The sequence below is a fragment of the Sus scrofa genome, chromosome 7 (assembly GCF_000003025.6).
Source record: "Sus scrofa isolate TJ Tabasco breed Duroc chromosome 7, Sscrofa11.1, whole genome shotgun sequence".
NCBI lineage: Eukaryota > Metazoa > Chordata > Mammalia > Artiodactyla > Suidae > Sus > Sus scrofa.
The window spans coordinates 44635568-44745382 of NC_010449.5; the positions used below are offsets into that span (position 1 = coordinate 44635568).

General features: G+C 42.2%; 1 protein-coding gene across 1 annotated transcript; it reads left to right on the forward strand.

Moving 5' to 3' along the window:
- TFAP2D (transcription factor AP-2 delta) lies at positions 4714-66994 on the forward strand. The gene is made up of 8 exons (XM_003356639.4): positions 4714-4752; positions 5764-6261; positions 9758-9818; positions 20172-20337; positions 20501-20619; positions 40557-40698; positions 46168-46281; positions 66775-66994. The coding sequence occupies exons 1-8, from the start codon at positions 4714-4716 to the stop codon at positions 66992-66994; spliced, it is 1359 nt and encodes a 452-aa protein (XP_003356687.1).

Genomic DNA, 109815 nt, shown 5'->3' on the forward strand with positions numbered 1-109815 from the left:
TCCATTTTTTACCTAATCAGGGACACTGAATGAACCAGGAATGAGGATACTACGCGGTGGATCCAATATGTTTCCATTTCCATCACCTGAAGGATTGCCTGCACCCACCACAGTTACTACCAGGAGGTGTTAGAATCACACCAGATTAGGTCCTTGAATAAGAAAGTGTGTCAAGCTCATTCGCATCCTGAATGACTGTAAAACTTCAGCCCCTTGATGGAGGGCCCTGAGGGCTCTGTGTGTGGTTGGCTAAAGACTGTCGGGGTGGAAGCTCTCAGAAGGCAGAGGACTCACGAGAAGTGAGGGCAGGTAGAACCAGAACACCACTAAGGTAGAACACAGTGATCATTGGCTTTATCTTAATTCTCTGAAGGAAACTCTCTGCTCTTTCTGTGCATTCAAAAATAAGGACTGAAAGGAAAGGGGCTTGGAGGCTTGGAAGGGTTAGGAGAGGTACTGATAAACAGCTCTACACCTCTGGTTGGCTTTGTGGAAAGAATACACTGGATCTTTAGTGTTCCACTGTCCCCCTGTACAAGTACCTTCCAAAGCTAGGGTCTTTGTGATCATAAACACTGTCTCCTGTTGTGCAAGACTCATGTCTGGGTCAGGGGACTGCTTGCCCCATTGGAGCAGAACACACTAAATTTCATTTTTAGACAATGTACACACATACTCTCTTAAGGCCTAAGTTAAATGGATTCAGTCTCATCTCCACCTTCCTGTGAAAAGGAGGCAAGGAAGGAAAGAAATGAGGAATAACAGAGAGGAAGGAAGATACTTTGGTTGATTCATGTGTATATTCAAGGAAATATTTTTGGTTGAAAACGCCCACGTAATTACAACCCTTAACCACTCAACCTCACTTAGCCTTACACAAGCAGTTTTGTAGGTTTAAGTCTGTTGGGGCAACAGGAAAGCAAAACCCATTTGGAGGAGCAAAGGAAATCCCAAGTAAGAGTAAGGAAGAGGAGGAGAAAAACAGGTTTACTAGGGATAGACATTCACTTGTTGCTAATTGTCCACCAACCTCAAATGCACAGTGGGTGCAGACCCTTTCAGTGGATATGCTTGGGATTGGAGGAAAGCCTGGGTGACTGGTATGGTACCAGCCTAGAAGCCCAGGAAGGGCCCTGAGCTTCCCACCCCCAGGGGCTGAACTGTAGGCAATAGTTCAGGAACTCTCTTCTCCAGCTCTGGATCTTAAATAAAGCAATCAGGATAGATAGAAAGATTTCTCTGTAGATCCCTGAAGTGACTGTGGTGGAACAGTCCCTCCTGGAGTGTGGAGCATGGAATCAGAAGGCAGAACAGAAGCGCTGAGGAGACCTTCTCCAGCTTCTAGGATGCTGGGGTTGGCAGGGTTGATCTGTGCTTTTCTGAGCTCTCTCGAGTGGGTGGGAGCCCGCCCAGCCTCAGGCTTAGGCTGGGATGCTCACTACCCGTTTCCCGAGGGAGGGAGCCCCAGGCGATTGTCACTGTGTCTCCAACTCGGCGTGGCCAGTTAATTCAATTACGCCGCCCGCTGGAGAATGTGTGGCCAATCGCTCTCCCGGAAAGGGCCAAAGCATAGAAAGAGGAATTAGCTTTGTTGAAAAGCCCAGCCTTTAGGTCAAGCAGGATGGCACGTATTAATTGCTCAAGACTATTAATTGGATGGGAAGGGAAGACGGTGGGGGGGCCCGTCTGACAGAAACAAATCCCGCGCGCGCGCACATCACACACGCACAGACACCAAGCACAGCACACACCTGCCTCGATGAGTTTCTTTAGAAAAGGGGCGCGCCGAGCAACCCCAGAGCAGATGGAAGGGAGCTGCTGACCAGTATGTGCATATGGCGCGGATGATTTCCCCAACTTCTCTTTCAGGGACCAACAGCTTTTTTTTTTTTTTTTTTTTTTTTTTTTTTTTTTAAGTTGGGATGAAGCGAGAGGGAGCAGTTGGCCAAATGGAGTTTCCCTACAGTTCAAATGCTGGTGTGGGAAGCTGGGGAACTGGGGTAGGAGGAGAGTGTTTCAAAGGAGATGAGGACAAAGTAGACCAAGTTAAAAGAGATGCACTTTATCCTCCCTGCTCCTTTAAATACAAGTTTGTCAGTTTTTTTTTCCTCATCCTGCGTAATCCTTAGTTTCCTCTAATACCAAGGGGAGGGGGGCGGGGGAAGGCTGGCCAAGGGTGGGCGGGGGACAAGAAGCACAGTTAATGAATCCTTAGATATCTTTTGTCTTGGTACCTAGAAATCACTTGGGAAAACCGGGTGGGGTACATCTGCCAGTTCTTTGGTGATGTCCCAAAGGATTCAGAGGGCTGAGACAACTGAGAGGTCTTTCTGTGGATGGACTCAGCTCGGGGCCAGAGCTCACGACCTGGAGTATCAAAAGTGTGGGGCTTTGGGGGAGGGAGGTGCTGTGTATGGATCTTCTCCCTAACAAGGACAAATACAGGTGCCAAATGCGCTGGGACAGCAGGCAGAGGAGGCAGCCACGACGTCCTGAGCCTCCTGGTTGTCCCCGAGGGAGAAGCTTTTGCGTCTGCAGCCTGGACCTAAGCCTGGGAAAGAGGTCCCTTCGCCTTCAATGAAGACGTATCTGACAGCAGGGGGGTGGGGGGAGGGGTTTGGCGGCTCGGCTGAGAAGGGGCCGTCCTTTCCCTTTTGAGCTGGAACTTTACTGGGAAACCAGCAACAGCCACCAGGAAAAGCGGGTCTGGCCATTCCCCAGATAACCTTTGGGTTCTACACATTCTCCTGGGGGAAGGTTTGTACCTTGGCGGGGTGGGGAGATTCCTGGGCTAAGTTATGGCAGCAGCCCCCCTCCCCCTCCCCACTGAGGCTTATTTTATCTGTGGATAGAATATAGAGGCCTCCCTCAGTTCCTGACAAACAAAAGATTCCACTGCAAGCATTTTGGGAGTCAGCCCCTCAGTGGCAATGGCCCTGGTCTTATCCCTCCCACTTAAAGATCAGCTTGGGCATTCTTCCTTTTCATCTCCATTGGGTCCTAAGTCTCCTGACTTCATTTAAACCAAAATATGGAATTTCAAGAAGTGGGAGGGGGGCACTTGCACACCTTGAAAAGGGGAGCAAGTGTTGGCAGGTGACCCTTGTACAGGACTGGAGCATCATGGATCTCCATTTCAGACAGTGCATTTCAATTCTTGTCGTGTGCCTTTGTCCATTTATATAAAGCAAAGAGCGCTGAGTGACAGCCCCAGTTAGCCTGCATGAGCAGATCCTAATAAACCCTCCCAAACTCCAACCTAAAAAAAAAAAAAAGAAAAAAAAAAAGCCACATGCCTGTTTGCCTGCGGCTTATTATTAAGACACCTTCTCAGCTTAAATACTTAAAAGCGAACCAAATGAAATGGCAATTAAGACTAAATTACCCCTTCTATCTCTGAGATGAGTCTGTGGGGCCAGCCAGTTCTTAAGAAATAGACGGAGTTGGCTGCAAACCTCAGTATTGCGGGCCTGTAGCCACAGCTACCCGCCCCAGGCACCAGACCCCTTGGTGCGGGAAGCCGAGTCTGAATGAAGAAAAGCTCAAATACTGTTTGAAAGTTGAGAAATCCACTGAAGAGACAGAGATAGGTACACACTGCCTACTTCCTGCCCTCTCTTTGTAAAACATCACTTTCAAACATTTAGAAGGTTATTTGGGGGTAATGGTATTCAAATACCTGGTGCCACTGCTATAAGGTCCACACCCCCATGCTCATTCAGCCCAGTTTGCAAAAGGAAGAAGAAAAACACAAAAGAGGGGGAAAATGGGTTGGGTCGAGGAGTGGAAGACCACGTTTTTACCTAAATGAAGAATCTTGTCACACATCTTTATTCTCTGGTATTTTTCTTAAACATATTGCCAGTTACACCATTTCTTTATGATGGAAACTTGGGACTATGCATCACAGTTATTTGTTTTAAAAGCTGCTGAAAGTATAAGCTACTGCCCAGCATTGCCTTTCAAAAACGGGAAAAGAACCCAAATTCATGTAAATATGGAAAGAGGAGTATTGTTCCCACTTGGGCAAAGGCAGACACCCCAATCTGGGTGAAATGGATTTGGGTGTTTGTTGGAAAAAGCAGCTTTCAGCATCCAGGGAGTGGAACCAATAGGAATGAACATTTACTCGTGTAAAAGGAAGCTTTAATTAATATATATTTCTATCTCTAATATACACACATTGGGGTAGATCTTTATCTTCACAATAAAATGTGTGCAAATGCTCTCTGCAGAGATGAGTCCCCACCTCAGTTGGTATAGAAAAGCATGATAAAGGTTGGAAAAAATGGATAAAAATGTTGAAAGAACCTCCAGTTCCTTATTAGGCGAAGATACAATATTTATTCCTTGTCTCCTGGGATAAATCTCTTCTGCCTATTGTCCTCCCAGTTCTCAGTGCTGATGCTTAATTTTCAAAACTTCTATATTACCAAGGGACCTACGACATCAGCCAAAGAAATACTCAGCAAGTACAAAATCTGTTCCAGGGAGCTGCTTTTGTGCAGAGGGAAAATTTTGTTCCTACAGGTTTTTAAGTGGGTACGAAGCAAGGAGCTATCTGATCCGGGCAAAGCCATTACAATTTAGATCTCTATCTATAGAACATTTTTTCCCTTAAAAAAAATTGGAAAATACAAGAAGTTTGGATTTTTTTCCCGATTCTTTTTTTGGAGGGGGAAATTGCATCGTAAGCTTTCGGAGAAACCCAACATGTCAACTACCTTTCCGGGACTAGTCCACGATGCTGAGGTATTATTACTTTTTTTTTTTTTTTTTTTTTGAGCGCGCGTGTGTGTGGCGGCGGTGGCGGCGGCGGTGGCAGCTTCCCCTGCCTCTAATCTATATTGGACCGTTACGTTTAATTATAATCTGGCTTTCGGGGGAAGTTAAGGAAGGAAAGGGGAGAAAGTTCGTTATGACATCTGTCGCCAGGAAGGGCAACTCTCCGCCACGTTAAGAAACATTTGCCATAATGAGGGGGAAAACATAATCCTAATAATAAAGAAAGGGAGGAGGGGGTGAGGAGAAAGAGATAGAGACGGAAAAAAAGATACTCAGAAAGGCAAAGTAAAGAGATTGATGGAGGGGGGAGGCGGTAGGTGGACAAGGGGGTGGGGAACACGCACTCCTTTTGGAATGGGCTTATTCTAAGAAAGTGAAGCAGAAAGGGGGGGGGGGTCGGATTCCTTGCCCCGAATGGTTAAGAAATGAGCAAACTGGATGATTTGCACAGACAGGATTTTTTAAAATATGTGGATAATGATTTTGAGCAGCTCTGGTGGAACAGCCCAGCGTGGACAGCCGCGGCACCTCGGTGTTGGGTGCGGGTTGGAGTGTGGAGGCGCTGCGCGCGTGGACTCTCTGGTTCTGCTTCCCGCAGCCCGGGAGGCAGTGGCAAACCTGGCTCCCGGCGCCCAGCACCCAGCGCAAGTTGGGCAGGGGCTCTGTGTGTGCGTGTGTGTGTGTGTGCGCGCGCGTGTGTATGTGTGTGTGTGTGTGTGTCACCCGCACCTATATAGGGTGGGGGATTTTTTTCCGCGCTCTCGACTGTGAGGACGAGGCCGCCCACCCCCAGTCCGCCTGCTCGCAGAGGCTCCCGGGCAGAGGCGCAGAGCCCGGCTGCGGCTCGGCCCGAGCCGTGCGCGTTCGCGCCCTTTGGAGAGCCAGAGAAAGCTCCTGGCTCCGGGAGAGCCGCGCCTCGGTTGCAAAATGACAAACCTCAAGTTTTTCTGCTCTCCCTTTTCCCCCTCTTCCTTCCAGATACGTCACGACGGATCAAACAGCTACCGTTTGATGCAGCTTGGCTGTCTGGAGTCCGTAGCCAATTCCACTGTCGCCTATTCCTCCTCCTCCCCTTTAACTTACTCCACCACCGGCACCGAGTTTGCGTCCCCCTACTTCTCCACTAACCACCAGTACACCCCGCTCCACCACCAGTCTTTCCATTACGAGTTTCAGCACAGCCACCCGGCCGTCACTCCCGACGCCTACTCTCTGAACTCGCTCCACCACTCGCAACAGTACTACCAGCAGATCCACCACGGGGAGCCCACCGACTTTATTAACCTGCACAATGCGCGGGCGCTCAAGTCGTCCTGCCTGGACGAGCAGAGGCGGGAGCTGGGCTGCCTCGATGCCTACCGCCGCCACGACCTGTCCCTCATGAGCCATGGCTCTCAGTATGGAATGCACCCAGATCAAAGACTCCTGCCAGGGCCCAGCCTGGGGCTGGCCGCCGCGGGAGCCGACGACTTGCAGGTAAATAAGCAGGCAGCGAATTTGTCTGCGCCCTCCCCCCTTCGCCCTCCCCCTCCCGCGCCGCTGATACACCGACAGTTCTTTCTCTCTCTCTCTCTCTCTCTCCCTCTGTCTCTCTCTGTCTCTCTCTCTCCGTACACATACACACACACACACAGACACACACACTCACACACACACACACACACACACAACCACTTATGGAAAGTTATCAAAACAATTAGAGGAGGCGTGTGCCTTTCTGTCCCGCTCATTGGATCAGGCGTTTCACCTGGACGCTCGGGGGTCCGGCTAGCTGCGGGGTCCCGACTTTCAGTCGGTCTGCACTGAGGTCTTTTGTGAATCCACTTGTCTGTCCCAGAGGGGCTGGGGAGGGGGAGATCAAGGAGGCTGGGGTCGAGCCAACTGGACTAAGAGTAAGACTCGATAAGTTGATGACCAATCGCACCCTCGGTCTCGGCGCTTTGCTGGGTCTATCCGCATGTTCCAGGCGTTTGTCCCAGATTCAGCTGATGGGGCGCTTACTGTGAATTGGGAGGCTGGTTTGTTCTCAGAACATTTGAGGGACCGTGAGCTCTAGCAAAAGTTTCACTAAATGTCCTAGATTGCTGTGGAAAGTAAAGAATTGCTAATGAAAGCCTCCAAAATGTACCCCAGTGGAAGGCTCTTCACAATGCACTTGACCAGCGTGAGGCTGAGCCTAATTCCTGTTGCCTAAGGAGCGCCCAATCTAGTCACCCAGCTGAATGATTCACAACTTTATTTTTTTTTTCTCACCAAGTCATTAACTTTTATATAAGCTGCAACTCCTTAGAAAGAAGGAAATGAAAAAATAAAGGAAGAGAGAGAGAGGGAGAGAAAAGAAATGGGAAAGGAGGAAGAAAGGAGAAAGGGATAGATGGGGGAAAGAAAGAAAGGGGAAAAAGAAGGAAGGAAGGAAGGAGAGAGGGGAGAAAGGGAAGGAGGAAAGAACTCAGATACGGTGAAGATCATTGCTCAATCAGATGATCGCTCCTACTTTCTCTCAATGTATTTTTGCATATTGTTTGCCAACAATAGAATTTATAATTATGCAGACATACTGTCACAGGCACATTTCAAACAAATAAGTCCACGAATGTCCCAAGCAGAACCCAGAAGACCAATGTGTGGCTTCTTTAGGCTGAAAGACACAAAGCTGGCCACCTTCTCCAAGGTCCCCCCAAACGAAAGGGGAGACACTCAAAGAGCACAAGTTGGAGACATGAGAGACCCCTTGTTGCGCACAGAAAATCTTTTCCCCTCATTTACCTCTGAGCAAGGGATTATTTTTAAATTAAAGTGAAAGCCCTTACAGTCCCAACAAAGAGCCATAGCCACGAGATCGGCACACAAAAAAAAAGATTTGGCTCCATAAACCTTGACTTTCTACATTTATATTCACGAAATAATTTTATACGCTCAGGGTACTTTTACATTTTTCACAAGGATCCCCTTATGTCTCCAGAAGAAAAAAAAAATCTGCCATTCAATGCTCAGCTCAACTAAAACCTATTTACTCCTTTTAATAGCCACGTCTGCTGCTGATTTTTTTGTATCTGTACAAATTTTTTTTCTGTGCTAGGCACAAAGCCGGGTATTTTTCAAAAGAGGGGATTAGAACATTTGCAAGCACCAGACAAAGAGCGAATCCCGTGCAAAAGAACACCGTAGTTTATCCAATTTTCGACTTAGTGCCATTCAACTGGTCATTTATGCAATGTCATCCGACCAATGTTTTACTTATGAGGGAGAAAAGTTTGTTAAGTGAAGAGACCAAGATTCATTTCTCCTAAGAAATAAACATCTTAACAGTGCGCCAGAGACTGGGAGGGAAAGCGGGTCACTCTCTTGGAGAGCTTCCGGGTCCCTACCGCCTGCATTTCGGATATTTTGAAACCTTTATTTTCCTCCTATATCTTTTAAAAAGATATTTTAAATTTCCCTTTTTTCATTTATTGCTCAGAGTGAGGGAATATTCATACTGAGGGAAGCACTCCAAGATACTGGAATAGAGGAGAATGGTATATGAAGTATTTATGCATCTATGTCGATAGGTGTGTACATACATTTTTGACATAGATATGGATGTCTGAAGCAAGTTGTAAATCTGGCAAGTTATTTGCTTCCATTCCTCCTGGACTTAGTTGTCAGAATGACAAAGACAAAGAAAAAAAAAAGTCATAGCTACTTTTTAAAAAGAGAAATGGGGAGGGGATGTGTGGGAGAAGGCCGTCTCTCTCCTTTTATTTCTTCCTTTTTAAAACATTCATCAGCATATGCCTCATTTCAAATGCAACAAATGTAAATATACTTTTCCCTGCACAGAATTTTAAGTGAAAGTCCAATGGTTTGGAGGGCGGTCTAAGTCTGCCTAACAGATGCAAACAGTCTTGTGGCTTCAGTTCCATCTTTGAGTCCCCTAAAAAGATTTGCTATGGCCAACAAAGGAAACTGTCACACCTTTTCCCATCACCGCTTTAATTTATGCTCAGTCTCCAAGTTTTTTTTTTCATATTGATTTGATAATCACTTTAAGGCAGAACATTTAAAATAAGAAAGAGCTTGTGAGTAGGTTGAAAAGGGGGGTCTTACAGGCCTGCCTCAATATGGTGAAAATGGGGAAGCGAAAGGGAGCCAGGGCTGTAAAGGTTGTTTTGTAAAGTGGGTTTTTATTATGCACCGACTCTCTCCGCATTTACTTAACTCTTCACGGGCTGTTGGGTAGGTTAACACCCTTCAAGGCCTCTTTCATGTCCAATACCTCGTTTGTTTGTAAAGGAAAATGAGCCTTTAACACATTTTGACTCAGAAAAAAAAAAAAAGACATAGAGAGAAATTTTGATTTTTCTTAATCAAAAATCAACAGACCTTTTCCTCCTTCCCAGCGCAAATGATCCCTCAACCCATTAGGAACCTGAAGATCTACAGTGAGTGAAGCTGGAGGTGTTTCCTCTATAAGACACATTTTGGGTAGCATAAGATGCTCCTACATCTGGGGTAAAACAGAACCCTCATAAGATATCTTGAATCCTGCACTTGAAATAGCTCCTCTAAGCTCCCAAGAAACCACGGTGCCAGACTTGACACTTCTGGTGTAATTTGCTCCATACAGAAAGTGCCTGGAAACTGTCTATATATATGCTATGTGCCTTGATGGGGACTCAAAAGGCTTCTCATTCTCTTATGCCAAGATAAAAGGCACTCAGGATCTTTGAAGTATGATATTGTATGGTGCTGTAAAATGCATACCTTAAGATTTATACAACTTTTAGATTGTGGTTTTTCTGGCAATTTTTTTCCCTCAAAATTGTGTGTGCTGCCAAACTTGTTTCAGCTCAATGGTTGCTTTTAAATGTCTACTACGGGGTTATGGGAATATGGGGTTCAGGATTGGGGCAAATTGAAAGACTTAACTCATGTGGTCATACCTGTTAGTATCTATATGAGTGTTTTTATTTCTTTTTCTTCTATTAAGGGCTCTGTGGAAGCCCAGTGTGGGCTTGTTCTCAATGGCCAAGGTGGAGTGATAAGAAGAGGTGAGTAACAAATATGAAAATGAAACATTCTTTCATTTGGTACTTTGTTTTGAAGCAGTCTTTTAAAGATCAGATTCCCCCGTCTGATGATAAAGAAAAAAATTACTCTTGGTCAGTTATTCTTGTCCTCCCCAAGCATATTCACATTAAAAAGCCTCCCTTCCTCTACTGAGGCTTGAACCCAGCCTGTGTCCAAAAGATTGTGATAGAAGAGATTTGCTCTTCCTCAGTGGAACAGTGACAGAGTCAAAGTTAGAGGCAAAAAAGAAAAGAAAAAAAAAAAAAATCTTCACACCCCCTTCCCCCATCACCACATCCTCGAGCAGAATTTCTAGTCTCTTTTAGCCCTAAATGTGCCAGCCACAGCCTGGGTGTTTGAGGTGATGGTGTTAGCTTGAGGCTTTGAAGGATTCTGTGAAAGGCTAAATTCATTGGGCTTCAGGGAAGGCTAATGAAACACCAATATTGTAGCTGCCCTTATTTTCCTAAGAGTCCAGAACATTTCTTTCTTTAAGGGAGGGTGGGAGGAGGAGGTGGTGTTAACTGTACCGGATAAAGCTTTCTTGTTCCCATCTGTTGAGGAAAACATCTGAATCCAGAGTTACCCAAGGTGGGGGGAAGGCAAGAGTGGAGAGCTGTTGATTTCAGCTCAGACACTGAAGGGGACTGAAGCTCAAATGTTCCATTCTGACAAAAGGTTTTGAACTATGACATTGTAAGGGCCTCAAGGCAGTGCCGATTTTGCTGGCTTCCCCACTTCACTGTACCCTGGGCCTCTGAAGCTTATTTTCTTAGCACACTGAGTAACCCAAGGAGCACACAAGGCAAGGGGGACCAGCTGTTATTCCAACTTCATACGAATTAATAAGATGTGGTCTATTCACCAGGACTAATTCCAGCTCCAGGGCCGCAGTTGTTTCTTGTAACTGAAATCCTAAAAACGGAGTCACTTCTGAAGGCACCAAATAAATATCCCTCAGTCTCTTTCCATCCCTTTCAAAGTTTTTGGAAGATTCCAAAGCTTTTCAAAAGAAAGAAATACATTGATAGAAAGCAGTGGATGCTTTCATGTTTAAGCTGTAGGTTTTAGAGTCGGATGTCCAATGTGAAATGCCGTTTAAATTGAGTGGGAAGGAAACAATGTTTTCCTTTGGGAAACTGACTGTTGTCAGAGTGGATATTCGGAACTTCTGTTAAATGCATAATGGCTATTTAACTCTGTTTCACCCTACGGAGATTGGAAAAAAAACAAACAAACAAACATTAACTGTTAGTGTTGCTCAACAAATATTTTTAAAACTGAGCCATGTAACTCTTGCCAGCCAGGCCAATGCTCAGCCTTGAGGAAATGGCATGAAGTAGGCCCAAGAACAGTGAAAAACAAAATAAAATAAAACGCACTTATTGTTGGAGAGGGGCTTAAAATACACAAGTGTAAGAGGAACCAAGTGAGATGTGCAGATCCAGGTCTGTTGGGGCGGTTACTCTAAAGGTGAGGCGAAACACTCAGGGCGCACGGAGATGGCGGTGGTGCTGAAGGACAGCGCCACTAATTAGCGCCCGAAGCCCGCTCTTCCCAGAGCCGGGCTCGCAGGACTGCGGATTTTGCGTTCAGTTTCACACTTGCTCCAAGATAACCTTCTCAAATGCTTGGACATTGCATCAGATCATACAATAACTGATAGAGGGTGAGAATTACTTGAGGCCAAAGGGTAGGGGACCTGGAAGGGAGGCGGCTGTGCAATCAGTTGAATTTTCAGAAATAGATTTAGGGGACATCCCTCACCAGCTATCCGCCCAAGAAAGGCCAATGGTCACCATGAGATGGGAACTGATTTCCAATCCTCTCAAAGCCACAGAAATGGTTTTCCTTGGGTGATGTTTGATTGCTCTCCGGTGCCACTTCCCTTCACCTAAAAATTGGAGCCAAATTTATTTTAAACCAAATATTGATCTTTTAGAAGACCAGCCTGGCTCCAAGGAGAAAGGGGAGGTAACTTGGGGTTAATGTCTGCATTGTCTGACTAAACCCTAACCCTCCCCACCCCTGCTCCCCTGCGAAGGAATTCAGAATTTAGTTGCCAAGTTTATTCCATTTCCACGTGTCTTAGAGAAAGGCCAATTAACTTGGTGGAGCCTGGGAGACCAGGGTATGTGTCTCTGTGTGTCTGTTTACTCTGAAACGATCAATGTTTATGACAATTTACAAACGGGTAGCAAGGAAGTATTGCTTTTAATTAAAAGGTGGTGTTTATCCTGCCCCTCCACCCAGCTCCTTCATTTCAGGACTACCTGTTTTTGAAAAAGGCTAAAGAAGTCCCTTCTCTCTATTGTCATGGTAGTGCACAGGATTCTATTATCAATAGCTCAAATCACCTTTGTTCATCAAAAATTGGGAGGACTTTAGCTCAATCACTCTGCCATGTCGCCATATTGTGCTCAGATGGGAAAGTCTATTTCTCTCCTAATCTGTGCTTTCCAGGTGACTTTTCTCATAAACATGCTTTCTTGAAAATCACAACTTTTTTCCCCTTCCTGCTGAGCTCTTGAATAAACTTACACTTCTAAAAATTTCCAGAATTTACTGTGGGGGGAAAATAGATTTCATTTCCAAACCCCTTGAATGTTTTTCTAGAAGAAAGATAGATCCTTCTATGAATTCACCAGGGAAAGGCCGTCCTGTTTGCAAAATTGTGTGTGTGCGTGCCTGCACATGTGCATGTGTCTGTGTGTGTGTGTGTGTTGGGGGGGGCGGGTCCTCAGTTCTTTAAAATTGGCCACATCAGTTTGCAAAGAACCAGACACGATTTCCCTGACTCACTTTGGTAAGTGGCAGTTACATTGTTTTTGCCTGTAATGAAGCCCTATAGCCAAAGAAAGCGGAAGAGGGGCAGCGGTGAGGTAATTACCACCTAGATAAAATATTTGCCACCGCCTCGGAGGTGCAGCTCCCCGCGCGCTCACTCTCGGTTAATGGTGTGCGCGATTTTGCCCGCAGCTCCGCCACTCCAACCATCAGAACCAATAATCTTTACTTTACCCTGTGCTTGCGTATCGATAGCTTCTCTCGCCTCCGGCATCGGCTTTGATATGTTAATATTTCTGAGTAGCAAATTCTGCAGAGATCATATTAATGTTGTACGTACAGAGTGGAGCTTTGCCTTCGTTGAATATTCAGATACTGGGTTTCAAAAGGCATCTCTTGAAGAAATAAGGCTTCTATTTACAGGAGTCGTCTGTGTTTTTAATCATTAAAAAAAGAAAGAAAGAAAAGAAAGGAAAACCCACTCTTCTTTTCCCCATGAATCTTCTGAGGCTCCCTCATGGCCCCCTCCCCTTTGTCAGATGCTGGTCCCTTTCATTTCTCACTCTGAGAATTTAATAGTAAGAGAACAATGTTGATGACAACAATGATGATGATGAAGCTAATAATGAGTAGATCCAATTTGGAATCACAGGGGTAGGGGTTCAATTGGGTAGGGGCCTCTGGCTTTCAGAAGAGGATGGAGGTGAGATGAGAAGACCCAGCTTTTCCATATTTGGGTGGAAAGTGACATTTTGGCCCTGGTCTTTTTTGTGGAATCGGGATGGCAAACTCAAAAAAAAAAAAAAAAAAAAAAAAAAGAAAGGAAGGAAGAAAGAAAAAAATGAAAAAAGTGAAGAGGGGAAGCGCCCTTGTTTCGCTTTGTGATCACTCTGCCTTGCAGCCCCAGGCTAATTTCAGAAGCTTAAATACCGCCATAGCCTCTGGGCCACGCGGAGAGGGAGCGGACCCGGCCACGGGCAGGCAGGAGCGCTTACCGGATTGCCCGTGGCTACACAAAATACAAACTACTTTGAATCAAAACATTTTTGGGGAATTAATATGATCTGAACTCTGCACGTTTTAAGAGAGCTGGAGTTTGTCAGATCGCTTAGAGGTGACTGGCACGCCAGCGGAGGCATTTACACTGCGGTACAAATATTGTCAGATCTGATTTAATTTCAGAAAAAAAAAATGCTTCTGTGAAACGGAGCTGAGCATCAGCCGCCCAGTCTGCCAATAACAGGGTGAATGGACTGGCCAGCTCTTCCCTTCTGCAGCCCTCGCGGCTGCCCACAGGCAGGGAGATGAGCTTTCCTCTGCTTTTTCGGGTTTCCAGAGGGCCCTGAGCTTTGGAACTGGAGTTAAAGAGAGACTTTGTCTCTTTCAGCAGCTCCTAGAAGGAGTAAGATTGAAGAGGGAAGTTGTTGCCATTCTTTTGTCAGAGCCTCGTGAATCTCTTTACTCAAATAGCCAAAACTCATTTCTGTGGCTCATCCATTGTGATAGTACTGTCAGAAACACACCTGAAGCTCCTCCTGCCTTGTTAATCCCCAAATACAGATGCGGCAGATTCAGAATTCAATCTCCTTCATATGAAGTCTAAAATTCACCTACCGAGGGATCTAGAAGCATGGTTTGTTGGAAATCTTTGGGCGGGGGGAGAGCTACTTTTCTATGGCCCACTAATTAGTCTCTTTCTAATTTCTTTATTGCTTTGAACATCACCAAAAGCCAAAGCACTTCCTGCACTGGGAAACAGGGATTAATTTCATACACACACACCTCTACACACAAAATTACACACCCACTACCACCTTAAATCAGAAGATCTCCCTGTGCAGGACCCCCCCCCCTCTTTTGTTGTGCTTGGAATAATCTCCCGGAGAACATTCAGACCTGGTAACCCAGTAATACCTGTAACGACACCTTCTTCCCCCAAAACAGCGCAACTCGCTGCAGATTGAGTCTGAGGCCTATTTGATTGCGTTTTAAGCCCATATCCCTCTACTGTTTTATTACCGTTAATATCTGTTTTGCGTGGTGGGGGAGGGATTACATGGGGGGATTCAGGTTGGGAAGAGCGAGAGGCTAGGGAGGAAGCAACCTAAGACTGATCCTACCCCACCCAGTTTACACACACACCTCGCAGAAATACAGCCGGAGAACAAACAGGAACAGGAAACTCCTGTAATCGCTTACACATTTTTAATGTGTCAGAAAAAACGAGCGATCACTGGAGATGAAGAAGGAGAGAAAAAAAAAATCCCTGCCGTTTGTATTTCTTTCATTTGAATTGTAAACATCTGTTTGGCTGTAAGGCGAACAGAACATTTATTTTGCTCGCAAGATTTGGTCTAATTATGTCAACACCGAGGCGGCGGCGAGTGGGGCGGCGCTGCCGCTTCCGAGGCTTTGGAGAGGCTGCGCGCACCGGCCCGCGCCCGGAAGCCCTCCGGGGAGCATCGATCGCACCTGCAGAGCGCGCGGGGCCTCCAGCCATCACCCGCTTGGTTCCGAGATGGGAAGGCACCCGGAGGGGGCGAGCAGCTTAGAGGCAGCTTTGAGGGCGTCAGGGGAGCCGCAGTTCCTGAGAGAAGACCGGGGCTGTTTCTCCTGCCCTAATTGCCTGGGAGGAGAAGAGAAGCGCTCTCGGACGTCGGTGCCTGGCTTTCCAATTCCGTAGTGGCGCCGAAAGTGGGCGGGGTCTGGGGCTCCGCCGCAGGCACCCGGCGCCGCGGTAGTTGCGCATTACAATGGTGGGGTTGAGTGGCCTTCATTCAGCTTGCTGAGCACGCGTGCGTCCGTTTCCCGTTGTACCTCCTCACAAGCTGGAGAAATAAGCAAAGCGGGTGTAAGGATCCCCATTGTTCAGATGGGTAAACTGAGGCCCGGAACTACTCGCCTAAGGTCGCCTGAGTCACTAGTTGGTCAACTTCTTACTTGCTGCCCAGTCTTCTTTCCATCCCTCACACTGCCTGCAGCTTGGCCGGAACGGTGCGGTTCCACCCCGGTGCTTTCTTGGCCGCCTGAGACCTGGCAGCTGGAGGATCTGCATCTTTGTATTTTGTGCTGGTTTTGTCCCACACAGGCTTTGGCTGACTTTTCACTGTAGCTGTGGCAGAGATATCCCTTATATGATAATTATGTCCTAAGACGAGTGACCTTGAGTGGATGATTTCTTATGCTGTTACTATAGCTACCTGAGTGTGCAGCATCGCTAGGAAGCTCTAGCTCCAAATTTCAATTTTTAAAATAGTGACTTCCACGGAAGTACTGCCTCTGTGCACTCTGAATGGAAAGAAGTGCTCTAGAGAAATTCAGCATGAGGATCCCAGCTATGGCACAGAGATACCCCTAACTGGAGTGCTGGATCTAGAATAAATACTGCATGATTTCAATAAGAGTTGACATGTAACACAGGCACTGGAGGAACCTCAGCTAGTGAACTGTGGGAACATTTCCCACAGGAGAGTGCTTGGTAGAGTTGACCCTTTCATGACTTTCCTTCCTTGAAATCTCATCATTGCCATCTATAGCCTGGATCCCCTTGGAGAAGTCCCACCTTCTCAAAACCTTCATTTCGAATGAAAAACTCTGGCTATGTTGACCTACTGCTCTTTTCTTCCTCCTTAAAAAATAAGCCACTGGGAAGAAAGGTATCAGGTTCCCCCACGCTGCTGTAAACTCTTCAAGTTGCCAAATCTTTAGCCAGGACAAGAGAGTTCCCCAAGGCTGCAGCAATGCCAAGTATCAAAGCAACAGAAATTCCCTTTAAAGATGCTGTGACATAAAAAATAAAAGACTCTAGAGTAGATGGCCAATTCTGAATACAAAATAAATCCTCCAGGCAATTTGTGTGTGCATAAAGCATATTCTTAATATGCAGCCTGTGTAACTTACCTAATAAATGCTTATTTGAGCATGAGCCAGAAGACTAACCTGGATACAGGAGAGAAGACACAGGGCCCAAGGAATTTATCCTTGGCTGGGTAGCAGATCTAGTGACTTCCCTGAAAGCAGCTGGCTTTCAGCATACGGGGTTCACTTCTCCCAAAGTGGGCGGTTTTCCAATGGGAGAAAGCCCGATTTAACGCCTTCTTTACATAAATTGTAATCTTCTACATCTCCCTAAATTTGATTTCTAACCTACCATGGATTAGCAAAGGTAGGAAAGTTCTAAAATTGTGCCCTTCCTTTTCCTGGAAAACAGCATATACCCTCCTCTCACTCATAAGAAACCCCAGACCAGTTGGGTGAGATTCCTTGTGTTCCTCACTGTGTTCTAGCTAGTGTGCAAGAAAAGGAGATTTGTGTAAGAATATGCATTTGTTGGTGATTCATAGTGACCCTGGGTGAAGGCCCATTTTCAGGAGAAAATGTGTGTATTTTGAATATTGGTTTATTTTCTTAATATTTTCTGCTTCAGATGACCTCACTATGACCTAAATCCTAAAGCTAATAGGGTCACAATTTTCACATGACAATAAAACCCAGATTCACTGATATCTAGCTTACTTTCCCATTCACCTCAACCTTTGAGAAGTCACTGAGTTTACTTTTAAAATACATTTTGGAGTTCCCGTCATGGTGGAGCAGAAACAAATCTGACTAGGAACCATGAGGTTGCAGGTTTGCTTCCTGGCCTCGCTCAGTGGGTTAAAGATCCGGCATTGCCATGAGCTGTGGTGTAGGTCGAAGATCTGGGATCTGGCATTGCTGTGGCTGTGGCGTAGGCCGTAAGCTGTAGCTCCAATTAGACCCCCAGCCTGGGAACCTCCATATACCACAGGTGCAGCCCTCAAAAGAAAAAAAAATACATTTACATCTACAGGTACAAAGTGGGAGCATCATTGAAAGTATAATGGTAATTTCTAAGACCAGAAATCTGGGGAAACTACTATTATTACTACTATTGGTATTAAAATGCTCTCTGAGAATGTGAGGTGGGGAAACAAAGTTAAATGCATGTTTGCAGCTCCTGAGGCAGGAATTTGCATGTTTTTTCACTATGTTGGCCACACTTTAGCTGCCAAGAAAAAGATTTCAATTTGAAAATGGAGACCATGACCTCTCAAATTTCAAACGGAGGGCAGGTTTTCAGACATTAGCATTGAGAATTTAGTTGAGTGCGTGGGTCCCATCTTCCCGCCTCTTGTAGAGAGCTAGCTGCTCACATATTCTCAGTTTCTTCTCGTGTATAGGGGGTGGGGGGGTGGGGGGGAGCATTCAGAGTGACCTCCAGCCTCAGAATGCTTAGGGAGACACCCCTAACTGGCACCAGATCTAGAATGAATATTGCATGACTCTTTCAGAGGAATCTTGGATAATGTTAGGACAGCATGAGAAATTCCAGAAAGCACAAGGGTGGAGTGGAACAAAGCTAGCCTGTTCTCTCCACCTAGGTCCAGGGACCCTTTGCCTTTTTAAACATCCTCCCAGGTTCCTTAGCCACTGTGGCCCCCACAAACTCACCTGAATCTGGACACCAGAGGCTTCACGGACATAATATTCTTTCTGAGCTGCTAAGTCAAGGAGGGGCGGAACTGCCTTGGAGGCAAGTGGTGAGTCTCAGACCCATGCTTCTCAAAATTTAATGTGCACATGAAGTACTTAGAGCGCTTGTTTAAATGCAGATTCTGACTCAGAAGGTCTGGGGTTGGGCCTGAGATGCTGCTTCTGCGTTTCTAACAAGCTCCCAGGAGATGCCAAAGCTGCCCGTTTTTTGGTTTTTTGAGTGGGAAAAAAAAAAAAAATTTGACAACACTCTCTTGCTGCTTGTTCTTCTTCCACCTACTTTTTCCCCCTCATTTCCCTCATAGAACTTTACCTTTTTCTGGAGATACGTCTTAAGATTGCATATAACTGAACTCCAATGTGTACCCAGAAAAGCAACTTTGAATCTGAACTTGCCATCGAACCTCCAAAGCTCTGCCCTCAGATTGCTCAGTCCACAGGGAGGCAGCCTTGCATCCTGGGGCTATGAACCCTGTAGTAGCTGTGTGGTCACTGGCTCAGAATTTTTGCAGTAGGGGAGTTCCCGTCATGGCTCAGTGGTTAACGAATCCGACTAGGAACCATGAGGTTGCAGGTTCAATCCCTGGCCTTGCTCAGTGGGTTAAGGATCCAGCATTGTTGTGAGCTGTGGTGAAGGTCGCAGACGTGGCTCGGATCCGCATTGCTGTGGCTCTGGCATAGGCTGGCAGCTACAGCTCCGATTAGACCCCTAACCTGGGAATCTCCATATGCCGCGGGAGTAGCCCTAGAAAAGACAAAAAAAAAAAAAAAGAATTTTTGCAGTAGGAAACTCTCTTCGTTGATGATTGCTTTGGGTCCTCAAGTCTACTTTAGCTCCTGAGGTTAGAGGATGTTCTCTCCTATTCCCAGAGGAGAAGAAAGCTCCAGGGGGCTTGCTGGATCTTAAAGACAGAAGGCGTCTGCTCCAGGATCCCCAGCATGGAAAAACTGCTTTGGCAATTTTGCTAACAGCAGTTATCTTTGCTTTGTTCTCTAGCAGAAATTATGATCATGACAACCACAACAACACTGTTGGCCACTAACAGTTAATGTGTTATCATTACTACGTTCTAAGTCTGGTGTTGTGTTTGACATATGTAGAGAGATTTTGGCCTGTTATCCACCCACATGGGCTGGAAGTTTCTGGCAAGGGGCAAATGATTTTTAGTGGTATGTGGGGACTGAATGACTCTGGTGCCTATAGTTCCCTCAGGATGAGGGAAAGGAAAGGGCAGTTCTCAAACATTTTAGAAAAGAGTTTTTAGGAGTTCCCTTCCTGGCTCCGTAGTTAATGAACCCAAGTAGGATCCATGAGGATGCGAGTTTGATCCCTGGTCTCACTCAGTTGGTGAAGGATCTGATGTTGCTGTGAGCTGTGGTGTAGGTCACAGATGTGGCCACATTGCTGTGGCTGTGGCGTAGGCCAGCAGCTATAGCTCCGATTCAGCCCCTGGCATGGGAACTTCCTCATGCCATGGATGCGGCCCTAAAAAGACAAACAAACAAAGGAAAAAATAAAAACAGAAAAGAGCTTTCAAAACTTTTGTCTATAGAGTGGTCATAGATAAAAAAAAAAAAAAATCTATCCATTGTGTGTATGTGTGTGAATATGCGTGCACACATACATATACAACCCCCCCACACACACACAAAGACACACATGCAGAGCCATGGATGAATAATAGCTATCCTTTATGGGTTAACTCATAGGGCTGGAGGTTTTTACCTAACTGAAGTGTTTCTTGATGGGGATGATATGGAAATTAACACTGGTAGGCCCGCCAGCAGTCCACAGGATGCAAATTTCACTAAAATTAAAATCATACCCTCACACATATTTTCTGTATGATATTTGAAAGACAAAACCTTGAGTTTGATTTGAAAGGACATCTTCAGAATGGCTTTCTGAGATGATCCAGGTGAGGTGTGTATAAAGAAAATTGTGCTGTAAGATCCACGTCCTGAGTAACGATGTTTTATGCACTTGGCTTCTCTCACGATCACTAATAGATTATATACTTTTCCCTCCGAAGGTGGCACCTGTGTGGTGAACCCCACAGACTTGTTTTGCTCTGTCCCCGGTCGTCTGTCTCTTCTCAGTTCTACTTCCAAATACAAGGTGACCATTGCTGAGGTGAAGAGGCGCCTCTCACCACCTGAGTGCCTCAATGCATCGCTCTTGGGAGGCATTTTGAGAAGGTAAGATAAAGCCGTTTCCTGGCTGGGGGGTCTTTTTCCTGGACTAACCCCGTGCTCCTCAACCCTCCGTTCTTATGTCCTTCGTCCCATATGGTCAAGCCGTCTCATCATTTTTCTCGGAATGTCAGCTTTCCAAACCTAGCTTCTCTTTGTTTTGGTTCAGAGCAAAATCCAAGAATGGGGGTCGCTGCCTGAGAGAAAAGCTGGATAGGCTTGGCCTGAACTTGCCAGCAGGAAGACGGAAAGCAGCCAATGTCACCCTCCTCACGTCCTTAGTTGAAGGTATGACTTTTCAGTTCAGCAAAGTAATGATGGAAGGTTAGTGATTCTTTGAAATTCGTATTTGTTAGATGAGGCTGCTTCATTTTTGTCTATGCTGTTAAGAGAGTTGCAGGTGAAATTTCCACTTATTCATGACAATGATGATTAAATCAGACTTCCTAGAAGGCTTAGATAGGGATTCATAAACTATCGTTTAATTTACTTATCTTGGCAGTAATAGGGAAGAAGGTAACAATGGAAGATTTAGGTACTTCAAGAGTTCCTTAAATAACAGCAACGAAAAACTATGCTATGGTCATTGATATTATGGTTTGTTTTAGAGGTCAGATAAATCTGGCTTAGCTTATTTTTATTCAGGGCAACACGATCAACAGGATAACTAATAATCCTTTATAAAGAGTTCACAGCATCAAGGCATGATACTGAGCACATTGTACTAATCCTATAGACAGTTCTTAAAATACAGTGAAGTTCCATGGTTCTATGGGTGGCTAAGCCGAGTCACAGAAAAGTTAAGTTTAACCAGTTGGTGCAAACGTATTCCTGGCTGTTTGTTTGTTTGTTTGTTTCCCCTGATTTACTTTTTCCCTTGTGTTTCTTCTGGAAGAACTAAACGTAACATATTCTCATTCAGTCTTCTAAGAAGAGGTATTATTGGAGACTGATTCTAATCTTTGTGGAGGAGCTTTTGAATGTCAAAGGAGAGTTCTTCCATAACCTAGAATGCAGTTGTTTTAAACATGGATGAAGGAACCTTTTTGCCCAGGACTCACCTGAACACACCTGGGACACTTTTCTTCAATGGTTTCTCACTTGACTCTAATGCACTCTAGGAGGTGACATGTAAGTGACACACAAAAGCAAACAGCTTGCCTTTTTCCAGATTATCGATACCTACCACTTACTGAACAACTCTGAGAAGTAGTGGGTTCTTGAGATTTTTCTTGGCAAAATGGCTTTGGTGATGTTACTATTAAGAGGTATCTTTGCTTTGCTCCCTAGTTGTCATAATAATAACTCCAATAATATTATTGGTCATAAACATTTAATAAGTATTAATGTTATTAGGGTGCACATCTTTTTTTTTTTTGACTTTTTGTCTTTTTAGGGCTGCACCCGTCGAGGCATATGGAGGTTCCCAGGCTAGGGATCCAATTGGAGCTACAGCTGCTGGCCTGCACCACAGCCACAGCAACATCAGATCTGAGCTGCATCTGCGACCTACACCACAGCTCATGGCAACACTGGATCCTTGACCCGCTGAGCAAGGCCAGGGATGGAACCCACAACTTCATGGTTCCCAATCGGATTTGTTTCTGCTGCACCACGACGGAAACTCCAGGTTGTACATCTTGTGCTGTTGTACCTGTGTGTGCTGATACCGAGAGCTGGCATATCGTAAAGGGAGCTGACCCATAGGGGTTAAGGGTACTAAAGGGAGAGAAAAGTAGAAAAAATGACTAATGGGTTGATTCTAAAGGGAGACAGATTCCTGCTTCAGTTATGTAAAAATGTCATTGAAATGATAGCTATTTAACAAAAGAACAAAAATATGTTCACAATATAATAGTGGATTCAAGAATCATATGGGTAGTAGGAATTGCCCATACCCAATTCTCAAACCCAATTCCACAGTAAAATCCACTGAGGAGGTTTATTAAACATGGGTCCCATTCCCAAGGCACTTGAAATGCAATCTCTGGGGGTATGGTGCAGGCAAATCCATTTTAATTAAAAACACCACAAATGTCTGATGAGGTATAAGGATCATTGATTTCAATGTTCCTTGAGAAACTTTTCACTATCCAGGATGGACTGACTGTGATTTCTCCTGAAATTTGCAACTGGTGTGAAAAGTAAAGGCCCTAAGAAAGACCTTTATCCCAGGTGTCTGTGAATATACTGGCCAATAAAATCTCAGGAGCTCTTACAGGGTATGTTCTTCTTATTGATTGTTATGGTAGCTGAGTACCTGGTGTGGGAATCAATGATGCTAAGAGAACAGATACAGGTTAAATAAATGAAATCCTAGGACGATCTCATGATCTTGCCGTCGACTGTCCCAGAAAGCTCTCCTATCCCAGAAGCACCTAACTTGTGTTCTCGTCCTCTGGCCTCTGCTCACAGAAGAGTCACATCAGCCTTGGCTGATGAAACAAGACTTTATTCTTCCCAGAAACACCTGACTTTAGTTGGATTCTTTTGAAGTCCCCAAAATACTCATGATGTGCAGAAATAAGTATTTTATTATTGAATTTCAGGCATTCTGATGGAACTGAGAAAATGAGATGTAGGAGTGAAGGGATTTTTTGCATCCCTTAAGGCTCCACATATTACATTATGATCCTCAAATGCCTTCTTTCTCTCTCTCTCTCAATCTCGTCTTGCTCTTGCTGTCTCACTCTTTCGCGCCTGCACACACACTTTTTAAGCTTCATGGCAATGTGTTCGTTCTACAACATTCTTATTCTATTTCCTATTTTTGTATTCTTTCATGATGCTGCTTGTAAACCCACTACTTTTTTTTTGGTCTTTTTTTAGGGCCGTACCCACAGCATATGGAGGTTCCCAGGCTAGGGGTCCAATTGGAGCTGTAGCCACTGGTCTACGCCAGCCACAGCCACAGCAATGCCAGATCTGAGCTGCACTCTACATCAAAATCTACGCCACAGCTCCCACGGCAAATCCTGATCCTTAACCCACTGAGCAAGGCTGGGGATTGAACCTGTATCCTCATAGATACTAGTCAAATTCATTTCCACTGAACCATGAAGGGAACTCCACCTACTACTTTTAAATGCTGATTGTAAGCCAAGTTTATTTCAAGACTCACTGTGGAGTCATGGTTCACGACCCACAGTTTAAAAAACTCCAAGCATAGAGTTCCTGTCATGGCAGAAACAAATCCGACCAGGAACCATGAGGGTGTAGGTTTGAGTCCTGGCCTCACTCAGCGGATTAAGGATCCAGAGTTGTCATGAGCTGTGGTGTAGGTCACAGATGCGGCTCGGATCTGTCGTTGCTGTGGCTGTGGTGTAGGCTGGCAACTGTAGCCAAGAGTGCAGAACTAAAAAGAAAAACAAATTGTAAAAAATAAAAAATTCCAAGCTGTCTTAGGTCAGAAGGACAATACAAAGAACAAGAATATCCCATTTAAATTAAAATAGGCTTCATGTTAACCCTGGATGACAATAAGAGCAGTTTCACTGTCGAGGTCTGTTTTTATTCCCACATTTCAGGTGGGCTGGTGGTCACAACTAACAGCTCCATTCCAGCCAGTGAGATGCCATGTCCTGCATTAGCTCACAGTTTCTGGAGTCTGGTGGGTGATGCTCGTTGTATACAGAACAGTGGTGACCCAACTCAGGTTTATCAACCTCTTGGGAGACTGAAATAGTTGATGCTTCTCTTCAGCACTTGGGGATCTCAGTCCTTTTTGTGCTAACCTGGGCTTGATTCAGTTACATCAGGTTTGTTTTGCTTGTACAATTTTGGCTTATAAATTAAAACTATACCATACTTAACAGTTTGTATTCCTAGACCTTGAATTGATCATGTCTTCGGGTAATATTTTTTTTGCCTGTCAGTCCAACATTTTTGCAGAAGCCAGTGACATTTTAGATTAATTTTTTTCCCCCAGGAATTCAAAACAAGATTTCTAATAGTTGAAAATAGTCCATCAGGGGTTCCCGTCGTGGCACAGTGGTTAACGAATCCAACTAGGAACCATGAGGTTGCGGGTTTGATCCCTGGCCTCGCTCAATGGGTTAAGGATCTGGCATTGCCGTGAGCTGTGGTGCAGATCACAGACATGGCTCAGATCCTGTGTTGCTGTGGCTCTGGCACAGGCTGGCGGCTACAGCTCTGATTTGACCCCTAGCCTGGGAACCTCCATATACCGCGGGAGCAGCCCTAGAAAAGGCAAAAAGACAAAAAAAAAAAATCCATCAGCTCTCTTATAAACCTATGGTTTTGTGGGAAAGAATAGTCATTTTTTTTCAACATTTAGAAAAAATTGATCTTCCTGACAGCCCAGCACATTGCTGGGGTCCAGTCACATTCCCTTCCCCATTTGGTACTGCACTCGAGAACAAGATAAGTAGTATCTGATGGGCATTCCTGATCTTCCACACTTAGAAATAAATCTCCTAAAGGTCAACCTTCTACGACTTTATACTACTTGTCTCTGGTCCTTTCTGGGGATGATTTGAACACAACCTTGCCATTTCTGGGATTTTTTTTGTCTTTGTTTTTTTTTATGGCTGCACCTGAGGCATATGTAAGTTTTCAGGCCAGGGATGGAATCCAAGCCACAGCTGTGGCAACACCGGCTCCTTAACCCACTGTGCCAGGCTAGGGATTGAACCCTGAGCCACTGAAGTTGGATTCTCCCCATTGTTGCTATTTTGATAAAAATCCCAAAGGAAGAGTAGTGTGTGGGTAAAGAATGAACAGGAAGATACCTTAAGATGGGGATTGAAATTAGCAAATGAACATGTGTTTTTCAAAAACTATCCTTGTCACCAACATAACAGTTGCTTCAACATGGTATTCTTAAGTTTCCATGTTTGCCTTGGGTTTTCAATCATTTTGTTTTTAATTATTTTATAATCATTTCGCCCTGTATTTCTTATTTATTTGTTTATTTATTTTGCTTTTTTAGGGCCACACCCATGGCATGTGGAGGTTCCCAGACAAGGGGTTCAATCAGAGCTATAGATGCTGGCCTTCGCCACAGCCACAGCAGATCTGAACCACATCTGCTATCTGCACCACAGCTCACGGCAATGCCAGACCCTTAACCCACTGAGCAAGGTCAGGGAGCCAATCCAAAAGCTTATGGTTTTTAGTCAGATTTGTTTCCACTGTGCCATGACAGCAACTACCCACCTGTATTTCTTTTAAATGGAGTCACTCTACTAGTAGCTCCATCCCAGCATCATTGTCAAATGAACGTATTAAAGTCATTATTCTAGGAACTATTTTAGGAGTTTGTAAGAGAGGGCTTATAAATTTGATGCAAATTTATAATATATTTGAATAAAACACAACATTTCTGTTACGAATATCACTACCCCTCATAATCAATGGGATGAAGAACTCAAGACTGACTGACTTCTTTTCACCTGACAAAGCTGTTTGAAAAGTGAACATTTTAGTAAGGCACATATTTAGAATAGAGGTTTTTTTTTTTTTTTTTTTTTTTTTGGTCCACAGAGCACAAATATATTTGACCTACAATAAGATATGTTTATTTGAATCCAGGGTCCCCTGAATGTAATACTAGATCAATACACACTTTTTACCAATATGTCTTCATTTAATGGAGTTTAAATACATAATTAATAGTACAACTTCTTGTACCCACCTAATATATATATATATGTATATATATATACAAATATATATATATTTAAAAAGCAAATTCCATATTATATCACTTATATGTGGAATCTAAAATATGGCACAAATGAACCCATATAAAAAGCAGAAACAGACTCACAGATGTAGAGAACAGACTTGTGGTTGCCACGGGGGAGGGGGGAGGGATGGGATGGACGGGGAGTTTGCGGTTAGTGATGCAAACTATTACATTTCTAATGGATAAGCAATGAGGTCCTACTGTACAGCACGGGGAATTCTATCCAATCTCTTGGGGTAAACCGTGAGGGAAGATAATATAAGAAAAGGAATTTATATAGATATGACTGGATCACTTTGCCATACAGCAGAAATGGGCACAACATTGTAAATCAACTATACTTTGAATAAAAAAATAAATTAAAAAAAAAAACAGCATGAGGCAGTGAAGAGTGTAGATACACATCAGCAAGAGAAAGGGGACCATTTACGGATATCATGTAGAATCTCCATTCACTCAGTTCAATTCTAAACCCATTTTCACGGTTGCTTCCTTCTTTAGTTGGCTCTTGCTGTTGGTTAATAATATAAGCTCCCAGACCCTGCCTTTCACTTTTTACCTCATCCCCTGGCCTCATAACACCACCTCCACCACGTTTGACACTTTGTCTGACTTTCAGCAGGTTGCTTAACCTGATCAAGCTTCGTTTTCCTAATTTGCAGATAAAGATCATAATAGCTGCAATGGTTTGGGGTAATGCTGGCTGGTGTAACAGGTGATTTCCAAGTGCTCAGTGGCTTCAGACAGTAGCAGCCTGTTTCCCCCTCTTGACAGTCTGACATGGGTGTTCCTCTCCAGGCCCTTTCCTTCCTCCCATGATCTCATTCCAGGACCAGAGTCCTAAGCTCAGCCCTCCTCTAAGTCCTGGGAATCCTATGGACTCAGCTCACGATAAGGAGAGACATGAAGGTGAAAGTACATGGCTTCTCACCCACTTGGCGAGGAAGTGGCCCAGGTTGCTACAGTCCACACTCCATGACAACTAGTCACATGGCCACACCTAATGCCAGAGGTGGGTGTGGGGCATTCCAGAAAACAAAGTGTCTAGCTGGGCAGAATCTTCTCAGCAAAAGCTCCATAGGAGAAAAGAAAGGACAAATTATTACTTTTTTTTATTTTTTATTTTTTGCTTTTTAGGGCCGCACCAGCAGCATGTGGAAATTCCCAGGCTAGGAATCAAATTGGAGCTGCTGCTGCTGACCTACACCCCAGCCACAGCGACGCAGGGGGATCCAAGCCACATCTGCGACCTACACCACAGCTCACAGCAACACCAGATCCTTAATCCACTGATCGAGGCCAGGGATCGAACCCACATCGTCACGGATAGTAGTTGGGTTCATTACCACAGAGCTATGGCAGGAACTCTGAGAAAGGACGAATCTTTGATGGTCCAGCACGCATTCATTTCTGCCACAGAATCTGCCTAGGGTGTCTTGTGGAATAAAGTACCTTCAGTGGTTTATTTTTTTTTTCTTTTTTTGGTCTTTTTTTGTCTTTGTTGTTGTTGTTGTTGCTATTTCCTGGGCCGCTCCCGCGGCATATGGAGGTTCCCAGGCTAGGGGTCGAATCGGAGCTGTAGCCACCGGCCTACGCCAGAGCCACAGCAACGCGGGATCTGAGCCGCGTCTGCAACCTACACCACAGCTCACGGCAACGCCGGATCGTTAACCCACTGAGCAAGGGCAGGGACCGAACCCGCAACCTCATGGTTCCTAGTCGGATTCGTTAACCACTGCGCCACAACAGGAACTCCCCCTTCAGTAGTTTAAATACTTAACACCCTGTGGCACAGAGGCACTTAAAAAAATACTAGTACTTGTCCTCTTGTTTCTTTCTCCCTAAACAGTGTTACTTAATAGTAGAATTTACTCAGAATCATAAAACTCTAGCTCTGGAGGGAAATGGAAGATTGAACAGTCCAAGGCACTAGGTCACACATGGTTCAGAGTGTGCTTTTTGAGTCAAATAACCTCATTTCAACCCACTTCTACGACTTGCCAGCCATGTGCTGGCACACAACTCTGGCAAGACACACACAGCCTCTTTGACATCAGTGTCATCTATAAAGGGGTATTCATAAGAGTATCCTTCTTATAAGATTGTTTGGGGAGTTAAATCAGCATGTTTATAAAGCAGTTCACATGGTACTTGGCATAAAGATGGTGTCAATATATATGTATATATTTATTTTTATATATTTATTTATATATATATATTTTTAAAATCTTTTTAGGGCCGCAGGTGCAGCATATGGAACTTCCTAGACTAGGCGTCGAATCGGAGCCAGTCTACACCACAGCTCACGGCAACGCCGGATCCTGGATAGAACCCAAATCCTCATGGATGCTAGTCGGGTTCATTACTGCTGATCCATAATGGGAACTCTGGTGTCAATACATTTTAGTTATCTTTATTTTCATGTGAGAAAACTAAGGCCCAGTGGGATTAGCCATGTTGCACAGGATCATGGGAGCAGCAAGGAGGTGAACCCAGGTCTTCTGGTTTGTAACACCCCCCTGAATTTTTCACTCAGATGTATATTAGTGGCATATGGATTATGAACAGTTGCATTGCTAAACATCTTCTGAATTTACCTATATATTTATAATTATAGTTATAACAGTTGTAACAGTATAACTGAGGAATAGAAAGAAGTTATTAATTCTTTGAGCCATTTTTTCACCATGGATTGGACATCCCATACTGCTAGGAATCCTGGTCAAATTTGGTGAGCTTTCTTTCTTTCTCTTTTTCTTTTTTTTTTTTTTGTCTTTTTTTTTTTTTTTTTTTTTTTTTTTTGTCTTTTTGTCTTTTTAGGGCCACACCTGTGGCATATGGAGGTTCCCAGGCTAGGCATCGAATTGGAGCTATAGCTGCCAGCCTGCACCACAGCCACAGCAATGCTGAATCCTTAACCCACTGAGCAAGGCCAGGGATCTAACACGAGTCCTCATGGATACTAGGCAGGTTTGTTAACCCCTGAGCCACAATGGGAATTCCTTGGTGAACTTTCTAACATGCACTAGTACACGTTTTTTGGACATCCTGATGGACCATCTGCTGCCACTTAATCCCTCAAAGGATAACATTAAATCTTGGTTCTTTCCTTTTTTCTGGAGTAATTATTGATAGTGTCTCTTATACTTCCAAAAGGGTGCCAATTCAGTTAGTTAGTTATAAGACTAGCCTACAAAATCTTTTCTTTCCACTTCCGCCACAGCAACCCAAAGGCAGGAGGAAAGAATGCTCTCCCTCAGTGCTAATTCCCCCTTGTTTTTAATCCTGGGCCCATATGATTGCATTCCTGGGAAGCAAGGAAAAGAACTTGACAGTGAACTCTGTACTATAAAGGAGATAAAGGGAGCAAGTTTTCTTGGTGTAATTAATCCATGGCTTTTTAATTTAGGAAGAGGCATTTATTGTTCACTACTTGAGGCTTATAGGATTCAAACACCAAGATCCTTTGGCCAAGCATCAGTGATAATACAGGCACAGGGCAATATTTGCTCTTCTCTCGAGATTCAGGATAAAGCTGATAGTCCCATTGTCTTCAGGCAGGTACTACAGTGAGTTTTTATGGGCTGACCTCCAAGGACTCATGGCACAATTGTAGGTCTGAAAGCACCATCTTGCCAATGTAACTCCTCCACCAGTCATTCCAGTTGTCACATTTCCACATGAGTCCCTCCTATGGGATAAAGGTTTCCAGCTTTCTGCTAAAACGATATATGATATCAAAAAGTTGTAAGCTGACCATTTGTCATAAAAGTTCTAATTGGTGCTCACTTTAGTAAGACAATGACCTAGAAAAGCCCAGCATTCTCTTTCGCACACAAATCCTCTGGTCTTGACAAACTCTTCTCAGAGCTTCTCAGTTTTGCATTTCAGAGCTGCCAGTGGAATTAGATGTTAAATGCTAGTACAGTCTGTGTTAGTCATTTTAAGCCTTTCTTGGAAAATGACTTTCTTTTCAGACTAATAGGTATTGTCCTATCTGTAACTTTCTTATCCTAAGTTTCTTTTTCAGAGAGACTGCTTTGATAATTGATAATTAGATAATTCAATACTGTGGTCTAGTGTCTGAGAACTCATGTTCACCAGAATTTTTAATACCTACGGAGTTCCTGTCATGGCTCAGTGGTTAATGAGTCCGACTAGGAACCATGAGGTTGCAGGTTTAATTCCTGGCCTTGCTCAGTGGGTTAAGGATCTGGCGTGGCTGTGAGCTGTGGTGTGGGTCACAGATGCAGCTCAGATCCCACGTTGCTGTGGCTGTGGTGTAGGCCCAAAGCTGCAGCTACAGCTCCAATTAGACCCCTAGCCTGGGAACCTCCTTATGCCTTGGGAGCAGCCCTTGAAAACACAAAGACAAAAAAAAAAAAAAAAAAAGAATTTTCAATACTTGGTATTAGCATCTTACAAAGTTATGGACAAAATACATCATCTCAGAGCACATCTTTTTTTATGAATGAATTTTATTACATTTATAGGAGTGCAACAATCATCACAAACAAATTTTAAGGCATTTCCTCTTGTGTTTTTGTCTTTTTAGGGCCGCACCCCCAGGATGTGGAGGTTCCCAGGCTAGGGGTCTAATTGGAGCTGTAGCTGCCGGCCTACACCACAGCCGCAGCAATGCGGGATCCGAGCGCATCTGCGACCTGCACCACAGCTCCCGGCAAAGCCAGATCCTTAACCCGCTCGAACCTGAAACCTCACGGTTCCTAGTCGGATTCATTTCCACTGTGCCACGATAGGAACGCCTCAGAGGACATCTTCTTAAATCATTTGTTTACTTCTCAACAGTACTTCCCTGACCTGCATCTTAGGATTTCATTCATTTTCAAGGGGAAAGATGTTTACAAGTAGGGGTAGAGAAAATAGCTATTACACACATGCCTTTGTGTCTGACTCTGTGCCTGTGGTGTCCTCAGATTCCTCCTCTTGTTCTGGCACAAAAAGGTAAATGTATCAAAGCCTGTTTGGCTCAGTTCTGTCCTCGCCCCTTTGGTCCATCTTACTGCTTACTTGCACGAGTTATGAAGTTCCCTTGAAGGCGTATCTCTGGAGTCCTTTTTTCCATTATTCTCTCTTTCAAAGCTCGTGCCAATGGATGTGTTTTTCAAACACTCAGTTTCTGCCTTTTCCCACTATTTACGCTTGTCCAAATCTGTAGATATTCTAAGAAAATTGCAGACCGTAATTATTCCTAGTGATGTCTAACTCCTACCAAATAGCAATGGGAAGTTTTGGAATTGCGCAGGTTTTAATTTACAACAAATATTAGAGTTTAGAATGAAATCTTCTTAAGAACTGGGTCAGAGAGTAGTTTTTCTTTTTAATTAATATAATTTTAACTAGATAATTTATACAGATGGTAAAAATTCAAATGTTAGAAAAAGGTATATAGTAAAATACCTCCTTTTCACTTTATTCCGCATTTAGTTCCCCTCCCGGAAGAAACAGATATTACTGGTTTCTCTAGTTCCTTCCAAGGATATATATGTGTATGCATAGTTTTTGTTTTCATTTTTTAAATTATAGCATTTTATATACATGGTTCTACACATTTTTTCACACCTATCTTAGTGTTTTTTAATTTCAGTTTTTACAAGTTATTCATTTAAACACTCACAGTATTCTATTGTTTCAGTGCTTCATAATTTAGTTAAACCAGTGCCTTACTAAATACCATTTAGATTTTTTTTTTTTTTTTTTTTTGGTCTTTTTAGGGCTACACCCGCAGCATGTGGAGGTTCCCAGGCCAGGGGGAGAAACGGAGCTGCAGCCGCCGGCCTACACCGCAGTCCCAGCAACGCGGGATCCGAGCCAAAACATCTTCAGCCTACACCATAGCTCTCGGCAAGGCTGAATCCTTAACCCGCTGAGGGAGGCCAGGGATTGAACCTGCGTCCTCATGGATACTACTCAGATTCGTTTCCACTGAACCACGACGGGAACTTCCTTTAGATGTTCTTCATCTCTGGCTATTACAATGAGCAACTTTACACTTATGTGAATAATCCTCCAGATATGCAAGTACATCTATTCAATAAACTCCTAAGAATGTATTGCAGGGTTAAAAGATACTTGCATCTGTAATTTTAGCAGATTATTGGAAGATTGTTCTCCACCATGGTTGTTAATTTGTAATTTTATCAGCAGTGGGGGTAAGAAGCATTAATATAATAGTACCTCCCTGTACTCTCACTCAAGCAGAGTACTATCAATTTTTCAATCTTTGCTAATTCGATTGGAAAAAATAGACTACCTTGGAGTTCCTGCTGTGGAACTCCAGGTTATAAGAATCTGACTGCAGCAGCCTACGTTGCTGCAGGGGCCTGGGTTTTCCATCCCCCACACAATGGGTTAAAGGATCCAGCCTTGCTGCTCCTGTGACTCAGATTCAGTCCTTGGCCTGGAAACTTCCATGTGCTGCAGGTGCAACCATTAAAAAAAGACTACCTCTATTATGTATATTCTTAGAAGAAGTTTATGAGCTTTTCTCTCTGATTACTTACTTTGTACCTATAAGGTAATTTTTGACATTTTTCTCATTCATTTGTAAGTGCTCATTACATGTAAGGAAAACAGGCTCTATGTCTCTGATACAAGTTGCAAAGCCTCTCCACCCCGGCTTTGGTTTGTCTGTTTGCTATTACAAGTTTTTTGTTTGGTTACTTATTCATTCAGACCTATGTCATGCAGAACTTTTTCGTATTAATATTGTCATACTTCGCATATATTGTGTGCCATGGCTTTTAGCTTTTCTTATTTTTAAGGTCCTTTTTTATTCCAAGATTATAAAATATTTTCCCATGTTATCTTCTAAATACTTTGTAGATCTATATTTTATATTTAAATCTTTCATCTATTCTGGGGGTTCCCGTCGTGGTGCAGTGGTTAATGAATCCGACTAGGAACCATGAGGTTGCAGGTTCGGTCCCTGCCCTTGCTCAGTGGGTTAACGATCTGGCGTTGCCGTGAGCTGTAGTGTAGGTTGCAGATGCGGCTCGGATCCTGTGTTGCCGTGGCTCTGGCATAGGCCAGTGGCTACAGCTCCGATTGGACCCCTAGCCTGGGAATCTCCATGTGCCGCAGGAGCGGCCCAAGAAATGGCAAAAAAACAAAACAAAACAAAAAAACAAAAAAAAACTTTCATCTATTCTGGACTTTTCATTGTTGTTGGATGTATAATGTAGATCCAGATTTATTTGCTTGTTTTCTGGGGGCCAGCCTGGTGTTGTTGCAACATCTCTTATTGATAATCCATTTTCTCCTACCAGTATGAAAAGCAAGGTTCCTCTTACACTAAATCTCCTTGATTAAATGTACTTTTTTAATAGACTGAGGACTTTGTTCCCCTAACAATTCTGTCTCTACCTCCCTCTCCACATAGCTATTTTTGTTTCTAGAGGGTATGCTTTATCAGCCGAATAAGGCAGAACTCAGTATGAGGAATCTAGATAAACAGAAGTCTTTACCTCCCCAGTGACTGCTTTCCTTTGTATAAGCCACAGAATCCTTGTTTGGGGAAAGGTACAGAGTTTGTTCCCACAGAATGTTTTCCTTTCACCCTAGGGCAGTGGTTCTCAACCTTGGCTTGAGATTATAGCAGGGGCTTTCAAAAAAAAAAAAAAAAATGCAGGTGCCCTGGGTCCAGATATGAATTGACGTGGGGTGAAATCCAGATGTGTATGTGTGGGTGTGCAGATATATTAAACCCTCAGGTTATGCGAATAGCAAGGACTGAGTGGGACAGCAGGTTAAGGACCTGGCATTACCACAGCTGTTTCATAGGTCACAGCTGTGGTTTGGATTCAGTCCCCGGCCTGGGAAATTCTAAATGCCATAGGTGCAACTCAGAAAAAAATAAGAAAGGAAGGAAGGAAGGAAGGAAGGAAAGAAGGAAGGAAGGAAGGAAGGAAGGAAGGAAGGAAGGAAGGAAGGAAGGAAGGAAGAGAGAGAGAGAGAGAGAGAAAGAAAGAAAGAAAAGATAGGAAGGAAGGGACAAAGGAATGAAGGAGAGAAGAAAGGAAGAAAAACACTTCAAGTATAATCTACTTTATAAAAGGCTTCACTGATATAATGATATGCTTTATGCGTCTTATATTTTATTCTTTCTAGTGATTCCCTTTTGCTCTAGTTTTTCACTATAGTCTTTGAAAGGGATGCCTTTTCATAGTCACAGGACTATTGGTGTAATTAACCAGTAAAATACTTGAAAGCTTTTTCCACTTAACAAATGTTTATTAAGGAGCCATTATGAATCAGGCGCTATACTCACTATGGAATATGGAATTTGGAACAAAACTGTCATTTTGAAGGACAAGGTGTTGGTATGTAAATAAAATCATTAAATAGGGAAACTACCACATCCTAAGGTACTTATCTATAACATAGATTGTATGATACATAGCATTACAGAGTGCATTCCTTTAGAATACTTCTGGAATCCTAAAACTGACACGTGAAATCTTTCCTTGTTCTGCAGCTTGATATTATCAGATAACTTATTTAATGTAATATCTAGATTTGAAAATATTCTCATATTTGCTTTCTAATAGGTACTTCTCAGAATAATCCCAGAAATAGATTTAAATGTGCTGTTTTCCATACATGCTGTTAAAATTGAAATCACAGATATGTGACTAGAATTTAACACATATGAATTATTGCTTTTATTTAATAATACTGGGTACTGCAATAAGAAGTTAAACCTAAATTGTTTCTAAGGCAATGTAATTAGTGACAGTTGGTGAGAATTAGCTCGTGAATAACAATGCAGGAGTATCCTTTAGTACAAATGAGTTTTAGATGTTGATTTATAGTTGCCTAAAGTACATTTTCTTCTAAAATACAATCATTTTAAAAGGAAGAAAAAAATCCTTAGTAATTGGATAAAAGGTTGAAGTCAGTTGAGTTTATTTCTATTTTAAAATGCATTTAGATCTGCTTCGCATACAATAATGTGGGAATCCTGGTAAAATGAGCAATCCACTTTCCTCAGAAAACATTTTTCCATTCATTTCCCATTGCTGGGCAACATCCATAATTGCCATTTAAATTTTTGCTAATATTTACCCTTTATTTTTCACTTTTTTGCTTTTGAGTGTGATAAATGAATGCTGTGAAACCAGGGAGCAAATTCTCTATGTTCTTGCCATGTCCTATAACTTGGCTTGTGCCAGCTTTTTGAGAGAGTTCCTCAGTATGAATCATCAACCGTTGCTGTTAGTATCCAAAAACATTGAATATTTCTTAGTGGTCTCCCTTGTTTTGGAAGGGGGTGGCACTACTTGGCATAGAGTGCCTCAAGCCTTGCACTTAGAATATTCTGTTCAAGCACTCGCACTGTCCCTCAAACATCCATGCATCCTACTTCTAAAATAGCAGTTCTTGAAATGACATGAAATACAGCGGACACACTTGCCAAAGTTAGTGTGTTGCTTCCATGAGAGGTAAGGAGGTACTGGTTTGTCAGGTGGCAGAATGCACTGACATAAAGGAAGAGCTCAAATCCCTTCTGAAAAACAACTTCTGCCACAGGGGATTCTCCCTCATCCCCGACAGAAATGAGGTGACAGCAGCCGGGTTTGCTGTCTGGGATCTAGCCCCACCTGGATCATTCTGTCACCCCAGGTGACTACACCTTCTTGCTGTTCACATGGGCACTTCACCCACTCAGAGACAGACAAGCACGTAAATCTCTATTTTCACCCATCAGTCAAATCCTCTCGAGTCTTATTTTCATGCCTTTCTAATCCAAAAATGTCTGTTTTTCCTTTAACCTTTTGACTCTAAGATAGCTGCTGTGTAGGGTTTAACTATAGGTTTGTTCTTATTCCTGAATAGCATGTGTCTTTTAGTTCCTGGATCCATGTATGCATTCACTCTTGGGTCCTCACACACAAAGCTTTTGTGGCACATTTTAACTACACATCAGAGTGTCTTCACTTGCCACTTCTTTTAATGTAGCATCGCTATACATCCAGTAACAATGTTACATCGCAAGCAGGAGAAAGCAGTAAACAGAGCTAAGGGAAGGAAGGATCTGACTGTCAGTGCAAATGTAAATAGCAGCTGTTCCATTCAAACTGTTTTTAAAACTACCACACGGTGAGAGCTTTGCATAAAATGGGCCAGATCCTCAAGAATCAGGTTTTAGCACAAAATTTGAGGCATGCTGCCATCCTCCTGTTTGCACTGCTGCATTTCTCCTACTATTGCCCAAACAGTAGAGGAAAAAGATATATATGTATATAATATATATCTTTTTCATATATATGAATATTCAATATAATATTCATAAAATGTATGTATATATGTCTTAAATGTTTATTGAAATATTTATTTCTCTTGATTATTGCAATATGAAGATATATCAGTGTACATAACTCTACTTACTGTACAAAAATGACATTCTGAGTCAAGAGTTCACATGAGGAGTTTCCGTCATGGCTCAGCAGAAACGAATCTGACTAGCATCTATGAGGATGCAGGTTCAATCCTGGCCTCACTCAGTGGGTTAAGGATCTGGTGTTGCTGTGAGCTGTGGTATAGGTCACATATGCAGCTCTGATCCTGCATTGCTGTGGCTGTGATGTAGACTGGCAGCTGCAGCTCTGATTTAACCCCTAGCCTGGGAACCTCCATATGCTGTGGGTGCGGCCCTAAAAAGACAAAAAAAAAAAAAAAAAGAGTTCATATGAGTTTATCCTTTGGTCAGGTGCTATAACCACTCTTCGATGGGTCAAACTTTAAGACTTTTTACCTCCAATTTGAAATTTTTTTCCCTTTTCTCACTTTCTCAGCAAGACTAACCATCATACATGGCATCACCAACGGCTCTTTGAAAAAAAAAGTCAGAGTTCCCATCGTGGCACAGTGGTTAACGAATCCAACTAGGAACCATGAGGTTGCAGGTTTGGTCCCTGGCCTTGCTCAGTGGATTAAGGATCCGGCGTTGCCGTGAGCTGTAGCGTAGATTGCAGACGCGGCTTGGATCCTGTGTTGCTGTGGCTCTGGTCTAGGCCGGCGGCTACAGCTCCGATTCGACCCCTAGCCTGGGAACCTCCATATGCCCACGGGAGCGGCCCTAGAAAAGACAAAAAAAAAAAAAAAAAGTCTTTACGCCATTTCTTCTGCCAAATAAGCACACTTTTTCTTTCCTAATTGGTTAGGATGATGAGCTGGTGGTAATGAGTGCTTTAAAATTTTTGCCTGAAGGGGGAGGGGAGAAAGAGTAGGATGGACTGGGAGTTTGGGGTTAGTGGATGCAAACTATTACATTTTGAATGGATAAACAATGAGGTCCTGCTGTACAGCACAAGGAACCATATCCAATCGCCTGGGAGAGACCATGATGGAAAATAATATTTTAAAAAAGAATAAAGTATATATATATATGTGTGTGTGTGTGTGTGTGTATGACTGAGTGAGTCACTTCGCTATACAGCAGAAATTAGCACAGCATTGTAAATCAACTATACATTAATTTTAAAAACTATTGCTTGTACATTCAAGCTTTATCCCAAACTGTGACCGTCCAGTAATTAGCACTACCCAGACTAATGGATATAGAGAACCTTTTCATCCAGTTTTATCATCCTTCTGTTTAAAATGGAGGAAAAACTATGTGTTCTACCACATGAATATTAAAATCTTAACTCAAGTTTTGCTTCAGCTTTGAAACAGGCTGGGAGGAGAATCGTGATCAGATAGTTCACAAAACATCTGACCTGGAGTTTTCATTAGGGCTCAGCGGTAACGAACCCAGATTAGTATCCATGAGGACATGGGTTAGATCCCCGGCTTCGTTCAGTGGGTTAGGGATCCAGTATTGCCATGAGCTGTGGTGTAGGTCGCAGATGCAGCTTGGATCCTGCGTTGCTGTGGCTACAGCTCTGATTTGACCCCCAGCCTAGAAACTTCCACATGTTGGGGATGTGGCCCTAAAAAAAAATAAATAAATAAGAAAAAAAAAAACCACATTATCTGATCTAATACATTTACCACATTGTCATTTTGATATTAAACTATACTCTTCTAAGGCCTAGAACGGGGCTTCTCACTCTTAGGGAATGAAAAAGCTGTTAAAGACTCGGGGAATGGATGAAAAAGATGAATTAGGACCTTAGTGTTTCATAGTAACATAAATAGAAATTAAACACTTGTATAAATGCAAGAGTCTAATTTTGATGCTTGGTTAATATTTGTACACATTGAAACTTCAAGTCAGGAATATTAACTAGTAGATGCATAGTCACAGTGGAGCTTTCCACAGCCTAAATGTGCCTTTTTGTCAAATAAACAAGGACAAGAACCCTACCAGTTCCTACTAGCTCAGTGGACATAAATCATATAAATAAATCATCATTAAGGGTTTCTTAGTCTTACGTCTTCTCCTTCTTCTTCTTCGCCTTCTTAGCTGTGCCTGCAGCATTCGGAAGCTCCTGGGCCAAGGATTGAACCCAGCACAACAGTGACAACACTGAATCTGTAATCCCTAGGCCACCAGGGAACTCCTCCTTCTTATTACATATCTGGGAAAACCTTTGAGATGAAAGCTTTTAGGAAAAGGAAACTATAAACAAATATTGAACTTCATTAGTTACTTTTCTTTCCTTAGGATTTTTAGTTCTAAAAAAGGCAAGGTAGCCAAGAAAAATTTAAGGGAAAAACTCTCAGGGTTATATTTTTTCAGCTCTATACTATCCTAAAATGTTTTCCTATTTTCTATTGTTGATAATTTTTGGTCATTTTTTATAACTATGAGTTTCCTAATCTGAAAGATTAATATTTTTTTTTTCTAGAGAAAAAATAGTGTCTTTACTAGGGCAAGTTTTATTGATGGTCACTAGCCTATTTTGTATATTTATCTATAAACTTTTTCTCTATAATAATATTAACCATTTTTATTTCTTCCTGGTATTAATTCATCAACTACTCTGTTATTCTATGAATATAAAGCATTACTTTGGCCAATCACCAAACAAATGTCCTGTGGTTTGGTCATCAAGCCTGACTAATTTTTAATTACTTCATGGCAAAATTTGATTGACGATGTGGGTGTTGGGTCACCTTTCCATGAGTACCACCTTCTCCACCTTTGAACTTGTGTAACACATTTTATTTCTAACATTCCCTTTACAGTTGTAACACAGCAGCTTGTGTCATATATCAACGTAATGTCAATAGACACGTACAGATTAGGGATAAGGCTTATATTGATGCAACATAAATTCTAAGGTGCTACTAGCTCAGTGGACATAAATCACTTGCTTGGGGCTACCATTATAGATGTGTTTATCACTTTCCTAGAAACAGGGACCATCTTTGGGGCCCTTTTGTATTTCCTTCTTACTCTTCCCTAGCACTGTGCCTCGAACAACATCTGTACTTAATATACACGTAGTGAGAGCTTGCATTTCTAAAGTCTTCCTGGTCAAGTAAGATGTGGCTTGATCGGGCTTGAAAAATACTGTTGTTTTCCAAACTGAAGTCCATGGCCAAATCTTACTTTGCCAATAAGTCATTTTTACCTTATTTCTTAAAAGTTTACATGGGCTTGGGAGTTCCCATTGTGGCACAGCAGAAACGAATTCGACTAGGAACCATGAGGTTGTGGGTTCAATCCCCGGCCTCACTCAGTGGGTTAAGGATCTGGCGTTGCCCTGAGCTGTGGTGTATGCAACTCGGATCCTGCATTGCTGTGGCTGTGGCATAGGCCGGCGGCTACAGCTCCAATTTGACCCCTAGCCTGGGAACCTCCATATGCCACAGGTACGGCCCTAAAAATTCCAAAAAAAAAAAAAAAAAAGTTTACTTGGGCTTCAGATTTTCTGAAAGAACAAAAGTTAGTCATTATATTGGATTTAAGAAGCACTGGATTTTTTATGATGTACCTAAGAAGCATTGTACATAGTGCTCAAAGGTCCAGAGGCCCTCCGTAAAGCCTGATGATGCTAGGACTCTAACTATGCAATAGAGTCTCTTTAGCAACATAATGTTATGAAATTGATATGGTGCAATTATGCCCTTTTCCAAAGTGTTCCATCGTCTTTGAAAAATTATTTGAACCTTTTGCCAGTGTTTTGATTGGTCTCGTGGAAAAGAGATCTGAATATTTTGGATATATTGAGATGAGGTTGTAGGTTGGGCAGCAACAAAATGTCCATGGAGCTTTTTCCCCAGGGCGTTAATGTGTAGCATCTCAGATGTCGATCTGGTCTCCCCAGAACCTCAAGGGGAGTCAAAACTCCTAGACTGTGGTTCTGGTTCCTCCCACCCCACCCACCCCCAGTTTCCACATTTTCATGCCTGGTAAGTTTCTCCACATTCCCCACCCCACTCGACCCCACCCCCAAAGTTCCTTTCCCTTGGATTGTTTGGAGTGAGTAGGAGAAATGATCCATCTGACCACAGCCAAGAAGGAGGCTTGAAGAAATAGGTGTTTCTCTTGTTGAGCTTGGACATTAGCAAGAAACTGACTTTTATTGTCTGCCAACAGGGGAGGCTTTGCACTTGGCTCGAGATTTTGGCTACACTTGTGAAACAGAGTTTCCAGCCAAAGCAGTAGGAGAGCATCTTGCCAGACAACATATGGAACAGAAAGAACAGACAGCAAGAAAAAAGATGATCCTAGCCACCAAGTAAGCTGAATGATGGGGAAGCCTCTATGTACCTTTATCCTGTTTGTCCATTTCTTTTGAATGAGAGAAAAGTCTAGAAAGCACTCATTTTATAAAACCAGGGGATCTCACACACTAGCAGCTAGATGTGCTAAAGAAGGATCACCCCCAATATTGCGCGCATTGCGAGATTTGCAAACTGTGTTCATGATGGAGCTACCTTGGACACTGACGAAAGTTCTAGAAAACTTCTTCAGAATACCAGGAACATGCATGGAGTTTTCCCATGGGGCAGCGGGTTAAGGATCCAGCATCATCACTGCTGTGGCTCGGGGTTTTTTTGTTTGTTTCTTATTTTTTCTTTTTATGGCTTTGCCTGCAGGATATGGAAGTTCCCAGGCTAGGGGTTGAATTGGAGCCACACCTACAAGCCTACACCTCAGTTATGGCAACACCAGATCCAAGCCTCATCTGCGACCTATGCCGCAGCTTGCAGCAATGCTGGATCCTTAACACATTGAGCAAGACCAGGGATTGAACTTGCATCCTCACAGAAACAAGTGGGGTTCTTAACCCACTGAGCCACAGTAGGAACTCCTGTGGCTGGAGTTTGATCCCTGGCCTGGGAGCTTCTGCATGCCTGTGGGCACGGCCAAAAAAAGCCAAAAACCAAAACAACGATAACAACCAAACAAAAAAAGAATAACAGGAACTAGTAGGAAAAAAACATGTTCATGAGATACAGATTGTAGGCAAATAGGCTGGTTGGCTTCTATGTAATTTGGTCTTAGTCACTCACTGTGCCTTAATAAATGAGGATAAAGATCTTAAAACACTGTGTTTGCGGAATGTGACAAAAATAAAGATATTTGCCGACCGTTGAATGTTAAGCAACAACTGAATTCACTCCAATTATCTTATTTTATGTAAGACTAAATCGGCCATAAACATCTGGACATTAGGAGACAGACTCAATGCTTTGTCTTTGTGATTATATATAGCCATTCCATCTTTTTATTAGATGATGTGAAACAAGAATTGAAGAATCAGAGGCTTTGAGGTCATCGTAAACATACTCAATACAAGTAGTCATCAATATACATAAATTAAGAGATGTGTAGGAGTAACATGTCTTTCTGTAACAAATGAAAGGATCCAACGTGTATTCCGTGTAGTTTCTAATTTTCCCAGTGGTAAAACATTGGCCCTTTTCAATGAAAATACTCAGAGCTGAAATTAGGTAGCCTACATGGTTATTCATTACACTCTAATCAGTTCACCTTTGTTCAAAAGACTGACAGTTGTATCAAAATACATACAATATTCAAAATTCCTTAGATGAGAGATCCCCTTGCTGAACTGCATCAAACTGCATCGGCACATTGGCTTACGTATGTCTTTTTCACCTCTGTGAATAATAGATGCCGTTGTATTTAATTGTATTACCAACCATACAGTTGTATGAAGGGCTCACTAATTAAGTGCCATTAGGTTCCTAATTCTTCTTTATTCCTAATGCTTTTTGATTAACCAGATATTTTGATGAAATTAGGCCATTATTTAAGTGGAGGAATAGAAACTAGTTTGACAGTTTTTGAAATTTAAAACAGTACCATTAGATTTGATTTCTGAAACATGCATGTATACCTCTTTTCTGAATTTAAAACTACCTATGATTAACACTTGAACTACTTTGGGTTAAAACAGAATAGTTAGCAAGTTTTAACTGTTACCATAACATTAATAGTCAAAAAGAGAAAGAGAACTTTAAATTCAGACATCAGCTAAAATATGCTGTCCTTAAGGACGATGACGTAAGTGATAAAGTTAGAATTTATGATTCATCAAAGTTCATCTTGTGTTACATAATTCATATTGTGACATTTTGTTTGGAGGAATGAGAGTATTTCTTATTGAAACTTCACAAATAAAAATGTAAATAAGAATGAAACTAAGCATAAAAATAATAACTCCGTAACTGTCATAATGAGATGATGATGATACTTGCCTTAGGGAAATCTACAAAATTGTCATCTGTTTTTAAATCCGGAGGCTGTCCTAAGTGAGTTAAGCAGAAGAATCAAATATCAAAGATTGAAAATACTGAAACTTCTTCTGATACAGTTTTGTGTGTGGTATAGTTGAATTGTTTAGCATAAGTTAAATTTTTCCACACTTGCCTTTTCCTTATTTCTTCCTCAACTTTGTTTGCTGTAACTTTCTCTATTTTTTATACAGTAAGGGAGTTGGTTTTCCAACTCATAACTTAATTTAGTCAATTATCAAAAAAAATCCCCATGTTCTAACATAAGAACTACAGTGACATTTCAACCTTCATTTTATTTTTTTAATATATTTTATTCGGATAGAAAATTGAAAGACTAGATTTATTTATTTATTTACTTACTTACTTATGGCTGTGCTTGACACATGTGGAGGTTCTCAGATCAGGGATCAATCCCAAACTACAGCAGTACATCAGTGCCCCAGCAGCGGCAACACCAGAACCTTAACCCACTGAGCCACCGGGAAACTCCAAAAGACAAGTCTTTAAACACCTCCAGCATTCCTTTGTAATATCCGTTGTATTGACCTACCACATAATAATTCATACTGCTAGTCTGAAAAATGATATCGAGTCTATATTTTAAAATTCAGTCATTTTATAAAAACAAAAATATCAATATATCTAACTCTATTAAATAACATGAAGCAATAGATAACAATATCCTGCCAAATGACATCAACACTTAAAGTTGCTACTAGTTAATTAAAATTAGGCAATGCAGGAGTTCCCATTGTAGCTCAGCGAGTTACAAACCTGGCTAGTATCCATGAGGATGTGAGTTTGATCCCTGGCCTTGCTCAGTGGATATATGATCTGGCATTGCCATGAGCTGTAGTGTAAGTCGCAGATGTGGCTCAGATCTTGTGTAGCTGTGGCTGTGGCATCAGCCGGAAGTTGCAGCTCTGATTCGACCCCTAGCCTGGAAACTTCCCTATGCTGCAGGTAGGGTCCTAAAACACAAACGAACAAAAACAGGGCAGTGCATCTTCAAGTCAGCCAACTAAGTCTAACTCAGAACAGAAATAGTGAGAAGCCCAGATCAAATATTCTCAATGGACATACATCATGCAGTTGTTAACATGTGTTTAGGTACTATATCTGAGACTCAACCAACACATCAGCATGGGCATATGGAGGGTCCTGGTCGATTTAGAGGAGAGAAGGACTTAACTGTTTGTCTCTTGTTTGTTTCTTCCTCTCCCTCTGATCCTCTTTGACTTTCACTTGTGTTCAAAATGAATAAGGCAAATTCTGTGAAATGACACAAAATTTGAACATGGCATTAAACCTGAGGCTAATTGCTCCAAAAAAAAAGTCACAAATGATCTCCGGAAGAATTTGATAAATTTGGGGTACCTAATAATAAATAAGAATCCACTGCTTTTAACTCAATGACACATTATTTGTGCTTTAGGACACTTTGTCACTTTGTGGTAATATTTTTGTTCATGACGCAAATGCTTTGTTTTTTTTTTTGTTTTGTTTGTTTTTTTGTCTTTTTGCCATTTCTTGGGCCGCTCCTGCGGCATACAGAGGTTCCCAGGCTAGGGGTCGAATCAGAGCTGTAGCTGCCAGCTTACGCCAGAGCCACAGCAACGTGGGATCCAAGCCGCGTCTGCAGCCTACACCACAGCTCATGGCAACGCCTTAACCCACTGAGCAAGGGCAGGGATCGAACCCGCAACCTCATGGTTCGTAGTCAGATTCATTTCCACTGAGCCATGACGGGAACTCCATGACACAAATGCTTTGGAGAGGAATTAGGGGTTGGATCCATGGATGGACATTCACCTGACCTTTCTGTACTTGTTTTTGGCTCCATAGATAATTGTAGTCAAGGCTACATTATCGCATTTTGCGATTGTCCATTGTAAGTCCAGACAAAAAAACCTAGTCACTAGTCACTATCACATTATCCCTTGAGTATATGCTGTGGTTTCACTTAGCTGATGGATTCTTTTGAGCAATTCCTCCTGGGCAGTCCTAGACTGCACTCTTCAGCTTTTGTGTTAATTCACTGTTCTGTTGTTAAAAAAAAAATACTGTTTCTATATATTTTTGTTTCTTCAGATTTATATCTTTTGGATTACATATTACAGGGCTTTATTATCCTATAATCCTGTGGTAATTAAAACTGAAACTAATAATCAGAAATCATAATTTTTTTTTTTGTCTTTTGTCTTTTTAGGGCTGCACCCGCAGCATATGGAGGTTCCGAAGCTAGGGGTCCAATTGGAGCTGTAGCTGGTAGCCTACACCACAGCTATAGCAACGCTGGATCTTTAACCCACTGAGTGAGGCCAGGGATCGAACTGGCGTTCTCATGGGTAATAGTCGGGTTCCTTAACCACTGAGCCAGGACGGGGACTCCCATAATCATTTAAATTAAGAAAAGCAGCAGAAAAATGCCCTTACTGATAACTTTTTTTTTTTTGCAAGAAACTACCATATGTTGAGCATAACATAATCATTTTTATGAGATTATTAGGCTGAATTGTTGGTAAGTGATTATCTACCTCAAATATTAAAATATAAATTTAGTCTGTAAGAGTCTGAGTTACAAGGAAATATTGGGAAAAGGGAAGTCCCAAAGCCTGCTTGAATCATGGCTCTGAAATAAGCCTATAACTTGATTTGAACTTATTTACAGATATGATATCCCCCCTAAAAATCACATTTTAATTTTAGTTTAATCTTATTTTATTTTGGCCACACCATGGCATGGGGAAGTTGTAGGACAGGGATTGTACCTGCACCAGAGCAGTGACCCAAGCCACAGCAATAACAACACTGGGTCCTTAAGCCACTGAGCCATCAGGGAACGCCACATTTTAATTTTTTTAAAATGATTTATAAATTGTGATCCTTTCATACAGACTTTCCTTATGCAGAGGTTAATCTACAAATATTCGCCTTAAAAATGAACATTGGTTTTGTTAATACTCATAGACTGTTTTTCATCTGAAATGTTTTGTGATCCTGCTAGAGTACTAACGAGCATAGTTGCCATTGTGAAGCTCATCTGTATATTGCAGTACTTCAGAAGTTGCTTTATGAATTTTTTTTTTTTTTTTGTCTTTTTTAGAGCTGTGCCCATAGCATAAGGAAGTTCCCAGGCTAGGGGTTGAATCAGAGCTGCAGCTGCTGGCCTATGCCACAGCCGAAGCAATGCCAGATCTGAGACATGTCTGCGACCTACACCACACCTCATGGCTACGGTGGATCCTTAACCCACTGAGCAAGGCCAGAGATTGACCCTACATCCTCATGGATACTGCTGAGCCACAGTGGGAACTATGATTTATGAAAGTTTGTATAGCCGTCTTTTTAAAAGCGAAAACAAGCCTTTGGTAAAATATCATGGAATGAAATTAAAGCCCCCCTTCAAGAGTTCAAGTTTAATTTTGAATCTTTTATTTTAGACAAATTTGTAAAGAATTTCAAGACCTCTTAAGCCAAGATAGATCACCACTGGGATCCTCCAGACCTACTCCAATTCTAGACCTTGACATCCAGAGACACTTAACACATTTCAGGTAAGACTCATTTTCCAGTTTGTTCAGACTGTCTTTTAAATTGCTAAAACCCATCTTTACTAACCCAGACATGTTTATATTCCTAGCACAGTTCCAGTCAGAGATAACACATATATGTATATGGTTATTGCCTGAATTTTTTTTGAAATTCCGAGCATCTAAGGTCAAATTGTCAAGATGACTAATGCATGAAGCACTTTAGATCAGAAAATTTAATATCTTTTTGTGATTTTCAAGAACTTGTGGCTTTGAAAGTGAGCACTATTCTTTCAAATAATAGTACTTTTAGGTCAGGATTCTGAAATCTTTTAAACAGTTCTTCATCTTGATTAGATGTAAATTGTTGAACACACTGATGGTATGATAGAAATTAATGGGATATCATAGACTGATTTTCCAGGAGTATATTAATGATTTCTTCGTAGTTAGAAACTGTACATAGTACTTAAGTTAGACCATATAAGCATATCTTAAAGAACCCAGAAAGTATTATTGAAAGCATATTTGAACTTTCATTTTTTGGAGGTGCTTTGGAAGACAAGAGACAATTTTTCTTGGTTAATTTATGCCCTGGATGCAGTGGGGAAAAGAATGTGATAATTTTTCAGGTGCCTTCCAATTGGAAAACTCTAGACTTCTATGCCTACATGATATTTCTCATCAATACAAATATTTATCCTCTTTTTATTATTATCACTTAGTTTAAAAAACAATAGTAAGACTAATACACGTTAAATTTGTTAATATTTTTAAATACCTGTCAATGATTATGCTTTTGAAGAGGATATTCCAGTATACAAAATAATGAATAGTTAAGTAAGTTGGAATTTATTTGCAACATCAGAAACTTTTAAAGAGAATATTTAATTTTTCATTATGTCACTGTACTCCTCAAATATATTAGACATCTCTGAACAATAATAAAAAATAAATCTTTAAGATTTATCATCTAAAAATGCACCACGTGTAGGATATGTTCCCAGGAGTTTTCTCCTACCATTCAGTTGGGTTAGTGATGGTGAGTGTACTAAAACTGGGAGTAAATACAAAGCCCAGAGGTTAAGAGCAAAAGGTTTTGGACTCAAAATCCAGACCCCTTATACCTTTGAATTGGGTTGTTTGTAGTAACATAAGCATTCTTCTCTAGCTTCTCTTTCCCTCACTTAAAATGGAACAAGCACCCCTCTGTTATATGGTTGTAGTGAGCTAACATGAGAAAATGAATCAAGAGTAAGTGCTCAATAAATGGTGGCTAGTTTACTGCACCACTGATCCAAGTTTAAAAAGGTATGAATTAGGGGGTTCCAATTGTGGCTCAGCACAAACGAATTGACTAGTATCCATGAGGATTCGGGTTCTATCCCTGGCCTCACTCAGTGGGTCAAGGATCTGGCATTGCCGTGAGCTTTGGTATAGGTCAAAGATAGGACTTGGGTCCCACATTGCTGTGGTTGTGGTGTAGGCCAGCATCTATAGCTCTGATTCGACCCCTAGCCAGGGAAATTCTATATGCCTCAGGTGTGGCCCTGAAAAGCAAAAAAAATTATTAACTAGAGTTCTCACTGTGGTTCAGTGGTAATGAATCCGGCTAGCATTCATGATGATGTGGTTCAACCCCTGGCCCCACTCGCTGGGTTAAGTATCCAGCATTGCCATGGCCGTGGCATATGCTGGCAGCTACAGCTCCCATTCTACCCCTAGCCTGGGAGCTTCCAGATGCCACAAGTGTGGCCCTTTAAAAAAAAAGCCAAAAAAATGTTCCTGTCATGGCTCAGTGGTTAATGAATCCAACTAGGAACCATGGGGTTGCAGGTTTGATCCCTGGCCTTGCTCAGTGGGTTAAGGATCCGGCGTTGCCGTGAGCTGTGGTGTAGGTCGCAGATGCAGCTCGGATCTCGCGTTGCTGTGGCTCTGGCATAGGCCAGTGGCTACAGCTCCGATTAGACCCCTAGCCTGGGAACCTCCATATGCCTCGGGAATGGCCCAAGAAATGGCAGAAAGACAAAAAAAAAAAAAATATATATATATATATATATATATATATATATATATATATATATATATATACATGATTTGTATTGGACTACCATATCTGTACAAATATTTTTCATTTTTTAATTTGTATACTTACTAAAGAGTACTTTTTTATAGAAGTTCAATTCAGAACTTAATTTTTATACAAATTCAATTCTGGATTTAAGGAAGTTTATTTGAACTGCAGATCTACTCTAAGAAGGAACTTGTGGGGACAGAAAGAACTGGGACTCTCGGTCATGCCTGCTAATGTTTTCCAGTGTGGCTGCCATTTTACATTTCCTCCGAAGGTGCACAGAAGTTCTAATACCTGCACTTCCTCATCACCACTTGTTAGCACTCTGGTGGTTTTATTGGGGGGCGAGGAGTAACGATCCTCATGAGTGTGAGGTGATAACTGGTAGTTTTGATTTGCATTTCTTTAATGATTATGGTATTAAGCACCTTTTATATGCTTGTTGGCCATTTCGATGGCATCTTTGAGGAAAGGTCTATTCACATCCTTTGCCCATTTTTAAAATCTGGTTATTTGCTTTTTTGGTTGAGTCGTAGGAGTTCTTTATGTATTCTGGATGTTAACCCCAAGTTAGACCTACGATTTGTAAATATCTTCTCCTACTCTGTAGGTTGCCTTTTTATACTGTTGATTGTGTTCTTTGATGCAGAGAAATTTTTGATGTAGCTCAATTTGTCTCTTTTTATTTTCGCTGCCTGTGTTTTTGATGTCATATTCAGGACATTCTTGCTATATCCAATGTCATGAAGCTTTTCCCTATTATGTTTTCTTCTAAGAGTTTCTCAGTTTCAGGTCTTTTTTTTTTTTTTTTAATAAACTTTCCTGGACTACCTGAAGTATAGTTGTGTTAGTGTCAGGTCTTTGATCCATCTTGAGTTAATTTTTGTATATGGTATAAGATACCTAACTTCATATTTTGTATGTCTTAAAAATACTCTTTTAAACAAAAGGCTTAAATATGATTGACATTTCCAGTTAAAACCCAAATTGAAGTCTCCTAATGTAAACAGAATTTAAATGTGTGTATTTTATTTTTTACTGTACATTTATTAAAACTAGCCTCAATAAAATATCTTAATAGGACCATAAAAGTCAGCTTGTTGCCTGACCTTGAAGAATGACTCCAAACTTTAAAAGTGTAAACTCTTGGAGTTCCTGTTGCGGCTAAATGGTTAAGGAACCCAACTAGCGTCCATGAGGACTCAGGTTCCATCCCTGACCTCTCTCAGCGGGTTAAGGATCTGATGTTGCCATGAGCTGTAGTGTAGATCGAAGATACATCTCGGATCCCATGTAGCCATGGCTGTGGTGTAGGCCAGTGGCTACAGCTCCAATTGGACCCCTAGCCTGGGAACTTCCATATGCTGTGGGTACAGCCCTAAAAAAACAATAAATATAAATAAATAAATAAATAAATAAATGTGTAACTCTTAAAATTGGCTTCACAGTGGAATCTCCCTTGGAACTTTTTAAAATTCTTGAAGACTGAGAGTTCCCATTGTGGCTCAATGATAATGAACCCAACTAATATCCATAAAGATGCAGGTTTGATTCCTAGCCTGACTCAGTGGATTAAGGATCTGGCGTTGCTGTGAGCTGTGGTGTATGTAGGCCGGCAGCTGCAGCAATGATTCGACCCCTAGCATGGAAACTTCCATATGCTGCAGGTGTGGCCCTGAAAAGATGTAATAGTAATAAATTAAAAATAAATAAATAAAAATCTTGATGACTGGGGAACACTTTTAAAGATTTGGGAGTTGCCACTGTGGTATGGTGTGTTAAGAATCTGACTGCAGCCATTCGGATCGCTGCAGAGGTGTGTGTTCAATCCCTGGCCTGGTTCAGTGGGTTAAAGATCTGGTGTTGCCACAGCTGCAGGGTAGGTATGGCTATGGCTCAGATTCAGTCCCCGGCCAGAGAAATACCATATGACATGGATGCAGTCATACACTAAATAAATAAAGATTTGATTCAGCAGGTCAGGTCTAGGATTTGACTCAGGCATTTGTCTTACTCACAAAATCAAGTTGATTGTGAAAGTTAGATGGCTTTACGAACTGTAGTCCTAGGATAGTCTTAGACTTTAGCTTTTTTTTTTTTTCCCCCTTGGAAGAAAAACAATTCTAATTCATTTTTAAAGTGACAATGAGAATGGTGTAAAATTCTGTCCTGGACACTGAGGAATTTAAAAAAGATTCTGTATTTTTCATCCTGCTAATGATCTGGGTAAGAGTGTGTTAGCATAGAGGTGTATATCCCTTTCCTAATTTCCTGTTGACAGCCATAACTTTAATGTTGATAGAAGCCTAATAAGCTCAAGAGAAAAAGGAAGCATATCACTTCTGATGTGGCAAACAAGCCACTGGCAGAATCTTTTTGCTGAGTGCTGGCTGGGCAAGAAGTAAGGAGAGAGTGTGACTGGATAGGCAGAGACGACTCTCATTAGCAGCATTAACTTATGCTACTATTTTATTTGGTCAGAATCTCCTTCCCCATGCAAACCCCTTGAATTATACCTTCCAAGGTGGCGGATTTTGTACCTGGAGAACTGTGCCTTACTTTCAGCAGATTGAGTAGGTCCAGGTCAAGCTAGGGAGTGATCTGGCCTTGAAAAGCCCAGATAACTACTTCTAATTTTCTGTGGTAGCTGACACATTAGGATGCTCTGGGAAACTGGGCACAGCAGGGACCCTTCTCATGACTGACTTACAGGCTGAAAAGCTGCTTGTTTCTATCAAAGTGACAGGAGGCAGGTTTATTCGTTATTTATAATTTCCTGAGTACTATCCAGGGTGTGTATGGCTTTAAAGAACAGAGCAGACACCACAACACCTACTGGAAAGGGGAAGATAATTGATTGAAATCTGCAGAAGCCCCCACAGACACAATTCCCCGGAACAGTGATGGCAATTAGCCTGAGGTGGCACAGGCTTCATGGACAGAACAGACTCAGCTCAGATGGATACCTGAGCCCTAATTGTCTGAAATGTGAGGAATTCCCTTCTTTGAGCTCTCAAGAAATCTTAACTTTTCTCTTCTTTGTCTCCGATGTTCCCATAATATCCTTGAACCTGAAGTCAAGCAAAAACACATCTAAAAATATATATAAGGGGAGGAAGTTAGACTATTGTCCATACTCAGTTCAGAGAAAACAGCCAATCAGAAAAATGAGGAAGTTTTCTTTCTCAACACCCACCTTAGGAACCTGATATTTTAGTAGGGGGTTTGTTTGTTTGTTTGGTTGGTTTTGTTTTTGTTTTTTTCCTGCTCTTTAGAACCACACTTACAGTATATAAAGGAGTTCCCAGTCTAGGTAAGGGTTGAATCAGAGCCGCAGCTGCCAGCCGCAGACACAGCAACACAGGATCTGAGGTGTGTTTGTGACCTACACTGCAGCTCATGCCAACGCCAGATCCTTAACCCACTGAGCAAGGCCAGGGATTGAACTCGCATCCTTATGGATACTAGTCGGATTCATAACCTGCTGAGCTACAGCAGAAACTTCCTTTAGTGTTTTTTGTGCTTTACTATGCCAATGGCAGGTAGTTCAAAGATGACCAGAAGACTGTCCCATCTTTAAGACCTTCTAATATGGAAGACAGTTACATACTAAGACTTAACATATTAGGGAAAGATTTTATAATAGAGGATTAATTACCTGGAGTAATTTGGAAAGGCTTTTATCTCTCTATCCACAATCCTCAGCACATACTATGTGCCCAATAAATGTTTCTAGATGTAGATTATGGGAGTTCCTGTCGTGGTTCAGTGGTTAACGAAACCAGCTAGTATCCATGACGATGCGGGTTCAATCCCTGGCATCGGAATCTGGCATTGCCATGAGCTGTGGTGTAGGTTGCAGATGTAGCTCAGATCCTGTGTTGCTATGGCTGTGGTGTAGGCCAGCAGCTACAGCTCTGACTCAGCCCCGAGCTTGGGAATTTTCATATGCTGAGGTGCAGCCCTAAAAAGACAAAAGGCAATAAATAAACAAATAAATAAATAAAAATAAATGTAGATTATGATGCTAACTCTATTAGGTCTTGGATGTGTTCTCTGGTTCATTCCCAGGGCCATGGTGTTTTAATTGGACCATGGGCTGGGGAAGTGAAATGATTAATGTGCTTAAACCCCTAGCCCGGGAACCTCCATATGCCACGGGTGCTGCCCTAAAAGAGACAAAAAGACCAAAAAAAAAAAAAAAATTATTCTCTTTGAGTTGAAAAGTGCATTGACATCACATCTCAGAAACAGACCTCCTACACCTCCCATAACACTTTGGAAATAAGAAATGCATAGGCTGTCCAGATATCTGTGTGTGCTGGTGATTAAATTTTTGTCATCGAGTCTCAGTGTCGGAAGACCCCCTTAAGTTTCCCACTCTCCTTCAACATTTGGCTCTTCCCTCCAACATCCCTGTCAAGTTGTCACCCATCAGCCTTGGAAACATTCAATGATAGACTCCTCTTTTCTTGACTTGGCGTCTCTTCTATCTGTGACAACTCCATTAGAAATGTCTTCCTTCCATTGAGGCAACATCTGTCTTCCTTACGTTCTACTCCTCGGGGGCCTTGCAGAGTCAGTTTCATCCTGTGTCCCCCCACCACCACCCCAATTTCTAAAGGCAGTGCTCATGTCTCTCTGACTTTTCTGGGCTGTTCGGCCCCCTTTTCTTCACGTTCCCCACATGACATGCATTCCATTCAACTCAACTAGTATCTTCTTTTTTTTTTTTTTTTTTTTTTTTTGTCTTTTGTCTTTTTGTCTTTTTTGTTGTTGTTGTTGTTGCTATTTCTTGGGCCGCTCCCGCGGCATATGGAGGTTCCCAGGCTAGGGGTTGAATCGGAGTTGTAGCCACCAGCCTACGCCAGAGCCACAGCAACGCGGGATCCGAGCCGCGTCTGCAACCTACACCACAGCTCACGGCAACGCCGGATCGTTTACCCACTGAGCAAGCGCAGGGACCGAACCCGCAACCTCATGGTTCCTAGTCAGATTCGTTAACCACTGCGCCACGACGGGAACTCCTCAACTAGTATCTTCTAAGAGCTGTGTGCCTGGCAACACTCTGAAGATAGGTGGTGTGTCTCTGCTTAAATGTGGGCACATCTGGGCTTCTCCTCCAGGGTTCCTAAGCTGTTGTCTATTTTTTAAGTTTTCTCAGGATGAGAAAATGGTGGAGATGGTGGTCAGGAGTGGCTGATTTGTTTCATCATGAGAAAGCATCGTTAGTGTTAGAAGAGAAAGGGCAAAATTTCAATTATATTTCTAATCCCCAAAGAAAATAGCATAAAATAAATTACATGACTAGGTTTAGCATTTAAGAAATAGAGTTATTAAGCCTTCTTCAGGATGTCCCAGCAGTTCAGGAGGACTTCTAAGACCATTTTATTTAGGAATATTGGAAATAGGGAGTTCCTGCTGTGGCTCAGTGGTTAACGAATCTGACTAGGAACCATGAGGTTGTGGGTTCAATCCCTGGCCTCACTCAGTGGGTTAAGGATCCGGCGTTGCTGTGAGCTGTGGTGTGCGTCGCAGACACAGCTTGGATCACGAGTTGCTGTGGCTGTGGCAGGCGGCTACAGCTCCAATTAGATCCCTAGCCTAGGAACCTCCATATGCCGCAGAAGCAGCCCTAAAAAAGGGAAAAAAACCAAAAAAAAAAAAAAAAGAAAGAAAAAGAATGTTGAAAATAATAGGCCTGAATCGTGAAGGGAAAAAAAAATCCTATGTTTGTCTTTATGGAGGGTTGAAATTAGACTTTAAGACTTTAACCTAGGCGTTCCCCCTATTGTGCAGTGGGTTAAACATCTGATTGCTTAATCTGGCCTGGGAGCTTCCATATGATATCGGTGTGGCCTTAAAACATTTAAAAAAAAAAAAAATTTTTAACCTAAACTCCAAAAGTGTACTTTCATTCCTAACGGTAAAGAAAAACATACCTGTAAGTGGTCAGGTCTTACTCACTAGTTAAATAAACAAGTGTAGTCTGTATTTATATAAGTGTAAAAACCAGTTTCCCTTGAAGTAAAATTTTTCAATAGCAAAAATGTGGTTAAAAAATAAAACAGGCAACGGTTTTCACTTCCTTAGCAGATGAGTACACAATGCTCTTCTTGTATGAATCTTCATTAAATTACTTACCTTCCTTTAACATTAAGTAGGAAATTAAAGAATTAAATTAGTTGCCAGTGTTTACTGTATTTCACAAGGTGCATGGCCCCAAACCAAATGCTGCCAGAGATATACTCATAAAAGCATCTAATGATATGTTAATGGATTTTTAAGTTTAACACATAGAAGGCTAGTAATTCAAACAAGAGAAACCACTTCCCATGGTGGGTCAGCAGAAACTGACTATCATACATGAGGATGAAGGTTTGATCCCTGGCCTCGCTCAGTGGGTTAAGGATCCAGCATTGCCATGAGCTGTGGTGTAGGTTGAAGACACATCTAGGATCTGGTGTTGCTGTAGGCCAGCAGCAACAGCCCAGATTCGATCCCTAGCCTGGGAACTTCCATATGCCTTGGGTTCAGCCCTAAAAAAGACAAAAAAAAAAAGAAAGAAAAAGAAAAAAAAATAGAGAAACAGTCAACTCTTTCTAATAAAAAGTTGCAGACATGAGTTTCTCCTGCAGTGCAGTGGGTTAAGGAACCAGTGTTGTCTCCACAGTGGCTTGGGTTGCTGCTGAGGTGCAGGTTCAATCCCTGGCCTGACACAGTAGGTTAAGGACCCTGAGTTGCTGCATCTGTGATGTAGGTTGCATCACAGATTCGATCCCTGGCCCAGGAACTTCCATGTACCGTAGGCTAGGCCAGGAAAAAAAAAGTTGCAAATGGTCATCCCATAACAACTACATGTATGAATAATTGACTTGGGAATGCATACCTCAGGGAAGTAATTTGGTAAATTTTTATAGAAATAACATCTATCTTAGAGGATCTGGCATTGTCACTACTGTGGTGAGGGTTGCTGATGTGGCGAGGGTTCAATCCCTAGCCCTGGAACTTCCACATGCCACAGGTGTGACCAAAAAAAGAAATGTCCTTTTGTGGACCTGTAGACGGGGTGGTGTGTGCTGGGGTAGGGGGGGATCCGTAGGGAGATGATAGTAGGCAATGGAGGGAAGCACTCAGGATGGGTGTCAGGGGGCCTAGCTCTTGGTTACCAGCTGGAAGTGTAGATTTTAAGCAGCTATTTACCAGTCTGGCCTCTGCAGTTTCCTCTATAAACTGGCACAGTTAAGCTGGATGAACTCTAAGACTCCTAGACCAGTGATATTTTACTCCCTTCTCCATTTACTGCTAAAACATCCTGCTGTGTTTCCATGTGCTCTCATTTCTTCTTTTTATGTTTCAGCAACCTGTTCATTTCAAAAAGTCCACAGTTGATGGAAACAAAATTTTGGGGGGTGAGCACACAGCTGTGTATACAGAAGTAGAAATATAATGTACATGTGACCCACATATAGTGTTATAAACCAATGTTACCTCAATTAAGAAAAAAATCCCCAAAAGTCAGCAGTTGGATAAAATTCATCTAAGAAAGCATGAGTCCCCAGCTTAGCATTTTCCTTCCCCTGATCTACACAGAGAATGAATTGTCTGATACAGAGAAATACAAGGAGATGGTTAATTTATCCCTAAAAAGCTCTATCTCCATATGTAAAAACTAGTGTGCTGATGTCAAAGAATGTCTTAACCTTCAAAACGTTGACTTGGATGTAATTGACTTTGGTCTCTCCTACTGTCTGTGCAATGATTATACCCTTAGCTCCCTTTGCTAATGAGCTGGGGTGCAGTACAATGGAATCACAAGGACCCAATCCCCTTTGGGACATCAGAGTAAGTGGCTGAGAAGAATAGGAGAAATGCGACCTTAGGGTGGTGGATGGATAACACATCTCCCAATCCGGCAGAGGCTCAGGACTGTCATAAATACACAAAGCGAGTTTCATGGTCCCCTAAGCTAGTCTCATGAGCTGTTCCTTGAAAGTGTGTCATGGTCAAGTGTTTTTCTGGTTCAAAAAACCCGGACTACTACACATCCTCTTGCAGTATGCCAATGGCATTAGCATAGTAAAATCTTCCAGAACTATTTTTGAATGGAAGGAATGCTTCGCCTCCTGTCTCCAAAACTTGATCACAGAAACCATTTTTTTCTCAGAATACCTACACATTCCCTGGAACTAAGGTTCTGCAGAAGTTCTCGGGGGACGTGCTGAATACGTTCATCATCGTCTCTTCCCTGGGGAAAGACAGAGGACATGGTACTTAGGTATCATTTCTTGGCTCTAAGGAAACACACCCAGCTCTCCAGCTACATTTAAACTATTCAGTACTGTTTTTAAAATACTGATCTTTTGGTCTCATCCCAAACCAATTCAATCAGGATCTATGGGGTGGGTCTGCTCATGAGTGGTTTTTTTTTTTTTTTTTTTACTTTTAAATTTTATTGTAGTTTTTTTAGAGTATAGTTGATTTACAGTGTTGTGTCCATTTCTGCTGTACAGCAAAGTGACACAGTCATACACACATATATATATGTATGTGTATATATATATACATACATATATATATATATATATACATTCTTTGTCTCATAGTATCGTCCATCATGGTCTATTCCAAGAAACTGGATATAGTTCCCTGTGCTATACAATAGGACCTCATTGCTTATCTGTTCTAAATGTAATAGAAACACCCCAGGTGCTCTAGGGTTGAGAACCACCAGCTGAAGGAACCACGGGATAGTTGCGAATGCTGGTAAGGTCTTCTAATGAGTGGATTGCAAGAATTCCCCACCATGAGAGAACCTCTGGTGCACCTCAATTAAGCTCCATTTAAAATCCGAGGGGGGTAGTTCCCATTGTGGTACAGTAGAAACAAATCTGACTAGTATCCATGAGGATGTCGGTTCCATCCTGGCCTCACTCAGTGGGTTAAGGATCTGGCATTGCCATGAGCTGTGGGGTAGGTCACAGACACGGCTCAGATCCCACTTTGCTGTGGCTGTGGTGTAGAGTGGCAGCTGCAGCTCTGATTTGACCCCTAGCCTGGGAACTTCCATATGCTGCAGGTGCAGTCCTAAAAAGGGCGAAATAAATAAATAAATAAAGCCCTGGGGACTATGGGATAATATGATCTATGTAGAAAAGAAGCCAGTTTCCCTTTTCCCTACTTCCTAAACCAGGGAGGCTACAAAGGATAGAAGCCACCACATTCTGGCAGCATAAGCCCCAGCTGCTGTCCTCAGGCTGAGGTCTTTCTCCATGGCCTATATGCAGGGGTTGTACATCTTCAGAGAGATGAAGCTTCTTGCCCACACAGCTCTGCAAAGAACAAAGGTTTTGCAGAGAAGCCCTACAATCCTTTGCTGGCATTTTCCAGGGTCCCTTTCCAGCCTCCTGCCCTCACAGCTGTTCTCATGAGTGGAAGAAGGCATCTTTCTGGGTGCCATCTAAAACTGTGTGGGGAGCACAGACTGAGCCTCAGGCTACAGTTGGACCTAAATTTGCTGTTGCTGCATAATCCAGGGGAGAAGGAAAAGAGAGCTTGTCTTCCTCTTAAATCTTGCTGCTTGCATGCCTCCCGGAGGTCAGAAAGCAGGAGTGAGGTTGGTGACAGTGACCTCTCCATTTTATGGGGGAAATCAAAGAGACATGACAGCAAACACCCATTGGAATGAGGCAACATAACAAAAGAATAGGAACAATAGCCCAACCTTCACACACTCCAAAAGAAGTGGAGAAAGAAAAGTTTGCTCGTCCAACATTTTCCAGGTAGAAAGTTGAAATTTGAAAAAATGAAATTAGCTTTTCCTCTCTCTAATTACCTCAGTGATGATGGCAAGGGTATTTTCTCTTGATTGTCAGTCTTCTGCTTTGTAGTATAATAGTATCTACTGCTTCCAGTCCTTTGTGTCTTAAAAGAAAGCTAGAAAAATCCATCCATGGTGGTCAGATGCAACTGAGCAAGGTGGTCTTTGAAGGGAAATAGTAATGAAATTTTCATTTTCCTTTCGATACTATCATTATTATTATTATTATTTGTCTTTTTAGGGCCGCACCTGAGGCATATGGAGCTTCCCAGGCTAGGGGTCAAATTAGAGCTGTAGACGCTGGCCTACACCGTGGCCAGATCTGAGCCACATCTGCGACCTATACCACAGCTCATGGCAACACCAGATCCTGAACCCACTGATTGAGGCCAGGGACTGAACCTGCACCCTCATTGATACTGTCAGATTCATTTGCGTTGAGCCACCACGGGAACTCCTCAATACTATTAAATCAGTGCTTGCTTAGTAGGTGGAAAGAACGGGGTGAATCCCAGGGCGAAGTCTTTTTTTTTAATTGAAGTATAGTTGGTTTACAATACTATATGCCTTTCACATGTACAGCACACTGATTCAGCATTTTTACAGACTGCACTTTATTAAATGTTATTACAAAATACTGGCCCTAATTCCCTGGGCTATACTGTGTGTCCTTGTGGCTTATCTATTTTATATATATAGTTGTTGTAATTTCTAATCCTATACCCCTAACTTGCCCCTCCCCCACTTCCCTCTACCCTCTAGAACCACCAATTCTGTTTCTGTTTTGTTATATACATTCATTTGTATTATTTTTTAGATTCCACATATAAGTGATATTACATAGTATTTGTCTTTCTCTGTCTGACTTATTATACTAAGCACAAAATTCTGTATGGCTAATACATACCATATCTTCTTGTGATCCATTTGTCTTTTGATGGACACTTGGTTGGCTTCCATGTCTTGGCTGTTATAGATAGTGCTGCTTTGAACACTGGGGTGCATATATCTTTTTGCATGACTGTTTTCATCTTTTCTGATATATACCCAGGAGTAAAATTGCTGGGTCATATGATAGATGTCTTTAGTTTTTTGAGAAAACTCCATACTGTTTTCCACCAGTTTACCTTCCCACCACCAGTGTAGGAGAGTTTCTTTTTCTCTATATCCTCACCAGCATTTGTTACTTGTAGACTTTTTGATGATAGCCATCCTGACAGATGTGAGGTGATATCTCATTGTGGTTTTGATTTGCATTTCTCTAACTAATTGTGACACTGAGCATCTTTTCATTGCCAGGCCCAAGTCTTGCCAAGATAGAAAGAATTCAGGGGAAGATTCCATAGGAATTTGCTTTAGGCTATGTTTTAGAAAATTGCCTTAGTGGTTTAATTTAAATTAGTTTAGACAAATCAGTTCAAGTAATGATAAAGCATTTCTGAAGGATAATTAGAGCAAAATGGAAACAGCTTTGTGACATTTCTATAACGGACAACAAAGCTAGTGAAATACAAAGCAAATCTACTTAGATTAAGGAAAGTGGAGAAGCTCGTATTCCTCTGGCAGATGTGCCTTCAGAATCCTGTATTAACTTATATTTCAAGTAAGCACTGAAGCTTTGGAGATTTTAAAAATAAACATGTACAAAGCCTTGGCTACAACCAAAAAAAAAAAAAAAATGCATTTAGCCAGAGAACAAAGGTTGTAGAAAGAAGTTTGTGAAATCCTTGTTATACAGAAGTTTCCTGATAGAGCCTCCTCATTAAGGTCAAGTAGACTATAGGCATAAACACGGTTGGAGTTAAAGATGTCTTGTTAAGGGAATTCCCTCGATGGCACAGCGGGCTAAGGATCCAGCATTTCTTCAGCTCCTTAGGTCATAGCTGCTGCTCATAGTCAATCCCTGGCCTGGGAACTTCCATATGCCTTGGGTGTGGCCAAAAAAAAAAAAAAAAAAGTGGGTTTCTAATAACATTATCAAAATCACACAGGGAAAAAGAAGAAAGGATTGTAATTTATTCTCTTTCAAATAGCAACCTCTTCTCTGCCATCCTCTCTTACCTCTTTTATTTCTGTCTCACTTTCTTCATTTTCATCCCCACTGATTGACAGAGATTACAGTTTGAATTGTTGCAATATGTATTCCTTTACAAAATTAAAGCCTGTATCTGTAGGACATATTCAGGTCAATAAAAATAGTATTATTAGGTCTGCAGTGTGTACACGTGCATGCACACACAATCTCCTAGAAAGGGTGGTTCTATACTGTGGTATTCCTACCATTGCTGAAATGTGAACATAATTTAACATTAAAGGGGAAAGTCAAGAGTAGACCTTGATCTCTGGATCCAGCAAACCGTTGCTCCTTTCCTGACTGAGCCATTGGGAAGAGACGGTTTATGTGGCAGAAAGATGCTCTGAGGAATGTGAATGAAGAGGTCTAGCCAAATAGGAATAAAATTACGAAGATGACTGTTAAATAGAAGTTACATTTTTTTGAGCACCAGGTGCTATAAACTACAACAGTCTGGATTTTCTCAGCAGGTGACTGTCAGAGAAACTTCCTGCTTCTCAGTGTGAAATTACTAATAGGTAAATGAAATCAATGAGCTGGAATCTAGTTAGACAGAAAATAGTTTGAGGTAAAGGGAGCTTCTAAGCCTGGCTAGCTGTGATCACATTTTGACCTTTGCTTTTTGGTTTAGACATTAATTTGGTGAGCCTTTTCCCTACGGATTGCTCGAGTCAGCTCTCTCCCTCTCTCAATGTACTGCATGCGGATGTGTTTTCCTTAATCTCCCCTAAATTTCACATCATTGATTTAGCCCACCAACTAAGCTTTTTACTACTTTAAGGTATTTCAGAACTTTGGTTCTGTTATCCGTTGTAGGAATTTTCCCCTCTGTTTTAATGCCAGCCATTTAAGTTACAAATCCATGACGCCGTCAATCACATTGTCAATTAAGATGTGGAGCAGAGTGGGATTAACGAGAAAGTCTGGCAGCACTCGACTGGAAACTGAGGAAGCTTTAGCCTTTACGTGATGCTTATTCCTGAGCCCGTGGAGCCTTTCAGCAATCACTTTTATTTATTTTTTTTTTTTTTACATATTAGAACCTCGTAAATCAACTATAATAGAAAAAATAAAAATCTTAAATAAATCGTGGCAGCAGATAATGTCAGGTAGAGTGTAGATTTGATAATGGTATTGCCCCATCTCAGTCCTGTTGGTTTTAGTTGTCATTGATGTTGGCTTGTAGTTTTGTTTTACTTTATTTTATGGATGTTTTTATCTTTTTTAGGGCTGCATCCCCGGCACATGGAAGTTCCCAGGCTAGGGGTCCACTTGGAGCTACAGCTATCAGCCTATACCACAGCCACAGCAATGCAGTATCCAAGCCACATCTGTGACCTAGGCCACAGCTCATGGCAACACCAGATCCTAGACCCACCGAGCAAGGTCAGGGATTGAACCTGCATCCTCATGGGTACTAGTCAGGTTCATTTCCGCTGTGCCACGATGGGAACTCCTTGGTTTTATTTTAACAACCCTTTGTGTGTGTATATACATATATATATATGTGTATATATATATATATATATGTGTGTATGTATGTATGTGTATATATATGTGTGTGTGTGTGTGTGTATATATATATATTTGTCTTTTTGACATTTCTTGGGCCACTCCCACGGCATAGGGAGGTTCCCAGGCTAGGGGTCTAATCGGAGCTGTGGCCACTGGCCTACGCCAGAGCCACAACAACGTTTAATCCAAGCCTTGTCTGTAACCTACACCACAGCTCATTGCAATGCCAGATCCTTAACCCACTGAGCAAGGCCAATGATCAAACCTGCCACCTCATGGTTCCTAGTCGGATTTGTTAACCACTGCGCCGTGACAGGAACTCCTTGTATTTTTTCTTTTAAAGACTGGATTCTAATTTTTTTTTTTTTTTTTGTCTTTTTGCCATTTTTCTTGGGCCACTCCCGTGGCATATGGAGGTTCCCAGGCTAGGGGTCCAATCGGAGCTGTGGCTGCCAGCCTATGCCAGAGCCACAGCAACGCAGGATCCAAGCCGCGTCTGCGACCTACAGCACAGCTCACGGCAACGCCAGATCGTTAACCCACTGAGCAAGGGCAGGGATCAAACCCGCAACCTCATGGTTCCTAGTCAGATTCGTTAACTACTGCGCCATGACGGGAACTCCTTATATTTTTTCTTTTAAAGACTGGATTCTAATTTTTGATCACCAATGTGTGTTAACTGTTCAAACCACAGATGCTGGCAGCACGTATAACATCTTATTTGCCACGTACATTAAGGTCTAGAATACTTTGATGTTCACTTATGCTCTAACTAATATGGTTCCTATGGCTCCCACTTTGATGACGGAGATCTTGCCCTCAGCTGTTTTCTCCCCATTGTCCTCTCCAGGCTCTAGTTTTACATTTTGGGTGTAGGGGTGGGGATGTTACTTCTTTCTCCTCGGAATTCTCTATTTCAGTTTTCTCATCACTTTGGCAAGCTGCTATCCTTTGGCAGGAGTGCATCTTTTTCGTATCTTAAGGAACTAGGAAATTAACTCTTTTTTTTTTTTTTTCCCAATATTATCCCAGGAGCTTTGAAGAGTGAGTAGTTTTTAATCTTTCTTTTAGGGCTGCACCCTCGACATATGGAAGTTCCCAGGCTAGGAGTCAAATCAGGGCTGCAGCTGCTGGCCTACGCCCCAGCCACAGCAATGCCGAATCCTTAACCCACTGAGCAAGGCCAGGGACCGAACCCATATCCTCATGGTTCCTAGTCAGGTTCATTACTACTGAGCCACAATAGCAACTCCAAGTGAGTCATTTTTAGATTGGAAATAAAGTAAAAAGAAGGACAAATGAAGGTACACAAAGTAAGAATGATCATCCTAGATTTGAGAATAGAGAAAAGATAAGCCTTTCAAAAATAAAGTAATAGAATATATGATTATAAAAGGTGAAAGAAGGGGACCTGGAAAACTCAAATATATTACGAAATCTGATACCACATTTGTATCAACTGCCTCTGTTTAGCAAAATGTTTTAAACGTGGCATGAAGGTAATACATCTAGCACACTGCTCCTTGTCTCTCTCACTTACCTAGTTGAGGACAGACTTTTAGAGGAGTTATATGACTTTAGAAGGACCTCTCTGTTTTGACAGCATACCTCAAACCATCATAGCTGCTCCTTAGCCCAGATAATACTTGCTTGTGAGATGCTCTCTGCTATTAATCTGATGAAAATAGATGCAAAGGCCAACTATAATGTAAAGATTACATCTTTAATTTTTAAATTTCCTTAAGCTGAAAAATACTATTTTCTAAGGCCCCAAACAATCTCTGTTATCCAGGATTTTGGAGATCTGACTCTAGCGTGCTACCTCACAGACAACCTTGGTTTATTTTATGCCTAGGACTGAAAGTCAGCCTCGTCTTTTCTGTCTTATTTTTCTGTACTCTATACATTATCCCTTTTCTCTTTTTTGGATGTGAATAAGATATATATACCTATTTTTCTGGAATGGTTGGGGCTAACAGAAAAACATGATGTTCCCAGAATCTTTTAATCATCCTGTGATTTCATGCTTTCTTCTGTGTTATTCTGACACTATTAGATTACCTTAGTTATTTGGATTCCAAAACCTCCCTGAACACTGCCAGAACAGACCTATATCTTGCATTTAGCACCATCCTAGGCAGTGTAACACCCACATTTTTTTGACATGTGGGTAATGTTCAGTCAAGGAAATTAACAACATTTATATACTGTTTTGTGTGTTGGAAGATAGCTCGTCGAGTCCTTGCTTTCCTTATTTGAATATTTCATTTTTTTGACTTCTCTGTTGAGCTAAGTTTTTTCAACTTGCATAACCTTCTGTCATGTCCTTGGTTTGAAGAATTGCACCATAAGCATTATACCAGTGAATTGAAGCTTAGTGCTGGAAAGAAACTTGCAGTTGTTTTAGTTGGACCATCGTCTTACAAGGCTATATATACTTCCCACAAACCACAAAGAGTTTGAAGTCAAAGGCAGCGTTTAGACTGTGTGACTAGCTCTCAATCCAGGGCAAAAGGGACAGGGCAGCTTTGCTAAAGACCAGGTACATGGTTTAGAAGTAAGGAAGGCCATCAGCCAAGACTCTTTCCTTATGGCAACCTCTCTTCCCAACACTGAGTGGTGAAGCACTTACGTAGACCCATCTGCTCTGTACTAGGCTATTTATTTATTTATTTATGCTTTTCAAGGCCATACCTGCAGCATATGGAAGTTCCCAAGCTAAGGGTTGAATCAGAGCTGCAGCTGCTCGCCTGCACCGCAGCCATAGTAATGCAGGATCCTTAACCCACTAAGCAAGGCCAGGGATCGAACCCACATCCTCATAGATACTGGTCGGGTTCATTACGGCTGAGCTACAATAGGAACTCCGAGTGAGTAGGTTTTTTGTTTGCTTGTTTGTTTCTTTTTTGTCTTTTTAGGGCTGCACCCATGGCGTATGGAGGTTCCCAGGCTAGGAGTCGAACTGGAGTTGTAGCTATGGGCCTATACTACAGCCGCACAAACATCAGATCCAAGCCATATCTGTGACCTACACCACAGCTCAAGGCAATGCCAAATCCTTAACTCACCGAGCAAGGCCAGGGATTGAACCTGCATCCTCATGGATGCCAATGGGAACTCCCTATATGCCATGTTATTTATAGCTTAACAACATATGCATGCTATATATCAAGCATATTTTTCTCTATTTTCTAAGACATGAGTTATAGGGAGCAACCTGGCAGTATCACTTCAGAAACAATTGACACAGATGAACTGTCTGGGTGGGTTCTGTTCACAAAAGGAACTGAATGTGTTCAATGAGAGGTGACATTTGTTGTGGTTGGAAGTGTTCCCTACGTTGGGATTGCCACAGCCCTCCCTGTGCTGGCTCATTAGTTGTGATTATTAGTGAATTCGTTAGCTGCTGAAACCCAAAAAGAGTGTCTCCCAGTAGGTAGAATTTTATTTTTCTCTCATTTAGGAGACTGGAGGTGCTAGGTTCCTGCCATCTTGTTCTGTCCCCACCACCAAGGTGACTCTCCTCATCTGCACAAGCTGCACAGCTATTTTGAGAGGAAATAGAGGGCATTCCCTTTCCTTTTAAGCAGGTGGGAACTGCATACACCACTTCCTCTTGGGGTCTACTGTGGAAGGATTAGCCCTGGGTCCAAACGTAAATGCAAGGGAAGCTCGGGCATATGGGCTCCAGCGGGATGGTCCTGTGCCCACATAAAACTCCATAACTTTGAAGACGAGAAGAATGAGGAATTCCCATTGTGGCTCAGCAGTTACAACCCCAACTAGTATCCATGAGGACGCAGGTTTGATCCCTGGCCTTGTTCAGTGGGTTAAGGATCCAGCATTGCCATGAGCTGTGGTATAGGCACAGACTCGGCTCGAATCCAGTGTTGCTGCGGCAGTGGCATAGGCTGGCAGCTTCAGCTCTGATTCGATCCCTAGCCTGGAAAATTCCATATGCCACAGGTGAGGCCCTAAAAAAAAAAAAAAAAAAAAAAAAAAAATGGAAGAAGAAGAATGAAGCTAGAGGAAGAGCTAGCCACCAGGCATACTCAGCCAATTTCTTTTTATTTTATATTTATTTATATTTATTTATTTATTTGTCTTTTTGTCTTTTTAGGGCCCCACCCGCAGCATATGAAGATTCCCAGGCTAGGGGTCTAATCAGAGCTGGAGCCACCAGCCTACACCACAGCTCAGGGCAATGCCAGATCCGAGCTGAGTCTGTGACCTACACCACAGCTCACGGCAATGTTGATCCTTAACCCACCGAGCAAGGCCAGGGATCGAAACTGCAACCCCATGGTGTTCCTAGTCGGATTCATTTCCACTGCACCACGATGGGAACTCCACACTCAGCCAATTTCTATCTCTTCTTGTATGATCTATGCCTACACCAGCAGATAGGCCATTCTTTACCATGAGATGAATCCCATAATAGAAATTGCATTTTCTGGCCTTTTTTTTTTTTTTTTTTTTTTTTTTGTCTTTTTGCCATTTCTTGGGCAGCTCCTGTGGCACATGGAGGTTCCCAGGTTAGGGGTTGAATCGCAGCTATAGCCGCTGGCCTACTCCAGAGCCACAGCAGCGCAGGATCCGAGCCGCATCTGCAACCTACACCACAGCTCACGGCAACGCCGGATTGTTAACCCACTGAGCAAGGGCAGGGATCGAACCTGCAACCTCATGGTTCCCAGTCAGATTCGTTAACCACTGCGCCACCACGGGAACTCCTTCTGGCCTTCTTAATGAGACTTAGAGTGAAGTCATGTGTGAAACACTTGGACTTGCTAATAATTACTTCCTGTCAAGTGTATCCATGACCACATCTTCTTCCACACAGGCCCTGAGTGTCTTATCGTTCGGAGCAGTAGATACAATGACTGGTATCCACCTTCCACAGTGCGTGGTGCAGTGTAGGAAGAGGATCCATGTCCGTGTCGTGGAATGTTCTGGATTAAATGGGGGGATGTGTTGCCCCATACCCTACTGTAAACTCTTCCTCTCTTTTTTCCTACTGCCTCTCCTTTCCAGCTTGATCACTCACGGCTTTGGCACCCCGGCAATATGCGCAGCCCTAAGCACTTTCCAAACAGTCCTCAGCGAGATGCTGAACTACTTGGAAAAACACACGACTCACAAAAACGGCGGAGCGGCAGATTCTGGCCAAGGACATGGCACCTCGGAGAAAGCCCCCCTGCGGAAAACTTCAGAGGCTGCTGTGAAAGAGGGCAAAACAGAAAAGACAGACTAGCTACATCAAACAGAATCTATTTCCAGAGAGTCTTGCTGCTGATATTTTTTCTAATATATATATCTTTGAGGGTGATTAATCTTCAGTGGACCAAATCTCTGCCCTCCCCCAGCCCTCCATAAAAAAACAAAAATGGAAATGAAAAATGAAACAAAAAAGGACAAAACTGAAAAAAAAGACAAAAAAAAAAAAAAAAGGAAAACAGCAGTGTAATCGTGTGATGAAATTGTCACTTTTTAATTTTATGTTATGATAAACTCCTTTTGTGCACGTAATTTATTGTTCCGGATTAGATACATCACAGTTTTTAAGCACTTCTGGACTTTGGAGAGGCAGTGTATGCTTTTTCACATCTAACTGATGCACTTTCTTATCCAGCTCTGTAGTTAGGGATCAGAAAGCATGACCAAACTGGAAGCCACCACCAGTGCTTAGAGCGCCAGTCTTTCTTGACTTAATTCCCGATTTCCAAAAGAGTGCCTCTTTCCATTAAATAGACCCATCTGGCAATCAATCCATCAATAAATGCTTTGGGAACTGAAAAGGACAGTCATGAATCTTTGTCCTGTGAATTGATAGTGATTTAAAAATTTTGGGTCACTGCTAGCCCACTTAACTCTCTGTGCCTTGGTGGTATTTAAAAATTCCAGAAAACTGTCTCCTCTTTGGATGACTCTTCCCACCCCACCCTAGGTCCAGTCTTTTGTTTTTGCTTTTTTTTTTTTTAAAGAGACTCAGCAGAGTATTCAAGAGATAAAAGATGACCTCTTCTATCCATTCTCCTCACACCCCCAACCTAACAGTTCAAGGAAACAGACCGTGCATGGTGGGTCAGGACAGGATGGACCCCGGCAGGTGTAGCTCTGCCGCTCAGGCTCCCAGTGGAAAGCCATGGTACTGTCTTGCCTGGAAAAGCATGTGAATAGGAACAGGCATCTTTCCAGGAAGCCCCGCCCCTCAGAGACAGAAGAGGAGCCCAGGGAATTAGGAGAGGCCCCTCAAAGTGTTGGTGGCCAATGACTATATGGTTACAATGACAGCCGTTGTCCTGTTCCTACTTTGTGATTCTTCTACCTGCCCGATAGCTGTGTTCTAAACCTTCAGAGGCACAGAAGCATTCAGGTCTGTGTTCAATAAAGAAAGCAAAACCAGAATGATCAGAGAAGACTTTTGCTTTTAAGATGCTTCCTTTTTTCATAGCTTGCTCTTAGAGCTTTATTGTCCTTCAGTTAAAACACCGAAAACAAGAGGTTCCCAGCTGCAAAGGCCAGGGGCTAATTGAATGAAAGTTCAGTCCGTTAAAACCTGAATGTGTCAAGAAAGCTGATTGGTACCACTTAGTACTAACCTTTCTACTGCCAATAATTTTCAAACTTCTAGACAAATAAAGATGTAGGTCATCATCTATGAAAAAAAATCATTTCAATAATATGTGGACTCCTGACACTGGTTAGAATGAAAATAGGCTCCTCTCGTTAACATGTATCAATTACTTTCAGAAAGTCTCTGCCATATTATAACCCCACAGGGAAAATGATTATTATTTTTAATTGAGAGGAAATTGCTCAAGAGTTTTCATGTAGAGATCACAAAAGATTATTTTTTACCTAACAATAATTCTTAAAATCATTTGACTTTTATCTTCAATCTTGTACAGAAAAGAGGAACATAACCAATGAATATCTAAATTTTCTAGACTAAATTCAGTTAACAAAAGACACTAGGACGGAATTCTATAATAAAGGGTTTTATAGTTTCACGGTAGACGAGTTTAAAATAAAGAAGATGTAAAAGTAATGAACGGTGATTTCATGTGTTTATCTAGTTCCATTTTTTAAATTTTACAGTTATTCATGGCTTTACATTTTTTGAAATAAAATAGAATAAAGCTGAGATTCTGCTGCAGTTCCAAATTTCATCACAAAATAAATGGATTCCATTTACATGCAAATTCCCATATTGTAAAATACACATGTGAAACAAAAGTGGTGAATACTTACATTTAATAAGTAGTAGGAAAGCTATATACAGATAATGTGGGCTACCAATATTTCCTTAATGAAATTTCCACATTGACTCTTACCCTTTTTATTATTAACAATGTATATGTATTTAATATGGCATTTTGATATGCATCTCTGCTAGGTACTTAATGTAGTTATATACCATGTCAAATGTTCACCCATAATCAGGTACAAAATTAGATCTGGCTTATAGTACCAGCTTACTTCTCCACCCATAGTTGTGGCTAGTTGAGATTCTTAACACCTCAACAGGGTGTGATTATTTATTAGCCTTGGAAACAAAAGTATAATTATAACTACAGTGCATATTTACCAGGATTTTGGGTGTCTTCAGAGCCTTAAATGGACAGCACCCATCAATTTATTAACCAGCCATTAGAACATAAATGAATAAATGGACTGGTCATGTTTAGGGTAATTATTTATCATATTTAATAGACATTGTTAACATACCGACTTTGGCCTTGTATATAATAGGTACTCAACACTTTTTTAATAAATGAGTAAGTGAATGTGTGTGTGTTCTTTGTCCAAAATGGGCCAAAGGACCTTTCGCTTTTGATTTTTTTTTTTTTTCAATATCTATTGCTTCAATCTGGTTAACTTCTTCCATGGTACTTTATTATAGATAACACTTTATTTTGGAACAAGTATTTCCACTCTATCACCTTAGTTTGTAAGTAGATGTATTTAATATAAAATGATAAGGAAAATTAGAGAGATAGAATTTTAACCAAGGTAAATTTATACTAATTATCAGCATCATAGTTTAAAGGAATGTAGCTCACCAGTATCTATCTTATTTTCAGTGTTATAATAAGTAATAAAGCAATGACTGGAGTTCCCGTCGTGGCTCAGTGGTTAACGAACCTGACTGGGAACCATAAGGTTGCAGGTTCGATCCCCAGCCTTGCTCAGTGGGTTGAGGATTTGGCGTTGCCATGAGCTGTGGTGTAGGTCGCAGATGTGACTCGGATCCCACGTTGCTGTGGCTTTGGCGTAGGCCAGCAGCTATGGCTCCTATTCAACCCCTAGCCTGGGAACCTCCATATGCCGCGGGAGTGGCCCAAGAAATGGCAAAAAGACAAAGAAAAAAAAGTAATAAAGCAATGACAAAGCTTGCCAGAGTAACTATTACTGGCTCAGAAAATTTGTCCAAACTTCTCATATTTACTCAAAATTAATAGTGACAATGAATATAAAACTTTTATATTTAAACTTATGAAAGGTTGAGTCAAAGTCCTATAAAAAAGGAATGTTTGTTTTAAGGCTGTTTCAATAACCGTTTTAAATGCCATTTCCATGGCTATTTCATTAGAGTTACCATTTGATTTAACTTTGGTTGTTCTTGAAAAATAAATGAAAACTCTAAACTATTCTATATTTTCTTCTCTGGAAAGATCAGAGAACTGGAAATGTTCCTATTCCCTGTACCCTTCTTTTCAGATGCTTTAAAAATGGGTAATTCTTTCTGGTTTTGTGGTTCCTTTTTCCTTTTCCTTCTTTGAGGGTATGTTCTCTTCAACATCTAAGACAGGCCATGGCCCTTTAGCGCCTATGAGCATCTTAACTTCAGTGGGACAGTGATGAGAATTTGAATTTTTGTCACCTGGTGCTTTTAAAGTTAATGTGTCAATAAATTATCCTTGTTAAAATGAGTAAAACAATATAATTACATTACCCTATATTTTTTCCTTTGGAGCTTCTTTGGAGGCATTTTAGACCAGTGCAAATTTTAAAATGTGTCAGCATCCTTTCCACAATGAATATGCCACCTCCCTACGAAAGCCAAGTCATTATATGAGAGGTGGCCTAACCAGTGATGAAAAGCATAAACTTGAAAGACAAATGACCGGAGTTCAAATCATGGCTCTTTCACTGTGCGACCTTGGGCAAGTTGCAGAACCTCTCTGTGTCTCCATCTGCAAAATAAGGATGATAAAAGTACCTACTCACAGAATTACTGTCAGAATCAAAGAGTTAATGTATCTAAACTGCTAAGAGCAGGACGGGGACATGGTTAGTGCTATGTGTGTGTTAGCTATTGTCATTCATACGTTGGGTTGGGACAAACTGTACTTTTTAATCTAGATACCAGCTTCTCCAGTTTATTGAATCCTTTCTGTATGTTGGGCTGAAGACACACAGTGGAATAAAGCGTTTTTCTTGCGAGTCTCTCACAGTCTCCTAGGAAGATCCCAGCCATTAGATGAGGTAAGTGCCCTCATATAAATGCACTCACGTCACCGCCACACAAACCAGACCTGGGTCCAGGGGATTGGAGGCAGGGGAGGGAGAAAATACAGGAGGGGAGGGAAAGGCAGAGACCAGAAAGGAGGGCATTGAACACATTTGGGGCAGGATGCGATTGTGAAAACTAACCATGCCCCTTCTGGTTATCCCTACAGCCCCCTCCATTTTGGGGCACCTAAATTTTTTTTTTTTTTGGTCTTTTTGTCATTTCTTGGGCCACTCCTGCGGCATATGGAGGTTCCCAGGCTAGGGGTCGAATAGGAGCTGTTGCTGCCAGCCTACACCACAGCCACAGCCACATCAGATCTGAGCTGTGTCTGCGACCTACACTACAGCTCACAGCAACACCGGATAGTTAACCCACTGAGCAAGGCCAGGGATTGAACCTGCAACCTCATGGTTCCCAGTCGGATTCGTTAACCACTGAGCCACGACGGGAACTCCAGGCACCTAACGTTTTGTCTGTACCACCTCAGGGGAGGAATGGGACTCAAGGGAATGCAGGCAACAAAGAAGTTGAACTTTTATGCAAGTTTTCAGTTTCAAAATCCTCAGCCCTAAGGAGGACTGGAGGTTTAAAATCATGTCAGTCAGGACCTTTTTCTTTCCTCTCCTAGACCACCCCCCACACACATAGTGACAGTGACACACACAGACACATAGAAACATACAGACACAGACACACATACTGACCCAGACACACACAGACAGAAACATACAGACACACACACAGAAACATACAGGCACAAACACACACAGTGACACAAACACACACAGGGACACATGGAAGCACACAGATATAGAACACACAGACACACAGAAACATATAGACACACACACAGGCACGCACAGATACACACAGATGCACAAAAACATACAGACACAGACATATGCTACACACATTCGGAAGTACACACTCCCTGGAAGCCCCCAAAACAGTCCTCAAGTCGCAAAAAGAAGGAGAGGATAAAAGAGGAATAGAAGAAAGCATAGCTATCATTGCATCTCTTTGAGAAGGGGCCAGGTCCTGGGGGTGTGAATGGGGACAGAGGGGACCACGTGCTCCCCTCAGAGAAAGGCCCAGGAGGGAAGGATGCCCAGCATCGCGCAGGAGCGGAGGAGCGATGTTTGTGAGGGGTGCTAGGCAGACGGTCCTCAGACAGCCTTACAGCGTTTCTCCCAAGGAGATTCTTCCAATGTGGCCTGGAGGGACCAGGATGATAGGTGCCAGCAAGAAACAAAGCAGCAGTTATTCCTGCAGCCCAGAGGGATGCATCAGAAAAAGGATGTTTCAGGTGCACCCAACCACTCGATCCTCATGGGTTGGACCTGTGTACACACAGGAGAAACCTGAGACACGTGTTAGTCAAAGATTATATAGGAATTCAGGAGAACAGTAACCTCTCCAGGGATTTCAAAGAGGGGGGATTGGAGTTCCCATTGTGGTGCAGTGGAGGCGAAACTGACTAGTATCCATGAGGATGTGGGTTTGATCCATGACCTCACTCAGTGGGCCAGGGATCCAGTGCTGCTGTTAGCTGTAGTGTAGGTCACAGACGAAGCTTGGATCCTACATTGCTGTGGCTGTGGTATAGACCAGGACCTGCAGCTCTGATTCAACCCCTAACTTGGGAACTTCCATACGCCAGGGGTGCAGCCATAAAAAGCAAAAAAATAAGATAAAATAAAATAAAGAGGGAGGATTTAATAAAGAGAACAGGTAAAACAGGTGTTAGAAAGTTGAAAGAGCAAAAATAAGACTCTGAATCATCCAAATATTAGTAATTTGAAAATTTTGGAGTTCCCTGGTGGCCTAGGGGTTAAAGACTAAGCATTATCACTGCTGTGGCTTGGGTTCGATCCCTGGGAACTCCTTTTCTAGATGGGAGAATAAAAGGAAAGAGGTGAGGTTACCTGAATCTGGGAGCTTGGAGAAAGGCTCAATAGCTGTTGCTTGAATCTCTGCGATTAATGGCGGTGGTACTGAGGCAGAATAATAATTTAGGTAGTCAGTGTAGGAGCATGGGTTTTGATGCATTCTTTGATATGGCTATTAATTAACGTTTGTGGCTTAAGGGCTCCAGGGAGTAACGTCCCCACAGTCCCCTATACCCAGATGGACATAAATCTCTAACCCACTGTGACTCAGTCTACGGGAAGAGAAGGGCAAAGAAACCATGAGACTTATGGGACATTTCCACCCCTAAGACCCCTATTGGACAAGGACTGATGTAGGTAACTGGGCAAGGCCAATGGGAGAAAACCACATCTTTCTGGACCCCTCATTGGTACCACCAATCCTTGAGGGATAAAAACCCCTATAGAACAATAGAGAAGGGGGTTCTTCTCCACCCTCCCAGCTGTTCTGGGAGCTATTTGCTTTTCTGTAATAAAGACTTGGCTTGCTTGCTGCCTGCGTGTTTGTGAAGTTCATTCTTCAGCTCCGTGAACAAGAACCCGGATTCTGGTAACATCTTTCCAGCATCATCATCAGTACCTCCAAGGACGTAGTTTGGCTAATGCTGGGATTGCAAAGAAGCTGGAGGCTGGAGCCATAACCTTCCTCTTGTGCTGGAAGAATGGGGACAGGAACCAGAAGTATGCGGAGCATCTTTCCCCCGCCTCGTCCTTGGAAATCCCACCCGACTCTCCCATTGTCAGAACCTAGTTGGAAGCTTGCTGGCTAAGGGTTATGGGAAAGTTAGTTTCCAGCCGTGACGACCAAAATTATCTGCAGACTTTGCTAAATGTCCCCTTGGAGGCCAAAATCCCACCCCCTCATGCCCTGTTCGTTAAGAACCACTATAATAGAGCCAACAAAAAGACTGATTCTGAAAGAAATGGCATTATAGCAAAAACACAGTTCAGTGAAAACAAGACCCTTTTTGGTCAGAACAACAGTCCAGTGAGTCAGGTCTCTACTGGTCTGATTTAATCCAGGGTTATGTTTAGAGTAACAAACTGATATCCATCAGTCAGGACTTTAAGAAGACTGTTCCTCTCAGCTGAACCTCTGACAGATCTTGGGTTGCAGTGAATTCAAAATTGTTCTTCTAGTTAAATACTGTTCCATGGAAACCGAGCAGGAACCTGTGGGGCTCCTGGACACAAATACACCTAACAGTGTCTTTGTTCTCTACAGCAGAGCATTCTTCATTCCAGAGAGAAGGGTCACAGTTTGATAACCTTGAGGGCTACAGAAGCTCCTCAGGAGACACCCCACCTGCCTACTCCTAGGCCTGATTAAAAGAATGCAGGCCCTGAGCACACCCTGTTCCTTATCAGCAATCTTGCTATAAAGCTTCTCACCAAATCCCCTGGGCAGGTAGCACACTCAGTATTTGAAGGCAGGAGGCTGCTCTGTCCCCCTTTGCCTGCCAAAGCAATAAAGCTATTTTTTTTCTCCTTCACCCAAAACTCTGCTTCCAAGATTCAATTCAGTGTTGGTGCACAGAGGCTGAGTTTTGGCAACACATGTTATTTTCTTATTACACTTTTGGCCCTGATTTTCCCACCTTCCTAAATCCACATCCTTCAGTGCTCTAGAACAAATGGGAAAGTAACAAACTCGAGGTAAACAGAGGCTTGAAAAAGCACTTGCTTATCCCCTCTCCTCTCTTTCTCTCTCTAATTCCAAATCCCTGCCCCTGCCTAGAAGATAAATCCAGACTAGACTACTGGAGGACAAGGGACTTTGTAGAAAAGAGATAAGTTACCAGCCAACCTTCCAGGTTGCCCAGTCAAGCTTATGGTATTACGACAGTTGCCCAGGAGCCCCGTGCCGACGTGTATCAGCTCTAGCGACAGCACTGTGGCTGTCGCGTCCCAGCTCCAGCAGCTCTGTGGCTGCCGTGCATCAGCTCTTTTACCTGGCCGGAAACCAATCGAGCACTCGGAGAGTTGGAGAACTCAGGTTTATTAAGCCGGCAGGCTCAGAGGAGATCACTCTCCGGAGTCTGAGCCCCAAAGAAGGGTTTCACAAGGCTTTTAAGGGCTACATCTTCCAGGTCCATGCTTGGCTGGTGGGACTGGACCAGAGTGAGGTCAGGCAAGGTAGTCGATGCAGAAGCAAGCGTACAGAAGCAGTTGTGCAGGGGAGGGGTGGTTAGGGGCAGTTGGCTGGACTTTGCTTAGTCATCATGGCCAGGGTCTCTCCTTTCTACCTTTTCATCGGAACATTTTTTTCCTACAATGGGAGCTGGACCCAGATGTGTGGATCAGCCAAGGCCACCTTAGACTGACAAGAAATAATCAATGGTTACTGTTCATGTTGCTGAAACTCACCCTCTGTCCACCAGTGCCAAATAGAAACCTGGAGGCAGAGGTTTTGGTGAAGGAGAAAAAGAGTCTATTACTTTTGCCAGACAAAGCAGGCCATGGCAGGCTATGCCTTAAAGACTTCGCACCCCATGGAGAGAATAGAAAGTGGTTCTGGTGTTCCCGTTGTGGCGCAGTGGTTAACGAATCTGACTAGGAGCCATGAGGTTGTGGGTTCGATCCCTGCCCTTGCTCAGTGGGTTAAGGACCCAGTGTTGCCATGAGCTATGGTGTAGGTTGCAGACACGGCTCAGATCCCGCGTTGCTGTGGCTTTGGCGTAGGCTGGCAGCTGCAGCTCCAATTAGACCCCTAGCCTGGGAACCTCCATATGCCACAGGAGCGGCCCAAGAAATGGCAAAAAGACAAAAAAAAAAAAAAGAAAGAAAGAAAGAAAGTGGTTCTATAATTTGGAAGTGGAAAATTGGGCTACAGATAAGGATCAGGGTGGATGCAAGCTTGCATTGTTTTTCGGAGCTGGTGTTTAGTGGCCCCAGGACTGGTTCTGATAGTCCTCAGTTCTGGAATGAAGAATGCTCCATCAAATAGTTAACATTTTCCATTGTTAGGGGTTTAGTTCTTCAGAAGGGCTCAAAGATATTGTTATATGGATATTTCTTAAAGAGGAACCAGGACTCTGCCTCAAGGCTGCACTATTGTCTCTGGACTGCTCCTCCCTGGTCTCTGCATCCCCTCCCTTCCCTGATTAGCAACTGATTGAACCAGACCTTTTGGAACTCAGGGTAGGTCATGGAAGGCTGAAGCTTATTCCCTAAAAACAAGAAATGGGGGACACAGAAAGGCTTGTGTGCCCAGGAGCCCTACAGAGCCCTGCTTGGTCTTATTAACATCTACTAAATTTAGGGGTTGTTTGTTACCCAGCAATACAGAACTGACACAGTTACATATTAAAAACTGCTGTACTGAAAATAGGTTGACATCTTTTTGGGAAAAACCTGAGGGGCCAAAGCAGGACTCCGCACCTTTGCGCTGAGTGAGCTGAGGATATGTCTGCAGGAAATGCTCCATAGAGTCGTCAAAAGCATTGGGCTTGTTTTTAGGGAAAGAGCTTCAGCCTCCATGACCTTCCCTAAGTGATCACAGGGAGAAACTATTTCACAGCTTAATGTAATGGATGTATTGGCAAGTTTGGGAGAATAATCTCTGGTGATAAAATATATGTTGATTTGAGCAAACAAATTTTTTAGCCACGATTGAGAAGACCAACGCTGTCTTTACATTCATCACACAAATATATATTGATGTGCTCCTTGGAGCTTAGAATTGTGCTGCATATGTGGTACTAAGTGAAGTAGACAGGTCCTTGCTGCCCTGCATCCAGAGGGGACAAGAGCTCCAGAGAGAAAGCTTCATGCAGGACAGGTTAAAAGCAGAGACGGGCTTTTGCCTGGATTGTGATCAAGGTTTGGCCACTTTCCTGTGCGGTCCTTTGCTTATGCAAATATATATGCTTTCAAACTGGCTATAACCTTAGGCAAATTACTCTGCCTTCCTTGTTTTTCTTATTTGTAACAGAAAGATGGTAAGATAGTTCTGCTTCCCAGGATTGTTGTAAGGCTTCCAGAAGGAGTGCATGCAAATTGCTTCCCGAGAGCCTAGCACAGAGGAAGTCATTTCAAAGACAGTTTTGCCAACGAAAGGATGAGGAATAGAGGGTATTGAAGTCACATTGCTTCACTTGGAATTTGGGCTCAGCCACTTTCCTAGCCTCGTGCCCTGGGAAAGTTCCATAACCTCTCTCAACTGGTGTAAAGTGAGATAAATACCAGAGGCAGGATTAAAGGAGATAAGCCATGTAAAGTTATTAGCATATGTCTGACACTCGGTAAGGACTCATTATCTATATCACTTTATTGAAATGAATTAACAAATAGACAAACTGCAAAATGCTATCCTGAAGACGAAATGACAAAGATTTAATTTAGACTAGGGAGGAATTCTCCTGTGGCACAGAAGTTTAAGGTTCTGAGACTGTCACTGCAGCTGCTTGGGTCGATGCAGTGGGTTGGGTTTGATTCCTGGCCCAGGAAATTCCATGTGCCTTGGGCGTGGCCAAAAAAAATCTAAGCAAGAAGAGATCAGGCAAACCTCATGAAGGGGAAGGAGAATCACCTGAAGGATGGAAGGATTTATTCAGTTCAAAGGAGCAGAGAAGAGCATTCCTGGTGGAGGAACAGCATGTACTGAGCCCTCAAAGAGGAGGAGAGCTTGGCATCTGTAGAAACTGTCAGAGGCCAGTGCAGCTGCCAAGTGGTGAGTTAGGGGCAGGTGTAGGGATGGAGATAAGGCTACAAGAAATTTCCAACCTGCGGCCCAGGTGAAGATCCTGTTTTTCATCAGAAGTGCCATAGAGAGCCAGCGTTCGTTTTTAATCCAGAAAGTGATGCAACTAGTTGGGGTTTTCAGTCCTCGAAGCCTCTTAATATCTGCTTTTTAGAACTCTTATCTCACTCTTTCTTTTTTAGGGCTCCCTTCTGATTGAAAACAGGTGAGTGATTGGGGGAACTTGGAAATAGTTTTTTTTTTTTTCTTATTAGGGCTGTACTGGTGGCATATGGAAGTTCCCAGGCAAGGGGTCAAATCAGAGCTACAGCTTCTGGCCTATACCACAGCCACAGCAACACCGGATCTGAGCCACGTCTGCCACCTACACCACAGCTTATGGCAATGCCAGATTCTTAACCCACTGAGGGGGCTGGGGATCAAACCCATGTCCTCATGAATACTAGTCAGTTTCGTTACTGCCGAACCGCAACAGGAATTCCTGGAAATAAATGTTTTTAAATGTTTTTAAAGCAGATGTTGGAGTTCCCTTTGTGGCTTAGCAGTAAAGAACCTGACTAGTATCCAAGAGGATGTGGGTTCAATCTCTGGCCTTGCTCTGTGGGTTAAGGATCTGGTGTTGCCATGAGCTGTGGTGTACACAGGCAGCTGCAGCTCCCATCCAACTTTTTAGCCTGGGAACTTCCATACACTGCAGGTGCAGTGGTAATACAGCAAAAAAAAAAAGGAAAAAAGAAAGAAAAGAAAAATAAAAGCAGGTGTATGTCCGCAGGACCAGGTGGACAAGGAGTGTTGGCAAGATCCCCCGGGGGAGGTGTTTGTACCTGCCCAGCCCCCAGCACCCACCCTAACCTGAGGTATGGTATACCAGACTCAGGTATGAGCATAATAAGCCTCATCTTCAAAAACCATGGTTATGGGAGTTCCCTTGTGGTTCAACCAGTTAAGGATCTAGCATTGTTACTTCCGTGGCTCTGGTTACAGCTGTGGTGAGGATTCAATCTTGTGCCCCAGGAACTTCCACATGCCGGGGGACAGAGCAAAAAAACAAACAAACCATGATTATGGATGGTCAACAGGGACCTGCTGTATAGCACAGGAAACTCTACACATTATTCTGTAATAATCTGTGTGGGAAAAGAATCTGTAAAAGAATGGATATGTGTGTATTTATAACTGAGTCACTTTGTTGTGCAACAGAAATTACCACAACATTGTAAATCAACCATAGTTCAATGAAACAAAAAAAAAACACAAAAACCCCAAACCCCACAGTGGCTAAAGCCCTTAGTAAAGACACCCAAACAAAGATCATAGCAGAGTGCTCCTCCCCCTTTTTTCCCCCATATTTATGTTTCTAATTCTCCAGGAGGAGCTTTCTGATGGTGGATCTGGCAACCGATTGATTTCCAGGTATTCACCACGTCGTGTTTCAGCTTTAGTATAAGACTTCTTTAGATAGTGAACTTGACATTTCAGATGTATTCCAAGCATTTTTGGAAAGTATAGTCCAGTGTGTTTTTGTTTGTTTCGTATTCATTGAGATATAATCGACAGACAACACCATATTAGTTTCAGGAAAAAATATCCTCACTGGAAGATCTGCTGGATCTCAAAGTCAAGCAGGAAAGGACTTTTCTTTTTTTTCTTTTTGTCTTTTCTAAAGCCAAACCTGCGGCATGTGGAGGTTCCCAGGCTAGGGGTCGAATTGGAGCTCTAGCTGCCAGCCTACAGCACAGCCACAGCAATGCCAGATCCAAGCCACATCTGCGACCTACACCACAGCTCACAGCAACGCCGGATCCTTAACCCACTGAGCAAGGCAGGGGATCAAACCGCAACCTTGTTGTTGCTAGTTGGATTCATTTCGGCTGCGCCGCTCGCTGCGCCGCTCCAGGAACTCCTGAAAAGGACTTTTCTTTAATATGGGGTGAGGGGTAAACAAGGCTAGAAAGAAGCTGCCCTGGGAAGTGGGTGGAGAGACAGGACAGTTAAGCCAGGAATGTCTTTCCTTTGGGCCAGCTGATTCGCGGAGGGAGAGGGGCTCTAGGAAGGTTTGCATGTGGGCTCAGGAGGAGAATAACTCCAAGTTCAAGGGCTGGGGGGAATGGTGCAGCTTCAGCCCAATTTGGTCAAGTCAGGTATTTCGTTCAGATGAGTCAGTGGGTACAAACAGTCCAACCCATCACTTATGAGGCAAGGAGTGGGAATGCAGAGGGTGTCTGACCATCTCCGAAGGTCAGCAAGGGGACAGTTCAGTCTTCTAAGTCACATGCGGAAGCGTGTTTCTTGGCAGTAAGGCATCTCCCTGAATAGGAAGAGTGGGAGGGTTTCTTCATCATTGCCCTTTCCCAAGAAAAAAGAGCTCCTATAAAGTTGAACACTGTGGCACAGACCATTCCCAAAACTGACGTGAGAAATAAGCCAAAAACCCTCTCATGGAGACTGTCCTAGGGAACTCTAGCTCATGCTGTGTTAATTTTTAAAACTATGGATACTCCTGTGAAAAAAAGAAATATAGGGAGTTCCCGTTGTGGTGCAGTGGAAATGAATCTGACTAGGAACCATGAGGTTGCAGGTTCAATCCCTGGCCTCACTCAGTGGGTTAAGGATTCAGCATTGCCATGAACTGTGGTGTAGATTGCAGATGAGGCTCGGGTCCCAGGTTTCTGTGGCTCTGGCGTAGGCTGGTGGCCATAGCTCTGATTGGATGCCTAGCCTGGGAACTTCCATATGCTGCAGGTGCAACACTAAAATGCAAAAATAAATAAATAAATATTGGGAGTTCCCACTGTGGCTCAGCAAATCCCAAACCTGACTAGTATCCATGAGGATGAGTGTTCGATTCCTGGCCTCTCTCAATGAGTTAAAGATCCACGGATGCTATGAGCTGTGGTATAGATCACAGACACGGCTTGGATCTGGTGTTGCTGTGGCTGTGGTCTAGGCTGGCAGCTGCAGCTCCAATTCAACCTCTAGACTGGGAACTTCCATATGTCACAGGTGCCGCCATAAAAAGAAAAAAAAAAAAAAAAGCAGGATGCCCAGGGGAGTTCCCTGGTGGTCTACATGCTTTCACCACAGTAGCCCAGGCTCAATCCCTGGTCTGGGAACTATGATCCCACATCAAGCTTCTGTCCACTGTATTAATTAATTTAAAAGGATGCCCAATTTTGGCCAGAAATTTCTCCATGATGATTTCTTAAGAGCTACCCCCTGACAATTTACTAATTAATTGTTAAGGATAAATTTACTTGAGTCTATTTTATCATACCATGTTCTTTTTTATCTAAGCACGTAAATTCCACATAAACAGAAAAGGCAGCCTTGAAGTTTGCTAAAAGGTGAAACAAACTTCCAGCAGTCATAAGAGGGAGTATATAAAACCCTAAACCTCCCAGCCTCTCAGGACAAGTCTGTAGACAAGGCTACACTTTGTAGACCGAATGCCCTGAGGCCAGCCCAGCACAAAGTCTCACCTGTGCAGACCCACTAAGGATGGATCCAGATACACTGTTCCTAATGAAAGAAGCAGATGAACTTCAGTCTTACTTTGGCCATGTAATAATATTGTAGCCCGAGTTTTAAGCTGCCTAAAACAAAGACGAATCTGTTGGGAGCCTGTTCACCCTGGGTCTCCCATTTTCCTGTCTTTTGCACTGACTGCTCTGATCTGAACGAGATCTTTGAGGTTCTTGGCATTGTGGACAGGAGATAGAATAGTGTCTCCCTCTGGAGCAGGGGTAGTCATGTTTTTGTGTATTGCCTTTATAAAAGATTCACATGCTGGAGTTCCTGCTATGGCACAGTGAGTTAAGGACCTGACATAGTGTCCCTGAGGATGCAGGTTGGATCCCTGGCCTCACTCAGTGGGTTAAAGATCCAGTTGCCGCAAGCTGCGGCATAGGTTGCAGACGTGGCTCTGATCTGATGTTGCCTGACTCAGGCATAGGCTGGCAGCTGCAGCTCTGATTCAGCCCCCAGCCTGGGAACTTCCATATGCTGCAGGTATGGCCATAAAAAGACAAAGAGGAAAAAAACAAGAGTGTTAAACTTAGAGTCTAATGACAAAAACAGCAAACACAAAGCTCATTGTGATGTGAGGTTATGTCCATTACCACCTCCACCTACTTAACCTTCACCCAGAACAGCGATGGAATGTAGAAAACCCTTTATTAAAGTGCCTACACATGCATGTGGACACGCCTCCACATACATCATTATGTTAAATCAGTGGTGAGGAATTCCCACTGTGGCGCAGCGCAGCAGGTTAAGGATCTGGCATTTTGCACCTGTGGCTTGGCATTTTGGACCCTGCCTTGGGAACTTCATATGCTGCGAGCATGTGCCTGGAAAAAAAAAAAAAAAAAAAGATTCATGTTCCATAAGAGCTCAGGTTTCCTCTCTTATAACACAGTTCATTGCATGTGTAGGTATCAGTGGACCCTCTTCCCAGTGTCCTAAGGAAACTGGAAACTGGTACAAATGCTTACTTTCTGGCTCCTGCTATCACTGTAACATAATGCTTCATCTCTGGCCCAGGAATCTCCTGTCTTCCACCGGTTTAGAGGAAACCAAGCCAGGCTACCTTGTTGACTTGCAAGTACAGTAAAATCTCAGACTCTACACAGCTCTTGACGAAACCATTCCCTGAGAAATTTTCTTCTAATTTATTGCTGCAAACTTCTATGTGTGGGAAAATTTAATGTTTGGTTCACTGATATATTTTCACTTCAATACTGATGAAAACTGAATGAAATTAAACATATCCTTTGGAAAATATGTTTAGTTCAGGGTCCTTACAAAAAAACCATTTCCGCCTCCCCCAAAATTAGAACTCACCAAGTAGAAAATGGCATCCAGGAGTTCCTGTGGTGGCTCAGCGGATTAAGAACCTGTCTGGTATCCATGAGGATGTGGATTCAATTCCTGGCCTGGCTCAGTGGGTTAAAGATCCAGCACTGCTGCAACCTGCATCGTAGGTCATAGATGAGGTGTGGATCTAGGGTTGCTGTTGCTGTGGCCGTGGTGTAGACCAGCAGCTGCAGCTCTGATTCGATCCCTAGTCTGGGAACTCCCAGATACCCCAGATGTGGCCCACAAAAGAAAAAAAGAAAGAAAGAAAAAAAAAAAAAAGGGCACCCAATACCAAAGCATAGCCAGAAAATATTTCTTAAAATTTTGAGCAATTCTATTTTTTTTTTCTTCTTAGGGCCACACCCATGGCATATGGAAGTTCCTAGGCTAAGTATTAAATCGGAGCTGCCGCCGCTGGCCACAGCCACAGCCGCAGCAATGTCAGATCCGAGCTGCGTCTGTGACCTACTCCACAGCTCATGGCAACACCGGATCCTTAACCCACTGAGTGAGGCCAGGGATTGAACCTGCATCCTCATGGATGCTAGTCAGATTTGTTTCTGCTGAGCCACGATGGGACCTCCTAAGCAATTCTGTTTAAATGAGCATCAGTTTCCCATGACTCTTATGACAAGGCATAAGGACCCTTCCATGTTTTCGCTCTGTCAGCCTTTCCAATTCCACCACCCACCAATCACTCAGAGATCCTGGGAAGATTCTGAACTTGTTCAGCAACCTGAAAGGGCAAGCCTTACCATCTAAATCCAGCGCATGCTGAATTGCTCTCCACCTTCCCCCTTCCCCTTACCTCTCACACCTGTGAATCCTCTGGGTCTTCGTTTACATATCACATCCTTTGGTGAGTGCTTTGTGGTGTCCCTCACTGCCACCCAAACTACCACCCCAGTCAAGTTTGGATGTGATCCGAGCACAGGCTTCTCCCATCCCATCCATATTGTGTTGCTGGGATGACTTTTTTCATAGCAGAGAGTTCCCTCGGTCTTCCCCTTTTGATCTCACTACCTGTTTGATCATGTTTCCATCCCATCACTCACATGTACACATCTCCACTGTCCACAAGCATCCCCACCGCCCTCATCCCTCCATCCACCTGTTGAGTGATTTATTTCATGTCGCCGTGGAAGTGGGATACTTGACACAGAATGAGTCATTGATGCATTTTAGTCAAATAAATAAAGGGAGTTCCCATTGTAACTCAGTGAGTTAAGAACCCAACTAGCCTTCATGAGGATGTGGGTTCAATCCCAGTGGGTTAAGGATCCAGCATTGCCTGCCACAAGCCGCGGTGTAGGTCCAGAGTTGCTGTGGTTGTGGCATAGGGAGGCAGCTGCAACTTCATATGCCGCAGGTGTGGCCCTAAAAAGAACAAACAAACAAAACAAAGATAAATAGAGGCTTGGAGTTCCTGTCGTGGTGCAGTGGAAACGAATCCGACCAGGAACAATGAGGTTGCAGGTTCGATCCCTGGCCTCACTCAGTGGGTTAAGGATCTGGTGTTGCCATGAGCTGTGGTGTAGGTTGAAGATGTGACTCAGATCCCGAATCGCCGTGGCTGTAAGGTAGACTGCAGCGGTAGCTCCAATTAGACCCCTAGCCTGGGAACCTCCATGTGCCTCGGGTACAGCCCCAAAAAGAAAAAATAAATACATAAATAGAGGCTAAATGAAGAGGCAACACTATAATTCTTTGTTAGATTTATCTATTTATTCACTTGTGAGCTCTACCTGGCTGTAAAGTCCACAAGAGAGCAGGGACTTCTTCTGTCTTATTCCTGTGGTGCCTGGGACAGCAGGAAAGGTTATTGTTGAAAATATCGCAGGAAAGGTTATTGTTGAAAATATCGCATCAAACCACTCACTCAGGTAAGAGGCGCTATGTAGAGAATCTGAAGTCGGAATGAACCATATCTATAATACCATCCAGTCTCTTAGTCCTAACAATGAGAATGAAGCCAGTATTTGAGGTGGTAAAATTTTAGATCTTAGCAAGAATGGCTACTAAAAACTGTTCAGCAAGCCCGTCTCATCTTTTCCACGGTGGCATGCCCTTCTTTCCCCCACAAGGTTGCCCCACGGGTTAACATCACCTTCGTCACAGCTGAGTGTCTCCAGCATCAGGGCACCTCAAGGAAGTGTGATCCGGGGGACTTTTTATATCTGCTTGCTCCCTGTACTTTGTCTTCCTGATTGAAAACTGGCACCAACAGTGGTCCCCGCAGGGGACGGAATGGAGGGATGTGGGTGGCGGGGATGTTTGTGGATGGTGGAGACCTGTCCACGCAAGGGACAGGGAATGAAAAAGATGATCAAACAGGTAGTGAGATCAAAGGCTGAGGACGGAGGGGAATTTCTGCCGGCGCACACACTTACAGGGGTGGTATGAACAAACAAGTTTTGGGTGAAATCATCTATGGAGATGTGGCTTTGGAAGAGGATGTCTGGCTCCCCAAACACTTTAAAGTTATTTTTATTTTATTTTTTATGTGTTGTCTTTTTAGGGCTGCACCTGTGGCATATAGAAGTTCCCAGGCTAGGGGGCGAATCAGAGCTGTAGCTGCCGGCCTACACCACAGCCACAGCAACAGCAGCACGGGATCCGAGCTATGTCTGTGACCTACACCACAGCCACAAGGGGAACTCCAAAGGCACAGTAACTATAAGGTACGGATTTACCTTTCTTTAGAAAAACTGTAAATAAACTAGTGACCATTGGGGTTGTAGTTATACTTATGTTTCCTATATCCCGTTTCACAAAGAAATACAAAATGGATGAAATATTATTCAAATACAGAAGAGAATTAGCAAAGACTTAGGAGTAGTACAGGGTTTTGTGGTAAGGAATGAAGGCTTTTGAGTCATGCACCAATTGCCAATTCCTTAAGAAAAAAGTTACAGTGAAAAATATTTTTTCATCCATATAGCAGAAATTAATGTAACCCTTACTTTTTCTCTAAATTTTTTCTCCCCAAACTTTCCATTACTCTCTCTTCAAACATGTACTCCCTTTCAAAATATGGGCAGTAGCTCCCAAGGCCTTGATAAGCAAGAGAGCATATTCTACTGCCCTCTGCTGGAGGACAGAGTTATCACCCATCAACTACAGAAGAAATGGCTGCAATCTTCACCATCCATTCAACAATTAGTTATCACCTACCAGGTAATGTCTCATCTAATATAGATGATGGACATATATATATATATCTATATATATAGATATATATATATATAGATAAATGATATATGGGGAGTTCCCACTGTGGCTCATCCGGTTAGGAACCTAACATAGTGTCCATGAGGTAGTGGGTTCAATCCCTGGCCTTGTTCAGTGGGTTAAGGATCCAGCGTTGTTGAAAGTGGAGGCTGGGATCCTGCATTGCTGTAGCTGGGGTGTAGGCTGGCAGCTGAAGCTCTGATTCAATCCCTAGCCCAGGAACTTCCACATGCTGCAAGTGTGGTCATAAAAAGGAAAAAAAAGAAAAAAATGATAGATGAATGGATGGATGGATGGATAAATCGATGACGGAGAGACAGATAATAGATGATAGATGATACATGTATAGATAGGTATAGAGACGATAGATAATAGATGTTAGAAGGATAGATAGGAGCTCCCACTGCGGTGGGGCGAAAAGGAATCTGACTAGTATTCATGAGGATGCAAGTTCAATCCCTGGCCTCACTCAGTGGGTTAAGGAGCCAGTGTTGCCATGAGCTGTGGTGTAGGTCGGAGACACGGCTGGGATCCTGCATTGTTGTGGCTGTGGCTAGGCCGGTGGCTACAGCTCTGATTTAACCCCTAGCCTGGGAACTTCCATACGCCCTGGTGCAGCCCTAAAAAGAAAAAAGAAAAGAAAAAGAATAGCTAGATAAATGGTAGATGGACAAAAAGAAAGAATATTATTCAGAGACAAGACAAGTATCTGTAGTCTCCAAATATGTTAGATCTACTTTCAGATCTAAGTCAAACTTCTATAAACCTGCAAAATAAAACTAGGATAACACTTTTAAAATGATAGGCATTGGAGTTCCCATTGTGGTGCAGCGGAAACGAATCCAACTAGGAACCATGATGTTGTAGGTTGGATCCCTGGCCTTGCTCAATGGGTTAAGGATTTTGCGTTGCCATGAACTGTGGTGTGGGTTGCAGATTCGGCTCAGATCCTGTGTTGCTGTGGCTGTGGTGTAGGCTGGCAGCTGTAGTTTTGATTTGACCCCTAGCCTGGGAACATCCATTTGCCATGGGTGAAGCCCTAAAAAGCATTAAAAAAAAAAAAAAAAAAAAGATAAGCATTTGGTAAGTAGAGGATGTGGAAGGAGATAATCCTATCTAATTACAGCTAACTGATAAACTTGAAGATGCTCAGGAGAAGGGAAAGATCTAGGTTAGAAACAGGAAAATTTTTGTCAAATAAATAAATGGATAAAGAAGACTTTATCACGCCCTCATAATTCTTTGTTCTATTTCTCTACTGGCTTATGTGAAGAGCACTTAATACAGCATTTGAAAAACAATTGCTAGCAATGAGATCCTGCTGTGTAGCACTAAGAATTATGTCTAGTCACTTATGATGGAGCATGATAATGGGAGAAAAAAGAATGTATACATGTATGTGTAACTGGGTCACCTTGCTGTACAGTAGAAAATTGACAGAACACTTAAACTGGCCAAAAATTTATAAATAAATAATAAATAAATAAATGAATCTAGTTCAGATCCTAAACCTAGTCAAATCACGTATGTCAGCTGAAAAAATAGTTTACCAGACTCCTCTTCTATTAGATGGTTAGACCTCAGGCATCTACTAGATAAAGAATGTTTCTCCTTTCTTTCTTTGATTCTGCCATCCTTTCTTTCTCCTCTCTCAAAAGAATTTAATTCCAGATTTCCAATAGAGTCTCATTTATTCAAAAGGAAATTTCGTGCACACACAAACACGCACACTGCCCCCTACCAAATTTCATAGAACCCCATGAGTCTGAATTTTCTGAAGTCTTTGTTAAAAGGAAAATCCCTAGGCCCTACTCCTGATTTACTGAATCAACATTTTTAGGGGCAAACCTGAGAATTTGTGTTAACTTTGCACTCCCCATGAAAGCACCTCATAGTTTGAAAACTACCACCTTAGAGAATTAAGGTCAAACACGGAGGGTGGCAAAATCCACCTGCAGCCCAGGTCTGAGGAGTCTGTTTAGATTCCCTGACTTTATTCTCTGCTCTCACCACCCCTCTGCCCCCGCCCATCAGGTGACTTTGCCTCTCTCTCCTTCTCTCTCTTTCCCTGATTAGCCTTTTCCCTTCTTGGTAAAAATAGGATCTGTGTAGGCTAGAAGATGCTTATGAATTTTAGATCAGTATTTATGGATGTGTACAAGTCTGTGCTGAGGATTTTTGGTTTTAATTACATTGCTTAATTTACTGCAGTATATTTAGATTCAATATCATAATTTCTTTCCAACCCTGGCAAAGTCTCCACAAAAATCTCAAGGGGGTTGAGGTGATTTAATCACGTGGAAGAACGTCCTTTCAGGACTTTGTAGGGTCAGTGGCTTTTTTTTTTCTTTTTTTTCTTTTTTCTTTGTAGGGTGGCAACTGCGGTATATGGAAGTTCCCAGGCCAGGGGTCGTATCAGAGCTGCAGCTGCCTGTCTACACCACAATCGTAGCAATGCCAGATCCCAGTCTTATCTGTGACCTAGGAAGCAGCTCATGGTAACGCTGGATCCTTAACGATTCTCCTCATGTGATTCAGGGTGCTCTTTTATTCTAGCGACTTTTACTCTAGGTAGTCACAAAATGGTCTGCTATCTAGAGTTGCCCAGGGCTCATTGTGTGGCCATGGATCCCCACTTCTAAAATGCCTGTGACAGGGAGTTCCCATCGTGGCTCAGTGGTCAACGAACCCCATTAGTATCCATGAGGAGGTGTGATCCATCCCTGGCCTTGCTCCGTGGGTTAAGGATCCGGCGTTGCCATGAGCTGTGGTGTAGGTCACAGATGCAGCTTGGATCTAGCATTGCTGTGGCTGTGGTATAGGTCTGCAGCTGCAGCTCTGATTCGACTCCTTGCCTGGGAACTTCTGTATGCTGCAGGTGTGGCCCTAAAAAGAAAAAGAAAAAAAAAAGAATCTCATGTGTCCCAAATGCATGAAAATCAATTCGTTCCCGTGAGTCATTTCTCAGAAGCAAGGCAAGATCTGAGGATGAGAGTGAGGATGTATTAGGTTATCATTCTTGATTCACAGAGCCTCTTGGGCAATGAATTGTCCTCCCTGCAGGTTCCTTGGTTTTAGGAGAGATAGTTTCCATGAAGACGTGAAGGCATGTCTTCAGCCCAGATTACTCTATTAACCATTCCATAATGTCCTCTCCTGGACAGAACGTTTATACTCCTTGGTTGCCTTGTCCAGTTGGCATGGTTCCTCCAGAGGATCAAAGGTTATCCTTCAGACCTTTCCTCATGTGTCTGCAGCACCAACCTGCACACAGGTAAGTGACAAATTGGAAGGTGTCTGATTCGTGAGTCCCGAAGTTATAGGGTTCATTCATAAACCCTCTGGTGAAACAGGCTTTTATGGGAGTTCCCGTCACGGTGGCGTTGCTGTGAGCTGTGGTGTAGGTTGCAGACGCAGCTCAGATCTGATGTTGCTGTGGCTGTGGTGTAGGCGGCAGCTGTAGCTCCAATTGGATCCCTAGCCTGGGAACTTCCACATGCCTCGGGTGTGGCCCTAAGGCAGCAAAACAAAACAAAACAGGCTTTTATGTCTTTAAGTGGAAAATTTGAGGGGACTTCCATTTAATGTCAGGTTTCTTTCCGTGGTACTAATGAGGACATTGCAGCTGCATGTGATATCTTTATTAAAAAAAAAAAAATACTCTAGGAGTTCCCGTCGTGGCTCAGTGGTTAACAAATCTGACTAGGAACCATGAGGTTGAGGGTTCGATCCCTGGCCTCGCTCGGTGGGTTAAGGATCCGGCATTGCCGTGAGCTGTGGTGTAGGTTGCAGACATGGCTTGGATCCCGCATTGCTGTGGCTCTGGCGTAGGCCGGCAGCTACAGCTCCAATTCGACCCCTAGCCTGGGAACCTCCACATGCTGTGGGAAGTGGCCCTAGAAAAGGCAAAAAGACAAAAAAAAAAAAAAAAATACTCTAAATGACTACCCCTGTAAATATTTCCATCTGGGGGTCCCGCCATCTACCAATACAGAAATATTATTCATATAGGCCTAATGTTTGTGAAAGATAAAAAAAAATCTGGTTCCCATTTTCTCATTATCAGTTTGCTGTATTTCAAGCAAATCTGTCAAGTCACTATACAGATTTCTATAAGGTCACATTTAAGAGAATCCTTTACTTCTCAAAATAAATTATCTTTTTTTAATAAATGATCCTTTTCAGTGTCCTAAAAATATGCTTTTGTTTTCCATACACAAAACATTGCCATTTTGCTAACCTGTTTTTTGAAGGCTCATTTTATTAGCTAATTAAGAGCATGAGATAAATAGGTGCTTCATATATATTCATGCATATTTTTCCTTATATATACCTTGTATTTTTATTTAATTCCTGAGCCAGGGATCAGAGCAACCTACACTGCAGCTGCTGAAATGTGGGATCCTTAACCCACTGCTGATCCTGTTGCACCACAATGGGAATGCCTCCTTTCATTGATTGATAGGCACTTAGGTTGTTTCCATGTCTTGGCTATTGTAAATAGAGCTGCTACGAACACTGGGGCACATATAACTTTTAGAATTAGTGTTTTTATTTTCTTCAGGTAAATACCCAGAAGTGAAATTGCTGGATCATATTTAATTTTTCTATTTTAATTTTTTGGAAGAAGCTCCATACCGTTTTCCATAGTGGCTGCACCAATTAGTGCAGGAGAGTTCCTTTTTCTCTACATTCTTGCCAACACTTCTTATTTGCCCGTGGTCTTTTTAAATAAAGAGCCAAATTATTATTTAGCTATAATTATTCAGTTAATCAGTAAGTGTTTACTGAGGAACTACAGTGTTGTAGACCCTCTTCTAGGCACTGGGGATATATCAGCAAATAAACTAATGTCCCTGCCCTCATGGATGTTACATTTTAACTTGTCAACTGATGGATGAGGAAGATCTAGAAAATAAGATTTTGGTTCAAATCTTTGTGGGTTTTTTTTTGTTTTTTTTTTTTTTTTTTTTTTTTTTTAAGGGCTGCGCCTGTGGCATATGGAAGTTCCCAGACTCGGGGTTGAATTGGAACTACAGCTGCCGGCCTACACCACAGCCACAGCAAGGCAGGATCCAAGCCACTTCTGTGACCTATACCACAGCTCAAGGCAATGCCAGATCCCCAACCCACTGAGCAAGGCCATGGATCAAACCTGCATCCTCATGGATACTAGTCAGATTCATTTCCACTGCACCACAAGGGGAACTCTAATATTTTTTCAAGTTAAAAATTTTTTTACTATTTTATTTGTTATTTTTTATTACTCAATGAATTTTATTATTACATTTACAGTTGTACAACGATCACCACAACCCAATTTTATAGCATTTCCTTCCCAAACCCCCAGTGCATCCTTCACCCCCTCAACCTGTCTCATTTGGAAACCGTAAGTTTTCTGCAAAGAAGTTCATTGTGTCCTTTTTTTAGATTCCACATGTAAGTGATAGCATGTGATGTTGGTGTCTCACTATCTAACTTCCCTTAGCATGATAATTTCTAGATCCAACCATGTTGCTGAAAATGTTATTATTTCTTTCCGTTTAATGGCTCATATTCCATTGTGTGTATGTACCACAACTTCTTGATCCACTCCTCTGTCCATGGAATCTAGGTTATTTCCATGTCTTGTCTATTATTGCAAATAGTGATGCAATAAACATTGAAGTACATATATCTTTTTGAGTCATGGTTTTCTCTGGATAGATGCCCAGGAATGGGATTGCTGGATCAAATGGTAGTTCTATTTTTAGTTTTCTGAGGAATCTCCATACTGTTTTCCACAGTGGTTGCACCAATTTACAATCCCACCAACAGTGTAATAGGGTTCCCTTTTATCCACATCCTCTCCAGCATTTATGGTTTGTAGACTTTTTGATGATGGCCATTCTGGCCGGTGTAAGGTGGTACCTCCTAGAGGTTTTGATTTGCATTTCTCTAATAATGAGTGATGATGAACATCTTTGCATGTGTTTAATTCCCTCTAATCCTTATTATGCAATTTATTCTCTATTAATCATTTCACTTCTCTTAGCCTTACTGCTTTCCTTCCTATTAAATAATTGTCCGGTTTTTCTTTTTTGTCTTTTTAGGGCTGCACCTGTGGCATATGGAAGTTCCCAGGCTAGGGATCCAACCTGGAGCTGCATCTGCTGGCCTACACCACAACTGAAGCAATGTGGGACCCAAGCTGTGTCTGAGAATTATGCCATAGCTAGTGGCAATGCCATATCTTTAACCTATTGAATAAGGCCAGGGATCAAACCTGCATCCTCATGGAGGCTATGTTGGCTTTTTAAGCCACTGAGACACAACAGGAATTCCTAAATAACTGTTTATTAAAGAAACTTTTATCTACCTCATTTGGGTGTTTTGAAGTTAAAGCAGCAAGGATACAGAAAGCCATGTACACAAAAGGAGGAATTTATGGGATAGACTGAGGGATAAGCTGTGTTGTCTACCCTCAAGGAAGTGTTAATCTTGCCCAAAGAGATGGCTGTGCTAGGAGATATATAGTGATTTATCTCTAAACAGTGTGCTGCTGACTTCAGCTGCAATTGGAGAAATCGAGGAGCACTCGACTAACTGGGAGCTGATTCCAGGAGAAGGTGAAACTTGGACTGGTTCCTAAACAATACTGAAAATTAGGCAGAGACTGACAAAAGTCAGAGGTGGGAATTGGAGTGATGCAACTGATGTATCATTTTGAAAATTGCTTGACTAGGACTGAGAGAGACAACAAGCCAAATAAAGGGCATGGAGAAGCATTTTGGAGGCCTTAACATCCAGACAGGGGGTTTGATGCAATATAGTCAATGGAAGCCTCAAGCAGGAAGGGGCATGTGGACTGTGCTGTCTTAGGAGGGTCTGAGCTAGATACTGAGTCTACTGTAAGTTTCCCTTGAGAATAGGTATGTCCAGGAGTTCCCTGGTGGATAAGTGGGTTAAGGATCTGGCATTGTCACTGCTGTGGCAGATTCCATCCCTGGCCCAGGAACTTCTGCATGCCACAGGTGTGGCCAAAAAAAAAAAAAAAAAGAAAGAAAGAAAAAAAGAAAGATTAGGCATGTCTTGAGCAGTTTCTGAGTCTGTCTTTGATGATATTACAGTTATTTTGTAATATATCTCTCAAATTGCTTGTGCCCAGTGTTCCTGCCTCACAGGAGAAGTGACTTTACAGTGGAGGTGACTGGTAGACACCATTTGAGCCAAGGGATCAACATTCACAGCATCAACCATGGCACAGGGTGAGACACCACTAGCCTGATTTGATGCAACAAGAACATATCATTTTTGTGTTTTTCCTGCCCTAAACTCATAACATGATTCTAACTTCATTCTTTTGTTTCTGGTAATATGCCAGAAACTTGCCAGCAAAATGTCTTCATTTTGCATTCTACCTTTGCCTATCTGTCATAATTGCATGATGGACCATGTGCCTTTAGATCATAAGAACTAAGTTCCACTATGTTGTTGATCTTGGAGTCCAGAGCATTTGCAAGAGAAGAGTAAGTGCTACAAAGACAACGCCAAGTGTAATTTTTTCACCCATAATCATATCTGGGCTTCAGAACTTCCACCGTTTCCTCGACCCTTTGCATCTAACCAATTATACTCTATTTCTTTGTATGCAAATAGGTAGACCCTTAATCTGGAAAGTTGAAAGGAAATCTTAGTTCCTAGCCAACATTCCAGAATTTGAAAAAAAAAAAAAGATGATTGCTTTTAATGCAATTCTTTGAACTTAGGTTAGGACTTTTCACTTGTATTAAAAGAAAAAAAATATTTTAAAATATTTGTTAAAAATGAATTTCCTCTTTTCCCATGAATGCTCAAAGTATAATATTGCTATTATTTGCAGGGAAAATGAAAGCTATATTCTTCCCATTGTCTAATAGGAAACTATGCCAAAATTCATATTTTCAGAGCCATATGAAATTTCATTCCTCATGAAACATGGTAATGAAAAGGAATTTTTTTTAATCAGTATTTGCTATTTCTATTTCTTCCCACCATATTTCATTCATTTTATGTTTCACTTTGTATTAGGAATTAATTAGGAATGTCTGATTTTAATTACAAATCCACTTATCCAAAACTTTTAAAATAGGATTTTTAGTATAATTTACTCCTAACTTCAAATCTTGTGGATAGGGAATGTCAAAGGCTTGTCAAACAACTTCCATTTAAGGATTACAAGAGTAGGGAGTTCCCGTCATGGCTCAGCGGGAAAGAATCTGACTATCATCCATGAGAACGTGGTTTCGATCCCTGGCCTCGATCAGTGGGTCAGGGATCCAGCGTCGTGGTGAGCTCTGGTGTAGGTCTTGGCTGAGGCTTGGATTCCGCATTGCTGTGGCTGTGGTGTAGGCTGGCAGCCAGAACTCGGGTTCGGCTCCTTGCCTGGGAACCTCCACATGCCGTGGGCGAGGCCCTAAAAAGACAAAAAATAAATAAATAAAAAATAAAGATTACAAGGGTAATGATCCAGGGAATGGACAAATGAGAACCCCTGGGGGAAAAAAAGCTGAGAGGGAAAAGCAAACATAAATCACTGAGGAAAACCAGAGCCAGATTTGCTTTCCAAACAGCACAGTCCCTGCGTGAACCCAGAGGCATCCTTGAGGCTTACCATTCCACCTGATTTCCCTGCATAATAAAACGATAACCAGCCCTATCTTCCATTAGCTCAACTAGAGGTAAGCCCCCACCAATATTATGGTAAATTAATGGACTGCATTTTTCACCAAAAACACTCTTTTTTAAACATAACTGTAATAAACCACATAATGAAATTTCATGCCTAGGCTTTAGGATTTTGTTACAATTTCTCTAAAATATTATTTTACAGTACTGATATTAAACTAAAGATGACATTATTGCTGCTTTTTTTTTCCTTTTCTTTTTTTTTTTTTTTTTTTGTCTTTTGTCTTTTGTCTTTTTAGGGCTGTACCCGCAGCATATGAAGGTTCCCAGGCTAGGGGTCGAATCGGAGCTGTAGCTGCCGGCCTACACCACAGCCACAGCAACACCAGATCCGAGCTGCACCTGTGACCTACACCACAGCTCACAGCAATGCCAGATCCTTAACCCACTGAGTGAGGCCAGGGATCGAACCGGAAACCTCATGGTTCCTAGTCAGACTCGTTTTCACTGTGCCATTATGGGAACTCCTATTATTGCTGCTTTTAAAAAATCAACTCATATACGTTGTTTGAGTGGGTTACACCTCTGAATAAAAATATCTGACTCCGTTAGTGAACCAATTATTCACCATCCTACGCACGTTTCTGCCACCCGGATAAACGAATTTTTTTTTTTCTTTTTTCCTTCCACTGAATGAGATCACTAGCTGGATGAAGAAACAAACTACTGAAGGCATTTGGAGGTACGGACATCCACTTCTGCATCCTGCATCTACTGGCTTCCCTCTGGCTTACACACAAACGCTTCAGGTCCCAAGTTTGGGAGGGATAAGTTGAATTAGACTCATCTTGAGTCATTTCATTAGCTTTTGAACTCTGCCTTCAGTTATAACCATGGGAAAAGGTTAATCGTGCAAGTATCCCTTCCAGGATCATTTCGCCATTGCAGCTGCGATGGGGGTGTTGTTTCATTTTCATGGTGCCTTGTACCCATTCCTCCAGGGCCTCTCTTTGTGTTTTTCCTTTTCCTTTGCTTCCTTTAAGTTCTAGCCTCACACCCACCTTCTAGAAATCCTTTTTTTCTTTCTTTCTTTTTCTTTCTTTTTTTTTTTTTTTTTTTGTCTTTTTGCCTTTTTCTAGGGCCGCTCTTGTGGCATATGGAGGTTCCCAGGCTAGGGGTCTAATAGGATCTGTTGCCATCAGCTTAGGCCAGAGCCACAGCAATGCCAGATCTGAGCCACATCTGTGGCCTTCACCACAGCTCGTGGCAACGCCAATCCTTAACCTACTAAGGGAGGCCAGGGATCAAACCCGCAACCTCATTGTTCCTAGTCAGATTTGTTAACCACTGAGCCACGACGGGAACTCCTAGAAATCCTTTCTGATGACCCTCATGTTCTGACAAATACTTTTAGGCTGGTACAAGCACTTCCTTATATAAGTAGGTTTTGGCCTTGTATGCATTGCTTCTCTAATTAAATACGTATCTGCAAAGGGCAAAGGAATCCTACTCTGATTTTGTCTTCATCTCCAGACCATCTAGTAGCTAGTGCAGTATGTAGAATAATGCCTATAACACATACATTTAGAACTTTGCCTGGCACAGAGAGGTACCTAATAAATGTTAGCCATCCTTATCATCACCTAAGTGCTGATGACAAGTAAAAGGCACTTCACAGATGTTTATATATTAATGCACAGTTCATTCATGTGTTGGATTTTTTTTTGGCCACACCTGTGGTATGTGGAAGTTCCTGGGCTGGGGATCAAACCCATGCCACAGCAACAATCCAAGCTAATGCAGGGACAATGCTGGATCCTTAACCCACTGGGCCATAGGAGAACTCCTTATGCATTTGATTTTAATTGTTGAGCTCCATTCTTCCGTGGTTAGGTTACACTGATAAGGAAGTTAGACACATTTGAAAAACTGCATTAAATGAAGAGAAACATTAAATTAGTAGAGTTTTCATCAGTTACTGTGAGTTATACAAGTTCACAAGCCAAATAATCTTTTGCAAAGATTATTTGCAAATAAGGCAAAATAATCTGGCTCGATCAAATGCAGTACTTTATTACTCTTACATTTCTCTCTTCAGAAGAAAGAGCAAATATTATACCCATCATCACAAATCTTCTCAAAGAGTTTGTCAATGCTGATGTGTGGGTTAGGGTATACACTGGTCCTTGGATGTTTTTAACCTGTAGAGGAATGCTTAGAAAATCATTTCCGGAGTTCCTATTGTGGCTCAGTGGGTTAAGAACCTGACATAGTGTCAATGAGGATGTGGGTTTGATCCCTGGTCTCAGTGGGTTAAAGATCCAGTGTTGCCACAAGCTGCAGCATAGGTCCCAGATACCGCTTGGATCTGGTGTTGCTGTGACCGTGGTATAAGCCTGCAGCTGTAGCTCTGATTCAACCTCTAGCCTGGGAATGTCCATATGCCGCAGGTCCGTCCATAAATAGAAGAAAAGAAAAAAGAAGTTATTTCCAAGGGAAGGTTAGTAGTGAATTGCAAAAGCAATTAGGGGGAGGTGAAAAACTAAGAATTATAAAGTAGAAGAATGGGGGTTTTGTCCAAGCCTAGGCACTTATGACCTTAGGCAAGTCACTTGACCTTTCTGAGCCCTAACTTCTTCCTCTGTAAAATTATGGGCCTGACATAACGACTCCTAATGTTCCTCCCAGTTCTGACACTGGGCTGTTAAAATCTTCACACGGAACAGTTAGAGCTAATCGTTCAGTCCAGGGCTCCTTCCTTAGAGCTTGCTGAATTTAGGTGAACAGAAATTTACATTGAATGATCCATATTTTCAATTTATATTAAAACTACAAAATGTATCACGCTAAAACTACATTACAGAATTTTTCATCTCAAATCTTATAGGAAAAAAAGATTGACAATACAAAGGCCTTTCTCTTTGGGGTAGCCTAGACTAGTTTAAGGATTAGGATTTAAAATTTCTTAGGAAAAGACAAAGCTATTACAAAATCTCCCATCTTAATGGTTGGACCAAGCAAACCTTAGGCCAGTGTTTCTCAGCCTCGGGACTTTTGACCTCTTGATGATTCTTTGTTGTGGAAACTGTCCTATGCCTTGTTTCATGTTTAGCAGCATTCCTGGTCTCTACTCACTACATGCCAGCATCACCCACCCACCCCAAATTGCAAATTAAAAAATGTTTCCAGACATTTCTAAATGTCTTGGGAAGGATCAAGATCCTCATTGAGAACCACCACCTAGACAGAAATTCAAGGGCCCACAACGTGCTTCTCTGTGTTCCTCCCTTTCTGTCCATTTCCCCACTTTCTTTAGTCTTTATTCATCTTTGTTCCCTCGCCTCCATTTGATTTCTTTTTTTTTTCTCTTCTTTTTTTCTCCACTGCTTCTTTTTTCTATCTCTACTGCATCTGATTTTTTTTTTTAAGGGCTGCACCTGTGGCATAGTCCCCAGGAGAGGGGTCCAGTTGGAACTACAGCTGCTGGCCTACACCACAGCCACAGCAACTCTGGATCTGAGCTGCATCTGCTGCCTACACCATAGCTCAGGGCAATGCCGGATCCTTAACCCACTGAGCGAGGCCAGGGATGGAACCCGCATCCTCATGGATACTAGTTAGCCTGCTGAGCCACAGTGGGAATTCCCTGATTTAGTTTTTCCATTATGTAAACCCCCTGGCTCTTGGAAATCAGAAAGAAGCTGAGTCTGGGCCTTGATAATTAACTATAGGATGGTTATAGAACTAAGGGCACAGCTTTGGAGTTAAGGTTGGGCTCAACGTTTGGGCCCATTTCTGTGACATGTACCAGTTCTATGACAATTTGGGAAAGTTGCTTGATCTCTTTGGGCCTTGGTTTCCTCATCTGAAATGCCTTTTTCATAGACCTTGTGAAGATTAAGTGCACTAAACTATCTAATGTCCTTAGCGGAGGGAGGTCTCAACAGGTGGCAGCTACTACTTCATGATATCAGGTTCCTAGAACAAGGAAGCTATACTTCAGTCACAGTGAAGAAACTTTAAGAGCAGAAGAGCTTGCAATAGAAATTAAAACATTATTGTTGTTAATTGTCAAAACAGGTAGAATCTTATCAGCCTAAAGAAAATAAATGTAGAATAGAAGGCAAAGTTGATGGTGGTCTTACTGCTGAGTTAAATCCGCAAAAAACTCACTTCATCAAAGTGTCTGTCCTGTGACACTTTCACAGGAACAACTGCATTTATTCTTAAATGTAAGTCAGTGGTACTAGAAAATATATTAATATAATAATAGTCCAAAAGTAATGGATCCCTTCTACTGAAGAAAAAAAATATCGACTGGAAACAATAGTTAAACTTACCAAATAATGTCTGTAGAAAATTTTTGAAAGACCCTGATTTCAAAAGTCTATATCCAGTTACTTGTGATGGAACATGATGGAAGATAATGTGAGAATATACATAAATGTGTGTGCATATGTGTGTATGTATATATGTATGACTGGGTCACTTTGCTGTACCATAGAAACTGAAAGAACACTATAAACCGACTATAATGGAAAAAATAAAAATCATAAAAAAAGTCTAGAGCTGGTATGCTGATTACCTTCAGATTGAACAGGATTTGAAAGGCCTCTCTTTGTAGCCAAAATCATTTGTTTTTGTTGGAATCACTTGGGTAATAGGTCATTTGGAGCCAACATCATCATATGCTCTAAAATTGTATTCCTCATTTTCTAATACTATCCTTATAACTAGAACTGAAATGAAGAGCATTTGTAAAAATAACATCAAGGTCACGGATTAAAAAAAAAAAAAGCCATTGTTCCAAGAAGCCAGATTAAGAATAAACCAAGGTCAGACTTGCATTCAAGATTTGTGAAAATCGGATAAGCTGGTAAAGCTGTGAGTCCTGGAACAGATCCTCTTAAGCATCTCCAAGTCACTGATGACTTGCTGCCTGATCCAGCTCTCTCCATGAGCTGTCATTCAAGACACAGGGACACTGAGTCACAAAATCCCAGGCCTGGATTCTGAGACCAAGGGAGGTCAAAAGACCAGATAGTAAGTACACTGGTGTCCAGGCCAGGACTAGCTTCCTCATCCATTCATCTACTTGCTTGCATTAGGCCAGAGGCCAAGAGCTATGAAAATGATAAAAGATGGGGCCCTGAAGATAGGCTTCCGCTGATGAATGTGTAAATCAGGACTTGAAGATGCTCAGGGTGAGATTTTATGGGACACAGTCACTGCTGGCAGAATATGGAAAGATTTCTCCTATTAAGAAATGAAAAGTGTGGAGTTCCTGTTGTGGCGCAGCAGAAACAAATCCGACTAGTATCCATGAAGATGCAGGTTCAGTCCCTGGCCTCGATCACTCGCTCAGTGGGTCAGCCATCGGCATTGCTGTGAGCTGCCGTGTAGGTCACAGACACTGCTTGGATCCCACATTACTGTGACTGTGGTGTAGGCCAGCAGCTGCAGCTCTGATTCCACCCCTAGCCTGAGAACTTCCATATCCCAGGTGCAGCTCTAAAAAAGACAAAAAAAAAAAAAGAAATGAAAATTTTGGCATAGAGAACAGATTTGTGGTTGCCAAGGCGGGATGGGGGTGGTCAGGGGATTCACTGGGAGTTTGGGGTTAGTAGCTGCAAACTATTACATTCAGGATAGATCAACAACAAGGTCTTACTCTAGCATAGGGAACTCTATCCAGTCTCCCGGGATAGACCACGATGGAAGATAATATAAGAAAGGAAATGTATACACATGTATGACTGTACAGCAGAAATTAGCACAACATTGTAAATCAACTCTAATTAAAAAGAAAAAGAAAAAAAGAAATGAAAAGTCTGGAGTCCTAGAACCTGATAGGGAACAAAGAGATCCTCCTGCCCCCCACAAACCTGCATTTCATTTACTAATCACTCATCATGATTTTTATTTAAAATAAAACAAAACTCCTAGGCAAAAAAAGTAAAATGTGTCAGAACGAGGGCATCAAAACTCTAGATAGAATGCGCTAAGTCCCTTGACACTTTAAATTAGAGAATAAAGTACCTTTAAGGTAGTTACTTAGTCAAAAATCACAAACTCTTCTCATTCTATAACATTTCGCATCCTTTGGTATGACAGTAAAATCTTTTCAAGCAATTTTCTTCTCTGATTTGTCTTTATATCAGTATAATGCGTTGCAAAAGATAAACGGCCTTTAATAAATATTTATTGAAAGAACAGCCACACAAAATCATCAGAAGGCTTCAAAAGTTGCAAATATGACCTAACAAAGTTTCCATTTCAATTGCCTGGAAGCCTTTAGCTTGTGATGGTGGAATTAATAAAAATATTTTACAGTACAGCAGGAAAAGAACACCCTTCCTAATTTCTTTATACATTAAAGTGAAAGCAATGAAGGAAAGCTTTAGAAAGAATGACTTTTCTATTACTGTGGGCTGATGCATTGTCTACAGATTTTGCTGTTGTCGCCATGGCTAAAATTATTTATTTATTTAACATAGCTTTCTGTGAGTTAAACTGACACAGCTTTACTGTTGTGTGGGGAGCAAAGCAATTTGTTTACACAAAAGAATCCAGAAATAAAAGTTACTGTTCATTGTTTAAAGCAACAAAGCTCTAATAGCTTAAAAATTTGTGAAACTGGCTCAAAGAGAGTCAGTTTTGGCATGTGATCATTCGATAAACCCTCTGCAAGGGATTTCTTTCTTTCATGGATCAACCACATGTCCCTCAAAAATGAAAACCTTCAAAGACCCTTCATCCATACCCTAAATAAATAGCTTTCCTTTTTTAATTCTATAAAGCCACTCACAGAAATCCAATTAAATATGGGGGAAAAAGTGATAATGACAGAAGCAAAACAATCGGAGACTAGCAGACCAATCCGGCTATTGAGTATAATGACTGTGATGTTATTTCTACTAATAGGAATCAGATAGCATGTGGTACATGGAAACATGGGCTCAGTAAATCTGTACTATTCCCCAATCAGATAATCCTTATAAAGATGCAGAAATAATGAGATCTTCCACATACATCTCTCGATGCCAGTCCTTTGCAATTTTTCTTTTTTCTTTTTTGGTCTTTTTAGGGCCAGTCCTGCAGCATATGAAGATTCCCAGGCTAGGGGGTCTCATCAGAGCTATAGCTGCTGGCCTACATCACAGCCACAGCAACACCGGCTCTGAGCCGCATCTGTGAGCTACACCACAGCTCATGGCAACGCCGGATTCTTAACACACCAATCGAGGCCAGGGATCAAACCTGCATCCTCATGGATAGATAGTTGTCAGATTCGTTTCCACTGAGCCACAACAGGAACTCCCTTTTGCAATTATTAATCTGAGAAACTAGCAATATAATATCAAGCTGAGCACGTGGAGAGGCATCACCATATCTTGGCATCATAAAGGATCCCCTGCCCGGCTGGATACTGGCAGGGTCACCCCCTCCCTGACCGAGGTCATCCAGGCTCTGCTTGTGTCCTGCAGGGACCAGTAGTTCGCCACAAAGTTGCCAAATCCAGTGTTTTACACTTTTAGAAAAAAAAATTTTCTCACACTGAGTTTAATCAGCCTCCTGGTAACATCTGTTTTTATCCTGTATCTTTACAGTAAAAAAGCATCATATCACCTAAAATGCTCTGAGCACGTTTGAACCAGCCACTTTGCTATATGATGGTAATATGAGCATGGATGAGACAAATGCCAGCTTCTTTCTCCATCTATACCTTCTTCCTTGGGCTACACTTTCTTCCCCAAGACTAGCCCCAAATATTGGAAGACAGAGTTCATATCCCTAATTTATTGGTTTTTTTGTTTGTTTGTTGGTTTTGGCTTTTTAAGGGCGCATCCGTGGCATATGGAGGTTTCCAGGCTAAGGATTGAATCGGAGCTGCAGCTGCTGGTCAACACCACAGACACAGCAATGCAGGATCCCATCTGTGTTTGTGACCTACACCACAGCTCACGACAACTCCGGTACCTTAATCCACTGAGTGGAGCCAGGGATCAAGTCTGCGTCCTCCTGGATGCTAGTGGAGTTCCTTGCCGCTGAGCCACAAAGGGAACTCCTCAGATTCCTTCAAGTTTCTCTGTGCCAGTCTTCCTTTGACATTGTGTCTAGGACTTTCTTTAATACGGTTGCTTTCTTTTTGATTATTTGGGATTATCAATGACGTTTCAAGCAGGTCACCTCTGATCTTTACTGAATTTTCACTCACTCTCTGTGTCCATCAGTCTCAGTTGTTCACTATGAGGCTGATGTGATCATGTGTTCCAGAAACCACAAGGACCCCCTACAGAGGAACAAGGTATGTATTTTCATGTTCTCCTCTGTCAACCTCTCTTCCCTGGAGTTCCCGTTGTGGTTCAGCAGTAATGAACCCAACTAGTATCTATGAGGATGCGGGTTCAATCCCTGACCTTGCTCAGTGGGTTAGGGATCCAGCCTTGCTATGAGCTATGGTGTAGGTCGAAGACGCAGTTTGGATCCCTAACTGCTGTGGCTGTGGTGTAGGCTGGCAGCTACAGCTCCAATTTGAGCCCTAGCCTGGAACCTCCAAATGCTGCGGATGCAGCCCTAAAAAGATTTTAAAAAAAGGAAAGAAAGAAAATTATGGCTCAGGGAGGTTAAGTAATTTTCTAACATCCAAGAAAGCAAGAGGTGGATCTGCTACTCGTACACATCTGTCCCACTCCAAAGCTCACATCTTTAGTCCAAAGGCAGCCTACCTCCAAATACCACAGCATCATTCAACTAAGATTGTGCCAATAGGAAAGTTTTGAAATGTCCGCATAAGTGCAAGATACAGCATGTCCCTGACACGCGGTCTAGTAACTCTATGGCAAAGAAATAGAACATGCCGAATGATCCGTTCTTCCTGAATCCACGCAGGTATCTCGGGGCCCCCTCTTTCCCTTCCAGAGTACATGACTAGCCCTGTTGACAGCCTAAACTACCATTTTTCTGGGGATGATTTACTACCTGTAGTTTCTAGAACCCATCTTTTCCCCTCTTTCTGAAAAATAAAGGTTTTTTTCCCCAGTCTCTGCTTTTACTTCCATTTTGCATATGTGATCAAAGGTTACAACCATAATTTCAAGGTCAAAACTGCAAGCTCTAGATTACATTAGGATGTCATGCTTCTAGGCCTAGATGCTTGATCTCCTCAAAGTGCCTATTAGGCATTAAACTGATAGCCTCTTCCCTCAAGCTGTATTCTTATCCTTTCTTTGTTTGCTTTCTTCTAAGCTGATATTCCTACAAGCTTTTGTGTGTATGTGATTGGTATTTATCAAGTTATTGGGGCCAAAAGATTGGAGTCAATTCTCTTAGACTCTCCCCTAGAGGGTCCCAGAGAGCTGAGATTTTGCTGCAACATGTTCATAAAGAAATACTTTCATTTTAAACTTGCTTCTTCTTCTTCTCCTTCTCTTTCTCCTTCTCCTTCTTCTCCTTCTTCTCCTTCTTCTCCTCCTTCTCCTCCTTCTCCTCCTTCTCCTCCTTCTCCTCCTTCTCCTCCTCCTCCTTCTTCCAGCCTGCCATGCATGGAAGTTCCCAGGCTAGGGGTTGAATTGGAGCTGCAGATGAGGCAACAGCAGCACCTGATCCGAACCACATCTGTGACCTACTGCAGCAATGCCAGATCCTTAACCCACTGAGTGAGGCCAGGGATGGAACCCACAGCTTTGCAGACATTACCTTGGTTTCTTAACCCACTGAACCACAACAGAAGCCCCTTAAACTTTCCATTACTTACTATTTGTTGCTTGTACAAATCTCATTAAGACCATTTCTAAGAAAAAAATTTTAGATACCATCCAATAAATTTGTCTCATTTTAGGAGTTCCCGTCATGGCTCATCGGAAATGAAGAATCTGACTAGTACCCATGAGGATGCGGGTTTGATCCCTGGCCTCGCTCAGTGGGTCAGGGATCCTGTGTTGCCGTGAGCTGTGGTGTAGGTCACAGACGCAGCTCCGATCACAGAGGCATTTCTGTGGCTGTGGCGTAGGCTGGCGGTTATGGTTCCAATTCGACCCCTAGCCTGGGAACCTCCATGTGTCACAGGTGTGCCCCTCCCCTAGATTGTCTCATTTTATAGATGAGAAAACTGAGACCTAGAAAGGTCAAAGAACTTGCCCAAGATAACAGAGCTGGTAAGTGAAAGGGTCTTCTCATGTTATAGAAATAAAAAGCCATAAGAAACATATCATTCTCTCTCAAAATGCATGAGCATGAGTTTTAGAAAGTAGTTTCAAAGTAATGCTAATTTCTCTTCAATGCCCCTTGTACTTGAGACACTTCGGCTCTGGTGTTATATGTCATATGTGTTTATTCATGCTTTAAAGGTTAGGTTTCTGCTCTACATCTTTCCATGTCTTTATTTGCAAATTTTTTCCTCACAGATATGTACTGGTCTACTGGCTGCATTTTGAATCCAAATTGTTTAGTGTTCTCACCCCTTGAGATTGACCCTTCTTCAAACAATAATGTGGAAAATGTCCACAATGATCTAAATACCTGCCCACCTGCGTTAGTCACGCCAGGGAAGACAAGCATCTCTCACATTCTGCATGTGAAACATCCATGGGTATTGGAAAAAATTGTTCTGTGGCTACCGGTACCATTTACTCCAAACCCCCACTCATGTTACATTCCTTAACTTCTTAGCTCCGGGAGATAGAAATTTGAAAATGTTCCCCTGGACAACTTCATATTCCCACAGTTAAACAGAACGTCCTGAGGACTTGGGAATATCTAAAATGTGTCATAAAAATTGCTGTTCCTCAAGGTCCAAGAGAACATAGGAGTTTCCATAGTCACAGTGATTTTCATTCTCACAAGTGATTTCAATGTAAACGTCACTTTAAAAATGCACAACTGTGCCACTGATTAAACATTATGCTTAAAGTAAGAAATGTTTGTCTCAATCTGTATAATCATGAAGAGTAAATCTAGAGGTAACTCCCCTCTCTTTTATTTTATTTTTTATTTTTGTCTTTTTAGGGACTCACCTGAGGCATATGGATGTTCCCAGGTTAGGGCTCAAGCTGGAGCTGCAGCTGCCGGCCTACACCACAGCCTCAGCAGTGCAGGATCGGGGCTGCGTCTGCGACCTACACCACAGCTCTTGGCAATGCCAGATCCTTAACCCACCGAGTGGGGCCAGGAATCCAACCAGTGTCTTCATGGATACTAGTCGGGTTTGTTAACACTGAGCCACAACAGGCACTCCTCATTTATTTTTTTAATAAAACACCCTTAAGCAAACATTAGTCCCTTCTAATTTGTTTCCTCCTACTCAGGTCCCTAAGTAGCAAATCTCTATAAATCCAAAGGCTGGTGTTTGAATTGTAGCTTCACACATTGGACAGCAATTTTTCTAAATTAATGTTAAAAATATATAAGCAAGATTCCCAAATATATGATCATGAGAAAGCTTCCAGATAGAGAAATGGTAGAAAAATAGAGGCAGAAGGTCACAATAAAAGGTGCCCGTGTCATGTCATTCATCAGCTTGGGGCACAGTAATGCTTCGGAAGGAGTAAGAGGTGGGGGCAGTATCCCGAGTATGTTAAAATAAGTCGATGCTCCCTTTTCTCTCTTCTCTTTCTTCCTTTGCCTGTTTGTAAATCCAAGATAAAAGTAACTCTTACACGACAGTCCATCTCAGAAGGGAGGAAGGAAGGGATGGGAGGGAGGGAGGAAGGAAGGAAGGAATACAGCTTTGTTGCTCGGTGGGCAAAGTGAATCTATGTACAGTCTCGCCAACCTCCGCTTTCTAAAAGGAAATTATCCAGGTCCCTAGCTGACAGAAGCCTTCACTCTCTTGACACCCAGCACGGCGTCTTGAGTTGATAATGAGAAATTAAATTGTTTTACAAAGCAACAATATGGGAGTGATTCCTTCACATGTGCTAGTGTAACGATTTCTCACATGCGGTCCCATTTCGTAGCTTAGTACACTGGCCTTTAAATCACTTATACGACCACCGAGAAGGAGAGGGGTCGGGATCCTGACTTGGCACGATAATCCTATGTCTCGGTTTTTCCCATTTTATTATTTTCGTGCCTTGGAAAGACCGCAAAATAAACCCAGGCGGACCGTGTATTGAGTAAAAGAAAAAGCAGCGGGAGGGAGCTTATGAAGCCTTAAATCACAGGTGCCAAGGTGAGGAATAGGAGAATGAAGGAAGTCTGAGAACTTTAGACAATCCTGAATTAGATTTTTAGAAGGAAGAAGTAGTGAGACATGAAGGTGCTAATAGTTGGTCTTTATTTAATATAATGATATTCTTCGGTGACCAAAAAAAAAAAAAAAAAAAAATTGTAAACCTACTCGGAAAACCGCCAGCAGAGGTCTCCACGCTAGGTGCATTTGCTTCCATTAGTGGCTCCTACGTTTATCAGAAATAAAAGATAGGGTATCTGAGGCTGAGAAAAGGAAGCTACTGGAGGGGGGGTCTCCTCTCTGCTGTTATCAATAAAAATGAATAAAATGAGAGGGGCAAATACAAACACGACTACCTGGGATGTCTCTAGCGTGTTTCTACTTAGGCAAGCATGTGCTAACTCTGAAAAAACAAAACAAAAAAAACCCCAAAAAGCATGAACATAAGGCAAGACGAAATGGAAAATGAAATGATGATGAAAATATATATTTTGCTCGTTCATCTTCCCTTCGAAACCAGAGTTTGTTCTGCCTTTGCCTTTATTTTGTTTTGCATTTATTTATTGAGTTTTTGCTGGAATCACCCCTACATCACGTGATTAGAGGTTAAAGCGAAATGCAACAGAAAGTTAGGAGCAGGAGAAGCTGGCTCAAGTTAGGAAATTTTTCTTAGTAGCGAAGGAGCTTGTACATTTTTGAGGTGTTTGAACTTTTTAGATGCTGAGGCAATCATTTCTAAAGTTAGTAGATATGATAAGAATTTAACTTTTAAAATATTATCAGCGATAATGGGTTTTCAAGAACCGAAAAGAAATCGCTGGGGAAAAAAAAATTTGAGCGGCAGTGAAGGATTTGCTTACACAAATCCCGACAGAGGGCGCTGTTGCCCGTTCAATGACATAGGGAAGGCTCCCTAAGAAAGATTACCCTTGCAATTTCTAGGATTCTTTCGAATAATGCCCACATTGAAAAATTGAATCGCACTTTGATTATAGTTATGTATTTCTTTGCGTATTTCTTTATATATGTGTTTATTTTAAAATTTATGCTTCATTCAACAATAAACCAGATTTCAGTGTTTCTGAAGAATTTACATAAATTTTAATAAAATATTTCAAGATCTTTCTAATTTTAAAATATATAACTTTGCCATAAAATAAAATTACATATGCAAAAATTGAAATTATATATACATATTGCTATCTAAAATAGTTACACTAAGAGCGTATTACATATTTTAAATAATTTTTTATATTAAAGTATCCCTTTGGAGTTTTTTGTTGTTTGTTTGTTTTAAGCTTTAGAGTTTATTTATTTTACAGTCAAACAATGATATACCAAAAGAGATGAAAAGGGTGTTAAAAACACTTAGAGAAAAAAATTAAGATTTTTTTTCCCAAGTGCTTTTTATTTGGGTTGGAATGATATTTATGTTAAATAAAAGACAAAGGCGTTATAGATATGAAAGAGAAAATACAGCTATTCCCATAAATAGATTTCTGTCTAGAGAATCTGAAATTCCAAGTCTATAATATTTATCTTGCAAAATATTGATCTGGGATTGATTTAAGTTCTGGAAAGAGAAGGCGAAAGCCATTTCAAGTCCCACCACACAACAAAATTAGGAAGAATGCCTTCCCACGTCCAGATTAGTTCTGGGGGCAAATCTTTGCTCAGGCTGCTAATGAAAAATCTGTAAAGATTTTGTATAATTTAAGTTGTTAATGTCTAAAGTAGAGGCAAGAACGGAGGAAGGAAGGAACTAACGAAGGAACGAAAGAGGAAGGGAGAGAGGAAAACAGGATGGAGGGAGAGAAGGAAAGGCGAAACATAAAAATTAAACTGGAAATGAAGAAAGAGCTTATTTCTGAAGTTCCTTCTGAAGCACCTTCTTTGAGTTCCCTTCATTTGACTTCTCTTTTTAAAAATTAGATTAAAAAATCTGCAGAAGTGTTCATTCTGCACCTTACGATGCATCTCCCTGGTTTTTATCGAATCGATATCCGCCGCTCTTGTCCGGAGCCCGCTCCGAGCGCAAGGCAGCGCTCAGCAGTCCTGAGATTTACAGACAATCGCCCTTTGCAGATTCACTCTTATCAGGTTTAATAACTTCCACCCCAAATTGCCCTGGTCCCTCCTCATTCCCTCCTGTCATTTATTTTCTGCCCCAGGGGCAGAGAGCCTCCACTGGACTTCCCTTCTGGCTGTGAGGATCCTTCCGCACCCTGGAAGGGAGTGGAAAAATCGAGGGGGTGGGAAACCGGGAGATGAGGGTAGTCACTTCGTCGTGAAATTCAGAAACCCTGTGCTTAAAGGACACCCATTTTCGAGGCTTGGGTTAACTTTGTTCTTGTGGGTGTTTTTGTTTTCCTTTGGGGAAAAAAAGCTGTACAAATCACCTAAGAAAAAAATACAATCAAAACAAAAAACCACACTTCCTAAAATATTTTTCACTGTCGCCTTGAAAAACATTCTGCTTAAGTCATTCCAAAGGCTCAGGTGACCCCTTCTTGACTTTCCATGATTAAAACCACTTAAAAGTTCTAGACAACAGATACAATATAAAACGTCTCATGCCTCTGCTAAGAAATTAACATTGTGTGATTGTGCATGTATGTTGCTCCCAACATATGAAAAAAAAAAAAAAGGAAAGAAAAAACTTCATAAAATGGAGACTCCAGCCAAGAAAAGAATGGCACAAGGAATCTGTTGAAAACACATACAAACAACCCTTAGCAATAAGCAGCACAGACTGAGGTGGTCCATACCATATTTAAGTTTTTAAATGTGTTGAACAAAATGACCAGAAAATATTAGAAATGGTCACTGGTGAAGCTGGCTTTTTTGTCCTACAGTGACTAAGGTACAGTTTTTAAAAGAAAGTTGTGCAGTCACCAATACAGACAGATCACCCTTAAAATTCCCAAATCCAGCTTTCAAAACCCTCCAGCTGAGCACACAAGAATAGGAGCTTTTGTGTTTAAAAATCTCAATAATGGTCCTCCTTTTCAAAATCGAC

Bases quoted from the DNA above. Each gene is read 5' to 3' on its own strand.
- TFAP2D (XM_003356639.4), top strand. From the start codon at position 4,714: ATGTCAACTACCTTTCCGGGACTAGTCCACGATGCTGAG. The intron at 4,753-5,763 runs GTATTATTACTT...TCTTCCTTCCAG, and splicing joins GACTAGTCCACGATGCTGAG to ATACGTCACGACGGATCAAA. The intron at 20,338-20,500 runs GTAAGATAAAGC...GTTTTGGTTCAG, and splicing joins TTGGGAGGCATTTTGAGAAG to AGCAAAATCCAAGAATGGGG.